A 121,896-nucleotide genomic window follows, 5' to 3' on the forward strand; every position below is an offset into this window, starting at 1 on the left:
GGGAAGTTCCTGAGTTTTCAGTCGGATTGCCCTGGCAATAGGTACGACCGGAAGGTTTCTGGGTTTGGCCACTGCTGCAGCTGAGAATATGGAGGTGGCCAGATGGACAGAAATGGCATGGTCTTCAGAGATCCAGAACCCTTAGCAGCCGCCAACAGCATCCTTGAGAGATTCACTGGAGCTGCCATAGGAATAGTGCACTGATTCTCAACCAGGGTACCAGAGCACCCTGAGGTGCCTTGAGAGTCTTTCAAGGATGCTGTGGGGTGCCACACAATACTAGCATTGTTAGGTGTGCAAACATGATTCACAAGATAAACCCAGAGATTTCAAATAGCATTCAGACCTGTTGCAGTCTTTTGCACCAGAAGAATTGCTCTATTATTTTTCTATTGTCACAAAATAAATAAAAATTAAGAGCAGGCATTTTCTGAGGTGAGCCTCAAGTCTATCAAGGAGTGCCTCAAATCTGAAAAGTTTGCAAACCGCTGGGAGAGAGCGCGTGAGCGAGAGTATGTATGTATTTGAGGCAGCTGATGTTGTGAACTGTGAAGAAGGAGAGAGCTCTGGCTTCTTCCTGTCCTTACTGAGCCGAGGCTAAGAGCAGTGAGGCCATGACCAGTGCTGTTTCTTTGGACCAAGAGATACTGGAGAAATCTCACAAACAGTTTGAAAGTCACTTGAGCTAAACCTATTTTAACAGGTGTAGGTTGTAGCCGTGTTGGTCTCAGGACATAGGCAGACAAGGTTCTTTGGGTGAATTTGATATCTTTTATTAGACCAACTTAAATCATTAGGAAAAACATTTTTAGTAAACCCAAAAGCTTGCTAAATTTTTTTCCCCAACTACTTAAGTTGGTCTAATAAAAGATATCATATTCACCCAAAGAACCTTGTAAACCTATTTTAAATCACATGAGATCAGCTGCTGAGAGGGTGGCCCAACCTGCTGTTGCTGAGCTGGTTTCAAGACCTCTTTGGCAAACATTAGGTCTGCACACTGCAGCTCCACCCACACTCTGCCTTTGGAAGCACTGGCTTAAAAGCAGATAGAGATGTGGACCCTTAGCCTGGCCATGGATAACTGCTGGAGCTATTAATTCTGTAGCTCCTATGCCTGTATGGTAGTTGAGGGTGTTCTTCCCATCCTTCTCTTCAGTGTCTGGGCCTGCTGATTGCATTTTGTTGGGTGAGAGTCACAGACTATAAGCTGTGGCTGTGTCTGTAAGGCTTACCAGTGCACCACCAATTTAATAGTTTATTACTGAAAGATGTGCTGCCAGACTAGTTTTAACCTGAGAGTTGTGAGGAGGCAGGGCTTTGCCAAGAAACCCATGTTCCTAACTTGGTCCTTAAGGAGCATATCCAGGAGCAGACCCAGAGGGGTGCAGTGATGAGGTCGCACACCCGTTTCAGACCACACTGTGGGGCAGAAGCAAAGGACTTAAGTTTCCAAATCAAGTAAGAGTCCTGTGTCCCCCCACAAGCCTTTCCATCACTTCTGTGCTTGATGGCAGGTCCCCTCCTCTCGCCTCCCATTTCCCCTTCCACTAGCCACTGCTGCCACTGCCCCAGGCTGACCACAGGTGTGTGGGAGTTCCACAGCTGTTCCTGCCCCACCCCACTGACTATGCAGGGAACCTGGGATAACAGCAGCAGTGGTAGAGATGGGTGGGTTCCTCCTTCCAACTCAATCCAATCAGGTGTTTCTAGCAATCTTGGGAGCAGGCTTAAGGTGCTAGAGTTGCTGCCAGTGCTGCTTCTGTCCCTGGCTGACCCTGGCTCCCTGCACAACCTGGCCAGAGTAGAGTGAGTATGCAAGGGGGAAGGGAGGGAGTACCAAGAGTCTGGGGGAGATTTTTACCTGATTTGGGGACTTAGCACCCCCTAGCTGCTGCTACCAGGGGCCTCCATCTACACATCCTAGTCCAGTAGGGGAGCTGGTAGCAGGGGTGAAGCCATCTCTGGAGAACCAGCTGCTGCCCCCCACCTCTTTATAAAATCCTGGATTCACCCATGAGCATACCTTAAACTTACCCTGCTAGACATTCATGTTCTCAAACACACTGCACAGTCTGGGACACCACTTTTCTGCACTGGTTCTGCCTCCTGAACAAGAAGCCTGTATCTGCCCTATGCTTCAGGCCCTCTTTTTCTCTTCTTGGAGTGCTGAGAAAGGTGAAGCAAGACAAAGCAGAGGTAAGACCTTGAACCCTGTACCCCTAGTTTTTCAAATTGAATTGCTCTCCTTCATTGTGGCTCTGAGAGCTTAGAAATAAACAAAAGCTGTTTGCTACAGGAGGGAAACTGCTCTAAACCTGAAGGCTTTCTTATTCAAAATGAAGCCACTATGATTCCGGATGGATTTGATCTGTTTACTAGGCCAATGTGAAGAATATCCATGTCTGCATGTGTACAGTACAAACCATTATCATGTCTTCTCAGCAGGGTTTCCAAAAACCCTGAGAGTTGACCCCAAAAAACTGCCTCTCTCTCCTCTCTGTAATTGGGCTTCTTCCATGAGGAAGGAGACTATTTGATCTGCTGCTTAATCTTTTTTTTCAGAAACCCCTACATTATCTGGAGTTTCCTCAGTAGCATCAGTCTCTTCTTGCTGGAACTCCTGGGCTTGAATTAGAACCGCAAGAAGTCTCCTCCCCCAGATCCTCTTCAAGGTACTATAAGGATTGTATATCTTGAAGTTAGGCTGTCACTCATCTCCCCTCTAGGATATCACTGTTACATATAGCAAAAAGTAAGTTGAATTTGAGAGAGAGCTGAAAAAGGAGTCTCATGACTGTATGGGTGCTGTTGGCATAAATTAAGAAACCTCTTTGTTAAAAGGCACTCCTGACTTTATGAACTGTACCCAAAATGCAACAGCTGTCCTCCCTTGAAGTGCTGCTTTTGGTTGCTGGAACTTGTGTGTTATCTTTTGCATGAGTACTCTCTCTGTCTCTCTATCTCATGTGCACATCCCCTTTAGATCTGTTTTGGGAGGCTGGTTGTCCATCTCCTGCCAGAAATACTCTGTAGGTGGACACAAAATTCTGCTTTGCTTAACTTGCTCTTCTACAGCTTTGTCCAAACCCAGCTTCATTCCCAGTGTCAAATGTGTGATGTTCTACTCCTCTCTGTCACCAGAATTCAGAAAGGGCTGAGCCTGCTACTCCTCAGGGAAGGGAAGTGACATGCCGTAGTGTCACTTGAGGTGGGCGAGTGGGGCAAGAGCCTCAGGTGCTGTCTTAGACAGGGTGTGAGAATGGTGGCTGCCCAGTTAGTCTGAACCTCTTCATCACCAGGTTGGGAGTCAGGACCAGAGCCAGCAGGGCTCAAAGCAGGATGTGTCAGGTGAGTCAGCCTCTAGGAGGTTGAGGGCATAGCTGTTCTCGTATTGCAGCTGCTAGTTTTATTTTTTTCTGTGACCCCTGGAAGTTCTGGCAGTAGAGGCAGCTATATAGGGGAGGCAGCCCCTATAGGGGCAGATTAACCCCTTGGCTGCTAGGTGCAATGACACATCTTCCAGCAGCCTTGGCATCTGCCCCAGGAGCAGCATGAGGCTCCCTTGGCCCAACCTCACCCCTGTTCTGCACTGGAGACATGTGGCTGGCTCTCTCAATACCTCCTCCTGCATCAGGTTTGCTCCAGGATGTAAATATGATGATGCCTCTGGCAACATGGCACAGGCAAGCCACTTGAGTTGGGTGCGCACCCAATGCTTTGGGCAGCTCTGTGCAGCTCTGTCATTACCAATGACACCAGAGCACAAAGTGGAGCTTCAGGAGACACAAGCTGCTGAAGAAATCATGGCAGCTGTCAGAAAGTACATGAAGGTTTTCTATCCTTTTTGGAGGTAGGATTATTGCTGGCAGAAGGGAAAGTTCTGCCTCTGCAGAGGAGCTCTGGGTGTGGACACACTCAGCAATCATTGCCTTGTTGCTTCCTGGTATTTAAAGCCATAACACTTTCTCCTTGAATGTTAGCTGTATGGGGAACAGAGGGCTATGACAAAAGGGATAGTGGCTCCCCACCACGCACACACTTTTTTTCTTTTTTAAAAATAATAACCTTTTGAATTGTTGTTGTTGTTTTCCACCTATAAAAGTGTGGCTCTTTGGGAGTGCTCCTGAAACTCCTGTTAACTGCCCTTTCATACATGTTGGCAAAACAGACTTTTCCCAAACTCAGCAATGAGCGAAAGAGCAAGCTGTCAATTTGGGAAACCACAGGCTAAACAGTCAAAAATCTTAGAAGTAGATTTGTACCCAGGGTTTCTGTTACAGCCTGCTCTTGGGCCTTCCTGTTGCTTTAGAATGATTAAATCACAACAAATTCTTGTACCATAGGTCTTACCCTATCAGCAGGCAGAACCTCTGCACAGACTAGTATAATACTTAATATATATTACTACCTAGTTTTGTCAGCATAGCAGTTCTGGGTAGGGATGTGAAAAGATCACAATCCCCCAGCCAATGACACCTATGCTATAAAAACCTTGGTGGAAATGCATCCATGTCAACAGAAGAGGGCGTTTTTGAAGCTAGCTGCAGCATTTTTGCAAGTAAGAACTATGCCAACAGGAAACCTCTGAATACTGGCAGACACTGCATCTCTGTAAGGGGCTCTGCAGACATAGTTTAACCAACAGCAGAGACTGTAGTGTAGAAGGCAAGGTAGATTTTCTATAGACTATCCAAAGTAGATTGTGTGAGTGCTCTTTCTTTCTCTCTCTCTCATATACACACACACACACACACACACACACACACACACACACACACACACACACACACACACACACACTAGCAAATTTCTCATCAAGAACGACAGGTGGGCAGGGACACAGGCCTGTATCTGGTCCCCCTGCCTTTGGTTCCAGGCCCATTCCCCCTCCAATCCAAGCCCGTTCCCCCCTTCCCCCACTGCTGGTTCGGGTCTGGGCCTATTCCCCCACGTCTCCCCCCACTTCAGCTCTGGGCCTGTTTCCTCCCTCCCCCAAGCCACACCTCTGAAGGAGCTGCCGGGCTCCAGTTGTCCCATGACCCAGCCCAGTTGGGACCCCAGTCATTGTGAATGGGGACCCAGCTGGGCCGGGTTGTGGAGCAATCAGAGTCTCACGGCTTGTCCAGGGGTACGGTCTGTGGCCCCTCGGTCTGTACATGGGGAAAGTGGGGGCTGCAGCTGTGGGCTGTGCTCAGCCTCTGCTCCCTGCCTCACTGCCACTGCATTGGCAGTAGCACAGCACCATATGCCTCGCTGCCCGACCCGGCCTACCCAGTGGCAGTACTCACATGGCACTGCACCATACTGCTGTCAAAGCAGCAGCAGCAAGGCAGGGAGCAGAGGCTGAGTGCAGCCTGCAGCCCCCATCCCACCCTCCCTCTCTGGGCAAAGCCGGTTGGGGGTCAGGGAGCAGGGCAGGTGGTTGGGGGCGCAGTTGGCCAGGGAACACTGTCACTGAGCTGTGCCACACAGCTGATCCAGTCCTCCCCCTCCCCACTGCCTCCCACTCCCTGCCAGCTGTGGTGTGGGGGTGCGCTGTACTGCGCCTCCTGACAACAGGCAGCAGGGAATAGAAGGCTGCAGAGTGGGGGGAGGGAAGCAGGCATAGCATGTTGCACCACATGGCCATGCCCCATGGCAGGCGGTGCCCTGCGGCAGGCAGTGCACCACGCTGCACTATGCTCTGCCCCCAACCACCCGGTCTGCTCCCTGACTCCTGAACACCTTTGCCCCCACCTCCTCCTGTTTGCCTGTCTGTCCGTAATGATCTGGGCCAGCCAATCACCACCCACGCTGTGGGCAAAGCATGTGTAGTTGGCCTGGAGCATTATGGACAGACAGACACACAAACAAGTCTCTTATTAGGGCTGTGCGAAGCTGGAGATTTGGCTCGATTCGGTGGCTGAATCTCCAAATCCAGATCTAATCAGGAGACTAATTAAAAGGTCCAAATCAATTTGAAGCTCTCTGAATCAATTTGGAAAAGATTCGGAGAGCTTCAGTGATTCAGGCAGTCCCCGCTTGCTGTGGCAGGGAGCTGGACCCAGACTCCGAGCTGGTAAATAAGGGGCAGGGGAGGAGAGGCTGAAGGAGCGGGGAGAGGACCATGGGGGGGACCCCTGCCAGGCCCCATCCCCTGCCCTCTCCCCCAGCCCCCCTGAGTGCCCCATGACCCCTGCCCATGCCCCTAGTTCCCCGCCCCATGGCTGCCCTGCCTGCCCCAGCTCCTGGTTGTTTAAAAAAAAGCTCCACTCACCAGGTGCTGCCAGGCAGAAGGGTGATCCCTGCTGCCCCCATTGCCCCATGCTGCATGGGGGGGCTCTGCTACAAGCCCCCTGACCCCTGCCCACTCCCCCAGCCCCCCATAGCTGCCCTGCCCCCCCCAGCTCTGGCCCTTTAAGGAAAGAAAAAAAACAAAAAACCCCACACTCACCGGCTCATGCAGCAGCCTCGGGGCTTCTGGGGGCTTGGGGTAGAGGCCACCATGCACCATGGGGCAGTGGGGGTCAGCGGGGATTCCCCCCCACTGGGCAGCAGCTGGTAAGTGGGAGCTTTTTTTTCTCCAAGTGCTGGGAGCTGGGGCAGGCGCAGCAGCTGTTGCAGGGCTGGGAGAGCAGGCAGGGGATAGGGCACATGTGATTTGGAGATTCGGCTGATTCAGCAGCAGCCAAATCTCCAAATCAGATTCGGCCAAATGAACTCGGGACAGTGATTCAAATCACTGAATCGAATCACTGTCCCCCAAATCAGCTGAATCCAAATCCGAAGCGAATACTAGATGCTTTGCACAGGCCTAGCTTTTATTATATTGAATATATATATATAGCACAAGCTTTTGTGAGTTGAAGTTAATTTTATCAGATGCTATACATATGTAGATCAGGGGTTGGCAGCCTACAGCCTAATCTACAGAGCCATTGGAGCTGGTCCTTGGAGCTGCAAGGAGGGGAAGGGAGGGGAGGGGTGAAGATGGGAGTGGGTGGCTTCATCTGCATCATGGACCAGTAGCGGGGAAGTTTGCCTGCATAGTGCCCAGGCAATGGAGAAAAGGGGCAGCAAGCAGATCCTAGTGCCAGCCCGTCTTGACTCAAACTGGGTCATCCTGGCCCATCACCAAGAAAACTTTTCTAACCACTGACATAGACAAGCTCTATAATTAAACAAGGAGAAAGAGAGGTCTGGGATTACAGCTTTTCCCTTTTAATCTCCTCTGTTTTAAATACATCTAATACTTCAGACAAGGAATATCAAATGCACCCTGGGCCCCCAACTAGATCCAGATCATGGGGGCTCCTCCCAAGCTGGATCCATGACTGGGGACAGTAGTAGGAGCCCACAGTCAAGGAGCAGCCTGGGTCAGGGATCAGACAGCAGTGCAGGTCCAGAAGTGGGTGGCTGAAGAAGTCTGGGGGTGGGTGGTGGTGTCATCCAGGATGAAGCAGCAGCCTGGGTCAGGCAGTAGGTGGCAGTGGGGCAAGTGAGAGCTGCATCTGAACAGCATACACTTGACTTGCCTCTATCGGGCACTGGTCAGACCTCAGTTGGAGTACTGCGTGCAATTCTGGGCGCTGCACTTCAAGAAGGATGCGGATAACCTGGAGAGGGTCCAGAGAAGGGCAACTCGTATGGTCAAGGGCCTGCAGACCAAGCCCTACGAGGAGAGACTAGAGAAACTGGACCTTTTCAGCCTCCGCAAGAGAAGGTTGAGAGGCGACCTTGTGGCTGCCTTTAAGTTCATCACGGGGGCACAGAAGGGAATTGGTGAGTATTTATTCACCAAGGCGCCCCCGCGGGTTACAAGAAACAATGGCCACAAGCTAGCAGAGAGCAGATTTAGATTGGACATTAGGAAGAACTTCTTCACAGTTCGAGTGGCCAAGGTCTGGAACGGGCTCCCAAGGGAGGTGGTGCTCTCCCCTACCCTGGGGGTCTTCAAGAGGAGGTTAGATGAGTATCTAGCTGGGGTCATCTAGACCCAGCACTCTTTCCTGCTTATGCAGGGGGTCGGACTCGATGATCTACTGAGGTCCCTTCCAACCCTAACATCTATGAATCTATGACTTCCTACCAATGGACATGTCCATCGGGGTGCAGGGACCCTGAGTTCTGTGGCAGGCCATGCCCCACTGGCCATGTCCTCCAACTTCCAGTAGCCTGTTGGACTACCTGCAGCCTTGCTGAAATGATTCTATGAGCCAAATCCAGCTCACAGGCCATATGTTTAAAACTCTTGCTTCAGACAATTGATAACATGCAACTAAAACGTTTTCACGTGTAGTGTCTTTCAGCCTTGCTTCGGCAAAGGAATCGAATATCAAGGTTTGCATTTCCATCTGTGTTACTTATTAATTGTCCATGTGTAGTCTGATACACCTTTTGTACAAACTGGAGTTCCCTAGCTTTTCTTTTTCTAATTAAGATAAACATTTACTCCTGAGTCATATAGGATATGTGGCCTGAGTTGGCTTAGCACTGAAACTGAGTAAATAGTGTGAGAGAGAATATTTATTTTATTATGTTCCCATCCTTTCTATATCCCTTCTGTGAAAGCTCAAGTCCTCAGGCTTTGTTAGCATGTATATTTAAGGATGCAAAACTTTTTTTTTTTTATCATGAATACCAAAATAGTCAATAAAAGCATATTTTAAACACTGTTATTTGTAAAACGCAGGTTAGACTGTCTTCAGACTGTACATCATTTGCTGATACAATTCTATCAAAATCATTGTATGTTTTCTGTCATCTGGTATATGAGCACCCAGTTTTATATGGCCAAAAAAATTGGCCCATCACAGGCACCTCATGTATGAGAGAAGAAATGCAAATTAACAACATATTGCTGCACAGTACATTGTTTGCTAGCAGTTCTACTTCTGTTTTCAGGAGAATTAGGAATGAAATGTGAATTCCTTTGTTTCTTATGATTTGTCATGCTTCTTAACAACTTTCCATACTCTAATCTTTCTTTTTTTTTCTTTCATTAAGTTGGCCCTTACTTGTTTCAGTTTTTTGTACAGCACGCATCAAATCTGTTTACTTTTTACAAATAAGGAACACATTAAGGTTTTTTTTCAATTTGAATTCATGGTCTTTGGTTAGTAATGGTGTACAATATCATGTCAATATTGTGTTTTAAGCACAAATCCAAGGAAATCCTTTAAAATAGTGGTTTTCAACCGTTTTTGTACCAGGACCCATTTGTAAACGTCAATTGCCAACCCCAACCCAGTGCCCCTCGCTCCCAACTAGCTATCCCTCCACCCCCGCCCCAACCCTCCAGTGTGTGGGGCAAGGAGTGGGTATGTGGGGTGGGGAGGGCATGGGGGGCCCCCAAGCAACTCCTTGCAGGCTGGAACTCTGCCAGCCTGCAAGAGAAATGCCAGTTTCCCATGTTGTTCCCCTTTAAAGGAGAATCTATTTTTAAAGTTTGCTGATCCATTTTTAAAGTTTGTTTGTGACCCTTTAATATATTCTTGCGACCCACATTTGGGTCATGACCCACAAGCTGAGAAACACTGCTTTAAAGTGAATAGTAAATCCATGGGGGGAAATTAAATATTTTAGCCTAAGTAGCCTATTTAAAAGTAATCTGTTATGCAATTGCTTATTTAATATTCTAAGAATATATCTGAAACCACTTATTCCTGGGTATGCAGCTCAAACACTGAGTGCTATTTACAAAGCACAGTTTCAATGGAGGCCACTACTAGTGACATCTGCTATGTTCAGATGTAAGCCCTCAGCACGTTTGCAAGTGGGAAATGGGACTGAACACACAGGCTTATGGACAGATTAATGAATCATTGCATAGTGAAGACAGGGGAGTCGCTGTAATGCTTTTCAAATCCTTTTGCATTTAATAAAGTGAGTAAAGAATATTGGCATACAACAGACATTGTGGTGGGCTGTGTGATATTCACCCCAACGCTTACAGAAAAGCATTTCCATTATTAGCAATTAATTCTCTATTATGTGTCTCATGCTTGTTTCTGATTTTTCCTGGAAGTTCTGAAAGTATATAACGTATGCTAGGAAGCAGTGGAGTAGTACTATTTGTATTTTTTCTATACATGCCAAAGCACAGAAACTCCATGAGGAAAAAGCTCAGTGGGTGAACTATGATGAGGATGAGCTGTGTGTGAAAATGTAGTTGACAGATGAGATCTTTGAGGCCTTAATTGGAGACACCACTGATGTTCTTAACCAGATGAATGGAGAACAGTGTAGACCACTGCTTGTGTGTCATATCCGAAGCAGTGGAGTAGTACTACTTGTATTTTTTCTATACATGCCAAGGCACAGAAACTCCATGAGGAAAAAGCTCGGTGGGTGAACTATGATGAGGATGAGCTGTGTGTGAAAATGTAGTTGACAGATGAGATCTTTGAGGCCTTAACTGGAGACACCATTGATGTTCTTAACCAGATGAATGGAAAACAGTGTAGACCACTGCTTGTGTGTCATATCCAAAAGTAAACCACACGCTGTAACAGCTTGAGCTGTGGGCGTTTCTGCCTCCTGACATGTACTACATGTCCACCATAAGAGTCTATACTGCTACTAAACTTTCATAGGTGTTTCTTAAAGGTAGCTTGGATATGATAAAGGAGCATAGTCTTACATAATCTGCTTTTAGATGCCTTATACTGAACTGATTTGAAAGAAGCATGAACCCTAACTTGAAGCTAGTGCATAGAGTGTTTTTGCCATTCTTGTGCCAAGACAGTACACAGCATAGCTTCCAGCAGCTCCCCAGGTTTCAGTCTGGGGCTGGGAACTTCATATTGCCCTCTCACTGTGAGATTGCTGAGCTAGGACTGGCTGGGGCCCCTTGGCCTGGAATTGTCAAGAATTGAAACTGAAGTGATCTTCAGACATATGTGAGATTCTCTCTCACAATAGGATGCTACCTGAGCTACTGATTTTTGGGTCACCGTACTGTACCTTTCCGATTAGTTTTTGTTTCACACAAGGTTGAGTAGTTTATTGAAAGATCCATCTTCTTCCCTTTTTTTTCCTGAAGAAGTGGCCTTTGCTTTTGCAGTACTTAAATAGTGTGTACCTGAAGAAGATATTCAGTAGCACAGTGACAGAACATTTACATAGCTACCCTGTGAAGAATGGAGTGCAGTTCTCACTTTCCTATCCCTTTGCTATCTTAAGACTCTTGGAGGAATCAGATATTTCATATTGTTCTATTTCTTGAAAACTGACAAGAAGATGACAGCCCTGATCCAGGACTTCCCCATTTATTCCACAAGAAGCCATAACGACAGTCTGCCCTGCTGTTTTATTATACTGATTTTTTTCCCCTCAGAATGCCTGCTTGTGTCATCTTAAAGACTTGGCAACTCTAATTTAATTACCCCAGCATCATGAAGGACAGAAGTGTTAAAAGCAAGTGTATTACCTATAATTCTATACACAGTTCCACTAATATGCCATCGTCTACTTCAATTAGCCCAAATTCCTCCATTCATGTCTAGCTGCAACAAAAATCACATGCAGTGGTCTGGAGGGAGGTAGTCGAGGGACAGAGCCCACACCTCACTGTTCTGATACTTTTCATAGTGAAGCATCTGCTTGCACACTTAAAAAATCCCCAGTTATTTCCAGTGTTCCTGTTATTCTAGGAACTAGATTCACTGGACTCATTACAACCATCTCTTCACTAGTCTAGAGGTGACTTCTTTATCCACAGATGGGGGGAGACCATGTCCTGATTCAATGGCATTCATTTTTAATTGTGGAATCTTGCTGGAATAGTGTCTTGACAAAAGGGTTGGTAAGACTGATGTGCTACAAGCTTCTTGTGCAGGCCGGGCGCAAACCCGGGCCCTTTGTCACGCTGCACGCGGGCTGTGGCTGGCAGCCCGGGCACGCCGGGTCGGAGAGGGTGGGCGCCGAGCTAGAATTAGGCACAAAACACTTAATGGTTGATTTTAAGATTGTTTACTTACACCGAGATGGTCGCAGTGCAGGCTGAAAACTTGCTTGAGTTGCGGTTACAAACAGAAAACACGAACAATCACGTGGAGTTTGCTAGGCTCCACGCAGACAGAACTCCGGATGTCCAGGACAAGCGCGCCTCAAAACTCGTCGATATGTCTTATAAAAGGTTACCGCTCGAAGACGGGAAGAGGTGGGCGGTGGATCAGGCCGCCAAACTCCTCTGAATAACACACAGGGTTTCTATGACCCTGCCGCATACCCAGAGTCCCCACGAGATGGATGTGGAGTCCTCTTCGGCTTGGGCGGAAACTGCTCAAGCCTCTTATACGGCTGGCAGGCCAATCGCTAGCCGCCACGTGGGAATAATTTAGCACTAGCCAATAGCGGGACACTAATTTGCATTCGAAGAGCAGGAACTCTTTGCACCGTGCATTTCTGTGCTGCAAAGGGAAATGCACCCTGCAAAGACAACTGCAAAGTGGCGGGAACTCTCTCCTTTGCACACGGGTTCTCTGTGCAGCAAAACTCCACCATGCAATGAAGCTGCAATCCCACGGGGATAATTCTGGTGCCGAAGCACACACAAAATCAGACCTTTGGGTCACGACACTTCTCACATTGGGGCTTTCAAAGGAGTCAAGGGAATTAGGTGTCCTGTTCCGACTGAAATTCAGTGGAAGTTAAGCATCTTAAACTGCTTTGAAAATCCCTTTCATAGATTCTCATTACAATGTTCTCATGGTCTTCACTTTCCTTATCAGCTGAGCTTGTGAAACTGGACTGGCTGATTTTATTTTTACTTCCCATGCTTTAGTTCTTGCTGCTCCACTTGGGTTTCTAACTCTATGCAGCATTGCTTCAGGTGTTGTTCTGTTCCAAAAATACTATGGTAGTGCTCTGCTTGCTAGTAAAAAAAATCTCCCACTCCAACTGACAGACCTGCACCTCTGCTTGGACCCTCAAGAGTCAAACTAGATTCTCTTCATCATTATGTTTTAACATAGGTGGTGCAAAACAAAGGTTGTGACAGGTGTAGACTGCAGATCTGGCAGCCTGGGGAAGTTGGAGATGGGCAATGGAAGAGGTTTCTTGTATCTGGATGTGAGTGGCAGTTGGTAGGCATTGTTGGGATGAACAGAAAGCTTTGCTTTTCTGGGGGTTTAGGCAGGGAATTGGTGGTAGGAGGGAGCTGAAGTTCATGGGTTTGGGGTGTTGTATGGGGAGCCCTATTTGTGGGTTGTCCATTTATTGTAAACCACTTTGAGCCTTTTGAATAGAGCAGTATATAAATCTAAAAATAAATTAAAAAAAAAAAAAGCAAGAAAAAAAGCTGACTAAAGTCCTAGCAATGCTTGCGGTCCCCACTTTCTTGAAACTGCACCGTGAATGACACCTACTTAATAAACCCATTGCTTTCCAAGGGTTTACAGAAGTGTCGGTGACTGGAACTTCTAAAGTAATTTTGGCATCTGTGGCAGATACTGAGTGTTCCTTAATGTCTAGGCCTTATAACATCTGTACTGCCAGAACTGCAGCTACAACCTGCAGTTTCAGCATAACTGCTGTTGTGACATAAACAGAGCCTATGCTGACTGTTTGTAATGGAGAAAATGCAACTGTAAATTCTATCTGATGAGGGGTGAGTTCAGGGCTGCAGAAATAGGGATTTTAGCATTTCTCAGTGTGCAGGCTTAGCTCTACTGCCCCCTTGCACATTGAATTCCACTGTAAGGCCTCCACTGTAAAGTCTCTTTACCTGTGTTAGTACTGCACTTTGTCCCATGGGTTCTGGCTCTCCACTGGGAACTTTTAGCATTACCATAAAACAAATGATTATTCAGAAATATTTTATCTCTCTGGAAGGAAATCTGTACATAGTCACCAGACCATAATATTTATAAATCCTCAAGGGACTTACCCATACTGCTAAAGGGAAGAAAATGCAAATCATGATGTGGGATCACTGTTTAATTCCCGAGCTTGGAACTAGTACTTGGGCTTAGTTTTACTCTAAAATGTGCAAATGTAAAGGGCCAGGGGAATTGTATCTTTGTGTCCACAGGCCCTCCCTTCCAAAATGGTGCAGTTTATAGGCATGCAACTGTTGCAAACATAAAATTGTACAAAGGACACTGAAGTCTCAGCACTCACCACAGTAGGGTGGCCCTTAGTTCCAGCACAGAGGGGTGTGTAAGAAGCAGGAAAAGCTCCAGACAAGAGTATTTTTGAGGTTTGTATAAGCAACCTGAAGAGGAGTGGTGGCAACCCCTGGCAGTGGTAAGGAGTGATGGACATGCATGGTGGAGCAGCAGCGAGGGGTGGTGGTTACCCCTGGTGGAGAAGATGGCAGAGCAATGACCCCCAGCAGCAGAGTGCTGGTAAACTTTGGTATGGGCCACTGTAACAGGTTGCCTTCCCCAGCACCATCTTCCCTGTTATCCATGCCCTATGTGGGGCACCCTTGGAGTTCCCGTTAAGGTTTCTTGTGTCCTGCTCTCTATTCGCCTGCCACGTCTTGATGGAAAAAATTGTTATACTGATGTTCTTGTAAGCGGGAGACTGCCTATTATATTTTATATGTTGGGGTCTTCCACCCCCACAGGCCTTGACCCCTTGCCTTTCTCTAGCTAGGCCTCCTCATCTAAACCCACCAAACAGGGTTTGACTCTGAGGCTCTAGCCCTTTTCTTCATCTTGAGGCTCATGACCCTCCTTTCTGCTCTAGTTTGGTGCCCAGCCTCCCTGGCCCAGAGGCCCAGACACCAGCCCCCACAGCCAGGAGGCTGCAAGTTCAAGGCCAGGGAATGGTCCTGAACCCATGCTGTCCTAGGCCACAAAACAACCCCCCCCCCAAAGTTGTACCTCAGGGGCACCAGATCACCCCAGCCTTTTAGGATTGTGCCTTCTGGTGCTGGGGTCTGTAACCCTCCCAAAATCCTGTACCCACACTGGCACCAGGGCCCATGTACCCTGAATACTGTGCCTTCTCTGGCACCAGGGTCAGTACACCCCAGATCCTGTGCCCACACGGGCACCAGGCCCCCATGGTGTAGTGGGGTCCCAGTGAGGCCTCTTCCTTCCCCATTAGCCTCACCCAAACTGTCAGTGTTATTCAAAAAAACACCATAAACAGTCTGTCCATGGGCTATAACCGCCACCAAAGAAATATGATCAAAGAAGGCAGCACACCAGCTTACGTTTACTCAGGGGTCATGCTTGTGCTCCCCACCATCGGCTACCATCCTTCCTCTGGGGTTGCAGCTGCTTCTCTGGGTTCCTCAGTAGTTCCTTCAGCCTTTGGACTGCTCACCCAGCCTCTCTGTAGAACTCTCACACACACTCCTTCTCCCTTGGCTGCCAGGCCTTCAACTGCTGCCCAGCCCAGGGCTTTTATAGTCCTGGCCTGCCTGCTTCTGGTCACCTGACCAACTGGCCTGGCTCAACTTTTAACCCCTACCTTACCAGCGTGCTGTGCCCAGAAAGTCCTGATCTTAAAGGGGCTGACCTGTCTTCTGGTAACAGGGCTAGGGTTTCCTGTTCCTGTCCCCCTCTCTTCTCTTTCATCTGGGGTCTTTCCTTCCCCTCTGAACCCTTGACCTACCTTCTGGTAACAGGGCCAAGGTTCCCTATTATAGCCACCCCACCCAGCACTTGCCATTTTGGCTGGTATAGGTAGTAAATTCCCTGGAGTAGAATGGCAACCCCCTGGTAGTGTGGGCATTTCTACAGGGTATCCTTCCGACACTGTACCTACCACTTTTGGCTGGCATAGGTGGATGAGCCCCTAGACAGTAGCCCTGGGTTAGGTCATAGTTCCCCTGGGTTGGTTTACCACTTACTGAGATTGTTAACGTTGTGGTTCCGGCTAACATTTAACAGATGAGGTTTTCTTTAGGCTTATGTGTATGTCTTTTTTCCCACTGTAATAAACCCTGTTACAGTTTAATGTTTTCTTGTGAGTGGTGAAAACCGAGTCCAAGCCAAATTTGCAAGTTTCCTTAGATGAAGCAGCTTTAATAGGATTTTAGGGCAGTACATTATCATCTTTTTATCCTATCAGAACCTTTGGCTTTATACAAAGTATCCAGGCTTTTCCTACTACCTTAAAAAAATCTAGAAACAACTTGACTGCCCCTTATCTCAGGGACTTTCCATTTCTATTGAGTGTGTATAATGCTGTCCTGCTTACCTCTGTGCTCCAGGATATACATATTAAAGGAGCTGTCACAATAGAACAACTCCCAGTTCATGCAACTGTAGGTTTAACTAAATTTCTTACAGTACCCAAGCATCATCAGAGTCCAGGTCAGTTTGACATAACTACTTTTTCTAAACCACTCCTAGCACTTAATGCAGTTTTCCCTGCATAGGAATAACAAAGAAGTGTTCATGCAATATGTTTAAGAACACAATTGGATCCATACAACCCTTGCTCTTTCATTATCTGAAACACAAACTCACTGGGGGGGCCAGCGAGAATTGGGGGAGGCTCTGTTCCCTCGGGCACCACCTGGGGTTACTAGAAATAATGGCCACAAATTATTAGAAAGAAGGTTCAGACTGGACATCAAGAGGCATTACTTTACAGTTAGGGCTGCCAGGCTCTGGAATGGGCTCCCAAGTGAAGTTGTACTCTCTCCTACCTTTGGGGTCTTCAAGAGGAGGCTGGACAGAGATTTGGCTGGGGTGATACGACTGTGGCACCCATTCCTGCCCAGGGCAGGGGGTCAGACCTGGTGACTTGTTTAGGTCCCTTCCGACCCTAAGCACTATGAAACTATGAAATTATCCGGTACTAGGAAAACTCTATGACTAATTACCAGCCATTTGACAGAAACTTTTTTAGTATCAACAAATTTAGCAATTTCCTTTCTGTAGATTGCTCAGATAACTATGCAATTGTGTCAAGTTGTTGTTGGCTGACCCTTACATACCCACATCTAGAGATGCAGCACTGGTGATAACATTTTCTCTCGGTTCTCTTCTTTCAGATCTATCAGCACTCTCAGAAGAAACAAACTGTTCTTTGGAAACAAATATTTTGGTTGGATGAGCATTTATAACTAGAAGAGTCTGATGGATCAGTTGGAAGTCAACCAGATGACTTAAAGCAGACATATGCAGTTCTCATGGTTAAGGATAACCATAGTCCTCCCTTTCCCCACTTTCCATTCTCCCCCTTTCCCTGCCACCTACTTGTCTCACATCAGTTGTCTCCCATCCCCTCTGATCCTCGCTGCCAGGCATTTGCATTTTCACAGACCTGCATTTTGCATATTGGCTTCTATTCCACCCAGGAAAGCACACAAAATATCAGTAGACTCTCCCTGTGCCTGAAGAAGGGTGTTTGTGCACAATAGCTTGCAAAGAACAATTTTTTTTCCAACTACAGGAAACCCTTGGTATTCATGGGTTCAGCATTTGCAGTTTCAAATATTCACAAACGCTGAACCTGCATTTTAAATACACTTTAAATACTCCTCGGGAGCTCTGCACTTGCTCCTGCCATCGCTGCCATCGCCATGCCACCCCCTGGGGGCACTGTGTTGATGAACGCAGACAGTGTTCATGAATGCAGTGCCCTATTCATGGATTTCACCATTTGCGGGGATCACGAGAATGTAACCCCCGTGAATGGCGAGGGTTACCTGTATTTAGTTGGTCCAATAAAAGATATCATATTTACCCAAAGAACCTTGTCTGTCCACATGACTTAAGAAAACTTGAAAGCACTAGCCTTTGTTGCACATTGTTCCTTTCAGCTTTTCTTTTGCACTATTCCAGCAAGCCATTTTCAGCATTCTGGAAGACTGTCTATTTATTTTGGTTTTGACCATGACCATTTATGTATGTAGACAAATACAAGCCAAACTAATGTAAAGGTGCTGTAGGGTTTCCTCAGAGCTTGCAAGCTCAATTGGGGTGTTTGCAGTCTTGGGACAAGGATCTGCAGCCGGCTGTGCACACAGAATGCACAGCTGTATCTCCAGAGCAGGAAACCTGGGAAAAAACCAGGGGAGACTAGCTTGGGAGAGGGTAGCTGAAGCTGTGGGGAGACGGGCTGTTTCTGAGGGGGCTGCTACCAGGACAGTTGCTTCTGAGAGGATGACTGGCAGAAGAATTGTGACTGAGTGAGCTGCTACTGAGGGCAGAAGAGCCACCAGCTAATGAGTACCCAGGATTGCCTGGTATCCTTTACTAAAGGAGCAGGGGTTGTGCAAACAGGTTCCCCTCCTCATTCTTAAGATCCCTGGGTGCAGGAAGTCACTGGAGGGAATCAGGGACAGGGGTTACTAGAGCAGGTTTTCTGGGAAAGCTAGAGAAATTATCAGGGAATCACAGCTGTGGGAGCTCCAGCAGAGAGCTCAATAAAGTACAGCCAAGAAGGGGCACTCCAGGTGCCAACCACAGGGAAGCTGCCTTGGGAAGTGTCTGGGGGATGGTGTGAGTGATTGCAGGCATCCAGGAAAGACTGAACAAGGGAAGAAACCCTGGTCTCTGGAGCAGCCACACCTGAAGTCCTGACAGGCACCCCCATCTTCTGTCCAGATGACGGCATTGCCACTCCTCTTCTGAGGCAGAGGGAGCACCGCTCCCTGGGGCTCTGCTGCAGCCTCTCCACAGCAGAACTACTTTGCTGCGGGTAGAGTGATTTTGTGGAGACTTGGCTGATTAAGTGTACATACCTGTTATAAGTTGCCTGAGTGTTAAAGCTGATAACATAATTACTTTTGTTATATGATGAGCATTTGCTTTATCTGATGGTATAGATTATTATTGAGCTCATTGAAAATATTTTATTTATCATTTATGGGATGTTGAATTTGTCAATCTCTCAGTTATTATAAATTATTGTAAATAGTTATTTAATGTGTGGTCTGGTGTGGGGAAGACCACGGGTGAGCACTCCAATGAGTGGTGGCTCCCAGCCTGTAGATGGAGTGGGAGCAGACAAGACCTATTGGCACCCCAGGATCCCAAAAATGTGGACGTGGCTGTGGGTAGCGTCGCCGCCAGGGTTGCACTAAGAACTTCTGAACAGAAGTAGAACATGTAGGAAATGAATCAGCCAAACAAAGTGTGGCCTATCATTTGCTGCTGTTTGACAGCAAGTTGTACAACAACCTGAATTATAACAAAATATAGTTAGTGCTCCTGAATAATAAATGGTGTGACTGAGCCAGAGCCTAGCTTTCTTAAGATGGTAGGAAAGGGTTGCCTCCTTAAAATCCCTCAAACTAAAGGCTTGCTTCATGGTCATACCCTCCCTGGAATGTAGTATTTTACATTCTGTTGGAAGTAGTGAACAACCTAGGAGGACTGGGAGTTGCCTGAAATAATTAAGTGGTTAAGGACTGAATAATGCTTTTCTTTCTTCTGTTTTTTTATGACCTTTTTCAGAACTAATCCAATCAGGGTGGAGCTCTTGACTTACTTGAAAGTTGACCAAGTAATCAAGGAATGTAGAAAATAAATCAAAAGGGTAATGTGCTAAAAATGCATAAGAAAGAAACCTAGCTGTTTGTGCATGTGTTAGCCTATGATTGGATGGCTCAAAGAATGATGTGTGTTTTCAGAGGAACTTTGGACTTGTGTACCCTGACATTTATCACCTGTCAAGTAGCTTGATTGGTCAACTGGCAGTGAATAAAGCCTATTTGGTTTATATTCATAGCTGAAACTGCAGGAGTGGGGCTGAAAGAAGTATTCCTAGAACTCAAAACAATATATCTGCTTCCTGTTTGTGAATTTGCTTTTTGGCTGCCCCAGCTTCTCAGTAGGGAAGAAGATGACAATAATAGACATGGTTTGGGAACAAAGACAGTAATGACAACACTAAGGTCATGCAGTGCTAAAACATGGATTTATGTACCCTGCTGATTCCCCTTAGCATGTTTGTATTTTGCTGTGTATGACAAAGATACAGGACAGCGAATCTGCAGTGCGGGTGGCTGAATTGCTTCCTGCCGGGGTTCCTCCATATCTCTGAGTTTCCCACCTTTGGGGGTGGCAAAGGCCAAGACTGATCACCATCTAATATCATCCTGCTAAGCTGGTGGGAGTTTAAGGTCTCCTGTCCAGGCAAGGGCTGTTACCTCATTTAACTACTGAACATGTAAGCGGTTACACATACCTCCTCTGCTAGCTGGTGGGCACGAGGGTCCTTAAGAAAAGAGGACTCACTTCTCAAGGAGTCAGAGCCCAGGCCCTTGAGGTGAAGCTTTCCAGTAAGCTTTGTTCTTCCCAGCCTACCAAGCTACTCCCTACCTACATCCCTCTAGTCCAGATGTTACTGTCTTCTCTGTGGGTCGAACCGTCGCCTTTTACAGTGGAGTGAGCACCAACTCCTCTCTGGCACTAACCTCCTCTTAGTCCCAGGGCAATTCTCTGCCTCAGTGCTGTCCTCAGGGTGCCCCTGTCCTGTCTTACAGGTTGGGCCTCCCCCATCCCCACCCCGAGGAGCTGGCAAGGAGACGCTCCTGCCACAGGCTCGAGTTTCCTCAGTGTTCACATTGCCCCTTCCCTGCTGTGCGGGCTGTACAGCCCCTCTCACACTTCCCAGTGCACAATACTGAGAGGGAGGAGGGGGGAATAGGAGACAAGAAGCAGAGGACAAATATTTGCCAGCCGGCAGAGGGAACTTGGGAGAGCGGGTCTGTCCGGGAACTAATCTCCCCTCGTCGTGAGGGAAGTGCAGGGACGCGCCCTCGCAGCCCTGGAGGTCATGAATGTACCCATGGCCCCTGGCAGGGAGTCGGGGAGCGGCCGGGCGGGGAGCGGTGCTGGACAGCTCCCAGGCAGCAGGACCGAGCAGGACCCCGCAGAGCTGAGCCCGGAGGCCAGCCGTGCCGCGGGACGGGGCTGGGAGCGGCGGCGAGAGCGCAGGCGGGCCCGGGGCCTCCCAGCGGGGAGGAAGCCGGGGAGTGGGGCGGCCTGGGGGCTCCCCAGACCTCGGGTCCAGGCCGGCGGAGCCCTCGCTTCCCCCTCGGCCCGCCCGGCACCAGGGGCACAGCCGAGGCAGGGGCCGGGGCCGGGCCCGGGCCGGCTCCGGGCGGGGCGGGGCGGGGCGGGGCGGGCGCTGCTCCCGCGACTCCTCCCCGCCGGCCGGGCCCGGAGCGAGCGGCACTCGGCGGCGGGCGAGCGGGCGGCACGGAGCATGGCGCGGGTCCTGCTGCTGGCGCTGGTGCTGGCGGTCGCCCTGCCCGGGGCGCGGCCCCAGCCCGAGGCCGGCCTGTACTCGGCGGCGGACCCGGTGGTGCTGCTGCGGGCCGAGACGCTGGGGCGCAGCGTGCTCAACTCCAGCAGCGCCTGGGCCGTGGAGTTCTACGCCTCCTGGTGCGGGCACTGCAAGCGCTTCGCCCCCACGTGGCTGGCGCTGGCCGCAGACATCCTGGGTGAGTGCCCGGCCCCGGCCCCGGCCCCGGCCCCGGCCCCCTCGGGCCCTTCCCGCTGCGGCTCTCCGGGCCCGGCAGGAGGGCTGGGCTGGCCCCGGCGGAGGAGTTTGAAGCTGGAGTTGTGCCGGCAGAGCCCGGTAGCGCAGGCTCGGGCGGGCGTTGGGGCATCTCGTAGAGCCCAGGCTCAGATGGGCCCCAGCAAGTCTCTCTGAGGAAGGCGTTGGCCTCCCACCAAGGGCCCCCCGTGCTGGATGGTCACGGCTGCAGCTTTGGCCTTTGTAGGTCAAGGTTGGGCCTGTCCCCTGGGCCGGGGCAGCTTCCAGAAAGGGCCTTTTGGGTGAACGCCTCCGCAAGGCTTCATGTGAGGTCAGAGTCCGCTTCAGCCCAAGGGATCCTTAAGTGTTTAACAGCCTAATTGATGCCCTAACTGTAGGTACCTAGAGCTAAATAAACTACCCCCCCCCCAAGTGGAAAGTGGTAGTTGTTTGGAAATGCGTGGTGCCACGCTGTGTAGCTTAGGACAGACGGTGAAGAATAATGATCCCAGCTGAAAAAACACAGGGGGGATTTTAGCTATTCTGCATCTCTGGGGATCCATTGTCATCACCCTGCTCTGGAGTGTGCTGTGCCTCAGCCCTTCCCTTACTCATCCTTCTGGAGAGTGGTGGCCAGTAATGGGGTGGCCCATTATCACACCCAGCCTGGTCATTGAATAACGTTTTGCTTTCTGTCCCAATCTGGGGATCCTAAGCTGCCTCAGAAGTAGTAATGGATTTTGTTTCCCACTCTCGGTCTGACAGAGGGAGCATTAGGGAGAACCTACCCGAAGGACATTGGCACAAGTGGGGATGGTCCTCTGGTGTGTGGATCCCTGTACCACACAGTGAGGTTACTAGCTTCTGGAAGAAGAGGAGGGCCAGGCAGAGAGTTAATGCTGTCCAGTCCAGGCTTGCTGCCAAGGAGGGAGCTCAGCCAGCCCATAAGTTGCAGGGCTCGGGCTCGGGCTCCAGCTCTGGGTGCAATGTTATAAATCAGGTGCGTGACTGCTACTTGTATATTTACAAGGGGCTGAGGCCTTACCAACAGTAGTGGTTGTGGTCAACATTCTTCTTCTCATGTATGACTTCAGAAAGTTGACTCCTCCAACCATTTAAGAGTAGATCCATCAATATTACTGCAATCTTTCAGACTTGTTCGCTCCCTCTGGTGGACCATATAGAGGGCAGTCAGTTAGTTAATATATGCTGGGCTGTCTGAACTCCTTTGCCACAGGGACATGATGGTGAGTTTGTAAGGCTCATTTTATGTTTCATTTTGTTGAAGGCTCCATAGCCTGATCACAGTCGATTCAGGTTTAGCCATGCCTTACATGGGAGTTTATAATGAGGAGGGTGTGAGGATGGTAGTTGTATGTAGTTGTGTAGTGGGGTGTGGACATATTGCAGTGGTCGACATATTGGGCACAGACATCCACCCCTGCAGGCCAGAGAGAACCAATCTGCATATGGTGTACCCGTGCACTGAGCTGGGCGGCAGTTGCTGACAGCAGCTCCCTGGTTGTTCCCCCTGGGAAAATGCTTAACAATATTCATGATTGACTGGAACTGGTGACCCATGTGGGTAGCAGGGGGTGGAACTGTATGCTGACAGATGCTGTACTACTTGTTTTAACTTGTGTTGGCTCTAATGCCTGGGCTTGACATTGTGGCTGTGAAGTGTTTGTGCTCCCATGTCATGGACAGATGGTAGCTTGATGCTTAACAAACAAGGACACGGAGAGCCTCTGCTGGAGAGTCTCCACTTAAGAATCCATGGTTTCCTGCCCCGTGAAGAAAATACACCCTGCTTTTGGTGTGAAGGGGGATCTGTCCCTTTAGTGACACCATTTCTTACATGAATGCTGCCCCTGTGATTTCCCTGCATAGAGGTGGGTGCTGTGAGGGCCTGGCACAGCTCTCCTGAACTCTAGCTCAGGGCTTGGTGCAGTTGCCTGCAAGGGCCTGTTAGGTCCTACTGCAACACAGTTCAAATAAGCAGGCAGCAGTGAGCTCTTGGTCTAGCTTTTGGCATACATGTGGGTGCACTGGTGTTGCCTGAACAGGAGGGTGCAAGCAAGTCCAGACCCCTTGCAATGTCTGTATGACAGCACAGACAGGACTTGTTTTTCCCCTCCTCTTTTGCATTCTGGCCCAAAAGTCTGTGTATAATGCAGGGCATTAGAGGAAATCTGGTCTCTGCTTCTCTGATGGCTCTAGAACAGGGGCAGATAAAGTCCAGCCTGCTGGCCGAAGCTGGCCTGCAGTGGACTCCATTTCCCAGCAGCCCTTGCCCACGAGGCTGTGGCTGGTTTCCATGGAGACCAGCCCCAGCAGCACTGGCAGAGTGCATGGCAGTGTGGGGAGCTGCTCCTGGGCTGAACTGGGATCTTGCAGCAGTGAAAGCATGGTCCAGAGCCGGGGCAAAGCCGTGATCCACACCCTGCATGCTGCTTGGAGCACATAGGCTGCAGATCGCAGGTCTGCTCTGGCTCTGGACCACGCTGTCACCGCTGCAAGATCCCAGCTCAGCCCCCAAGCAGCTCCCCGCCCTGCCAGCACTGCTGGGGCCAATCTCCATGGGAACCACAGCCCCACCTATCATAGCTGGCTGCTGCTGGGGTCTCCATGGAAACTGGCTCCAGCCTCATTGGCAGGGGCTTCTGGGAAATGGAGTCTGGCTGCCCTCTGGATCCATCATTTTGCCCACTTCTGCTCTCGAATCCCATAAATTAAAGTGTTGGAAAAGCTCCATGAATCTGACTGGGCAAAGGCTGATCTTTAAGGAGAAACCTTGTGGGGCAATGAGGAGTGAAGCCTGCCCAATCTGCCTTGAATTCTTGTGCCAAGAGATGATGTTTTGTTGAGAGTTTATGCCACCTGGCTTTTTCACAGTGGGTCAGTGGGATTAATCCTCACTTTCTTGCAGAAATTAGAGAGCCTCTAACTGAAATCTTGCTGGGGGTGGGGGGGTGTTGACCCTTTGAGTAAATTAAGCTGTGCAAATCCAGGTGCATGCCCCTTGGGCCTCATTAAGAAGAAGGGATGGAACCTGGGACTGATAAGTAGAGACCAGAAGGCAGCTAGGTCTGTGTATGTGGCTGGTCCAGGGCACGAACTACATGCAACAGCAGCTGGTCTGGGAAACACGATGCATGTGGCACCTGTGCTGGAAGCAGCCCTGCACACGGGATTCAGCACATGGAATTGGTCTGTGGATCTGATCTAGCCCAGCCTCGTGCCCCATGCATACTACACCAGACAGGTTGTGTGTGCTACATTGAGGCAGGTAACACCATGGTCCAAATGACACAGCTCTGTGGTTGAATCTGGTCTGCAGGCCATAACTTTGACACCCCTGCCTTAGAAATTCCCCTCTATACTCATGAAAGAGAGGAGTTACTGCCTCATAAGCCCTGTGTAGGCCATGATTACCAAACTTTCCTCAGGAGAGTAAAGAGCAGTGGCCCATTCAGCCCCACTTTTTTTCTCTGACTTGGACCATCACTGGCTGCCATGGAAAAAGAAGACAGAATCCGTATTGTAGAACAGCCTATCCCTAAAGGACCTTGATTTCCAGGCCCACTAGGTGGTGGTTGGCTTGTTTCCTGAAGTGTGTGGGTTTATAGCCATTGTAATTCCTTTCTGTCTAGCACAACTGGAAGTTCTTGTCCACATAAATGTCCTTCCTGTCCTGAATCCTGATAAACTCTTGGCTTCCATAGGTTAATGGTGTCATGTTTTATCCTTGGTTGTGATCCTTTGATTAGTGCTAAATTGCTGCCTTGTCACTTTCCTTGATTGCCCCATATTTGTGGATCTGCTCTAATAGGAGAGGGGGCTGTTCTCTCTGTTTGCCATTGCTTTACATACTTGTCCTGTATCCTATCTAATGCATCCCCTCTCAACACTGCCATTGTTTTTTATCTCTGCTTACTTAAAGGTCTTGACATATCTCTTACCATGAGCTCTGGTCAGAATGTGAGAGCTTTGGGAAGCCTGCGTCCCAGGTGGGGGACCAGGATAAAGTGCTGCAGGTCAGGACTGAGGCATTGGTGAAGCTGAAACAGGAACCCAGCCCTGGAAGAACTGGAATAGCAGGGCTGCTGGGGGTCAGAGTGAAGTGGCGTTGGCAGAGTTGTCTGAGAGCTCAGGACTGAAATAGCAGGATGTTGGGTATTGCAGGACAGGACTGGCAGCTTGCACAGCATTGGTTTGCACAGAGCTTGATCCTGGCTAGCACTGCTTTCTCTTTGCAATCCTACCAAAGGCTATGTCCAATGAGAGGCAGGAAAGCACCCTTCTGATTGGCTTATTTTGCAGGGAGTGTTTGACTCTGGGCCAGTGTCCAGTACCAATGTGGTTTATCATGCTGGCTTGTAGGGGGCTCTGGCATCTCCTTTTGAATGAAATGGTGCCAGTGGACTCCATGGCCTGATTTCGCATGTTATGGTGTCTTATGGATTCTGCAGAGAAAGGGTAGAGGGAAGGATGTGAATGCCCCAAGCAGCAGAGCCCTGCTCCTGAGGGTCCCTTGAACTCCTGTGTTGGTTCCTCTTCTCCATAGTAGTTTCATGCATGAGCCCTGGCCCCAACCACCCCACCCTTCATTTCATATAGGTTAACAGCTACTGCAGTAGTCTTAACCACCTCAAAGCCCCAGAAGTAAGTTGAGTTCCCTGCCAGCCAGATAAGCATGGGTCTTTAGAGCTCTGAAATTAAGTATATGAGGTAGTTTACTTCATTTATACTGGGCAGAAGGATATTTCACTCTTCTCGGCAAAGGAGAGAAAGGACTGCCCTTTCTGGCATAGTGTTTCTGTAGCTGCCTGGATCTGAAACCTCCCAAGCTCATGTTCATGCTCCACTCTCCCGGGCACATGTATGCCTGGAGCATGCCCCGTGGATCTCTCATGCAATAAAACTGCCATGGGCAATTATTTCGGCTGGAGGGCAACTTAACAAGTTTTGGCGAGCTGTTGAGGGCTGCAAGGGTAGACCCGCCCCTTGATAGGTGCCCTGCCCCCTGGTCACCATCTTGGGACTGGAAGTTTTGCCCCTGACCTTTGCCATCAGACATCCTTCCCCTTGCTCTGGAAGTACTCCTTTGGGAGTGTTGCCAGCTTGAAACCAGGGGAAAGAAAACCAATTCTATACTAAAAAAAAAATCAAACATCTACTATAACTTATTTTAATTTTATTTCAAAAAATATTTTTGTCCTGATTTATGTGTATTTGTGTAATGTATCTAGAGGTGATTGCATAATAGCTAAAATACAGTCACTCTTGTATACTATGTGTCTGGGATAAGAGGGTGTATGTGGGGTCTGTGTGGTTGGGGGTGGGTGGGTATGGTGGGTGGGGGAAGGTGGGGGTGTGGAGTGTTGTGGATTATGTGGTTGGGGTGGGATTGTGTGAGAGGATGTGGGTATGGTTGTGGGGTGCAAGTGTATGGAGGCTGTGAGAGGGTCTGGGTGTGTTTGGGGGCATGGTGGTAGGATTGAGAGTGTGTGGGGTGTGAGGGGGTTATGATGGGGTGGGAGTGTGTGTGGGGGCTGTGGTAGGGCGTGAGGTTATGGTGGGGTGTGGGAGTGTGTTGGGGGTATGGTGGGAGAATTGGGAGTGTGTGGGGTGTGTGGGGGGTTTTGATGGGGTGGGAGTGTGTGGGGGCTGTGGTAGGGTGTGGGGGTATGGGGTTATGGGGGGGGTCAGTGTGTGGGGGGGGGCTGTGGGAGGGTGTGGGTGTGTGTTGGAGGTATGGTGGGAGGTGGGGAGCTAGCCCATCCCATCCCATCCCAGCAGAACGTGATTCCAGCTGCATGGCTGGGACCCACACAGTGCGGCACAGAGCCAGCCTGGGTCAGTGGTGTGCTAGAGTTTCAGGAGCTGCACAAAGTCCCACGTCATCCGGCTTGGCCAGCTCCGTGCCTCCATGTGGTGCTCCTGGCACTCTAGCTGGGAGTGGCACATGTTAGAGTCCCACGAACCCCTCCCCCCGGCCCATTCTTACCTGAATTTCCACTCTAGGATGGAGGGAGGGCTGGGGAACAGCCACAGGGTTGCCAGGGCAGGAGGCTTTGCTAGGCACAAGCTTCTGGTCTTCAGAAGCTTCTGGGGGTTGGGGGGACAGGACAGGGCTAGGCATGTTGAGTTAGGTTTGAGGTTCGTCACATCTCAACCAGAGCCTGAGCTGCTTGGTGCTGTAGCCGGCACTTCCTGCTACCAGTGTCTCATCCGGTAATAATTGTCTAAATTTTAGAGGGGCCCTGTGGGCCAGATATAATAGCCTGGCAGGCCAAATCTGGCCTGTGGGCTGTATTGTTTCTGCCCCTGCAATAAAAGCACAGAGCAGTCTTTTGGATTCTGTGCCAGAAGCAGTGATTCGTAAGCGCTGGGATATATGAAGGGGCTGGTGTTTCCCTTGAATGCAGATCCCTTGTGTGCTGATGGCTAATGCTTCCCTCCCTCCCAGACCTGTTACTGCTGGCATTTATATGTAGCTATACAGTGAGAGCTGTGCTAACATCTGCCTAGTGCTTATGGTAGTGTGCTTGGCTGGCCAGTAACATTTTGGCCTCCCCAAGAGTTTCTCTATATTAACTGTTCTAAGTCACACAGCCATGGCAGGAGGCTGGAAGACAAGCTAATGGATTTCATTGTGCTCCACTTGCCTGCCCACTGCTGCTATTTCCAACAAACTTTTGGCTGCTTTCCACAGTTCTGTGTTCTGTTTCTGCTCTCTGGCCCTGGGAGTCGACTGGCTAGAATGAGCTAATTGATTCTCTCTGGCCTATGGTGGGTGGGTCTCCATGCCCAATATGTCTCATGATGACCACTACTGTTGATAAGGCCTCAGCCCCTTGCACGTTATGGAGTAGCAGTCACACACCTGATTTACAACATTGCACCCCGGAGCCAGAGCCCAAGCTCTGCAATTCATGGGCTGGCTGAGCTCCCTACCTCCAATCTTTTGCGTGGGGGGAAGGGAGCATGGGAATAAAATGTTCTGGATTTATCAGCTTTTGCACACAAGGACATTGAGAACCAGTGTTTATGAAGGAGGGATTAGCAGCTCTGAATTGGCTTCCTCCCCAATTCTGCCCTTGGCACTAGTTCAGATCCCTCCTGTTCCCCATGACTCTCAGCTCAGCCTGTCCCTGTGAGGGGCTGGGAAGACACTGTCCTCCTCATGTTGGCATGGAAGAGGCTGTTGCTTCAACAGAAGGGTTCTGCCCTCCCTCCCTTCCTCCTCCAGTACCTGCAGTTGAGATCTAGGAGTTCACAGCACTCATCCTGGCTGCACAGACTCACACTATGGCAGTTTGACAGGAAGGAAAGCAGGAGCCAGGCAGTGGTGCTGTGATCCCTGCATCCTCAGGCTGTGGAGGGGGGATGCTGGGACTGGACTGTGGGTATTTGGTTTGTGAACAGTAGGGGAGTTGCTGAGAGTACCATGAGCTACTCGGAGTTGTCCTCTACCTTCACTGAAAGGGGCCCATGTTCAGTGCTACATTGGAAGCGGGATCCGAGCACTAGCACACGCTGCTCGCTGATCCCTCAAGTAGTGGACATGTGGGCACTGCCAACCCATGCACAACTTGGAGAGGAGCCCTTCAAGGCAAATGCTGAGTGCTCCTGCTGTTTATGTATGTGGTGTTCTTCCTGCACCAGTTGTCAAACATGGCTTGGGTATGGAGTTTGGGCATGATGCTGGTGAAGGAGCAGGCTGAGGTCAGGTCAGTAAGACTGAGTTCCTGCCTTGACAGGAGCATGAAAGGGTCCCATGGCCACCTGCATGATCCAAAGGGTTTGAGCCCTGTTGTGCTGACCACATTCCAGCTTGGAGCACTGCATTCACCTTGTCACTAAAATCTGCTGGTGCTGTATTAATTGAGTGATTTGACTCATGTAGAATGCTCTTCTTTACTTGCTGTGCTCAGCTACTGCAGAGTATCTGCTCTGCGTGGTTAAACAGCTGCCATCCTTTACTCTAGATGCAGCTTTATGTTTAGTTGTGGCTAAAGTGACTTTTCTGTATGGTGTTAGAAACACAGGAGGCAGGTGCTGCTCCTAGAGTTCAGGTCTTGACCGTGGAAGTGCAGGATCCAAGTGTCAGCACTTAGTTGTTTGAAAACGACAGAGATTGAGGGGGGATGTACCTGTTATGCCATAGGGCTCTGTTGGACTAGCCAGTGGGGTCTGTGTCTGGGAAATGGACACTCGCACTACTTTCACTGCATATAGAACCAGTTTTAGAAGCGAGTAAGCAGGGCTCTACCTTGTGCTCCCTGACTATGGGGATCCCACTAGGCTACGTTAGTACAAGTCATACCATATGTAGGTGAGAGGAGGGATGGGCCCATGACTTAGCCTCTGCCTTGTGCCCCCACCAGTCTAACTCCCTCCGCTCACATAATCAATATATTTCTTAGCTAGAAGTAGAAGCTGCCCAGCATGCCAGTAGGCACCTTGTAGTTATGCAGATGCAAGGGTAAGTGCTGTACAGTAGACACCCTCAGGCTTAGCTCTACTCTTGCATTTCATACAGTGATTTGTGGCAAAGATCATAGGCTGGAGTAGCTGGGAACTCCTTCAGGGACTCCTTCGCTGGGTGAGGTTATGATGGGAGTAGCTGAGAGAATGTCTGTAATCTAATCAGCACACCTCTGATTGCCCTCTAGTAAAAGCTGCCCCTGGAATCCCTGACTCCCCTCATATGCTGTGTTTCTTCCCCATTTTGTACTTGCTGAGTCTGGAGTTAGCACCTGCTCTTTAACAGCAGGTGCTCCTAGAATTGCACTGAATGCAGAGGTAATTCAGCTCTTTTAACCATGTCTGTCATTTTGTCTGTCCTTCTAGAATGGAGACCAGCGGTGATACTTGGTGCTGTCAACTGTGCCGATGAATTCAATGAGAAAGTGTGTAGGGACTTTAGAATAACTGGGTACCCAACTTTAAAGGTAAAGTTTACAGGGGCTGGGAAGGGGTGGGAGGAAAGCAGAGCCTGTCTCATTTGCCTGGTATCAGGGCTGCAGCCTGTTTGATATGATATCCAAGAGTCTCTTGATCAGTTCCTCAATAGCTCTGGTCCCCAGTCTGCATATTGCATGGTGTTTTGACTTTGTTTGGAGAGGGGCTGAATAACAGTAATTGGCCACAGGCCAATTCAGACATCCACCAACCTGTTTATCTTGATGATTCAATAGCAAAAAATGTTTAGTATATAGGGTGGTTCTCTCGCTATGGGGAACAAGGCAGGGAGGAAGAATTTTCTATGTATGAATTGTCCCTTAAAAAGGTTGCCAGGGGAAACTGGATTAGCTTGTCTCTGGGAAGCTGTTGTGGGCCTTGTGGCTCAGGGAGCAGCTGTCACAGATGTCTTGATGTCATCTGTCACAGATGCTGGGATAGCCAGCACGGGTTTGTTGCGGGTACGTCTTGCTTGACCAATCTTATCTCCTTTTATGACCAGGTGACCTATCACCTGGACAAGGGAGAGGAGATTGACGTCATATATCTTGACTTCAAAAAAGCCTTTGATCTGGTATCCCATGATCACCTCTTGGCAAAACTGGCCAACTGTGGCCTCCGGTCCACCACAATCCGCTGACTGGGGAATTGGCTCCGTGGCCGGACTCAGAGGGTGGTGGTTGACGGAAGTCAGTCGTCATGGTGCCCTGTGACCAGTGCGGTCCCCCAAGGCTCTGTCCTTGGATCTAGATTGTTCAACTTCTTCATTAATGATGTGGACATTGGAGTCAGAAGCGGACTGGCCAAGTTCGCCGATGATGCCAAACTCTGGGGTAAAGCATCCACACCTGAGGACAGGAGGGTGATCCAGGCTGACCGTGACAGGCTCAAGAAATGGGTGGACAAGAACCTGATGGTGTTTAACACTGAAAAATGCAAGGTTCTCCACCTTGGGAGGAAAAACCTGCAGCATCTTTATTGGCTTGGCAGTGCTACGCTGGCTAGCACTACAGATGAAAGGGACTTGGGGGTCATGATTAACCACAAGATAAATATAAGCCTTCAATGTGATGCTGCAGTCAGTAAAGCAAGCAAAATGCTGGCTTGCATCCATAGATGCTTCTCAAGCAAATCCCAGGACGCCATTCTCCCCTTGTACTCGGCCTTGGTGAGGCCGCATCTGGAGTACTGAGTCCAGTTTTGGGCTCCTCAATTCAAAAAGGATGTGGAGAAGCTTGAGAGACCAGAGAAGAGCCACGCTCATGATCAGAGGTCAGGAAAACAGACCTTACGATGACAGGCTGAGATCTATGGGGCTCTTTAGCTTGGAAAAGCACAGGCTCAGGGGCGATCTGATGGCCACCTATAAGTTTATCAGAGGTGTTCACCAGGATCTGGGGGATGATTGTTCACCAGAGCGCCCCAACGGATGACAAGGTTGAACGGTTATAAACTCCAGCAAGACCATTTCAGGCTGAACATAAGGAAAAATTTCTTCACTGTCCGAGCCCCCAAGTTCTGGAATAGCCTGCCACCGGACGTGGTTCATGCACTTACATTGAACACCTTCAAGAGAAATTTGGATGCTTATCTTGCTGGGATCCTATGACCCCAGCTGACTTCCTGCCCCTTGGGCAGGGGGCTGGACTCGATGATCTTCCAAGGTCCCTTCCAGCCCTAATGTCTATGAAATCTATGACATCTATATGTGGCCTACTGCCATGGAGACCCTCCAGTAGCACTGATGTCCCCCTCATTTCCTAGGAGAGAGGCCTCTTGAGAGTGCCTGTTAGCTGAACACCCTGTGTGATAGAGTACCCCTTCTGGCTAAGAGATCCATTTTTGTGGCCTTCCTGTCTGCTCTGATGAGTGAGGATCTTGCATCTATGTGGGTAACAACACCCCTGTCCTCCCCAAGGGCTTTCCAAATGACATTTGGCACCTAGGAATTACCCCATATCCTCCTTTGTGAAGTGCAGCCCCCTAGGGAGTGACACACAGCAGCTGTTTAAAACCATGCAGCACCTCTTCCTTGCACTCCAGAGTAGGAAGTAAAGAATCCAATGTGCATATATGCAGCCTTGTCAGGGATTAGGGTAGGCAGGGCATAGAATTGTTCAAGAATGCTGGAAGAAATACTTCAGGTCTTGTCGCAAGCACTGTGGAGGTGACCTGGCTTCCCTTTTTTATTGTTTCCTGGGTAGCAGGGTTGCAACCAGGCTGCCGGGGGTGATGGTTGGGCCCTTAACATGGAGGCTGCTATTTTTGGTTCTCCCCAAAGTTGGCATCTGCGTCTGGTGCTCTTCTCCCCCCTCCGGTTATGCTACTGGGTCTTTGTGCCACAGAGACACCAAGAGAAATTTTTTCCCATCTGCAAGCTATTTTGAGGATGCCTGATGGCTCTGCTGTTGATGGCTGTTACTTCTAATTCTTCCCCTTTGTCCCATACCCAGAAGCGAATTGTGTAAATAAATATACTTTAAATATTTGCTTATGTTGGATTGAAGTTTGGCTTCAGCCAAACCTTCAGAGATGTCTTCTTAACAGGTGGTTAATCCCCAGAATTTGGAATTACTTTGAAGTTTGGACAGGAGAAGGAGGGGGACAGGAAAACATCACTATGCATTATTATTTACAAAGTGGCACAGGGACACACAGGATGCCAAGCACATTACAGGAGTCTTTGTTGGAGGTTTGCTGCTGTTCCTTTTGTGTGTTCCCTTTGGGAGTCTCCATAGGTAGCGCTCTCCAAGATTTAGAGTCCGGGGGACAAAGCCAACAAAGTCTCCATCACTCTCTTCTCAATGGCCCAGTGTGGCTCTTGCACTGCCTGTGCTCCTTCCCAGATGAAAGTGGATGTTTAAGGATTGAATCAGTTCTGGCTGGGGGAATGGTGTGGTGCGCTCTGATCTGGTGCAAAGGGAAATACAGTGTCTGTCTATTTTAAATGTGTCTGCCACAAACATGCTCTGACTCAAAGACAGGACTGTTTCCAAGAACTCCTTCAAAGAGAAAGGGTCAATGAAAATCCTTCTTGGTGAGAATCATCACATTTTTGTGACCCTTCAGATTATGTAAAGCAGGGAAAATTTTTAAAATTTCCTTTCACTATTCACTTTCTGTGCTATTCTCTGGCTTTTTGTTAAGTCAAATTAATTAATAGATAGTTAGCAGGATGTACAGTCAAATCTCTGGCTATGTCTTCATATCTAAAAAGAAATGCGTGTTTTGCTTTTAAGTGAGGTAATCTTAATTATCCTGCACTAGAAGCCTAGTGAAGACAAGGCATCTGTAATGTAGCCAAGCAAAGTCAGGACCCTACTGTTCACTAACAGCTAATGTTACCTTGCTACATAGCAGTAAGAACTGCTGCACGTTGTCTCCAGTAGGATTTTATGGTAAAGTAGCTCAGGAATCTCTCTGAAAACACACTTGTTTTTTGTCCCTGAAAGCAAAACTTATGTTTTCATCTACCTTGGGAATCTGAATGGTATGTTATCCTCTGATAGTTATTGGGTTTTTGAACATCACTCAGAACCTCTAGGTCACTATAAAAACATCTAAATATTAACATGACTGTTTTTTGCCTACAGTAAATGGTGAGTGCTGTTGGAAAAAAATGTCAGCAATTTGGTTAATGTTTTAATATTCTGCTCATTTCCCCACAAAGATAAATCCTGTGGGTTTTTCTTATCAGCCTTTATGTGCTAGCAGAGGTGATAGAGAGGCATGGACTTCTCTGATTCCTTTTTTCTTTACCTTGTATGCACCAACTTCTGACTGGTCAAAATCTGGTGGAAGTGGTGCCCACACTAGTGATTCCCCATGTGAGTGGTTGTATTTGTGCTGTGTCTGCAACAAGGGTAGAAGATCCACAAGAAACTCTCCCTTCCTAGTAACTGCAAGCACGAGTCCCAGCTGCTTAAGGATAGTGCCTTGCACACTGATGCACATCCATTCTGTCTCCGCCTTTCACTAGCTTTGGTAGGGAAATGCCCCTTATGGAGCTGGTGGCCAAGAAGGAGTGATTGTAAATCAGTAACTCCCCAGACTCCCATGGAAATCACTTTTCTGGACACAAGCAAAAAGGAGGTTAGTTATGTGGAAGGAAAGGTGGGGAATTAGTGAGTATGAGCTGGAGTGCTGGTGATGATCAAGAGTCCTCAGTCTGATAAGCATTTGCTCACATTGCTGCTGCTGGAGGAGAGAGGACTAGGTGGTGGAGCAGTAAGCTATCCTAACTCAGGTACCTCATAGATTCATAGATTGTCAGGGGCTGGAAGGGAACTCGCAAGATCATCAGGTCCAGCCCCCCTGCAGTAGGCAGGAAAGACAACTGGGATTAGGTGACCCCAGAGAGGTGACTGTCCAGTTTCCTCTTGAAGATTTCCAGGGTAGGTGATTGCACCACTTCTGGAGGGAGTGTAAGAATGTGCTGATTGCCTCTTGGCCTATAATATCATACTGGTCAGGTTTCAGACAGAGGATTTTGCAAAATGATCAGGTTAGCTTATGCCACTCAGTTCAATTGTTTCAGGGTCCCTGCAGGCTGAGGCAATTGTTAAATTGGTGCAAACTGAGACAGGGTCAGTCAAAAGGCTTTGTTTAAAAGTGCAAAGCTAGAAACGTATTCTCAAAACCTGCACGCTCAGATTCTGGAGTTAGGATGGCCCTGAGGTAATGAAGTACATGGAGCTTTCTCTGTAATGCTCTCTTGTTTTGTGAGGGGGCTGCCTCTGGCACCCTGTTCCTACAGTCCAGGTCCACTAACCTCGACTTGTTGGGTGTCACAAGACAGGACCTCTGAGGGCTAATTCTGGGAAGGTTGACAGGTGACTCTACTTCCTCTACTTCCCTCCCTCTCACTTAATCTGTCAAGCCTCAGCTGGTGTTTGCCCTCTAGGGTGCAAAGATCTGTTTGTTCACCAAAGCATTGGCTAAAAGGCCACTTGAAATGCTGAATGAGTTTGCTTGTGGGAGTGTTGTTGAATTTGCATTGTGTTGGTTGATTAGAACAAATGTGTGCATGTGAGCGCATGCACAATTGATCTGTATGTTCCTAGAAGCTGCACAGACCTTGTACAAATCTGCAACTTCTATTCACACTGTTCAATTTAGAAATTAATGGATTGTACCTTCTACACCGTGTTCTTCATCCCTTGATTTTAAAGCAATTCTCCTTCTCCCTGCAGATTGGTAACCTTGGCCCAAGTCTCTCAGCTGATCAGTGGCAGAGCCAGCTATAGAGCCCAGGTCTTTGGACTCCACTCCCAGGCTCTGTGGGCTGGACTGTTCTGTTTATCCCTGTGCTCTAGGTTTAAAGTGCTGTCAAGACACTCACACTAACTCATTGTCTCTTGTTTCTTTTCAGTTTTTTGAGGCCTTTTCCAGAAGTCCAGAGGATGGAAAGAGGATCTCTCGTGAGTATTCAGTTGCCTTTTAACCCTTTGATTGAAACCCCGGTCAGAATTCTCCTTGCAGAGTTGTTTCCTTTCAGTTTGCAGCCAGCCCCCATGCTTGCTGAGTTCTGGAGCTGGGGCAGGCTGGGAGCGCAGTGCCCCTGACTTGGGCAGGTGGGGCATTGCCAGTGGGAGGGAGCTCTAGGACAACCCCTTGCCTCTGAAAGGGAAAATCCTGCAGGGTGTCAGTGAAACTTGAACCTGACAAAAGAGGTGCATCTCTGCCCTGATCCCTTAACCGTTGGGCTGCAGAGACTGCCATATGGACTGGGGAGGTGCCCAGTAAGGCCCAGTAGCATTTTGATCCCTCTTCTACAAGGCGAAGTTGATGTGGCAGCAAGACAGGAGGGACCCAGTATGGATGGGAGCTGGAGCTGGGACAGGTTGTGTCGGCTACTAGCCAACAGATACCACCTTTGGCTGCTTGTGAAGATTGCTGTGGGGTTAAGCTCTGTGTATTTTGTTCCCTCCACAGATGTTGATTCCAGCCTTCAGGCCTTGAGACAGGGCATAATCACCCACCTGGAGAAGTACCAGGATGTTTATCCCCCATTGGAGCCAGGCAGGTAACTGGAGGGTAATGGAATAACACCAGTACCAATTGTATTTAGTGTGTGTGCATGTTTGTGAGAGAAAGAGATATAGTAGCATGCAATTGGGCTCAGAGATGAGATCTTTCCAGGGGCAGGGGGAGCATTGGTGTCTTGTGGGGTGAGAGATCAGGAAAGGAACAGAGTCATCCATAACAAGGCTTTTAGTAGCAGTTCTGTCATGGATACTCTGCTATGTTTCTTGGCTCCAGATCTAGGTTCTTACACATGTTGATAATGACAGTAATCAGGTGCTCACTTTAGAAGCACTCATGTTTATCATTTCTAACTGAATTCCTTTGGGAGTGGACTGGATGCCTTTCCCAGGCTTTCTTTTTGAGGTTTTCTGGACACTTAATAAACAAAACTAGGTCTATAACTAAGGTTCTTGATTTCAAAAGTTCTGATCAGAGAAAACAAGCAGTAGGATTAAATGGCTAGGCATTGGCATCATTAAAAAGAAATGAAAGGATAAACAAAAATTGTTCAGTACTAAGGTACTTGTTTATCAAAGTCTTCCCTTCAGAAATCAAAGGGAACCAAGTGAAGTTAGCTGACATATGGAGCCCAGAGATTTGAATGTGGATGAGACTTGGAATTCCTGCAAGTCAAAGATGCACATACTGTCTAGATCTTGTATCCCAAGTAATGGGGGAAACAGTTGTGGGGAAGGGCTCCTGACCAAAGTGGATAAAGGAACCACCTCAAAGATATGCTATTTTCTTTAAATACAAGACACACCCCCCCAAATACAAGACACCCCTTTTTCCCCCCACAAATTGGAAATTGGGGTGTGCACTATAAGCAAGGAAGTACAGCAACAGCAGTTTCTGTTGCTCAAGCTTCTGCTGCGGGGGACAAAAAGAAGAAATTGCACATCTTCCACAGGAAACAGAATAGTGAGCGAGGCTGGACTCCTGAGCTGCTGTTACTCAGTGACTTATTACAAGGACAGATCTTTATTTCTTCATTCTGACTTTGAAAAACAAGTTGTCTGTCTTATTCCAGGGTGTGTTGCATGCCAGAAAATACGGTATTAGGAGTACATGGGAATCCTGTAAGAAATTTAAAAAAGGAACTGATCAGCAAAGAAAGCTGTGTGTGAGTAGTCAGGAAGTGTTATGGATAAAGAGAGAATTGCCCCAAAGCAAACTAAGACCTCACAAAGGATGTTAAAACACCTAGCAAAACACTTCCAGCCATACAAATGAAAAACCTCCACAAACCCAAAGAAAAATGTTGCAAGGGTTAGGGCTACTGTGTGCTAAAGATGAGGGAGAAATTAAAGAAGATAGCTTAGGCATGGCCTAAAACCAAAATGAATACTGCACCTCAATTTTCAGTATGCCTGATGGTGGTGAATGTGGGTTGTAGGGGTGGGGGAGGCTGAAGAACTAATGGGAACAAGATTATGGAAATGGCCATCTCAGCTGGGAAAAATTGGATAAACTCTGTCCAGAATTCTGAGGAGAGTTGCACATGAGAATTAAAAAAAAAACAAAAAACTTTGCTACCAGATTTGTAATCAGTCAAATTGGGAATGGCACCTGGTACGTGGGCTTTCCTGCCTGTTGTTTCTTCTACAGGCACTTCAACTCATCTGCAGGGCTGCACCAGGTGACCCTTAAGGTTCCTTTCAACCCCATGATTCTGCAGATTTTGTATAATGTGGCCATTTCCCAGCTTGAAGAGTTATGCCCCAAGTGGTGCTGCCTGTTTGTTCTTTATGCACTTGTTGCCACTTTTCCAGTGCTTACGTGGGGGGAACGTTCCTGTCTTAGTGACAACCCGTCCTGTTGTCTTGTTTTTTTTCCCTTATAGCACAGAGGAGGTTCATGGATTCTTTCAGAAAAACAAAGTTGCGTACCTGTCCCTTATCTTTGAGAAGAACGACTCCTTTGTGGGCAGAGAGGTGATGTTTTTTTGTAGTGTTATGTTGCTCTAGCCCCTGCAGTTGTGATGATGTCCCCCCCACCACATGCCTGTGTTTGTTGTTGTTAGCACATAGAAAGAGAGGGCAGTTATTTTCGCAAAGAGGTTTCTGCGAAGTAGTATGACCAGAGGAGCAAGTTCTCCTTCCACACCCTGCACCTCTGAAGAGTTTAATTGGCATTGAGGCATAACATTAGTCTGGAGCCCTTCTTTATGCCCCTTCTAGTTTCCATAGATATTACATACCATTTGCTGCAGAGGGAAGAATATGAGACCCAAGTAGTTTTCCAAAGATGAATAAGCCCTGGGCTCAAGAGCCAGAATTTGATGGGTTTCAAACTCATCTCTTCACCCAGTTTGGACCAATCCCTTACCCCCTGTGTGTCTCCAATGACAGTTAATGTTTTTCTACCTCTTGGGACTATTGGGAGGGCCAGGTAATGTTTGGGCACTGCCTGGAGGATGTGAAGGGTTATACTGGAACTGAATTGTCCTGCTGGCCTGGAGGAGCTACGGGCTTCCCACTGAACTCCCTAAGGTCAGCTCTGCCCACAGAGGAAAACTGCTGTGATGGGCCTGGTTCCTGGGACATTCTGTGCCTTGGGTAGCCTGACCTGGGAGCATCTGGCATTTCAGGTGACCCTGGACATGCAGCAGTACATGAACATTGCTGTCAGGAGAGTCTTGAGCAATGAGGAGGAGCTGGTGAAGGAGTACAACGTGACCACCTTCCCTTCTGCCTACTTGCTTGTCAGCAACGGCTCCTTCTCTCGCATCTCTGTGTGAGTGCTTCCCTGCTAATTCCCAGGTTGCAAACAGACCACCCCTGTTGTTAGCTGGTTAAAGCTTTACCTGTGCTGTACCCAGAGACTGAGGGTTTGAATCCTGGCACTTGTGGTTAGGGCTGATGATGGACAGGCTGCCTGTGCTTGGGCAGGAAGTGTGAATCCCAGCCTTTGTGGGTAGCTTTTAGGATGCTTGGATACTGCCTGGATAATGACATTCATCAGGGTTCTGTGGAAGCTGCTTTACCAACCTGTAGACTTTGATAGAGAACGCCCTTTCTATCTGATCTTTTAAAGCTGTTTTACAGCCCCTTGTTCAGAAGGGTGGTGTTGAGTTGAAGAGGGTAAAGCTGACCCCTCCAGAGCTGAGCAGGAATTGTATGAAAGGTAGAGGAAAGTGCATCTTTTAGGGGAACTGGCTGCAGACAGTAACTCACCGTGAGATTTTTCTAGCTTCTTCCTGCTTCCCTGAAGCACCCTGGGGGGTGGCACTGCTGGTGTAGACTGAGGAGGGTAGAACATTTAAAGTGCTTCCTAGTCACCTCTCACATTCCTGACAAGGAACTCTAGGCAGCACTTGGCACTTCTCTTCTGCTGCTAGAGGCAGAAATAAATGCTCTTCTTGGAAACATAGGGTGAGAGAAGGCTGCAGAAAGTAGAGTAGAGAGGGGGTATCTGGGGCTGGTGAGATGCATGGGGAGAGGGTGAAGAGGCCCAGAAAGGGCCTTTCATACACTCCTGGTAAGGAGTCTCCTCTTGTTTCAGGGTGTGATATCTCATATGCCTGGGCTGGGGGGGGGGGGGTCTGGCAGCTGGGGGTCTATCAGGGTAGAGAGGAGACAGAGACATCTCTCATATTTTGTCTTTGCCTCTTTAACAGGCAAGAGGAGGCACGATCATCCTACACCTCCTTTCTCAGGGGCCTGTCTGGTATTAATGACAAGACTCTAATATTAAAAGCCCAGAATGTAACAACACCTCCTCCTTCAAGGGTGCCAGATGCAGAGCACCCAACAGAAACAACCCATTGGAATTATGCTGACAGGTAAGAAATGCTTTCTCTTGTTCTTCTGTCTGTCCAAATTTCTTCCCTTATGAAGCCTGAGTGCATTAAGATGCTGAATCATGACTAACATGAGGAGCTTGAAGGGAGTGACCCTCTCAATGTGGACAGACCCACCAGGCTGTCAGTGCTCCATTTTTTTCTCTTCAGCTCCAAGCTCTACATGGCTGACCTGGAATCTGCACTGCACCACTCCCTGAGGGTAGAGACAGCCAAGTTCTCCATCCTGGAGGGAGAGCAGCTGGAGGCCCTGAAGCGCTATGTGGCAGTGTTGACCAAGGTGAGCACTAAGGAGACTTCAACCAGGCAAGGCTTCAGTTGACTGAACAGTTTTCCAATCCCCACGTCCTGAGAGCAGGTGTTGGGTGTTGCCAGACAGAGAGGAAAATCACTGGATTGCCCCACTGTCAGGTTAGAGGCAAGGCCAGCTGTTGCATTAATTACCCAGCTAATGAGGCTGTTCCTTGCAAACTAATTCATCCCAAGTCCATTTCAACTGGTTCCTAACAATGTGGCAGGCCACTTTGGGAGAGGTCAAACTGTTTGAAAATGCCACATTCTGGTTGGCATATGTTCCTGACAGTGTCTTTCCCATGCATTTCCAGTGCAGCTGTGGCCCAACCAAGCTGTAGGAAGCTCACAGGTATGGCTGTGTGTAAACACCAGGCTCTCACTGGATCTGAGCCCTGGATGTGGATATGGTCTTTGTTTAACTATTACCAGAAACAGGATTGCATCAACCACTCAGCTGGGAACAAAATCCCTACTTCCCGTCTCTGACCTATGCAAGTGACCTGACCAGCCCCATCCACCTCTGACATGTGCTACTCCTTTTTGAAACCCTATGTACCTATGCACAATGATTCAGCCTGGGCCAAGCTGCCACTAGGGGAAGTAATGGTGGCACTGCTGTTTCTTCCATCCTCAACTTGAAGTTTTGTTTTCTCCCAACTTTCTGCTCTGTTCTCTGCCTTTAAGCCCTGAACTGGCCATATCATCAGAGTGCAGAGGGCACCACTCCTTGACTCAGCAGCTTTGAAATGTCTCCTTTCCTGTGGCATATGAATGACTGGCAGCTGCTTATCCATATGTTGGAATTTGACTGACTAGCTGCGTGAGGAGGGCAGGGCTAGGATAGCAGGGATTCATGTAGGTCAGGGCGAGGTGCCTTGGCATAGCTGTGCCGAATCTGCTAAACTCCTCTGCTTACTGCCAGACCTCAGTTAAGGCTGTCATTGAACACTGAGTTAAGGCTGTCTTGAACACAGAGGAATTATTGAATTATTTAAATGAATATCCTACTTCACCACCTTCCCTTAGGAGCATGGGGACTGCCTTCTCCTTCACATACTTAAGGAGATGTGGAGAGGTTCTATGGCTTTTGGTCTTATTTTGCAACCTTACAGGAAGAGTCTGTACTGGGAAATGCTTTGATGGCATCCAACAGCTGTAGCAATACTGGGTTTTGATTAGGGGACAGCTCTTCAGAGAGAGGCAACAGAGGATCCAGTGCTGAAATAGCACAAGGAACTCAGCTTGCCAAGCATGCTCGCCTCCTCCAGCAAAGTTCATAGGTCTTGGACTGCTCTTGAGGGCAGGAGTGTTGACTTTGCAGCCTCCATTTGTGCTGTTTTCTCACTGTAAAAATTGAGAGCTGGGTGTCAACCTGTTTCTAGTCTGGAAATAGCTGGTGCTGGGGATTGAACCATGATGTTTCAGACTTTGGCCACTAGATGGAGCAGTGCCACCAGGATTTCTCCAGCAGAAATGACAGGATCAGCAATTAATGGCCACTCCCCTAGTTTTGGGTGATTATGTCTGCTTTCCTGTGTGTTTACTAATTATATAGCATAACAGGGTTCCTATGTATGACAGATGAGTAACAGCCAAGTGCTTTTTGCCTCTTGTTTTGTTTATTCTTCTTTTTTCATTTGTTCACCTGCTGTTTTTGTCCTTCAGTCCTGCCTGTCTCTCTCTCTATGTATGCCTCTGTGATGTGGGTCTTTCTTTCTGCTTGTGTGATGTGTGTGTCACTCAGTTCCCCAGTCCCTAGAGTGCTTGTGGTTTTAAAGTGCAGATACTAATCGGATTTTAGTTGGCTTATTGTCAAAGTAGCTTTCTGTGTTCCTTGGAGATGATCTGGAGCTGCGATCAAGATTTGGATCTTGGCTCTTGGCCTGAGGGTTGATTTGTTCATATGGGAAGCACCCTGAATACAGATGAAGAGACTTCCTAACACTAGCCTCTGGGATCCTGGTGAAAAGGGTCCTTCATAACCAGCTGGAGCCATGGGTAGCCGGGTGCTCCCCCACAGCCAGTGTTCTCTTACCATTCCCATTCTGGTAGCGACTGGGCCTGTCATAGCTGAGTTCCTTACAAGCAGTGTCTCACTTACAGAGAGCATTTGTGGCAAAGCTAGGGCATGGACTGTGTTGCTACATGCACATTTGTTTTATGTTGCCCACAAAGCTGTAACTTCTCCAGACTCTTTCTGGACCCAAAGCCAAGAGTCTCCACAGCATCTGTGTTCCTCAGGCATGACCAGGGTTGAGACTTGTCACTCACTGTATTTCCTCCTCTCTGTTTTTGGTGTAGTACTTTCCTGGACGTCCCTTTGTCAAGAATTTCTTGCATTCTTTGGACAACTGGCTGGAGGAGGTGAAGGAACCGAACATTTCCCACAGAGCCTTGGAGAAAGCCTTGAAGAATAAAAAAGATGTAAGACACTTAGAGAGTGTTTCCCTTCTGCACTGTAAGGAGGGACAAAGGGTGTATTAGGTTGCCTGAATCCCTTCACTGGGGTTCAACTTCCTACTTTTGCTTCCCTTCCTCCCTCAGTTTTTCACTGGGGTTGTTTTCTGTAAATTCACCCCTGTCTGTTTCCCCATCAGCCTCCAAATCCAGCGGTGCTGACAAACAGTGTGACATGGGTGGGTTGCCAGGGCAGTGAACCTCGCTACCGGGGATATTCCTGCTCCATCTGGACACTCTTCCACCTGCTGACAGTGCAGGCATCACTGTACAGTGCGCGGAATGCAGGTACAAGATAACTGTGCATTTAGTTTACATCAGCCAATATGGCCATACAGAAAGTGGTGTGGAAACTATCCTGTTGTAAGCAGTTTACGGTTGCCTGATGCTGCATGGGCATCAGAAAACTTCTAACATTATTAGGAGACTAGAGAGAAGAGAGTTGGATACCAGGAGAAGCAGAGTTGTCCATAAAAAATAAAGTCTATCCAGGAGGTCTGGCTGAATCCAGAAACATGGTTCTCAACATTTTTAGGCTCAAGACACCCCTCCATAACTTTTCAGAATATAGCAGCACCGTACTTGCAATTAATATAGCAGCACCCTATTTCATTGTTTCTGCCAAATAACTTCTAGTTCTGTTACCAACTTCAGACATATTCCCAATGTTCCCAAATTAATTTCTGACATCAGAGAAAAAGCAGTTATCTCCCTCATGCCTGTTTTTGTCTTACAGTTAACCCAGTCCCCTTTTTTTATAACTTTATTTATAAAATAATCAAACTTATCAAACAACAAGTTTGACATTTAAAGTTACAGATTCGAAATTTCAAGTCATTGTCCACAGAAGTCAACCCAGTCACTTTTATATAGGGCTGGATGTTATTTATTCTGCACAGCATTGAACTGTCTTATTGTGTGTGCCCAAAATGGAGTGAGGAACGTGGCTCTGACCACCAGAAGAGTTGCAGAAGCCAACCTAGTATTGGAGCAGCCTTGAAACTGGGGACAAGGAGTTCTCCCACTACTGAAAGCATAGAAGTAACCCTTGCTTCTCTCCACCTAGTTCTACCTATCTCAGCAACTATATATTACTGCATTTATTATAGCAGTGGTTTTAGTGATGGTTCTTACTTTTGCTGTAGAATCCTGGAGTGTAAAGCTTAGGTCAGGTGGGTCAGTAGCAGCAGCATTATGGCAGTCACTTGTCAGGTTGGGCACCCTTTCCTTCTGCAGCCATGCAGAGGCACAATCTCTATGGGTGAAGAGATCTTCTATCCATCACCTATATCCAGGGTGTCTGTAATGCCCTAGACCAGATGCATCATGAAGTGTGATGCACTCTGAGACAATAGCACCATCCTGCTCACTTCTTTCCAAAGTCTTCACTTCATTTCTGGCTGGATTCCCCGCCCCTACATGAAACATATACAGCAGTGAGGTAAGAGGCTTTGTTGCTGCTGCTTCTAGGCATATGTTGGAGCCCTGAATTCCCATCTGCCTAGCTGGTGGAAACTGGTCTCCTTTGTGCAGCATGTCAGTACCTTGCCTTTATCACTGGGAAGCTTTGCATGGCACTCTCTTCTCATGAGCCAAAGGCAGTACTGACATCTCCATTTAGCTACCCCCACACATCACATGAGAACAAGACCACAGCTTGAAATGATATCTAGCTCTTATATGTTCAGTGGGAGAATTGGGTGAGATAAGCAGTCACAGAATTGTAGGAAAATATTCCTGGAAGTGGGACTCAGGAGGTCATCTAGTCCCAGCCCGTGCTCAAGGCAGGATCATCCCAGTCTAAAACATCTCATCCAAGTGTTTATGTAGCTTGCACTTAAAAACTTCCCGTGGTGGAGATTCTGGAACCTCTTTCAGGTAACCTGTCTGAACCATGCCCCTAGTTAGAAGGTTATTGCTAAGATCCAAGGTAAGTCTCCCTAGTTGCAATTTTAAGCTTATTGCTTCTTATCCTGTCCCCTGTAGCCACAGAAAACAGTTTGTCACCACCCTGTTTTGGAGCTGCCTTGAGGTATTAGACGACTGTTATCAAATTCCCCTCAGTTATCTTTTCTGCAGTCTAAACTCTAGGTCTTCTGACCTTTCCTTGAATTCAGAGTCACTAGAGCATTTCTTTAGCAGAATCTATGTTATTTTGACTGCACAGTCAGACTTTGGCATTGCTGTCAGCCTATCAGGGCCCCACTGCCCAACAAGGCCCAGGATCCTGTGCTGTCCCAGGATGCATGTGTCCTAAATGACAGGAGAAGCCTTGCTTCTTTGACTGGCCCTTGGCTGTACCCCATGCAGATCTTTACATGGGGCAGTGTACCCAATGCTGGCTGCTCTGGGGGATGTTTGCAATTTTCTGGTCCCACCCAGCCTCAGAGAGCTGGCAGGCAGCCAGGAAGAAATGAAGGGGATTTTGGAGTGCAGGGAAGTTTGGGGTGGTAGAGGGGTTGCTGTGCACAGTTGTGGCATCTCTCTGAGATGGAGAATATTCTCAGCTTTGCATGCTGCCTTGACAGGGCTGTCTTGTTTCCTCCAGGTCCATTAGAGGTCCTTGGTGCTATGCGAGGCTATGTCCGTTACTTTTTTGGCTGTGAGACCTGCTCAGAGCACTTTGAACAAATGGCAGCAGAATCCATGGACCAAGTGAAGAGCCTGGATGAAGCCATCCTCTGGCTTTGGTCAAGGCACAATCGGGTCAACGCAAGGCTGGCAGGTAACACAGATGGCATTGGCCACAACTGGGGAGAGGCAAGAAGTGTAGGAAGGTACAGCTTTGTTAGTTAATTCTTTCATCAAAAGACAGCTCTCTAAATGCTCTATTTAATAATTCCTGCTTCTCCCACCCAGGTATACGGTTACCGTTTTTCTCCCTTCCCCACATACCTGTAAAGTCCACTTAAGGGAGGAATCAGTATATAAGCTGCTAACAGCTGAAGGGGAAGAAAGGACAAGTGTCCCCATGGACAGATGAACAAATGTCTTCCTCCTTGCCACTGCAGCCTCCCCTCTCACCACTGTAGGAGGCCCTACTCCCAGCATTCACATAGATTCCTCCACCTAGTGATCAAAGCAGTGTGGCCACATAATTGGATGAAAGAGAGACTGTTTGGTAAAGATGGACAATGAGAAGAGCCTGTTCAGTCTTTGGGAAACCTTGCTGCTCTCTAAAGTAGAGGAGACAGTTCTTGTCCCAGCCAGTGGAGGCAGGGAAGGGTCTCTGGACAGAAAGCAGCTCCAGGGTTGAGACCTAGTTCTTGGCATTGTTGAAGGCTACAATGTCCCCCCCTCTTCACACTCCCCAGTGACAAAGGGCATGTGAGAAGCTGCTACTGCAGATGACTGGGGAGTGGGGAAAGGGAGTGACTTCCCAGTAGGGGTTGGATGGGCCCCTGTGGTACACTTCCTGCACTGCTTGGTGTAGATGGAGCCTGGCTATAGCAGCAGAAGGGACATCTCTCTAAGATTGCCCATCTCCTGCCAGGAGTGTAAATGCTCTGCCTACTGCACTGGGCCATGCTGCTGCTGCATAACCTGCTGGAAGTGTGTCTTGAATCTTGTTTGCTCTGATTTGTTCAGGTGACCTGACGGAGGACCCCAAATTCCCCAAGATGCAGTGGCCTCCCCCAGACATGTGCCCCTCCTGCCACAAAGAGATCAATGGACAACATGCATGGGATGAGGCAGCCGTCCTGCACTTCCTCAAGGGTCACTACTCACCAGTCAACATCTACTTTGCCTACACAAAACCTGAGAAATTTCTGTTGGCCAGGGACAGCCGGGATGCGGAGGAGACAACTGGAGTCAAGGGCAAGGGCAATGGGATAGCGGGGATGGAGGATAAAGGGAGAAGAGAGGAGGAGGAAGGAGGAGAACAAAGGAGGACAGAGCAGGTGGACCCAGTTGTGGGAAGAAAGATGGTTGCTCAGAAATGGCAAGCCCTAAAAGCTGCAGCCTTGGCAGCCAAGAAGAAGCAGCATCTAAGCAAGAGGGACACCACACCATTACTGATGACAGATGATAACAGTCGCCGGGCTGTTGACTATGCAGCTGCCCAGGAGCACCTGAGAAGGCGAGGGCTTAAGTCCAAGGAGATCATTGGTGTCCTGGAGGAGGAAGGAGATGATGGTGTGAGGAAAAGCCGGTGGTTCCATGTGCTGGGACTGGGTTACTCCCACCTGGACATCAGCCTGTACTTCCTCTCCTCCATGTGCCTGCTGGGCATGTACACCTTCTACATACGGCTGGGGTCCAGCAAGGGCCGCCCTAGGTTCCCCATGGCATGAGGCTTGCAGTGGGTGACCAGCTATTTCCAGTCAGGGTTGATTAAAAATTATCCTTTGTTTTTTTCCTTAAAATCCAAGTTTTTTAACATTTTAAATTAATTTTTATTTAACTTACAGATACATTATTTTTTAAAATCTTGTTTAAAATTAAATCTGAATTTAGTACAAAACATGTTAAGATCTAAATCTGAATGCCTTGAGAGCCAATGATAAATAAAAAGTAAATAGGCTGAATCCATGAGTTTCTATAAAAATCTTTGAGATACAGTGGGCTGTGTGCTTGTACTGCATTAAGAGTTTGACTTTTTGTGGAACTCAAGAACAATCTCTCTTTTGCCATTTTCTAATATACTAACAATATAAAATGTTAAGCTATATAATTGCTTTAATAAATCTACATTATTTATAGCATACCCACTTTGGTGGTAAGAATATATCCCAAGTCCTAGTGTAAAGGTTCTATTTAGTTGTAAATCTGCATGTTGTAATTATTATATCAACCAATGAGAAGGCATTTTTCTTTAGAAAGCAGCTGAAATACACATGGAAAAGTTGATTAAAATCAATGATTTTAAATTGAGGCCTTCCACTTGGTGATTTCAAATAATTAAATGGATTATGTAAATTACTGCGATTTAATTAATCCACATTGTGAGCAGTGGGAGAGTGGCAGGGATAGGCCTGCTACCGGCCAAGTGTCAATGGTTCCTTATACAGGTCCATGGCTGCAAGGCACCTGAATCTTCAGCTGGATTGCCATGGAAATGGGCATGGCCGGCTGGTTTCTTGGTATTGCTGTTGCTGCTGCTGCTGAGAATGTGGAGGTGCCTACTTACACAGATATGACATGTTCTTCAGGGATCTAAAAGTGTTGCCTGGTACTAAGGGCCTCTCAGAGATTTACTGCAGCTGCCAAGGAGATACTATATGTGTGCGCTGAGGGGAAGGGGGTTTGAAGTTGTGAAATGTGAGCAGCTTTTGCTCTAGCTGCTACTGTTCCTTTCTGAGCTTGAGGCTGTAAACAGTTAGGTCAGAGGTTCCCAAACTTTTTCCTATTGAGTACCCCCTTCCAGATTTACCAGCTGCCCATGTACCCCTACCAGTATATGGTTTATATTTTAACCCCTTAAATAACAATTATTATTATGAAAAACCCATCATTACACAATTTCTCCTGCATATCCCTCAGAGAGGTCTTGCATACCTCCAGGGGTTATGCATACCACAGTTTGGGAACCCCTGAATTAGGCCATGATCAGGGTTATCCTTTTGGGCCAAAAGACACTAGATATCTCATAAACAACTTGAAAAGCCACTTGAGCTTAACCCTGTTTTACATCACATTAAAGCCACTGCTGAGAGGTGATCCAAGTGGCTGTTGCTGAACTAGTTTCAAGATGTCTTTTGCAACCGCCAGGTCTGCACACTGCAGTGCCACCCAGATTCTGCATTTGGAGGAACTGGCTTAAAAACAGATAAAGAATATGGACCCTCAGTCTGGCCATGGATGACACAGTTGATGCTATTAATCTTGTAGCTCCTACACCTAGATTCATAGATGTTAGGGTTGGAAGGGACCTCAATAGATCATCGAGTCCGACCCCCTGCATAGGCAGGAAAGTGTGCTGGGTTTAGATGACCCCAGCTAGATACTCGTCTAACCTCCTCTTGAAGACCCCCAGGGTAGGGGAGAGCACTACCTCCCTTGGAAGCCCATTCCAGACCTTGGTCACTCTAACTGTGAAGTTCTTCCTAATGTCTAGTCTAAATCTGCTCTCTGCTAGCTTATGGCCATTATTTCTTGTAACCCCCAGGGGCGCCTTGTTGAGTAAAGCCTCACCAATTCCCTTCTGTGCCCCCACGATGAACTTATAGGGAGCCACAAGGTCACCTCTCAACCTTCTCTTGCGGAGGCTGAAGAGGTCCAGGTGCCCTAGTCTCTCCTCATAGGGCTTGGCCTGCAAGCCCTTAACCATACGAGTGGCCCTTCTCTGGACCCTCTCCAGGTTCTCTACATCCCTCTTGAAGTGCGGCGCCCAAAACTGCACGCAGTATTCCAACTGCGGTCTGACCAGCGCCCGATAGAGGGGAAGTATCACCTCCTTGGTTCTGTTCCTCATGCATCTGCTGATGCACAATAAAGTGCCATTAGCTTTTCTGATGACTTCGTCACACTGACGACTCATGTTCATCTTGGAGTCCACTAGGACTCCAAGATCCCTTTCCGCTTCCGTGCCACCAAGCAGGTCATTTCCTAGGCAGTAGGTATGCTGGACATTTTTCCTCCCTAGGTGCAGCACTTTGCATTTCTCCTTGTTGAATTGCATTCTGTTGTTTTGTGCCCATATGTCCAACCTGTCCAGGTCTGCTTGTAGTTGTTCCCTGCCCTCCGGCTTGTCCACTTCTCCCCACAGTTTTGTGTCATCCACAAACTTGGACAGAGTACACTTCACTCCCTCGTCCAAGTCACTGATGAAGACATTGAAGAGTATCGGTTCAAGGACCGAGCCCTGCGGGACCCCACTGCCCACACCCTTCCTGTATAAGGTATTCCATTTTTTGCTCCCTCCTTTCAATATCTAGGACTGCAGTAATGCTGATGGGATTTTGTAGGCAGAAATTCACAGGCTATAAGTTGTTGCTGTTTCTATTGTTTACCAATGCACTGCCTATTTAAAATATTATTGCAAGATGTGCTGTTGTTGTGCTGCCACTTCTAACATGAGACTTGGGAAGAGATAGGGCTTTGCCAAGAAACCACGCTCCCCATCTATCCTAAAGCACATATACTAGGCAGTGATGCTCTCAAATATGCTGTACGGCCCCATTCAGTCAGTCTCCTGAACCAGAAGGCATATAGGCTGCATCTGCAGACTGCTTCAGGCCCTCTTTTCCTAAAGCATTGAGGAACATGGAGTTGGACAAAGCAGAGGTAAGGTCATGACTGTGTGTGTGGTGTGAAACATTGTAATGTCCTTTTGGTAGGATTTCCAAAAAGGTTCAACATCAGTGTCCCAAGAATCTGTATTTCTGTCCTCTCTGTTACTGGGCTTTCAGGAGTAAGGAGCCTACTTTTCCTGATCTTTATTCATTTTTATTGGAGACTTTTGCAACACCTGGTGTTTTCTCAGTGACATCTCTTTCTAATTTCAGGGACTCCTGTGCTAAAATTGGAATCCCAGAAGGAAGTCTTCTCCCCCAGATCCTCTCCAAGCTATCCTCTTTATTTAAAGTGCTTTTTTTTTTTTGCTAAAAGATTTTTCTGCACAGCTCCATTCAGCAGCTCTGCCACCAGAGTTTGAGGTGCACTTTGAGAAGGCACCATGTAAGAGCCAGGCAGTCATCAAGAGCCCTACTGCTTTCAGCAAAAAGGAAGACTGTTGCAGAGCTGTGGGTGTGGCTGTAATCAAAGTTATTCCAGCATAACTTTATAGTACAAGTTAGGCCTCTGGAAGCTGCTGCTTCTATGGGAAATGAAAGAACTATGCCTATATTCAGGGTTTGATCAATGTTTGTTCCCTTTTTTCTATTAAAGCCATAAACTTTGTTCCTTCCTTTTGGAGTCATGTGAAACAGAAGACAGTGACAAAGGGAAAATGCAGATTTTTTCCTTTCTTTAAAAAAAATCATTTGGCAACGTGTTTTCCAACTACACTAGTGTAGATATGTGGAGAGCAAAGAATTCTAAGTAAAGTATACACTCCTATTAATTGCCTTCCATACCTGTTTGATACAAGTCCTTTTTTCCAAAACTCTCTAATTAGTAGAAATGGAGCTGTTAAATTGTGAAACCACAGGCCTGATGGGTGTGTACACATAGCTAGAAACCTTGGAAGTGGTTCTGTCCCCCAGGGTTTCCTAACGCAGCTTTGTTTTTTTGGGTCTTCGTATTACTTCAGGATTGTTAATTCACATAGTATTCTTGTATTGTAGCTTTGACCCTCTCAGCAGACACAGTCCCTGCACAGACTAGTCTAGGGTTTAGTCTTTTCTATGCAACTTTGCTGGCATAGTTGTATCAGGCAGGGCGGTGATCGCTGTAGATATGGCAGTAGAAAAACTCCTTCCATCAGTACATACTACATCTCCACTAGAGGGCTCTGCTGGCATAGTTATGCCAGCCAAGCTGTAGCACCAAGAGTAGATAAACCCTAAACCTAAACCTGCCTAATGAGGGAGGCAGAGTACTGGGATTAAAGCAATTGATTCTCTATTATACACAATTTAAACTTGTGGATATTTCTTTCCAGAAGTTCTGAAAGTGTACTATGTATGCCAAAAAGCAATGAAGCAGTAATTTTTTATTTTTTCTATAAACACCAAGTTGCAGGAACTCCATGGTGGGCAGTGATGAAGATGATCTCTGTGTGAGGATGCAACTGGTAGATGGGATCTTGGATACCTTAATCACAGCTGCCATTACATTCTGGACTAGGTAAATGAAAAACTGGAAAGGCTATTGGTTGTGTAACATCCTTTACTAAACCACTGCCATATCCACACTGCCGCTGGATTTTCACATGCAGATTTCAAAGGCCACATTGACATGGTAAATGAACCTGGTTTTGCATGCTCTGCCTTGAGAGACTTCACTCAATTTGTTGTTCAAAGCTAGGAGGGTCTCTTACCGAATGCTGGCTTATGGAGTATTCATGCAGTATATAGTATAGCTGCCAGCATTTCCCCAGGTCTCAGGCTGGGGCTAGGAACTTCATGTTCTCCTCTGAAGGTGGGATTGCTGGGCTGCAATACAAGGCCAGCTGTATGGGTGGGCAGTGTGGGTGACCTCCTAAGGTGCCGTGATCAGGGGGGTGCCACACACATGTGCACACACACGTGAGCAGTCCACACTTACAGCAGGGCTCTCCCCCCACCCCACCCCGGCTAATACCCACCCCAGGCAGGAGATGCAATGCCCAGCTTAGCCCTCCCCTTGATTCTAGCTGCTGCTCAGGAGGAGCCAGGCTGGGCACACATGGGTAGGGTGATGCCCACTCCAGTTAGCCTGTGTCTTGCTTCCACACAGCAGCTAATCCAAGGGACTTGGTAACTTTGCATTCAGTTACACTGTTCTTACTTCTTTCATATCTATTTTACTTCATTGAAGAGCAGGAGCAAGGTAAAGGCTGCTGAAACTGGAACTTAAAAAGTAAATGCAAGGATGCAAAGAGGCATGAGAGAGGAATAGTATAATTATCCTGTATTTGAGAGGGGTTTTTTTAATTGATGTTGCAGAGCCTTTTGATACACATTTTCAAAGCCTGCATCTGGGAGGCCTGGCCTCCCTGTGTACTGTATTGTGTAGATACTAACAATAGACCAGTTTACTGTGTTTGTGTAAATAACCTGTTTACTTGGTTTTGGGCCAGTTTTAGCAAATAATCCCACATGGAGCAGCTTTGCACAGTAGACTTACTGATGCAGGGATTTTTTTTCTGTAAAATATACCAGGGTGGTCCCTGTGTACCCCAGTGCAAATATCTTTGTTAACTGAAATATACTTTAAGAATTTAAAATCTTCAAATAAACGGATATGTATTGTAAACTTATTTTATTAATGAATCCAACTTATAAAATAACAAATTTAGCACTTAAAGATGCATCCAATCCCCTAACTATACAAAAAGACAGATATGTATTGTTCATCAGCAGTGCTCCCTTAACCCAAATCAATGTCTATAGGGTCTGTGTTCTTTTCATCTCTTCTTCCTTTCAATCTCTGACTGTTCCTTTTATGTTCCAGTCAGTGTTAGGCATTTGTGTTTCTTCACCTCTATATCTTGTCTCACTGGCACAATAATTCACCCCCTCTTTCTGATTCATAAATTCAGTGTTTTCTTCCTGCTTTTTTAATGGAATCTCCTGACACCAGTATCTGCTAATTCTGAAGGTACCCAGTATACTTGGTCTTGGTAGCCTATTGCACCTCATCCATGATGCTGTGCTTGGGATGCTGACTACTCTTTTCTAAATCTCATTATAATTGCCTTAGCTGTAACAATACTTACAGAGAGTTGTAATGTTGTTAAGGCTGGCTGGCTATCACAGCAAGAATGGAAGAATCATGATTTTGTTATTACAAATGATACAAGTCACAATTTTTAATTGGAAAAATTAACAATGACTATAAGCACATCTCAAATGCCCAGGGTGACAGTGAGGTAAGCAATTATTCTTTATTTTTTCAAATGAGAAAAAGGCAGCTAATCTGCCATGAGGACTGAATCCCTGCCAGGTTTAAAAAAAAAACCCAAATAACCTTCTTTTGCTGTAGCCATTATTGAATACGTGGTTTAAATTGTTTTAAATAGAAAGTGAGCTGAGATCCAAGCATTTCATACCCAAAGAAGAATGTTTAGAAAAGGTCTTAGGTATAGTCGAGGCTTATAGTTGTCTAATCTTCCCAGTCTTTAAATCAGAGCAGTAAAGTAAATCAGAGCCTGCTGGACCAGAGTGTAATGCAGCCAGTGTTTCCTGATTAGGAAACAGACTGTGCGTGCATGTATCACTGTCCATCCTCACCCTTGAGCTATTTCCTCTTTGTAACCTGCTACTTTAGGACAAGATGCTGCTTAAAGCTCTCATTATGTCAGTGATTATGGTAGGAAGTATATGCATTTGGAATAGATTTGTGGGTGTATTTCAGGTGAAAAATAAATCTTAGATTGGTCTTTTTAAACTCTCTCCAATTGAAACATTGCCACAGCTAATTGAAAAATGACACAGTAAACTGTTGCATCACTGTTCCTGGCCCTTCCCAGGCCAGCTTGTAAATTGGCTGATGCAGTTTTATACTATCCCTTGATTTGCAAATACTTAATATCTCACTTTGGCACTGACTATTTACAGCCTTTCTGCAGCTCTTCTTGGCAACTCACCTCTGCATCACTTAAAGCATGCAGTCCTGTTAGAAATGCTTTTAACAAGCTGCCCCACCCCTAAAATTTTTACCCAATGAAATGCTATGATTGAGCAACGACAGGCCTGGCACGTCCCAAAAACCACTTCAAATCCTTATTCTAAATGAAACTGGTTTGAAGTCTTAATTCTCATGTGCACTGCCTCACTTTCCCTGTACCCAGATGTGCAAGTGGGGCCTCCATATCCTAAAACACACTTTTGCTTTGAAGAATGCTGCAAGGCCTGGAATGTGATACTATTGAAACTTCAGAGCATCCTTCAAAGCAAGGTATTGTCCTTCATTGGCATCAGTCACAGGAGAAAAGGTGTTAGCAGCCACATGAGAGCACAGACACTGGGAGAGGACAGAGGTGGTAGGCTGGTCTGATGACGCCATTCTTTGGGAGCCCAGCCCATAACATGGGTAGCTGGAAGCCAAGCTGGCTAGAAAAATTATATATGGGGTTGTTCATCACAAAGATTAAAGTATGTGGCTCACCCTTGAGAGCAAATCCAAACAAAACAATGCCCATGGTGGTATACACTGGGGAAGCTATATCTATGTGAACAAACAGGTGCAGTAGTTACCCATCCCATGCCTTAGATACTTCCTGTCCTGTGCAAGGTATGATGCTGCTTGGCATATGCACAGAGAAATCAGGAAAAGCTGGAGAATAGTGGTTCTAAGGGAAAGCAAATGGAGTTACTTGAGAAGAGGCCTGGGGATTATGTGGGGATAGCTGAGGGTAGGGGACAGTGAGGGAAAGTAACATCCGATGAAAGAAGTCTTCTCTTGTCCAACAGCTCAGAAGTAATCTTGTTAGACTTGTAAAGGAGGGGCCAGTTTGTTTCCCATCCTAGACGTTAATCTCCGCGTAGAATTTCTTTGTGGGACTCTAAATTTTGGGCCTTCTGTTCTGCCAGTTGTATGTTCTCCCACTGAAATCAGTTGTGTGTATCTCACACCAGCAGGCTGGATCTTGAGTCTGAATTGTCTGGTGGTGAAAGGGGTGGACTTTCAGCTTGGGTTACTTGGTAACTAGAGTCAATCTAAATATTTTACATAAATCTGTTAACTCTGAAAGAAATTTGGTTTAAGGAGCAAAGAAAACATGACTGCCATGACAAACAACATCACCGTAGCTGTCATCTACTGTGATGTGCCTTGCACCTTATGTCCCACTAACCATTTTGTCAAAAAACCCTGGTCCCACCATGATAAAAACAAAACCCCACTTTTTCCAAGAAGTGTATTTTTACATTTACATACATTTTAGTATTATATTGATCATTAATAGAATTTTTTTAATGAGTTGAAGTCCCACCTACATGACTTTCTTGTCCCACTGGTTGAGAAACACTGCCTTAAACAATTCAAACATGCTTTGTGTCATTGCTTCAGAGTTGAAGTGAAAGGAACTAAGCTATGGTTTAGATAGGGTTGATCCTGCCATTTCCTGTTCTTGTTCCAAACAGTTCTGTTTGCAGTCATGATGGATGTGTTTAGTGAACAAATAAGGAGACCACCCTGGAATATAATGTTTGCAGATGACGTGGTCATTTGCGCTGAGAGTTTAGAGGAAGTGCAAGCTGGATTGGACAAATGGAGAGAAGTGCTAGAGGGAAGAGGAATGATTGATCCAAAATGGAATATATGCACTATGATTGCACTGAGGTACCTGATGTTGGTAATGTGATAATCGATGAGAAACATGTTAAAGTTGACAAGTTTAAGCATCTGGGGTCAACCCTTCATCAGGATGCAGAGTTAGATGTAGAGTTGAACCATCAAATAACAGCAGGGTGGACAAAGTGGGAATTAGCAACAGGAATATTATGTGACAGCGAAGCTGAAGGGAAAAGTCTACAAGACATGTGCATTCAGTTCTATTGTATGGAGTTGAGATATGCCCCCTGAAGAAAACTCAAGAAAGGAGAATGAACATGACAGAGATGAGAATGCTCCGATGGATGTGTGGAGAGACAAAGATGGATAAAGTGAGGAATACTTGCATCAGAGGATTGGTGAAGGTAGTAGGGGCATCTAAGAAAATACAAGAGAGAAGACTGGCATGGTATGGACATATTCAAAGGAGTCTAGAAGAATACACGGGAAAATAAGTTACCTAAGGTCACCATACCTCAGGGATTTCCTGGACATGTCCTCTCTTTTGGGTCCTCCCATCCCCATCTCCATCTGGGTGTTTTTTTAAATATCAACAAATGTCCAGAATTTGGGATTTTTCTCTGCTCAGCATCAAAGTTTTCCCCAGCACTGGACTGCAGTAGAGTGCAGGAAGTGCCTGCTCCTCCAGGGTGGGAAGGGAGCAGGGGAGGGGCAGCCAGGAGCTGCATGGTCAGGCCATGCCAGTGCCTGTGCTCACAGGGGCGGGACAGCTGGGAGATGCTTTCAGGGCTGGGGGGAGTAAGGGGCTGCAGGTTGGGAGTGAGGGGCACCGGCAGGAGGCTGTGGGTCAGGAGTGAGGGGCACCAGTAGGGTTAGTGGGGCTGTAGTTTGGGAGTGAGGGGCACCAGGGGAGACAGAGGACTGTGGGTCGGGAGCTCAGGGAGCAGGCAGTGCCGGGGACTGGGGGTTGGAAGTGAGGGACAGCAGCAGGGCTGGGGGAGCTGTGGCTTGGGAGGAGGGGCAGGGGCATGACACAGGCATAACATTGCTCCCCTGCAATCATATTAACACGCTCCCCCCTGACAGGTCTCCTCTTTTTTTAAACTGGAACTATGGTAACCCTAACCTACCAAAATGGCACTACCAGGGGAAGGAAAAGAGGAAGATCAAAGATGAGATGGAGAGATATAGTAGAGAGGGACTTAAGGCAGAAGGAGTTGGAAGAAAAAGATATGTATGATTTGAAGCCAGTGGAGAGCCAGGATCTGAAATAGCGACCCCATTTAGATGGGACAGGCAAGGGGAGGAGAATGAGAGTTGATCCAGCTATGAGCAGGGGTTAGACTTGTTAAGGCCCTGTCCGTTCATGTTCTGTGAAATGTTGGTACCCCGAAGAAATGGCTGGTATGGGGCAAATTACATAACTTCAGCATTTTAGTGAATGCATTTCCAGTCAGATTTTTTTGGAGGAGAGAGCAGGTGTATTCATTTCTTCTGTCTTTCTCAAATTAAGAAGCAAGGAAAAAAAGTGCGGTTTCCCTCAACTGCACCCTTCTCTGAGTATGTTAATTCAGGCTGTAAATAGAAGTTTCATTTGTCCTGGGTTAAAGAGTTTTGTCCCAAGATCCTAAGGATGTACAAGCCTACTGTCTGTTCCACTTCTAGCCCCTCTGAAGTATTCAGGATAAAATGTGCTAATGCTTTTTCCCTAGACATGGCTGTATGCACTTGTAAAATGATAGACAAGGTTCTTTGGGTAAATCTGATATCTTCTATTAGACCAACTCAAATAGTTGGAAAAATTCTTTCTTGCAAGCTTTTGGGTATAAATATCCGTTTTCAGGCTGAGGAAGCATCTGCAGTTGGTGTGTGCTCTTCCTGGATGGAATGAATAGTAAAGAAGCCAGGGGCTGGGCTGCATGCAAGAAAGCCAGTCAGTGAAGATATAAATTGAGGAGTCAGTGGGTGAGACACAGGTGGGGGGGAGGGGGAGGGTGGAGAGAGGGGAATGAATGTACCTGGTAAATAGTGGAGAGATACCTGGGAGGTTGGATGTCAGGCAGGTTATAATGCGTCATAAATCCAATGTCTATATTTAGTCCATGATTTTTTGTATCCAGTAGGTTGATGAAGTGAAGTTCATAGGCTTGTCTGTGAAAGGTGATTTGTAAATTCCCTTTGAGGATTAGAACTGAGAGATTGGAGAGAGAATTGTTTTCTTGTGAGAAATGTGCCCCCACAGGTAATTGGGTATTCTTTGATAGATTTCCGGTGTGCATTCATTCTTCTGGTATGCAGTTGCTGTTTGGTCTCTCTTACATATTTTCCATCAGGACATTTGTATAAATGATTGTGCTGTGCCTGGTTTGACTCAGATCAAACCCTGGGACAATCAGGCCCATGTCAAATTGAGATGTCTGTTTATAGCCTCACAGGGGTGGTAAAGACAATGTTAGTAGCCCAGCCCAATAGTCACATACAGCACGTCACCACCTACAAAGGTATCCGTAACTTTCAGGATTACTGTGCCAGTGAGACAAGACTTCCCCCTTGTCATTTGTCTCGAATTCTGTTTCCTGGTCAGCAATTAGACTGACTTTTCAGTTGACTGTTTGGCAACATTTGGGGCTGATCTGCTGCCGAAATTGAGGAAGGTCAGTTGGAACTGAAAACATCTGGTCTGTGAATTCTATGTGGTGATGTTGCTTTTGAATAAGGGACTTCAACCACTGCATTTTCAATCCCCAATTGCTAAATGTCCATCAAATTGAACAAAAAAAGTGACATTTTCCTCTCAAGTGAGAATGTCAGCAAAGATAAGCTACAAAAAGGGTCTCAGAGGATCTCTTAATACCCTTTCTGCAACTATAGTTTTATAAAACCCCAATTTGAATTTATAAACTACTCTGAAAGTGTTTGCAACTACAGAACTTTCTTATCCAACAGCTTTGCTAGGAGTGTTCAAAGATGCTGGTTGCTGCTAGTGAGAAATCGGATCTTTCCAGCTTTTTTATCTTTTCAGACTCAAGGAATCTAAGCTAATTAAAGTATGTCACCCAGGATGATTCTGGGGACTTTTATTTTATCCAGAGATATTCAAGACAAGCCAAATCAAGTTCCTTTGAACTTTATATCAGTTTATTTGGATATTACCAATGTGATAGTGGCTACCTATAATAGAGAATACATGAATATACTCACTACCAGGTGGTGAGGTCTCTGGTTCCTTAGAATCTGTCCTCATAAGTAAGGCAAATTTCAAATATTCATCCATATACTTTTGTGTTGAGGAGTTTTATACAGCTCAGATTCAAATTTCTGTATTCCTACTCATTCCTCTAAGAGAACTATCCCTTGGCAAATCCCACAGGGAGCTGGGAAACTTTGAGTCAAGATATGTGATCATCACTGCTCTTACCTGGGGTCACTGGCATTTGGTGAGACTCCTGCGTTTGTATCTCAGCTTACTTGAAACTGGCTCACAGATTTGCCATTTTTCACATGCTAATCACTGTGATTTAAACTGATCCCAGAAGCAATTCAGTCCATCTGTGAGGAGGAACATAGGGACAGACCCAGCACTGAGGCGCATGGGGTAATAGGACTCCCCAAACAAATAGATGATATAGGGGTATAGCAGAAAGTTATAGATACATTTTAATGCTTCCACCATCTATGGTTCTAAGGAACAGTAATTTAATTCAACTGAGTAACTCTGTTTAAAATGTCATAAGCAGACATGTTCAGGAAAAAAGTCAGTTTAACAATGAAACAAATCAGGCCATCATAGCTTTCCAGGCTTGAGCAGATCACTTCTTGGCCTTGATCAGGTGTCTCCACCTCGTGTGGGCTAAGATCAAGTGGGGACATCCAAATTCCAAGACCTCAGAGCTTGGGCCTGCATGTAGGATGCTTGAAAATGGATTTGGGAGTATCTGAAGTCCCAGGGTGAGAGCCTGGGACAGAGGATGCTTGCCAGTAGTAGTGCCATATGTGCTGTTTAGAATGACTGAGTTTTGCCTGTTAAATCAATATGTTTTTTGGAACGATTGAGTTCTGCTCAGTCAATATGGTTTGGAACTGATTTGGCTGATTTGACCTAGAACATGAAATATTAAAAAAAGGAGGGCACTGAAAGTATCTGCCAACGAGCTACAATGAAGCAGCAGCTCTTGTGCTGCTCTAGCACTACCCTGGGCCAGGTGAGATGTACACAACAATAGCTGTTGCGCAGCTATGAATTATAACTAATTCAAGTATTCTACACTGTAAGGGCAGGACCTGAGTGTCACTCCACTTCATTCAGCAGGACTGGAATGTCCTCTCATGAAGCAAATGAGTGGTTTAATGATCATGTCTATGACAAATGTTAAGTATTCCTTGGACTGTTTAAGCTTTATTACTTCTGCAATGTCAGAACTGCACCCACAACCACATTTCAACATAGCTGTTGTTGTAATGTAGACAGAGCTTGTGAGGACTCTGTCAATGAAAAAAAAAGCAACTACAAATTCTGTCTGATGTACAGTGGAGGTGAGTTCAGGGCTGCAGAAACCTGGATTTAAGAATGTCTCAGTCTATAGTCTAACTTCCCTGCCTCCCTGCACATCAAACACCAACACAAAGTCTCTGAGGCAGGGACTGTCTCTGTACCTGTGTTAATATTGCAATATGGGGTAGGTTCGGGCTCTTTGCTGGGGAGTTTTAGCACCACCAAAATACAAATGTTTATTGAGAAATACTATATCCATTTGGAAACCTGTCCAGAGTCATCAGAGCACAGTAATGCTTACTAATCCCTACAAGACTTAACAACAGCTACGGAAGTGTGGGAAGAGCTAAAAGCTAATCCTGCTGTAGGATCTTTCTTTAATCCCCCAATGCTTAGAGACTGTCTCATGAAAGCTCTGGCATCTTCAGAAAAATACCATCTCTAGGACTGGAGAATGGGATGGTCCCTGAAGTTCTGCATTATTTTATGTATAGGTGAGGTTTGTAACATATTACTAATGCTTTAGTAGCACCTTAAGGGCTCTGATCAGGACTGGAATCTAATAGCATCAGTTACTTGTAGAACAGCAGTTTTCAATCATTTTTCATTTGCAGACCCCTAAAAAAATTCAAATGAAGGTGCAGACCCCTTTGGAAATTTCAACTGGAGATGTGGACCCCTTTGAACTGTAGGCATGGGTATTCATATACTTTTGACTGATCATAGTCATCTTTTGCAGACCCCTTAGACATAGTCTGTGGATCCCCAGAAGTCTGCAGATAGCAGGTTGAAAACCCCTGCTATAGAACCATCTCTTGCATGAATGCAGTTCATACATGGAGGTAGAGTAGCCTTGACAGTCACATGTGCTTCATGTCTGGCAGTCTCTCTTGTTGCTGAAATGCTAATTGCTTCTAATTGTTGCTAAGTGAGTCCTGTTCTTCTAGCACAGCAAGTCATTCCAGATACCTAAATGGGTGGCCCTGAACTGGTCATAGGTTTCCTGGGACTTGAACCAATAAACAAAGTCATAAAGAAAGATGAGCATTATTAATAATGATGGTTCCTAGGAAACCAAGGTACCCAAAACACAGGCTGTTAAAGGCCGTGTTGTTAACTTGGTTTGTGCTGTTTGTAAGTAATAGAAGGTGTGATTTTTACAGTGCCCAAAAATGTGCAAGATACTTTACAGATGCTTCCTGCTCTAGTGAGTTTTCAGTCTCCATGTTATTCATGTCACAATGAGGGAGAGGGTTGTCAGTATTGGGAGGGTGGGGGGCTGGGGCAGGCAAAGGAGGACAAAATAACACAAATAAGGGCTTGTATTGATTATACATAGGCATATGTATCCTGATGATTGTGCTATGTTTTTTAATATTGTTGTATATAAAACAGATGCAGAATCTGGCTTTCCAGTGCACAAGACTGAAAAGATGGTATGTGTGGCAAATGTCACGTATGTGGTAGCAGATGCAAACCTTACAGGTATTGTTTCAGCAACATGGTTATGACACAAAGGAATAAGGCAAGGATTTCCAATACATTTCTCTGCTGATGGAAATTGGTGCAACTCCACTGCAGTTTACATGATACATGAAATGTTTACATGAGAGATTTACTGCAGAGCTACCTAAATAACTCCACAGCAGTGTCTCAGCGTCTACACGTGCAGCCCTCTTTAGCTGCAGTAAACTAATAAATACTGCCAATAGCACTGTAAACACAAGTACTATCCTACAGCAGCATCATTTAGCATGCAGCAATGCACGTGTAGATGCAGACAGGGCTGGCTGGAGCACGAATGTGCTTCAGTGTGGGGGCTGCCATTTGCCTGGCCCTACATAGAACACCCTTGTGCCCCAGCCAGCCCCTGTGCAGCATGCTGAGCAGGTTGGAGCAGCCCCACACTGGCAGGCTATCCCCTCAGGCCCTCTGCCAGCCAGGGCAGTTCAATGTACTGCATTCCCAGGCACACGTGTAAACACAGCGCCCAGGAGCAATAAACTCCAGTGCAAACAGCACTGGAGTTTATTGTTCCTCATTAAGAGTATATGTAGATGCGCCCAGTGAGTTTGGTCCTTAGTTCCTCTGTGGCAGTGATGAACTCTATCACAAGATAAATAAGCATAGGAGAGTGGTTGGTTTTGTAAGGGCTAGCTGGCTGGCTCTTGGACAGGATCTATGTTTGGATGAATCTCCTGATCAGAACCCAGATACAGCACTAACATGAGAAAATAGAAAGTGAGTACTGTTCTGAAAAAGCCTAGGGCTTCACCTGTATTTCTATAACCTAGTTTTTCTTCAGTGCTTATAAAGCCCTGAGGAAAATAACACTGTCCTAGTAATAACTATGTATGATTTTGAAGGATTTATTTTATCTTTTTTTAACCTAGTCAGTCATTCTTTCAATGCTCTGTCATATGTGTTGCTAGTTCCTGTTAAGGGGTCTATGAAATGTGATTTAGTATTTAAAATTAATTTACTTCTGGGTTTCTAATACAGAATTACATTCTGCTTTGTCATGTTTTTCAGATTCCTCTCATTTTATAGCTGTTATACCTACTTGTCCTCAAGTTCCTAATGCTCCTTACTAAATGGGTACACCCTTGCTCTAATCATTGATTATTATTTACATCAGAAATGAGGAAACCTGGTGCTAAGGTGGCAAAACTAGGGTGGTAAGAGAATTTAAAAGCAACGTAACCTGCTTGAATCAGCAGCACTGCCAAACTTTGTGACTTTCCCCTACATCTGAAAATACTTGGTGATTTACTTAAAGCCCCCAGGCTCCTACACTCATGTCATCAGGGCAGATACAAGGGAGATGCACTTGTACCCGCTTTGATTCTTGCTCCGCCTAAAATTTAACACCAACTGGCTGGCAGTGGCAGGAGCATTTCTAGTAGAGTCAATTGACTTCACATCTCATTATCTACCTGAACCCTTCTAAACTCCTTATTCCCCAGGTGTTAACAACCCTCTCTTCTTTTTAATGATTTTGATGGTACACCAAAATCATTTCCCTTTGTTCTGCAGTCTGTTAGGAGCTTCACTACCAGGCGCAGCTATTTCACAGCCCTGCAGATTGTTTTTCATAAAATCATATGCGACATCAGGCTGCAAGAACCCTCCAGAGGTCATCTCATTCAACCCCCTGCTTGAGGTAGGATCACCCCTACCCAAACCATAATCTAAACTCTAAGACTGTCAACCCTGACACAACACAGACCTAACACCCTAACCTGCCACAGTAACCAATGTCCTGCTTCTATGAAATGTTGTCGATATATACTTGAGATCCCAGGAAGAGGGCCATGCCACCTGCTACAGAGGAAGACAACCCGCCCCCGCAGTTTGCACCAATCTGACCATGAGATAAAATTCCTTCCAGACTCCAAATATGGCAATTGGTCTGACCCTGAGCAGAGGGACAAGACCCTCTTGCCAGGAACTGCCAGCTTTGATCCTAGCAGGAGCACTGGCACAACACAGCCAAAGATCCCAGACCCAATGCCTCTGAGGGAGGCTTAAAAACACCCTGACAAGCATAGCAGAAAGCAGGGAAGGAGGACAGCCAGCAAAGCACAAAGGCCTGGGAAATCCCCATTGTAAAACACGGGCACAGCTATGCTAGATCAGTGGTCCTCAGCATTTTTTGTACCAGGACCCATTTGTAAAGATCGCTGGCCAGTCCTGACCTAGTAAATAGTTTAAGTAGGAAACAGCCCCCTGGCTCTGCTGCTGCCCCACTCTGGGCCGCTGCCCCCAGCTCCCCGGTGTGTGTGTGGGGGGGGGGGGCAGGAACTCTGCCAGCCTAGGAGGGGACACCCACCGTTTCCCATGCACTCCGCCTTCTAAGGAGGATTCATTTTTAAAGTTTGTCCGTGACCCTTTCATATATTCTCGTGCCCTACGTTTGGGTCACAAGGTTGAGAAACGCTGCGCTAGATCATCCCCCGCCAGAGGCTGCCCAGGCCCTGCTTGCACAGCTCCGGCGAGGGCCGGCCCCCTCTGAACTCGCTGCAGTGAAGCTGTATTTGTGCTTAGCTTCCACCTTAACCAGCCCCATCCAGCCCTAGCCCCTGGCCCATGAGTAAAGCTCCCCGTTGAATCTGAACGGGACAAAACTGCTGTGCGATGCGGCCCCCCGAGGTCGTCTTTCCTCCGCTCCGAGGGAGCTGCCTGGCCCCGGCTGCGGGGGGCTCGCGGGGCGCCCCGTGCAAAGGCCTGTGGGGCTGCGCCCGTGCGAGCTCCCGGGGGCGCTGGAGCAGCGCCCGGCTCGGCTGGCCCCGCCTCAGCGGCAGCCCGGGAGGGCGGGCCGGGCCGGGCCGGCCGCTCCCCCCGCGGCTCCTCCCCGCCGGCCGGGCCCGGAGCGAGCGGCACTCGGCGGGCAGGCAGGCAGGCGGGCGGCGCGGAGCATGGCGCGGGTCCTGCTGCTGGCGCTGGTGCTGGCGGTCGCCCTGCCCGGGGCGCGGCCCCAGCCCGAGGCCGGCCTGTACTCGGCGGCGGACCCGGTGGTGCTGCTGCGGGCCGAGACGCTGGTGCGCAGCGTGCTCAACTCCAGCAGCGCCTGGGCCGTGGAGTTCTACGCCTCCTGGTGCGGGCACTGCGTCCACTTCGCCCCCACGTGGCGGGCGCTGGCCGCAGACATCCTGGGTGAGTGCTCGGCCCCGGCCCCGGCCCCGGCCCCAGCGCCCGGGTCTGGTCTCTCCTCCCTGCCTGCCCTGTCACTTGTCAGCCGCCCGTGCTGTCCAGCTGCGCTTCTCTCCTCTTGCCGACTTCTCAGCTGTTTGCCTCCTCCCTTCATCGCTCCCCAGTTCCTTTCTGGCTCTTCCTCCTCTTGCCCCTCTGGCATCGTCCTGCTTCTCCGACATCCCTCTTCCCTTCCCATGAGTGAGCCCCCTGAGTTCATGTGCATTGCTCTACAAGCCCTTGGCAAGCCACGCAGCGGGGTCTGCCTCTTGCCACACAGATCCCTTGCACGGCTCTGGCGTGTGCCAGCCACGCTCTCCAGTGTTGCTTCAAGGTCCATAGCTGAGGAGTTTGTCAACAACTTCCTGTTAAGTTCCTCTCACAAGCAGCAGGCTAATAAGGCCTCTTCCTGCTTACATCTCCAGGTTGTAGCTGTTTCACTTTCTATAAGAACAGGTTTCTCTTTGAAACTGGTTAACGCTAGCCTGCTCCCTCTCTTCTTACTGGGCCCAAAGTTTCCACAGTTGTGAGTCAGTTATTAGTGAGGGCAGGACGCTGAGCAGCTCTGACACCTGTACCCAGGCAAAAGGGACCAGGTGGGGGTGTGAACTGGCAGATCTCTGAGGAAAGTACCAGCCACTCACCCTGGACAGTGGGCTCAAGTGCTGGAAGGTCAGGGCTAGAGCTTCCTTTGTTAATCAGGGCTGGGCATGTCTCCTGTGGCAAAGGCAGGACAGCTCCCATCACCATGGATGGCTCCTTGAGTGCCTGGCTGGTGAATTGGGGCTTTATCCCTTGGTCTGTCTCTAGTGCTGATATTTGTGCTGCACTTGTAGGGCAGTACCCATGTCAGTGATGGGTGCAGGTTGAGCACTTCCTCCCAAGGGATTCCCCAAGTTGTTGGGTTTTTTTATAGCCTAGGTAATTGATTGCTGAATTGTAGGTACCTGATGCTAAACTGTAGCTGCCTCTGAGGTGGTATGTGGTAGCCGTTCAGAAATGCACAGCGATGCTTCAGCAGCTTAAGGCAGGAAGCGAAGAATAACGATTCCAGTTGAAAAATACAAATAGAATTGTAGGTATTCTGGCCTAGTTCCAACCTATGTTAACACCTCTGTTTGGTTTTCCAAAAATGTCATGAGCTCACACAACCAGTTTTGTGTCTCACCTGAGAAGCAGCAGGATTTTGCAGCCAAGCAGGGTGCTGGGGCATTGTTGGGTCAGCACTAACTTGGAAAGAAACTTGTCAGTGATTTAGCCAGGTACATGACACCCTCCTGCACATTTTGTATTGAGGTACCTCTAAGGAAATGTCTGGCTGGTGTGGCTTTGCAAAGAGCTTGATTTATAGTTGTATCTTCAATGGGCTTATCTGGTACTCCATCTTCACCTCCCCCCCACCTTGTACAGGCAAGTAAATATAAGTATCCCTGTTACACGGATCAAAAAACTGAAGTAGAGTAACTGCAGGAGTTGCTCAGGTTTGCCCCTGTGCGTGAACTAGTGCCAGAGCTGTCGTTAAACTCCCATGCTTTTCCTCAAGCCGCTGGGATGCACTACCTCCAGTGTGACAGTATTACAACGTAAAGGAGGTATGAGTGTAAATGATGGAGTTGCTGCTTCATGCTGGTAGGGGTGTTCTGATGTAGCCTGATTTTAGAAAGCTGATAGAGTAGTTGGTGTGACTATGTGATGGTCAGAGGTAAGAAGGGGTCTGCTGTGATCCTTCATCATCACCCTTATCTAGAGTGAAGGCCTCTTCAGCTCCTTTACTCATTGTCCTGAAGGGTCTGGGGAAAGCCAGCCATAACAGACTAGGAATAGGGTGGCCAAGATCAGCCTGACAATTTAATGACACTTCACCTTCTTTCCCAAACTGGAGCTCCCAAGCTGCTTCATAAGCAGGAATGGATTTTGCCTCCCAGCCCTCCCACAACAGAGGAAAGCATTATGGAGAACCTGCTGGAGGCACTATGCAACTTGCTCAGCTGTCGTCCCAAATTGCGGTGGTCCCCTGACCTGTGGATTCCTATCTCTGTGCCTACAACACAAACACAGTGAGGTTACTGTCGGCTGGAAGAAGAGGACAGTCAGGCAGAGAGCTAAAGCTGTCCTGTCCAGGCCTGTTGCTAGATAGTAAGCTCAGCTGGCTCATGAGCTGCAGGGCTTGTCTTTGCTTTGGGTCTTGGTGCAGCATTTTGCACCAGGTGATTTTGTCTCAGGGGCTGAATGTCCAGTGTGTGTAGCCCTTTGGAACATTTTTTCAGGAGTTCCTCATTATGCTGTAATTACCTTCAACTTCTGAACCCCCATAGGCTGCTGCAGCATGCTCAAGAAACAGAAGACACTCCTGTTGTGACATGCAACAGGCTAGGGCCCACAGGCCATGTAGGGAGTTTTGGGGAGCTGTCATAGGCTGGGTCAGCACCCCTGCTCCTCCTCCCTTCTGCAACAAGTGACCAATCCTCCCTATGTGGGATGGGACTGTGGGTGGGCAGGGAGCTGGCATGGGTGCAGGTGGACAGCAGCTTTAGCAGCGCCACCTCCAGGCTGCCTTTCTGCCCCAGGGAGGGGCTGGAGCTGCTGCCTGGCTTAGGCATGGCCGCTCGGGTGTGGAGACAGCCGGGGCCAAATTAACCTTTTAGTGGGTCTTAGGCAAACAAATCTCTGGCCATTGCTGCAGCTGCTACCATCAGGGCGGGCTAAGATGGGGCAACTGCCACCAGCAGGGCAGTGGCAGCAGCAGGGCAGTGGCAGCAGCAGCGGGGAGAAGCTGCAGGGGACCCTCAGCACCCACTCTGGGTAACTGTAACGAGAAGGCCCTGGCAGTGACAAGGGGGAGGCAGCCACACCGGCACCTGCTGCCAGATCCTACTTTTTCCTCACGTCCAACAGCAGCTTCTGCCTGGCTGCTGCCGCTGCCACTGCTCATTGTGGCTGGGGCAGGTGGGTCCGGAGCGGGTGCTGCAGGGACCCCAAACCCCTGTGCAGGGCAAGCTGAGGCTGTGTGCTCAGCCTGCCTGTGCAGATCCCAGCCTGTCTCCATGGGGGATGGGGCCAGCGGTGGCAGCAGCTAGAAGGGCTTCTGGGAAATGGAGTGTGGCTATAGAGCCACCACAGCCCTGCTGTGAGTCCAGAAGCAGTGGGATGTGTCATGGGCTGGATGGTGCCTGGGCCAGGAGGGTCTGAAGGGCCCGCTGTGGGCCAAAGTCCTTCCAACGGGCCAGATCTGGCTCGTGGGCCATATTTTGCCCACCCTCAGGCTAGGACTTAATCAATCCATGTAGCCATCTGGGGGACAGTGATCACCTAATAATAGAATTCACCATAAGATGTCGAGTGGGTAAGGTAACTAGTAGGGTGAAAGTGCTAGACTTTAGGAAAGCTGATCTCAATGAACTCAGGCGATTAGTCAAGGATGCACTGCAGAGTAGGAGTTTTGAAGTGATGGGAGCCCAAGAAGGGTGGCTGTGCCTTAAGGAAATGATCCTTCGGGCACAAAGTGAGACGATCCCCGTGCGAGGTAAAAGAGGAAAAGGGGCCAGGAGGCTTCCCTGGCTGACCAGAGAAATCCAGGGCAGCCTAAGGGCCAAAAGGGGAGCACATAAAAAGTGGAAACAGGGAGAGATCACCAAAGACGAATATACTTCCTCTGCTCGTGCTTGTAGGGAGGCAGTTAGGCGGGCCAAAGCTACCATGGAGCTGAGGATGGCATCCCAAGTAAAAGACAACAAGAAATTGTTTTTTAGATATATAGGGAGTAAAAGGAAGGCCCAGGGAGGAATAGGACCCCTGCTAAATGGGCAGAAGCAATTGGTGACAGACAGAGGGGACAAGGCTGAACTCCTCAATGAGTTCTTTGCCTCAGTGTTCCTAAGCGAGGGGCATGACAAGTCTCTCACTGGGGTTGTAGAGAGGCAGCAGCAAGGCGCCAGACTTCCATGCGTAGACCCTGAGATGGTGCAGAGTCACTTGGAAGAACTGGATGCCTTTAAGTCGGCAGGCCCGGGTGAGCTCCATCCGAGGGTGCTGAAGGCACTGGCCGACATCATTTCAGAGCCACTGGCGGGAATATTTGAAAGCTCGTGGTGCACGGGCCAAATCCCGGAAGACTGGAAAAGGGCCAATGTGGTCCCCATTTTCAAGAAGGGGAGGAAGGAGGACCCGGGCAACTATAGGCCGGTCAGTCTCACCTCCATCCTTGGCAAAGTCTTTGAAAAAATTATCAAGGCTCACATTTGTGAGAGCCCAGCAGGACAAATTATGCTGAGAGGAAATCAGCACGGGTTCGTGGCAGGCAGATCGTGCCTGACCAATCTAGTCTCTTTTTATAACCAGGTTACGAAACGCCTGGACACAGGAGGAGGGGTGGATGTCGTATACTTAGACTTCAGGAAGGCCTTCGATACGGTATCCCACCCCATACTGGTGAACAAGTTAAGAGGCTGTGACTTGGATGACTGCACAGTCCGGTGGGTGGCGAATTGGCTAGAGGGTTGCACCCAGAGAGTCGTGGTAGATGGGTCGGTTTCGACCTGGAAGGGTGTGGGCAGTGGGGTCCTGCAGGGCTCGGTCCTTGGACCAATACTCTTTAATGTCTTCATCAGTGACTTGGACGAGGGAGTGAAATGCACTCTGTCCAAGTTTGCAGACGACACAAAGCTATGGGGAGAAGTGGACACGCCAGAGGGCAGGGAACAGCTGCAAGCGGACCTGGACAGGTTGGACAAGTGGGCAGAAAACAACAGGATGCAGTTCAACAAGGAGAAATGCAAAGTGCTGCACCTAGGGAGGAAAAATGTCCGGCACACCTACAGCCTAGGAAATGACCTGCTGGGTGGCACGGAAGTGGAAAGGGATCTTGGAGTCCTAATGGACTCCAAGATGAACATGAGTCGGCAGTGTGACGAAGCCATCAGAAAAGCCAATGGCACTTCATTGTGCATCAGCAGATGCATGACGAATAGGTCCAAGGAGGTGATACTTCCCCTCTATCGGGCACTGGTCAGACCGCAGTTGGAGTACTGCGTGCAGTTCTGGGCGCCACACTTCAAGAAGGATGCGGATAACCTGGAGAGGGTCCAGAGAAGGGCCACACATATGGTTAAGGGCCTGCAGACCAAGCCCTGCGAGGAGAGACTAGAGAAACTGGACCTTTTCAGCCTCTGCAAGAGAAGGTTGAGAAGCGACCTTGTGGCTGCCTATAAGTTCATCACGGGGGCACAGAAGGGAATTGGTGAGTATTTATTCACCAAGGCGCCCCCGCGGGTTACAAGAAACAATGGCCACAAGCTAGCACAGAGCAGATTTAGACTGGACATTAGGAAGAACTTCTTCACAGTTCGAGTGGCCAAGGTCTGGAACGGGCTCCCAAGGGAGGTGGTGCTCTCCCCTACCCTGGGGGTCTTCAAGAGGAGGTTAGATGAGTATCTAGCTGGGGTCATCTAGACCCAGCACTCTTTCCTGCTTATGCAGGGGGTCGGACTCGATGATCTGTTGAGGTCCCTTCCGACCCCTATCATCTATGAATCTATGAAACACTCATGGTCATGAGCCCCATTGGGCACAAAGGCTGTGCAGGCAAACCCGGCTGCTCAAGTGCTGGAGCAGTAGCAGAAGGGGGCCTGTCAGTACGTGCTTCTTCCAAGTGCAGAGTGGGGTGGGTGGCGTTGCTGACTGCAGTTGCCTAGGCACTTGTCCTGGAAATATTCTTGGCTATGACGTGATTGATTGGCACTGGTGACCTGTGGGTGGCAGGGAGAGGCTGCAAGATGATGGGTGCTGCAGTATGCATTTTGCCTTGTGTTGGCCTTAAAGCCTGGGTTTGATAATGTGCCATTAACTTGGCAGGAGGAGGAAACACACCCTTCCACCCTGTCCTTGGGGTGAAGAGGGACCTGTCCCTTTTAACAACACCTTTGTGCATCTGATGAAATGAGCTTTTGCTCACAACAGATTACGCATCTCTGATCCAATTAATCTATAATGTACATCTCTATTCTGCCTTTTGTTATAGTGATTCTCCCTTTATAACTGCCTAGCACAGAGAGGTGAGTGCTGTGAGCACTGGGCACAACTCTCTGGCTATCTGAGAGCTCCGTCAGGGAGAGTTCAGAGCTTGGGTGCATTGATGCTACCTGAGAAAGACAGTGAAGGCAGGTCTTGACCCCTCTCAGCTTCTCTTGTATGACAGCACAGACAGGATTTGCTTGTTACTGCCATTTGTTCTCCCTCTTTCCATTCTGGCTTGAGAATCTATGTTTAACACAAGGCATTAGACAGAATTTGGTCTCCACTTTGCTGAAGGCTCTAGAAGCCCGTAAATTGAACTGTTGGAAAAGCTCCATGACAAGGCAAATGCTGATTTTTTTAATTATTTTTTTTAAAGGGAAACCTTCTGGTGCAGTGAGGAGTGTAGCCTGCCTGGTCTGTGGAGTTCTTGGTGCAAAAACGTGATGCTTAGTGGAGAGTTCATGCCCACCCAGCACCCTTCCACAATGGGCCAGGGGGATTAATCCTCACCTTGTTGCAGGACTCTTGAGTTGATATCCTGCTGAAGGGGCTGACAGGAGGGTGCAGACCCTTTGAGGAAATTATGACTTACTCCCCTCTGAGCCTGTTGAGTAGGGGGCGATGACGCCAGGAACTAATCAATAGAGAGAGGAAGGCAGCTAGAGCTCTGTGGGAAGCATAAAGTTGAGGCTTAGTGGGGATTGAGAGGGGTTTTCATGGAGGAATCAATTGGCTTTGTTTTGGTGAGACAGCTTTGGAGAAAGCGGAGAGCCTAGCAGAGATATTTGCTCGTTGACCTTCATAAGTCAGAGGGCTGGAGCATCTAAAGCTATGGAGAAGCAGGAGGAGAGATGACTTATTGACTTCCCCATGCTGAGGAGCCAGAGCCACAAGGCTGGAGAAGGGTGGGGCAGGAGAGCAGAGGAAGGGTCACCTACTGGCTTTTCCTAGGCCAGAGGGCTGAGAGTCAGGGGCAGTGGAAGGGCTTATTTACAGACTCCTCAAAGCTGAAGCCATATAGCCATGAAGGACAGTGAAGAGGCACCTCCCTGGAGAAAGGCCTGGGTGATCCTGCTAGGGGGAGCAAGGAGGGGCTCGGGCTAGTTGACACCAGTGACCCAAAGAAATGCTTTAGGAGTGGCAGGAGGTGCTAGCAGTGGGATGTGTCTACATGGATGTGTTTGGGAGCTCTCAGGGTTGCACAGAAGGCTGGGGGGAAAAGAGAGGCATGCAGCCTACCTTTCAATGATGCCTTAGAAAATTCCTGCTGTACTTATGTGGGAGAAGAGCTTTGCTGTCTCATAATCCCTGTGTTATGAAGACACTTGGCACCAGGTCACAATCAGTGAACGTTGCTCAGGGCTATTGCTAGCTGCTGGGAAGGAAGAAGCTGGAGTCCCCATTGTGGACAACTGTAGAACAGCCTGTCCCTAGGGGAAGTTGATTTCCAGCCCTGCTGGGCACTGGTTGGTATGTGCACTTAAGCGTAAGGGTTTATAGCCCTTGTAATTTCTTCCTGTCTAGTGCAAGTGGAAGTTCTTGTCCATATAAATGTCCCTTCCTCTCCTGAATCCTACTAAACTCTTGGCCTCTACAGGTTAATGGTGTTGTATTTTACTGTTCAATGCCATCCTTTGATCAGTTGTAAATTGCTGCCTGACAGTTGCACTAATTGCCCCATGTTCTTGGGTCAGCTGGAAAGGGGCCCCTGCTCTGTCTGTCTTCTACTGTTTTATATTACATCTCTCTTGTGTACTATCTAATATGTCTCCTCTCAACACTGCCAGTATTTTCAATCTCTGCTTGCTTAAAAGTCTTGCCATCTCTCTTGCCATGAGTGCTGGTCAGCATGCGAGTGTGCTGGCAAGTCTGTATCCCAGGAGGGGCCCAGGAGGACGTTCTGGAGGTTATAACTGAGATGCATTGGCAAAACTGGGACAGAAGCCCAGCACTGGAATAACCGGAATAGCAGGGCTGCTGGAGGTCAGGGTGGAGTGGCCTTGGCAGAGCTGTCTGAGAGCTCCAGACTGAAATAGCAGGAGGATGTCGCAAGTCAGGACTGTGCAGTGTCAAGGCAGCTTGCGCAGCACTGGTTTGCATGGAGCCTGACTCCAGCTGGCATTGCTTTTTCTTTTGTGTGCTTTAAAAAAAGCATGCACAAAACTCTTTAACATAATGTGAACTGAGCCTTTTGGCTCAGTTTGAGCCACTGGAAGTAGGGGCCTGGATTCAGCCCGCTGTGCAAGCCCTGTGCTTTTAACTAAATCCTCCCAAAGGTGATCCCAATGAGAAGTAGGAAAACACTTCTCCCTGCCCCCCCGGCCCCACCTGCCAGGGCTGAGTCAATCTGAAACCTAACCGTGGGCCAGCTTTCAGTACCAGTGCAGCACGTCATACTGGCATAGTTGTTAGGGTTGGAAGGGACCTCAATAGATCATCAAATCCAATCCCTGGCCCTGGGTGGAAAAGAACGCTGGGGTCATATGACCCCAGCCATGTGTTTGTCCAGTCTCCTCTTAAAGACCCCCAAGGTAGGGGAGAGCACCACCTCCCTTGGAAGCCCATTCCAGATTCTGGCAACCCTTACCTTAAAGAAGTTCTTCCTGATGTCCAACCTAAATTTTCTCTCTGTCAGTTTGTAGCTGTTGTTCCTTGTTATTCCAAGGGGTGCCCTGGTAAACAAAGCATCTCCAATTTCTTGCTGCTCCCCTCCCCTCCGATTCATTTGTAAATGGCCACTAGATTCCCTCTCACCCTTCTCTTGCAGAGGCTGAAGAGATCCAGGTCTCTCAGTCTCTCCTTGTAGGGTCTTACCTGCAGGCCCCTAACCATATGAGCAGCTCCTCTGGACCCTCTCAAGGTTATCCACATCCCTCTTGAAGTGCGGCACCCAGAACTGGATGCAGTACTCCAACTGCAGCCTGACCAGTGCTGCATAGAGGGGAAGTATCACCTCACTGGACCTGTTCATGATGCACCTGCTAATGCATGACATATGCTAGACAGACATGCTGACAACTTTTTATTTAAAGAATTATATGTGCACAAATAAAGCAATGAAAATACAGCTTTCATATAAGTAATAATCTGTTAGACTTCTTATTTTCACTCCTTTAAAACAGTTCTGGAGATCTGACACAAAATTAAAGTTTTAGGCTGCTTGTACATGTGATGGAGATTTAGTCCCATAAATTGAAATGATGGGTTTACAATTTTGACTATTAAAAACCCACTATTTCAATTTAGGGGCTTTGGTCATTGTTAGGGTAAGAGGCCTGATCTCTTTCTTTTTCTTTTTTTTTTGCGGAGCTTGCTTGAATCTACCTTGGTCAGGAGCTGAGCTGCCAGCAGGCCAAGCGACCCCTGAGCTATGGGGTCCCAGGTCCCTCCCCACACAGTGGCATCACTCCCCGGGGCCACCCAGGCGGGCAGGGAGACCTTGTAGGGAGACCTTGTACCTTTCAAACCCCAAATGAGGCAGTGCTTGTTGTGTCAGCGAGCAGCATGACCTGAACAGGCACATTGCAGGGGAACTGATGTGGAGACAATTCTTTGGGGGTGGGAAGGAAGCTCTCAGTGACTGCATCTCGCTGGGCATCACCTTTGGCAGCATCCCACAAGAGATGGGAAGCACCCTTCTGATTGGTTCAGTTCTACAGTGAGTGCTTGACTGGGCTGACTTCTAGTACCAATGTGGTACGTCATGCTGGCTTGTAGGAGGCCCTTGCATCCCCTCCTGAATGAGATGATGCCGGTGGAGTCTGTGGCCTGAGTTGGCATGTTATATCTTAGGGATTCTGCAGAGAGAGGATAGAGGATAGATGTGAATTCTCCAAGCACCAGAGCCCTGCTCTAGAGTGCACTGAAGGGCCGAATTCCCAGGGTACCTTGCTGGTTCCCCCTTTTCCAGAGTAGTTCCATGAATGAGCTCTGGCTCTTACCCTCTCCTGTCCATTCAGTACAAACTGATCATCATTGCACTGGTCCTGACATTCTGTTTATTTTTTATGGCTGACTTATTACAAGGCTCTGGCTTGTCTGCTTGGGCTCACAGAGTAGATGGTGACTCCATAAGCAGAATGCTGTCTTCATAATATTTGGCACTTAGTGCCTTTCATCAAAATGTATCTTGGAAAAGGGAAGTATTTCCATTTTGCACTAGGGAAATAGAGGCAAAGTGTCTGTAAATCATTCTGAGTTGATGGGAGAGTCAGTGGCTGATTGGTTTCTAGGGTGACAAGAGCCAGACCAGTACCAAAAAGAAGAACCTAGCTCTCTGGAATCTGTTTTGTAGCCACTGGACTTCTATAAATGGTCACTGCTTCCTCTGGGCTGACCAGCACAAAGCCCCAGAAGCACTATTTGAGTTCCCTGCAAATGGCTGGCCAGACCAGGCCAGGACACAGAGCTTTGGACCATGAAAACAAAAGTTGCCTGCATGCATGTGGGATACCTGCTCTGTTGTATTCTGATTAGAACATGTCGAGTCTGCTGGAGTGTTTTAATTAGAATACTCCAACATCTTCGCCATCATGTGTATTCAGTGTCCCCATGTTTCAAAATGGTGGTGGGTCACTTTACCTAAAGCTCATCGAACGATCTTTACTTAAACATCCCCATCACCATTTTGAAGCACGAGCTACTCAATACATAAGATGTTGTGAGTGTTTTCATTAGAACGGCTCACAAGAGCCGTTCTAATGAAAACGTGCCCTCCACCCTCACCCGCCCCAGAGCACATATATAGATGACCAAGGATTTTGGGCTCTTTCCTTAACTGGTGCTTTCTAAAAAACAGCTAGATTTTTTTTCTTCCCTTTTCCCTGAGGGAATGACTTCCTGCAGAGAGGGGCTGTGACGCTTCCCAAGCCCATGTACACATTCCTCTTTCCTGGCTGCATGCATATCTGGAGCATCACCTGTGGGGTCACAAGTTGGATAAAAGAATGAGATGGCTTCTGAAGATTCAGTGTCAGAGGCACCACTTCTGTAGCATCCTGAGTGTTTGGGTACATGAGAGCTGGTGTTCCTTTGAACTCAGATCCCCTGTGTGCTAATAATTAGTGCTCCCCTCTCTCCCAGACCTGTTACTGCTGGTATTTCAATCTTTATTTGTAGCCATACAATGAGAGCTGTGCTAACACCTGCCCAGTGGTTGTGGTGGTGTGCCTGGCTGGCCAGTAGCATCCCAGCCCCTGCAAATATTCCTTTAAGTTAAGTGCTCTGGGTCACACAGCTGTGGTAGGAAACTGGAAGACTAGCTAAAGGATTTCACTGTACTCTACTTGCCTTCCTCTTGCTGCCATCACCTTTGCCTGCTGCTGTCCACAGGTGGCCAAGCTCCCCATCCCTCTGAATGTTACAGAGATGCACTCTACAGCAAACAGAGGAAACTTTCATAGGAACCCCAGATGCTTTCCCCTTGTGACATGTTTGGAAGGAGCCTGCTAGGGTCTGGCTTTGGTTTGCAGTTCAGAAAAGCTGAGTTGCAAGTTTTCAGGGTTGGATATTTCCAAGCAAACATCATCTGAAAATAACCCCCCTAGAGCCTCAGAAGGCAAGAAAGGAGGCTGATTCAAGCTTCCTGGTCCAGATACTACATTCAGACTTCCAGGATTATTAGGAGGAGAGAGGGATGCCTGGAGCAGCTCTGGGAGCTGACCTGCCAGAGTGAGGAGAGGAATGCCAGGCCTTGGTATGTGGAGGAGGGAATGTGGGGAGAAAGTGTTGTGGGCTCAGCGACTCCTGCATACAAGGACGTTGAGAACCAGTGTTTAAGAAAGAGGGATTAGCAGCTCTGCATTGGCTCCCTGCCCAGCTCTGCCTCTGGCACCAGTACAGAGCTCCTCTCCTGTTCCCCATGACTGTCAACTCAGCCTGCCCATGTGAGGGGCTGGGAGGACACCACAGCACTCATCCTGGCTGCACAGACTCGCACTATGACAATTCGAGAGAAAGAGAAGCAGGAGCTGGGCAGTGAAGCTGTGATGCCTTCATCCTCAGGCTGTGGAGGGGGGATGCTGCAGCTGGGCTGTGGGTATTTGGTTTGTGAACAACTGGGGAGATATTGAGAGCACTATGAGCTACTCAGAGCTGCCCTATACCCTCACTGAAAGGGGCTCCTGTGCAATACTGCATTACAGGCAAGGGGAGAATCCTGTACTAGCATGGACTGGATCCCTCAAGTAGTGGTCTCATGAGCACTGCCAAGCCATGCACAACTTGGAGAGGAGCCCTGCAAGGCAAATGCCCAGTGTTGCTGCTCGAAGAGTATGCGATATTGTTCCTGTGTCAGTCCTCATGCATGGCCTGAGCGTGGAGCTTGGCTATTAGGGCTGTGCTAAGCTTTGGTTGGTGATTCCATTTGGTGACTGAATTCCCAAATCTGAATTGAATCGGGACCAATCTAAAGGTCTGAATTGATTCAAAGCTCTCCAAATCTTCGGAAAAGATTTGGAGAGCTTTGATGATTCGGGCAGTCCCCGGTGGCTGCAGCAGGGAGCTGCAGCTGACTCCCAACTGGTAAGTACTAGGGGTAGGAGAGGGGGTGCTGGGGGAGGGGACCATGGGGGTACCCCTGCCAGTACCTCTGACTGCCCCCCCTCCCGCTCCCCCAGCCCCCCATGGCTGCCCTGCCTGCTCCAGCTCCTGGTACTTAAAAAAAACAAAACAAACCCCAGTGCTCACTGGGTGCTGCTGGGTGGGGAGGCGATCCCCGCTGCCCCGTGCTGCATGGGGGGATCTGCAGCTGAATCTCCAAATCAGATTCGGCCGAATAGAATCGGGACAGTGATTTGAATCACCAAATCGAATCACTGTCCCCTGAATCGGCCAAATCTAAATCTGAAGTGAATACTAGCCACTTCGCACAGGCCTATTGGCCGTGCTGCTGAAGAGGCAGGCTGAGGGCCGGCCGGTGAGGCTGAATTCTCAACCTGACAGGAGCACGAAGGTCACGGCACGATCTGAAGGGTTTGAGCCCATTTGTGCTGGCGGTGTTCTGTCTTGGAGCACTGCACTCACTCTGTCACTAACAACACCCTTGGGTTGTCACCCCGTCAGCAGCCAGTGCATTTCTGTTGCTATATAAATCAGATGGGTTGATTCACGTAGGATGCTTCTTTTGGCTTTGTGTCTTATTTTGCTTAAAATTGCTTGGTGCTCTTAAATAGCTGCTGAAGTTGCTTCTTTGTGTGAGGCATTAGAAATATATGAGGTGGCTGCTACTGCTGTAAGTATTTGGCTCCTGACCTGGGGATCCAGGTACCAGTGTCTTCTTGTTTTGAGAAGAGCTGACACTTGTAAAGCTCTTGTTCTCTGTGGAAAGAGAACAGGAATACTTGAAAGAGAACAACTGGCTTTGCTTACCAGTAGGAGCCTGTTCTTTAAGCCTACACAGTGTCAAGCAGATGTCTTGTAGCTGTAAATGGGTGCTTCTGCAAAGCTGGTTTTGAGGATAAATCATCAGGGGAGTTGCCTAGGGCTCCCACCAGTCTTTCAATATGTGGGTGGGAGGAAAGGGGGGGCATGACTTAGCTTTTGCTTGGGGCTTCCATTGGTCTAATTCCAGCTCTGTTCATATAGCACTTTTATACTCTGTTAGTAAAAACTACAGTACTATAATTCATTGACAATCATCTATCTATTCATGCCTGTCTGTCCTTCCAGAATGGAGACCAGCAGTGGTACTTGGTGCCTTCAACTGTGCTGACGAGTCCCATCAGAAAGTGTGTGGGGATTTTGGAATAACTGGATTCCCAACTCTGAAGGTAAAATTTGCACTAGCTGGGTGGTGTGGGGCTGGTGGAAAGCAGAGCCTCGCCTGTTTGCCTGGTGTCAGTGCTTCAGCCTGTGTGACCTCCCACACATGATAACCAAAAGTCTCTCTTGATCAGTTCCTCAATGGCTCTGGTCCCCAGTCTGTGTATTGTATAGTGTTTTGGCTTTGTTTGAAGAGGAGCTGAATAGCAGTAATTGGCCATGGGCCATTTCAAATCTCCACTGTCCTCTGCTTATCTCAGCACTTCAGCAAACAGAAGGCACTTATTTAGGATGTTTCTCTAAGCACAAGGAACGGGGCAGGGAGGTGTCAGAAGAATCCTTTGCAGTTGAAGTGTCCCCTAAAGAGGAGCTGCCAGGGGAAACTCTCTTGCCTTGTGACCAAGCTGTCCCATGTATGTGGCTTGCTGTGACAGAGGAACAGGAAACTCCCATACTGACCCCCAGCTCCTGGGAGAGAGGCCTCCTGGAAGTGCCTACTAGCTGAGCACTCTGTATGACAGTCTCCCTTCTGACTAGGGGAGCCATTTTTGTGGTCTCTCTTAGCTGTTTCCTTTGAACTATCCTTTCTGCCTGTTCAGATAAATGGGGATCTTGCATCTATGTGAGTAACACCACGGGTCTTCTCCTGAGGGCTTTCCAAACAAGGTTCAGCACCTAGGAATTTCCCCATGCTCCCTCCTGAAGTGCAGCCACCTCTGGGGTTTAACACAGCAGGTGTTTAATCCTATGCAGCAGCACTTCTTCACTTCCTGGCCTAGAGTGCAGATAATCCAATGTGCATGTTCAGCCCCTGCGGGGATTAGGGTAGGCAGAGTCAGCCATGATGGAGGACGTGCCCTGAGCCATTTCACAAGTACTGTGGGGGTGACCACATATGACACAGCTTCCTAATTTTCTGCTCTTTGTACTACAGGGCCACAGCAAGACTTTGTTCCCAACTGCAGGCTATGTTGAGGGCATCTGGTGCCCCTGTTGCTTTTGGCCATTACTTTACTATTCCACCCCTTGGTTCCATGCCCAGGAGCTAATTGTGTAAATAGATATAATTTTAATATTTCCTTACATAAACAAAAGCACAATCCAACATAAGCAAAGCAACCAAAGCTTCTGAGATTCCTTATTAACTTGGAATTGCCTTGAATTTTGGATGGAAAGGGGAGGAGAACTTTCATAATTAACTTTAATTATTAGCTGTTATTTACAAAGTGGCACAAGAACACACAAGTCAAGAATACTGTCCTGGGCATGTTGCAGATGTCCTATTTTTTTTCCTTCCTGGTACTCCTTTAAGGGAGTCCCTGTAAATAGTCTTCTAAGATCAGAGTCCAGGAGGCAAAGCCCAAACCTGACAGAATTCAACAGTAAGTCCTCCCTTGCCCTTTCTTCCCAGGCCCATTGTACCTCTCACCCTGCCTGTGCTTATTTCCAGAGGAAAGTGGATCATCTGGCCTGTAGCTGTTCCAGCTGGGGGGATGATGTGATGCCTCTGGTCTGGCACAAAGGGAAATACAATGTCTATCAATCTTAAAATGCCTCTGCCACAAACATTTCCTGATCCAAAGCCAGGGCTGCTTCGAAGATCTCATTTAAAGAGACAGTGTCAGTGAGAGTCCTCAGTAAAAATTGTTGTGTTTCCAGGGGTTACTCAGATTATCTAAACAAGAAGGACTCTGTGAACTTTCCTTGCACTGTTCTTTCTACACTACTTTCTGGCTTTGTCCATGATAGTTTTTGGCTGAGCTGTACCTGAAGGCAGATGATTCCTATGGCTATCTAGCCAGAACTTCAGTAGTTCAGCACAGAATGTATGTTTTGTTTTTATGGTGAGATGATACATCTTAGTTATCCTGCTGTAAAAGCCTAATGGAGACAAGATGCCTGTAGTTATCACTGGGCTATGGATAGGTGTGGCTAGCACCATGCTGAGCACCAACCACTGACTTCACCTAGCTACTCATCAGGAGGATTTTATGGTGAAGTAGCTAAAGTATCTGCCTATGAAAACCTGCCTTTTTGTCCTTGAAAACATGGCCTCTGTAATTTTCCCATCATACTCTCTTTCCCAGTGTAGATGAAAACATTCTGTTGTATAATAGATTTGTGCTCAACCCTTGGTGCTTAGTGTAGACCAGTCAACCTCAACAGACTCAAGACACCCCTCGGAAAATGCCAGATTTTAGCTTTTATTGGGTTCTGTATTACAGAAATGTACTAGAGCAGTTCTTCTGTTGTAAAGAACTTGGGAAGCCCACAACAGGACAGAATAGTTTTGACACTATGGATTTCTATTTAAAATCTGTGGGTTTATCTTGTGAATTGTGTAGGTGTTTGCATATGTCATGGTGCTAATGTTACACAGCATGCCACAACACCTTTTAAAAGCACCCTGGGTGAGAATCCCTGGTGTAGACAGTGTCAGACACGTTCAAGAACATCACTCTATTGAGTTAACTTTTGTACTTTAAACTAACGTGAATGTTTGCATGACTGGCTTTGCCTGGGGTAGGTGTTATTGAAAAAACATGTCAACTTGCACGTACTGGCTAATGTGTTTAAAAGTTCACTCATTTTCCCAGTATAGATAAATTGGGTGTGGAGCTGGACACTGTTTTGCTTTTCAGTCTGTGTGCTGCAGCAGCAGAGCTCCTTGTGTTACCTCCTTCCTCCCCTCCCTCCCTCCCCGCCCCACCAGTACATAGCCACACCTAGCTGAACGAAATTGGGCATTAGTGTTGCCCACGCTAGTCATTCCCCACCCGTGGGGTTGGTTGTGTGTCATTGTTTGCAATAAAAGCCCAAGTCCCTTTGGGTTTGTTCTCACTCCTCCTGGGGTGAGTCATGTTGTGTGGGAAGAACCAGCGGAGACTCTCTCTGCCTTGTGATTGCCAGTCCCAGTCCCAGCTACTTAGAATCGCTGCCTCGCGCATCTATACACACCTATTCTGCCTCCACCTTACAGTAACTTTGGTTGGGAAATCCCCATCATTGGGCTGGTTGCCAAGAAAGGGATGATGGAGAAAAATGCACCTTAAGCCCCCTTTTTGTGTTTGGCTGGAGTAAAACACCATCCAGACTCCCAGAGAAATCACTGTGCTGGATGCAGGCGAAGAGGAAGTTAGTTATGCTGGGAGGAAATTAGAGACTGTAAGGTGGAGTGCTGGAAACCAGAAAGAGCCCGCATTTAGATGAGCAGTAGCGGACCACTTCTGTTGGAGGAGAGCAGACTGGGTGCTGGAGCAGTGATCCTCAAGCCGATACCCCAGGAATGGGGGATGACTGCCTCTGTACCCATAATATGATGCTTGTAGGTATCTTGAAAAGCTTCCCAAAGTTCCAGGAACACCTGCAGAAATGGCAGTGCTGTGAGGGCACTCAATTCAGGTTGGTCTGTATCTCTCCTCCTCCTGTTTCCACGTAGCCACCTTCTGCAAACAGATGTTGTTCCCAGTCCAGCCTGTTTAGCAAACACTTGCCAGATGCAATGAGATTGCTGCCAGTTTGGTGCAGGTAGCCTGGGTGAAGCAGCATTCGCAGCAGGGAGCATGGGTTGACTGGCAGCAGGTAGTGAGGGTAGGCTGCCCACAACAGGAGAATGGTGTGCAGGAGATAAACCTCTCTCATTTGTTGCCTTAAGGACTCCACACCAGAAGCAGGGTAAACATTTGCTAAGACCAGTGTCTTACTAAGATTGTATTAGATTGTATGCATTCCTGATTCCTTGCCAAATGGGAGCTCGATTGTTCATCTCTGGTAGCCCCAGCATGCCTTCCCTGCTGGCATTTCTGGGCTGCAGTTGCTGCTGTGTGCTGAAGACTCAAATCTCCTAAACCTAGGACACCATGGGTGCCTTTGGTATCTTCCCCTCTCCCTGCACTATCCCCCTCTCCCCCAGTTTATCTTTGGAGGAGTTAAAACCTCCTTCCAACAGCACAGACCTCTCTTTGGCTTGAGGGCATGTCACTGCTTTCCTAGCCAATGGGCTGGGTGTTTTTTGTCCAGGGACAGGCCTTCCCACTGCCCGAATTCCAAGAGCTGACAGGGAGCTGGCTGACACCTTCCTCCTCCCTTCTGCATTGCCTTCCACCTCCCTCCTCCCACAGCAAGAGCAAGCTCATCCAGATGAAACTTTCTACCAGCCTGAGGCCTTGTTAGCCCCTGCGTTTCAATGCAATGCAGCCCTTCTGCAGCAAAACCTAATGTCTCTCTTCTGGGCCAAATGTGAGAACCAGGAAGAAAGTCTCAGTGGCATCTTGGCAAATGCAGGACAGTGGTCTTATCCCACTTGTGAGATGCCAGAAAGTGGTGTCTGTTAGCCAAATTCTCTTGCCTGCTGCAAATGCTATAAATGAGGTGGGAGTCTTGTCTGTTTCCTGTTCTTTTCCTCAGTCGCTGCAGCCCAAAATCTTCATATAGTGCATCCTTACAGAGCTTCCTGGAAATGACAGGAACTCTTGCTTGTGAAGAGGCAATCCCCTGCCATCCTCCCCAAGCATACTCCATATGCATTCCTACCTTCTCCATTCCTGCTTGGTGAACACAAGGAAGGTAGAGTTGGGCTGCAACAAGTTGCCAGTGACACTCAACTATGTCCTTTTTATTTTCTGATCCAGACAGTCCATGCCATCTTTTTGCCCGTCTAGGTGAGACTGGGACAAAATGTGGATGGCAGAGGTGCAGTGGAGGCAAGCTGGAAGTATGAAGGAAGAGCTAGAGTGGAAACTGCTTCCCTTTCCCCCCTATAAATGGGGGGAGCTTGCAGGCCTGGCTTTTCTTTACTTCCTTGCGCTAGGGTCATGGCAGTAGTAGCTGGAAGGGCTCTTTAGCTTCATATTTGTCTGATTGTACTTGTCAGAGCAGCCCACCCCTATGTTCTCCTCACATTGGACGCTGTAGCATACTGTCATGACCTTGTACAGAGTGCAACGTCTTGTGAAGTAGAACTGGCCATTGAGCCACAGTCCACACTAGTACTCCAAATGCTTCATGGACATCCAATCTGTTCCATGTTGGTGCAAAGCACAGTGCTGACTGGGGCTTGTAATCAATGCCCCATGTTACCAGCAGCCAGTTTGATTCAAGGTCAGTGGCACACATCTGCATCCTATTTCATGGTGTCCCCACTGGTCAGGAGTTCTGTGTCAGCTTCAGATACATCAACAAATGAGGACGTTCATTGAGTTAAATGTGGAATGAAAGATGCACAGGCTTTTATTCTTTAATTTGATAGTAGATATTATTCATTTGATATACTGTTAACTGTCCTGATGCTACAGAATTGCTCAGGTGTAGAAGCTAAGATTTGACAGCTAGTGGGATAATAACAATCACTGTTTGGTTCCCCAGGAAGGAGGCAGGAGTCATCAGCAGTGAAGTAGTTACCAGTTGTGGTGACTGCAGTTATTTCAAACCAAGGATCTTGCAAGGTATATTGGCCAGGCCACACCACTTAGTGTAGTTGTTTCAGGCCCTCTCCAAACTCAGGCAGGTGTCATTGCCTTAATTTTTCCACAGCTTACAATTAGAAGGCTTTCTTCACATCTGCAAAGGCAAGCCACTTCTTTTAACAAAGCTTCAAGTTTATATTCTGGATATAGGTAATAGAGCCCCAGGGCTTTCTCTGTGACACACTTTCGTAGGTTCCTTGATTCTTGAGGGGGCTGCTGCTCTTACGCTGCATTTCTACTGGCCAGATTCACCGACATCATCTTGTTGAGAGTCACCAGGTAGGGACCACTGAGGGCTGATGGTGGGAAGGTTGGCACATGGTGGAAAAGAAACCTTGATCCTGTAATTTCCTTTTCTTTCCACCTTCTCACTTAGTCTGTCAGAGCCAGAGCAGATGTTTGCCCTACAGGGTACAAAGATTTGGGTTTGTTCCCAAGTATTTTTGCTGTAAGGCAAGATGGACTCCTGAATGGGTTTGTGCCTGGAAGTTGTGTGTAGTTTATTTGGGTTTTTTGTCTGTTTGTTTGGTTGGTTTTTTAGTTTACATTGTGTAAGTTAATTTGTTCTAATCTGGATCTCTTCCTGATTGATCTTTGTCTGCCTCAGGGTTTCAAAGTCTTTGCTTGTATAAACACTAGCTTCTATTTATAGTACTTTCACTTTAGAAATTAATGGACCATACCTTTTACATCATGTTGCTCACCTCTTGATTGCAAAGCATTTGAAGGATTGTAAGGATCCCCCTTCTCTCTGTGGGATTGGGGTGGGGGGCTGAGACCCAGGGAGGTACAGTGCCTTGCTCCAGGTCACTCCGCTGGTCAGTGGCAGAGCCACCTGTAGAACCTAGATCTCTGCATTCCACCCCAGCACCCTGTGTGCTGGACCACGCTGCCCCTCTCTGTACTGTAGGTTTTAATAAGCTCCTTGAAGTGCTCTCTAAACACTCTGACTAGCCCATTGTCTCTTGTTTCTTTCCAGTTTTTCAAGGCCTTTTCCAAGAGCCCAGAGGATGGAAAGAGGCTCTGTGAGTATTCAGTTTATTTTTAAAATACTAGAATTCTTTGCAGAGTTGCTTTCTTTTAGCTTGCAGCCCTTGTACCTGCTGAGTTTTGTAGCCAGGGCAGGCTGGGAGAGCAGTGCCCCCCAACTGGGGCAGCTAGGAGCATTACCAGAGTGCAGACCTCTGGAATGACACCTTGCCTCAGGAGGGGGAATCCTTACAGGGTATCAGTGAAGCCGGAACTGAAGCTTTATACAAGAGACAGATCTGTGCCCTGAGCTCTTACCCACTGGGTTGCAGAGGCTGCCAGATGGACTGGGGAAGTGCCTAGTAGGGCCTGTAGCTCTTTAACCCCCTCCCATACAAGGTGAAGCAGTGGTGGCTGTAGGATTGGAAGAAACCACTATAGTTGGGGCTGGTGTGCTAACAGATACCATCATTAACTTCTTGTGCAGGCTGCTTTGAGGCTGACATCAATGTATTTTATTCTATGTGCAGATCCTGGTGACAGCCTTCCAGCTTTGAGACAAAGCCTAATTACCAACCTAGAGAGGCACCAGGATGCCTGGCCTCCTGCTTGTCCACCACTGGAACCAGCCAGGTAACTGGAGGGTAATAGACTAGTTCAGGTACCAATGTGGGCATTCTGCATGTGTTGGAGAGATGCCTGCACACACAGAACTGGGTTCTGGGGTAGAGATTTCTTTTGGGTGGAGGGGGTATGCTGAGGGTGTGGAGGAAGACACATGAGAAGTGAAGTTGTCCAGAGCAAAATTTTATATAGTAGTTCATCCTTGGTGTGTCTCTTGACTGCAGCCCTAGATTTTTCCACATGCTGATACCTTTTTTGTTTCAATACATGTTGTAGAGGAACGTGTACTCACCATATATAACAAACTAACCTTGGGAGTGGACCAGAGGCCTTTCCTAAGCTTTCCTTGGGACTGATAAACAAAAGTTGCTTTGGCAGAAGGTTCTCTATCTCAAATAGGCAAACTTTGATAAACCAAGGGAATTGGTGAATGTGGAAGAGGCTTGGAGTTTCTGCAAGTTGCAGGTGCACAAGCTATCTGAATCTTGTATCTCAAGCATTTCTCTTGTATTTTCTCAAGGGGAGAAAATATTGTAGGGAAGGGCTTCTGACCAAAGTGGATGAAGAACAACATTAGAAAGGAGTAAACATAGAGCCTTTAAATTAGAGATTATAAATAATCTAGGAATAGCCCAAAAACAAGATGAACAATATTGTGCCTCAGTTTTCAGTGTGCCTGGTGATGTGGACAGTGCGGGGCAAAAGCAGGATACATAATTATCCTGGACCCCTCTCCCTGCCCACCTGTGGCCCCATCCCACCTGCCTGCCCACTCCATCCAGTGCCTCTGGTGGTAGGTGTGAGGTGGACAGGCTAGGGTGCTCAGGCAGTGGGGCTAGGGTCAGCACCAGCAGCACTGAAACTGGCAATGGCAGCTAGGAGGAGTTGCTGCCACAGGGGCTGCTGGGAAACTGTATCCAGTTGCTGTGCTGTGCTGCCCCAGCCCCACTGCACACCCCAGGGCAGCAGAACCGGCCTCACATGCCATGGCCGGGGATAAAATCCCTTGGTGGGCTGGAACTGGCTCGCGGGCTGTATTTTGCCCACTCCTGTTCTAAGCATTACCTACTTTGTTAATGCCGCAGGCTCTGGTGAGAAGCTATAATAGTCAAGCCAGGCAGCCCGCTCTCCTCTGTTGGAGTCAGCAGTCAGAAATGGGAAAGACCAGCTTCTGCAATCATCCTGCCACAGGGTTGCCCCTGTGTGAATGGAAGATCCCCTCTTCCCTTCCCAGAGAAGCTGCTTCTTTGTACTTTCTGCTGTGTCTCCATGAAGCTGAGATTGGCTGGGAAGCTAGATCTGAAAAAAACAAAAGGTTTGAGTCACACTGCACACTACCCACTTGAATGCCCAACCCCCATATTTAAACATCAGTGGGGGAGACCCCGTGCCTCTCCTGATGTTGGACAGTATGTTGCAAATCTCACTCCTCTCTGCTGCCTTAGTTTTACAGCCTGTACTCCCAGAAATGCTTTTTCCTGCCAAACCATTTGGGTTGGTCTAATAAAAGATATCAAATTCACCCAAGGAACCTTGTCTGCCTATGTCCTTAGACCAACACGGCTACAACCCAAACCCCTTCTCCTGCCAAAGGTACTCCACTGAGCCTGTGTAACCCAGTGTCTCCCAGCTCCAAGCCCTGTGCTGCAGCTTGGTAGATTCATTTCACTTTTCCAGATGCTCTGGGCCAATGCCTGCTCCCTGCACTGTGCCTGGCTGTGATTCCTTGGCATGGGTTTCTTGAAGGGCTGATGTTTTGATGTTCCCAAAATTAGCCCTGGGGCTAGTGCCCCACCCTTGCTCTGCTCTTGTTGCACTACTGAGTTGTTCCATTGAAACCAATTAGTGTGTCCACTGCTCTCCCACTATAAGTGGAAGCAAAACCATGGCAAATCAGCAGCTGTTTGCTTACAGTGAAAGCTGACCCTTTTAGCTTCACTTACGTGGGACAGGAGCACACAGACACAATGGTTACAACAAATCAACTGGCACACGCTTTAAGAGTAGTAAGACCCGATTCCCATTTGAAGGCAATATAATTGCTTTGTGCATCAGCAAGCAGAGTTATCTAAATAGCAAAAATCTCCTTTGAGTGGAAGTTGAAGATGACCCTCTACTAAGTCCCTGTGTCCCAAAAAAGTCACCTCTGCCCTTTCAGACCATACCCTACCTACAGAGGGGCAGATTGGGCTTTGCCTAGCATGATGGGTCACCCTGACCTGAGTGGACTGCAAGTCCTGACAGAACTGCTCTGACTCCCATCCCAACGCTGGCTTTTTCTGTAGGACAAAGCCTAGCTTCAAGGCCTTGACTAAATAGTCTCACTCCCAGCTGCTTTCTTGGCTGATCCTGACAAGTTCTTGTGGAACCACTGAATTGAAGCAGAAAATTAGGGCAGAAAAATCAATGTGAAGTACATGTTAGATAAGCAAAGCTGATCCTGGCCACCTACCTCTGTGACAAATCTAGCTGGATTAAGGGCTCAGCTCCCTTCATGTGAGAAGGAAAAACACACAACTCTTTGAACAGCTGCTGTGTGCCGGCAGGGAGCATCCTGTCACAGAAGGAGCTCTTTCTGAGCTGCCCAGTTCTTGCAAAAAGGGAATGTTCCTGTGTTAGTTATGACCTGTCACACTGCTTTGCTTTCCCTTGCAGCACAGGGGAGCTTCGTGGATTCTTTCAGCGAAACAACGTCACATACCTGGCCTTGATCTTTGAGAAGAATGACTCCTTTGTGGGTAGAGAGGTGATGGCTCTCGTACTTTTATTTTTCCTGCAACGTCTGTGTTTCTGTATCCCCTAGGGGTCCCCCTAGTGCTTGGTACCCTCTGCATAAGGAAAAAGAAGACAGTTCCTTTCCTAAAGAGCTTTCATCCACATAGGATGAGCAGAGAAGCAAGTTCTCTTTCCACACCTGCCACCTCTGGAGAGTTGGATAGATATTGATGCATAACATTAGTGTGGGGCCCTTCTTTATGACCATTACAGTTTCCATAGGTGTCACTTGCCATTTGCTGCAGCTGAAAGAGTCAAAGACCCAGGTAGCTGCAAGTGTTCCAATGATGACTGAGCCCTGGGTTAGGAACCAGAAATTTCCGGGCTTTGAACCCATTTCTGCACCCAATTTGGGCTAGTCATTTACTCCCTGTGTGGCTCCAATGAGGGTTAATGCTTTTCTACTTCTCAGAGCTGTTGGGGGTCAGATAACATTTAGACACTGCCTGGAGGATGTGAAGGGTTGTACAAGGTCTGCTGGCCTGAAGGAGCTGTGGGCTTCCTACTGCACTCCCTAGGATCAGCTCTTTCCACAGAGGAAAACTGCTGTAATGGGTCTGGTCCCTGGGATGTTCTGTCTGTGGGATAAACCTGGGAACATTTTGCATTGCAGGTGATCCTGGACATGCAGCAATACGAGAACATTGCTGTCCGGAGAGTCCTGAGCAGCGAGGAGGAGCTGGTGAAAAAGTACAGCGTAACCACCTTCCCTTCTGCCTACCTGTTTGTCAGCAGTGGCTCCTTCTCGCGTATCTCTGTGTGAGTCCTTGCCTGCTGGTTCCCAGGCTGCAAATAGGCTCCGTTGTTAGCATGTGTAAAGCAGGCTGAATCCTGACAATAGCAGGCAGTTCACTCTGTACCCAGACCTGGGAATTTGAATCATGGCACTGCTGGGTTGATGGACAGATTGCCTGTGTTGGGCGTAGGGAGTGTGAATCCTGGCCCTTGTGGGTGATGTCCAGGGTCCTTGGATACAGTCTGGATGGTAATATTCACAAAGGGTCTGTAAAAGCTGCCGTACCTGTCTATGAGATCTTTTAAAGCTGCTTTACAGAATTTAATAGATAATCCTGTCCCCTTTCCCAAGAGCTATGTCAGCTGGTTTGAAATCCTCTGCGTAGGAAAAGGACATCCTTCTCTCAAACTCTGTAGGATGTTTTCTTATGGGAATTGTAAAGATAGGATGTTGCTGGGCTTATCTAACCCTACTGGGACTGAAGTGAGTACAGACTCCTGTTACCCAAGTGATTACCCAGAACCTGCTGTCTTCTGTTCTTGGCTGCTCTTGTGACTGAATTTTCCCTTCTCTGTTTCTCCCATCATCCCAGTTCAGCCACAAATTGCTTGAAGGATCCTCTAAACTTACTACAGCTGCAGGTGTTTTGTAGGCTGATGAATAACAGGGCACATGTAAATCTGTCAGGGAATCAAGTTGTGCCTGAACCTCTCTCCATCTAGCCCAGCCTTTCCACTCCTCCCCCTTGATTTTCTAATTGCAAAAAAGTTCATTAGGAAGCAGACAATGGCTGGTTCTGAAACAGTGGCAGAGAACAATGGGACTGGCACTTGGCCCCTCAAGTGAATTCCTGCTCCTGAATGGCACATGAAATAGCAGCCAGATGGTGCCTTCATACCCTCAATGGATGATTGATATCAGTTCTGCAGTGCAGGAAAGAGTGTGGTGGGGCAAGACAGCTCCAAGGCACCTGTGACTTCCTAAGGAAAGGCACAAGGGAGGGTATGGTGCCATCTTGCCCTGCCACCAGACAGCAGGCCAGGTTTCCCTGGTGGGAAATGTGGAATTTGTATGCTTCAGCCATGCTGCGTGTCCTGCAGGGGAGGGGGGAGGGAGGGATGGAGTGACAAAGTAGAAGTGGGGGAGGGGTGCTCTTGACGATGCCAGCTTTGCCAAAGAGCTCAGTCATTGTTTCCTTGCCGTGGAGCTGGTGGAGGGGAAAATTGCTTGTGACGAAGCCGTCTCTCCACCATCTGCTTGAAAACAAACATCACGCGGTGAAAGCAGAGTGGAAAAGTGCTGGCTTCTCACTGTCAGCTCCCCTGAGCATTCAGGCTGCTGCAACTTGTGCTGCCTGACAGTTTTGCTCATCTTGGGTGGGTTTTATGAGGAGTCCTACCTCCTGATCCCCTGACCTTGACAAGCCATCCAAGAGATTCCCTCCAACCCTCCACAGGACCTTGAGTGCCCAGGCAGGGAGTTGGTGGTGGTTAGTGGGCAGGGATGAGTTTCCTCTATACCAGTCTCTGTGCATGCTGGACCTCAACCCCTTGGATAAAAGGGTGGTGCTAATTTGAGGGGGGTAAAGCTGACTCCTTCAAAACCAAGTGGGAGTTGTCTCAAATAACAGAAGAAGGGATGCCCTTGAGAGGAGCTGGGTCCACACAGAAGCTTGTCATAAGCTTCTTCCTGCTTCCCTGAAGTACACTGGGAGGAGGGCGGCACTGCTGGCCCAGTCTGAGAAGGGAAGAACATTTAAAATGTTTCCTAGTCACCTCTGCCATTTCTACCAGGGAGCTCTAGGAAGCACTTGGCACTTTCCCTATAGTGAGAGGAGACTGTGGGGAGTAGAGGGTGGAGCAGGGGAAGCAGCTGTGTAAGCTGGAGCCACCCAAGCAGAGAAGAGTTGTGCCCTTACTCAAGTCTAACTCACTTGGGATGCCTCCTGCACACACCCAGCCATGCCCCATCTTTTGGGCAGCTGGATGGGATTATTCCTCATGGAAAAAGATGGATGTGCAGATGGGTGAGAGAAGCAAAGTGGGAGAGAATTATGGGCAGGACATGGAAGCTGGGAGGAAGTGTAGGAGGCAGTAGGGTGGTGATGGATGGCTATTGCCAGAGGCAATAATACCAAACCAGATAGACTAGAAATCTGCTGGGAGAAGGCAGATTTGTTACCCCATTTTCCTGGCATACCTCTATTTCCCTTCCTCTTTCAAAGCCCCATCAACTGGAGAGGTGAGTTAACAAACCCCAGATTCAAGTGAGGCCAGTTCCAGCACAGGATGTGGAGGGAGTATGTGACTCACCTTCTCTCTCTGACAAGGAGAATGTAGCGTGTTGGGTCCTATGGATGCACATGGCAAGGATGGGCGCTGAGGGCCACAGCATGTGTTAGCCTGTGTGAAGGCTTCCTATGCTGGAAGGAGCCTATCCTTGTCCCTCAGTGTGTAGCACCTCACATAGTTAAAAGAGGACTTGCTGCCTGTTGGAACAGAAAAGGGTTTTCTCACACTTTTACTTCTGCATCTTTAACAGGCAGCTGGAGGCTCGATCTTTCTACACCTACTTCCTGAGGAGGGTGCCTGGGGTCACACGAGACTCTTATAAGCTGACTCTGATGCCAGGCACAGAAAACACAACAACTCCTGCCCCTGTAAGACATGCAGACAGGTAAGAGACTCCCCTTCCCACTTTTGTCTGTCCAGACACTTCCCTCCACACACATATGGGATGTGTTGCACTTCTAGCTTTGTGGCAGAAAGCAGAAGCTTGCTGTTTAGTGTGGCGCTGTGAAATATTTGTGTCCCCCAGAGAGCAGGAACCCAGAGAGCCAAGGACAGCTGAGGGATGGGCAGCTGAAGAGGGGTGACTTGGTCATGGTGAAATGATGATATGCCCTGAGAGTAAGGCTGGGGTAAGCAGTGGTGTAAGGCTGATTGGTCTCATTGTCTGAAGGAACACGTACCTTTTGCAGTTGTGGTGGATTGTGGTGAGGCTCAGCAGTAGGGCTGTGCAAAGCTTTGGGTGGTGATTCAATTTGGAGGAGATTCGGCCTGATTCAGTGGCCAAATCTCCAAATCCGAATCGAATCAGGGGACCAATAAAAAGGTCTGAATTGATTGGAAGCTCTCTGAAAAATTTGGAGAGCTTTGAAGATTCAGGTGGTCCCTGCCTGTTGCAGCAGGGAGCTGGAGCTGGACTCGGAGCTGGTAAGTAAGGGGGGAGAAGCTAGAGGAGGGGGAGGGGACCATGGCAGCTCCTGCCAGGCCCCATCCTCTGCCTGCTCCCCCAGCCCACCCCCTCCATGGCTGCCCTGCCTGCCCCAGCTCCCGGGTGCTTTTTAAAAAAAAAAAAAAAGCCCCACTCACCAGGTGCTGCCAGGCAGGGGGTGATCCCTGCTGTCCCCCACTGCCCCACGCTGCATGGGGGGCTCTGCATGAACTCCCCCGCCCATGGCTGTCCCACCCACCCCACCTTTGGCCCTTTAAGAAAAAAAAACACACAAAAAAGCCCTGGGACTCACCAGCTCCTGTGGCAGCCTCGGGGCTTTGTGGGGCTCGTGCAGAGCCCCCTATGTGGCATGGGGCAGCGGGGATCAATCCCTGCTGGGCAGGAACTGGTGAGTTCAGGGTTTTGGGGTTTTTTTCTTAAAGGGCTGGAGCTGCAGCAGGCAGGGAAGCCATGTGGGGGGCTGGGGCAGGTGGTCAGGGGGCTCATGCAGAGCCCCCCACACAATGGGGGGCAGTGGGGATCGCCCCCCCACCCCCACAGCACCCAGTGCATGGGGGCTTTTTTTTTCCAAGTGCTGGGACCTGGGGCAGGCGGGGCAGCCATTAGGGAGAGTGGGTGGGGGATGGGCCTGGGTGATTTGGCAGAATCAATTTGGGACATCAGGTATAGATGGAAAGGGGCATGCACTGCTGAAGCAATTGTTGACCAAGCCTCCAAGAGCTACTGAATAGGCCTGTGCGAAGTGGCTAGTATTTGCTCCTGCTGGTTCCATTCCTTGCCTGTGCTCTGCAGGGGGCTGCACCTTAAGACTATTCACGTGTTGAAATCTGTGTTCAAGTCAAGCATGTAGGGAGCAATTGTACTCCAAGAGTCTGCACTGACTACTTTGTACAAAAATGTTGACTGGCTGTGTCAGCCTCAAGCCCTGGCTGGTATTGGACCTGGTTCTCTTCCCTGTTCTACCTGCAGTTGTGAAGGGGTGGTGTTAACATTTCCCAAGTTTGAGAGGGAGGGTGCTTGAATTAGGGCGTTCTTTATTAAAGTTATTTCCAGCTCTGGACCTTGCTTTCAGAATGTGCGCCTGTGTTCAACAGGGCTGAGATCAGTTGACCTTCAGGGCAGGCCACAGTTAGCATCTAGTTTACACTGCTGAGTGGAACCAGAGGAAAAAAAATGCAAAAAATGCTGGGAGATGCAAGATACTGGTTTAGGCTATTAGGAAAGGACCACAGGGGTCACTTTTTATGACATGTAAGGTAAATGGATAGCAGTGAAGAATATGGTTTTAAGAGTGCTGTCATTAAACAGGTGTCAGTATGAGTTGGGGATTCAAATTTTTAACTACTTTTGGTAATTCAGAGGGGCTGGGAGCTGCTGGATGGGATGTCCCACACACATGGGAGACCAGAGACAGAGCATGTGATCAGAACATGGTTGGGCAGAGGCGATGTGCCTTTGTGTAAATAATAGAATAGAGAATGTGCTAGTTTCATTGCTGAAGTGCATGTGCAAGTGCCTTTTTTTAAAGGCTTAGAGCATATGATTTAGAGTAGTGTGAGTCACCTCTGGCTGGAAGAGGTGTGGTCATTCCCAGTGCTGCTTCTCCCCACAGGCCTTCTTACCACCCTGGGCTCCCAGCAGCTAAAGATGAAGTTGCCTCCCACCCCTTCTGCTCAGAGGGGAGCATCTCTCCTCCTCAGCTGATGTCAGTATCATTGTAGAAAGGTCACTGAGGGGATCCTGTATCTGATTCTGCCCCCTTCATTACCTGCATGTTTTTTTTCATGGATCTGAAAGGTACCCCTGCTGATGGCTTTGCTGTGAGGAGCAGCCCCATTGGCAGGGCTGGGGAGCTGCTGTCTGAAGCTTAGTTTACACAACAAAGTTTTCCTGGCAGAGCTGTGTCAACCAGTGGTGTGAAATATAGCACCCTGTAGCCAGTATGGCAGCAGCAGCAGCCCCCTTCCTCTGCCCCTGTCTGGATACAGCTGTACCAACAGAAGAAGGGCTTTTGTCAGCTTAGCTTGCTGAGTTGAAGAGGTGGTGTAGCTAAACAGGCAGGAAAAAAACTCTTTTCTAGTGCCATGTGCCTTATGTCCACTAGAGGGCTCTCCCAGCATAATTATGCCAATCTGAGAAACCCTTAGGAACAAAACTATTATGACTCTTCTCCCTGTGCAAAACAGGGATCAGACCATTTGGGTCTTGGCACCAGAGGCTAATCATCATACCCGTAAATCAGTGGTTCTCAACCTTGTTAGGCACAAGGCACCATCAGAAAATGTCAGTTCTTAATTTTCACTTTTTTTAATTCAGAAAAATAATAGAGCAATTCTGCTGTTGCAAAGAACTCAGAAAGACCATGACAGGTCAGAATGCTTTTAAAATGATGAATTCCCATTTGAAATCTCTGGGTTTATCTTCTGAATCATATTTGTACACACAACAGGTGCTAACACTGCATGGCATCCTATAGCACTCCCTTGAAAGGATGCTATGGTACCGTGGGTGAGAATCACTGTCAGAGAGAGATGAGTGATGATGTCCTCTGGAAGCTGAAAGGAGTTTGTAGGATTTGGCATCCAGCTAGGTAATTTGAATGCAATTCAAAGGGTGTGCTTTTATTTTTTAAAAATTAGAAATGTAATGTGGTTTATGTAGGGGGTAGAATTTGTGTTATGTACAAGTGTGAACCAAAACTTCCAAAAAGCAATGGGCTGTTTACTGAAAGACAGAAAAAGGAGTTAAGGTGCTAATGATTTTATGAACTTTGTTAGAGCAAAAAGTACCAGAACAGTTAGATAAGAAAGGAAGGTGAAAACATATGGGGCCCTTGGGCATCAGAAAGTTTTAAGAACAGCAAAGGTGTATAATTAAGGGCCTGGAAGGCTCCTCTTTTAGGTTGGAAAAACAAGGCATCCTTGGAAGAGAGAGTGAGAGGAATATAGAGATTAGGTTGATGGCCAGTTCTGTCTTGGTAAGGTTAGTATGGTACCCCTGAATGAAGAATGGACATCTGCAGCCTAGGTTCTGAACCATTTCTGGGAGACTAGCACCCCAGAAGTAGATGATATAATTGGAAATTTAACAGGTAAAAGAAACTGAAAGAGAAGGGTTCTTTGCTATTAATAGCAACTAATGGAACAACACTGTCATGCTTCTCGGGACTCCCAGGTGGCTTAGCCATGGCTTTGAGTGCTGTTCAATGTTTATTCCTAATATTTCTGTGCAAATGTTGCTTTAGTAAAATAGTGTCATGATGTGGGATGTTACTTCTAGTGCACACTTGGAGTAATCTGTATAGTAGTGCTTAGCTTTTCATTGTAATAGAAGAATTTTCAGCTGAATTATTGGCAAGTCTGTAGCATTCACAGATGTTTAGGGCTGGAAGGGACCTTGTGAGATTATTGGGTTCAGTACCCCTGCTCTGGGCAGGAAAGACTGCTGGGGTCAAATAACCCCAGCAATGTGCATGTCCACCCAGGGTAGTACAGGCTCCAGCCCTGAGGGTGAAGATAGACTGCAAATTGTAACTGAACTCTTCCTTCTTCTCATGAAATAAAGGATTAGGACTCAAGTTTGTAAAGTGGCTTTTTCTTGCAGGCAGAAGTCTTGGGGAAATGGCCGTGGCTTTTTGCCAGAGCAGAGCGAAACAGTTCTCTTCCTATAGGCAGGCTTGCTAAATTAACATGTTGCTTTTTCTTTCCAGCTCCAAGCTCTACATGGCTGACCTGGAATCTGCATTACACTATTCCCTGCGGGGAGAGACAGAGAGGTTCTCTGTCCTAGAGGGAGAGCGGCTGGCAGCCCTGAAACACTATGTGACAGTGCTGGCCAAGGTGAGCACTAAGCACTCTTCAGCCAGTCATGGCTTCAAATGACTGGATGGTCCAGTTGCCTCCTCATCCCAGTAGTAAAAGCCTTGTGTTCCTGATGTAAGAAATGAGACATTTGACAGTTGTCTCACTGTTATCACGGCAATTGGTAGGCTGCCCCATCATGTCAGATTAGAGGAGAGGTAGTCTAGCAAGTGAACCTACACTTGTCCCCTCACAGGCTGGTTGATCAGGGTTCCAGATAAATCAGTGTTTCCTGGTTTGGTTGGCCAAGGAGGAGGGCTCAACCTGTTCCTAAATATCACATTCTGACCTGATTTAGCAACCTTTTCTTCCTCTGTGCTTTAAACATACCTATACCCTAGCCAGACTATAACAAACCCATTTGAATTATGGTCATGTGTGAACCTGCTTTAGGAACTGTGGTTGGGTCCTTAGTCTAAATATTTCAGGAACTAGGAATGGATCATCCACTGAGCTGGGAATGAAACCTCCCCCCCTCCCAAATCTGGACTAATCAGTCATACCAACCCTTCTTATAAACCACAGCTGTGAAAACCCACATTGCCATATTCACAATTCACAACCACCTCCTTTGAACTACCACAAAGTGAAGTCCCTGTGGCAATGATGTGTCTCCCACCTCTACCACAATGCAATATATTTCCTCCAGTTTCCTGCTTCTGTCTCTGCTTCTGCATGTGAACTGGCTATATCATCAGAGAGTTACCAACCAGTGCTTTCTGTGCTCAGCAGCCTTTGAAGTGTTGGGAACACCTCTTCTTAACTATGGTATATGGATGACCTGGGAGCTGTCTACAGTCTCCTACATAATCCCCACCCGTAGCCACTCACTTTGAAACATTTTGACTCTCTCCACCGCCCCGACTTCCAGGATTTTTTGTTTCACAAGACACTAGGTCCTTTGAAATCCTCTTTCACTGGATCAAGGTTCCCTCCCTTTACCTTTTCCCCCACTCCACCCCCTTTACTGCTCATAAGGAGCTATTTTACTGTGATATAAAATAACTGCTGATCAATCTTTTAGAAACATTCTGGTATCCATAGAAGTGCCTTTGGGGTGGCCTATTATCCTGTTTTCTTTAGAGGCTTGGGTCTGGGCCTGAAAAGCTTGGAAGAAGCTCTGAGAAGAGCTTCAAGAATGCTTTAAGGTTCTAGAAAACATGCCTTTGTAGTGAGAGATTTAAGAAACCTGGTGTATATAATGTAGTCAAGAGCAGGTTAAGAGATGACCTGGCAGTGGTCTAAAAGCTCGGTAAGAAATTCCTGATAGTAAAGGGTTCTTAAATCTTGCACAAACTATATGCTTGTGAATCCCAGTGTCAGAAGCAGATGCTGGGCATGCTCAGCCTAGAAATAAGGTGCAGGTGTTTAACATTTGGATAGGGGATGGTCCATGGAACTGGAGGGGTTTGTATCCACGCCAGGGCTAAGCATCTGGAAACTGCACCCATGCCACAGTCAGGAGGTGATGGTGTGGACAGGCAGAAGTGGTGATAGTGTAGATGCAGCTTTCAGCTGCCTATCTCCAGCTCAGCTACTCACTGGCTGGAAGTTATATCCCCATTGTAGCCAGGGATGGGGGGTGTGGGGAAGTGGCAGTGCCGTGACTACAGCTTCCCAGCTGCCTGGCCTGCAAACAAAGACCTTTGCCACTAATGTGCTGCTGAAGCCCCCTGGCCTGCATTGGACTGGAGCCAGGATTTTCCAGCCTACAGCTTCTAAAGTTTGCCAACCGCTGCATTACAGTGTGTAACCATTGGAATAACTTAGCTAGAGTAAGGTAGAATCTCTGAGGTTTGCAGACATTTCATCAAGACAAGATAGCTGGTTAGAACGGATGCTGTAGCTCAGATTGAAGTTCTGGACCTGTTGCAGAAATTACCGGGTGAGACTTTCTGCCTTGTTTCACAGGAGGTCTGAGTAAGTTATTATAACTGTCACTTGCAGCCTTAAAATCTTTGAACCTAAATATAAGTCATGAGTGCAGTGAGTCTTAGGTTCTCAGCTTAGACCTTAGTTCCTTTTACGCATTACCAGACTGGACCATTACTAACAAGTGAAGCTGGCAGGCTCTGCATGTAAAAGCACTAGGGCTGACTAGCTAGGGGTGCTGCAGGTCAGGAAAAGATGCATTTGAAGAGCTGTGTGAGGAGGGCATGACTATGAAAGGAGCAGTTTATATTGAGAAATGCCTGTGATGATATCTAACAGCAGTAGCAATGTCAGCTTTCAGTCTTCAGAGATACGCAACAGAGGATTTGAGACTGAAATGCACAACGAGTCCAGCTCACCATCTTCTGTCTCCCAGCAAAGTTCATAGATCGTGAGCTGCTGCTGAGGGAGGAATGGTGGCTTTGCAGCCTCGCTCCTGTGCTGCTCTCTCCGTATCAACATTTATGCCAATCTGTTCTTAGTTTGGAAATAGCTGGTGCTGAGCATTGAACAGTGGTATTTCAGACATTGGCCACTAGACGGAGCAGTACCACCAGGATTGCAATGTTCTAGCCACCTTTGAACCCGAAAGCTTGCTTAAAAATTGTTTTCCAACTATTTAAGTTGGTCTAATAAAATATATCAGATTCACACAAAGAACCTTGTCTGCCTAGCCACCTAGAGCAACTTAATCTGCTCCAGTCCACAGAATTTGCCTTCTATTCTGTGTTCGTCAGCTCTGGCTATAACTATTGCTGTTTCAGGAGACATTTAAACTAAGGATGTCTTGGTGTGGAGGGAAGTATTAATTTTGATTTTTTTTAAAGTAGAAAATCATGTTGTGGCACCCAGCCTGCATCTCCAGCATCTTGGGGTATAAACAGATGTTGCCAAATGAAGCAGATCAACTGTGCCAGGATGTGTCCTGACTCTTCATTGCGTGAAACGGACATTGCCTATTGTCCCACAGGGTCATGCCTCTGCCACTTCTGGGAGTGGCTGGGGCCCAATCCTGTAGGAGTACACTAGGGCATGGCACATCTCTACAAATGAGGGAACCTCAGGTTTCCTGGCTGGCAGAGGTGTGCCTGGGGAACCTGCTGCTGTGCCTCTGCAGTTAGGGAAACTCCAGAGGATACTGCAGAGATGCGACACCAGAGAATCCAATGGGAATTTCCAGAGCATGCAGGATCGGGCTCCTGAAACCCTGGAATGCCTGCCTGGGGTGGCTGGAAAGCAGCTCCAGGCTTCCTGTACTCTCCTGCCTTAAAGCAGACACACATCTGCTGCAAAATAGCGGTACAAATGACTGCTACCTACGTTGTGGCCACAAATTTTAGGCACTTGTGTTGCGACAAGGGTCATGGACATCTGTATGCTTGGCCTTTGTACTGCCGTGAAAAATGTTTATGGTGGCACAAAGGTGATGTCTGTTTCCACCCTTACAGTACCTTTAGAGAGGATGGGAGGATGGTTGCAGTTTTCCAACAGAAATGTCAGGGTTAGAAATTAATGGCCGCCCCCCTGGGTGGATTAAGTCCATTTGCCTGTGTTTCCCTTGTATAGCATAACAGGTTGTCCATGTAGAACAGATGAGTGATATCCCAACACTCTTTGCCTCTCTTCTTTCATTCATTCTTCTCCTATTTGCTCGCCTGCTGTTTTTGTCCTTCAGCCCTGCCTGTCTCCATGTGTCTGCCTCTGTGTGATATGGGTCTCTCTTCCTGCTTGTGTGTGTGTCACTCGCTTCTCCTGTCCCTGGAGTGCTTGTGGTTTTAAAGTGCTGATACTAATTGGATTTGAGTTGACTTATTGTCAAAGTAGCTTTCTGTGTTCCTCAGAGACTATTTGGAGCTACGATTGAGATTTGGATCTTGGCCCGCAGGACTGACTTGTTTGCGTGGGCAGCACTTTGAATACAAATGAAAAGCCCTCCCAACATTAGCTGCTTGAATCATGACCGAAGGGTCCCTTCATAACCAGCTGGGCAGACCTGGGCCTCGGGTACCTGTGAGCTCTCTCACAGCCAACGTTCTGTTATCATTCCCATCCTGGGATTGCCTGAGACTGTCATAGCTGAGAGTTTCTCCCAAGCAGTGTCTCACTCTGCTCTCCACTTCTGTCTGAAGGAGGTTTGCAGAGAGCACTAGGGCACAGCAGGACATTGCTAGGAAACTGAGTTAGTTGTTGCATGAAGATTTCTGTTATGTTACTCCCCGAAGGTCTAACTCCTTCCGACTTTCCTGGAACCAAAGTCAAGGATCTCCATTATATCTGTGCTCACCTCAGTCACAACCAGGGTTGAGGCTGTTCTCCTTCATCATACATCCTTCTCTGTTTTTTTTTGTTTTTGTTTTTGCCTGCAGTACTTTCCTGGACGTCCCTATGTCAAGAACTTCCTGGGCTCTCTGGACACCTGGCTGAAGAACCAGAAACAATCAAATATTTCCTGCAGTGCCTTAGAGGAAGCCTTGAAGAATAAAAAAAATGTAAGGCACTTGGAGAATGTTTCCAGTCAGCCCTGTTGGGGGGGGTGGGGAGATGGCATGTGTGTCTGTTGTCTCACTGGAGTTCAGCCTTCTGCTGTTGCCTCCCTTTATCTCCTGGTTTCTCACTGGGGTTGTTCCAGCAAAATCATCCCTGTCTGTTTTTCCCCATCAGGCTCCAAAACCAGCAGTACTGACACACAGCATGACATGGGTAGGATGCCAGGGCAGTAAGCCTCACTTCCGAGGGTATCCCTGTTCTCTCTGGACCTTATTCCACCTACTGACAGTTCAGGCATCAAAGTACAAAGCACGGACTGCAGGTAAAGACACACCCTGTCTGTGTACCCAGTTCAAATATAACAGCTGTTGTGCCCATACAGAAAGGGGTGGGGAAACTATCCTGTCAAGCAGGCCCAAATTCTCCTCAAGTCAAAAGGCCTTAGAATGGCCTTAGCTTTTGGGGGTAAATAAGGCATGTTCCAGCAGAGGCAGAGTTGTCAGAACTGAAAATTTTCTTTGGAATAAAATGGCAATCAGGAATGGCTACATTGAGGTGGCTGTGTTTGTCAAGGGGAGGGAATTTTGAAGCTGCAGGAATTACTAAAAAGCTTGTTCCATCTTTGGCTTCTGGCCCTGACAGGGGTCCCAAGTGCCAAGAAAAGCTTGCTTGTTTGGCTGGCCCTTGGCTTTGCCCCACATAGAGCTTTCAGATGGGTCAGTGTACCCAAGGCTGCCTGCTCTGGAGGTGTTTAGTCTCCTGAATGCACTTAACTTTAGAGAGCTGGGAGGCTGCCAGGAGGAAATTAAAGGGATTGTAGATCCTGCTCTGCAGGATCCAAGGTAGCTTGGTGGCTGTTTGGATAGTAAGGTACATGCAGTGGCACCACATCCCTCTGAGACATAAGGTATCCCCAGCCCTGCATGCTGCACTGACGGGGCTGTCTTATCTCCTCCACCAGAGCCGTTAGAGGTCCTTGGCGCTATGAGAGGCTACGTCTGTTACTTCTTTGGTTGCCAAACCTGCTCGAAGCACTTTGAAGCCATGGCAGCAGAGTCCATGAACCAAGTGAAGAGCCTGGATGAAGCCATCCTGTGGCTTTGGTCAAGACACAACCGGGCCAACGCGCGGCTGGCAGGTAATGGTCCTGCCACTGGTATTGGCAACAGCTTGGGAGAGGCATGGGGAGCATGGGATTTTTCCCTATCCCTGATAAGAAGGGTCCAGACTGCCCAGTCCTGTCTGAAGGAGGGATGGGGATAAGGGTCACATGAACAGCCAAGCTGCAAGGCTTGGGTTTAAAGTGAACCTTTCACAGATGCCCATTAATACTTTAAGAAGTGGCTGAGTCAGTACAGGTGTTTGGTGACACAGAGCCTCCCTTCCACCATAGTGCAGGGAGATCTTTCCTCTTCTAGCGACCACTTTGCAGGCTGCCAATCACTTGGGAAGCAATGCTGGGGATAAGGGGAAAGCCTGAATCCAGGCAGTGTGCTTTCATGCCCCTCCCCAGCAAATTGAAATTTTGTTAATCAAGGCCTGCAGTGAGTGAGTAGCCCATAGTGAGTATCTAAAGGTTAACTCTGCAATCTAGAAAGAGGTTGGCAAGGAGAGGGTGGAGCTCACAGGCCCCTGAGGTTAAGGGAACAAGCAGCTGGCTGCTCCGAGACCAGGACCGCCCTAGAGATGGAGTTAAATCTTATCTGGCTTCCCACAGGACACTTTAAAAGATGACACGTTCCCTGGGCGGACCCTGGTCCCGAGACATCTCTCCAAATGCTCCATTTAATTTCTCCTTCCCCTCCTGCCCAGACACACAGACGCTACCCCTCTCCCTCCTCCCACGTGCCTCTTGAGTCCACTGTAGGGAGGAGTAGGGGACAAAAGCTATTGACAGCTGAAGGGGGAGAAGACTAGTGTCCTGGCCCCAGGGATAAATGAACAAATGACTTCCTTCTTGTCAATGTGGCCTTCCCTCCCCCCCAAGGCCCTGTCACTGTGGGTGGCCAAAGTCCCAGAATTCATTTAGTTCACCCAGTGACCCAAGCAGTGTGACCACATGACTAAATGAAAGCGAGACTGTCTGGTATAGTGGTGGGCAAAAGGAAGAGCTTGCTGAATTTTTATGAAGCCACTGTGACATCTTCCCCTGGTTGCTCTTTAAAATAGTGGACAGTGCCTGTACTAGTCGATGAGGGCAAGGAGGGGTCTCTGGACAGAAAGTCTCCGGTGAAATCAGCTCCAGAACTAAAGCTCAGTTCTTGGCATTGTTGGAGGCTACAGTCTCCCCCCAGCCACACCCCTGAAAGGCATATTAAGAGGAGCTGCTGCTGCAGATGACTGGAGAGGGGAAAAAGGGGATGACTTTCCAGTAGGGTTGGTTGGTTGGTCCCCAGTGGAACACTTCCTGCACCGCTTGATGTGAATGGGGCCTGGCTGGAGCAAAGCAGAGAGATGAGCTAGGGTTGCAGGGCTCCGATGCAGTGGGAGTTGAGTAGGACAGCAGAGGGGCCACCTCTCTGAGATTGCCTATCTCCTGCCAGGAGTGTAAATGCTCTGCCTACTGTGCTAAGCCACGCTGCTGCAGCAGAACCATCTGGGAGTGTGCCTGACACCTTTGTTTGCTCCGATTTGTTCAGGTGATCTAACGGAGGACCCCAAATTCCCCAAGATGCAGTGGCCTCCCCCAGACATGTGCCCCTCCTGCCACAATGAGGTCAGTGGACAGCACGTGTGGAATGAGCCAACTGTGCTGCACTTCCTCAAGATCCATTACTCACCAGCCAATATCTACTTCGATTACACAGAGCCTGAGAGAGTCCTGCTGGCAAGGCAGAGCCGGGAGGTGGAGGTGGGAGGTGGAGAGAAGGTTATGGGTGATGGAAGAGCAGACATGCGGAGGAAAGAGAGAGGAGAGAACAAGAGGGAAGAAGATATGGAAGAAGAGGAGGAAGCAGAAGAAAGGAGAGCAGAGGAGCCAGATGGAGTGATGATGGAGAGGGAAGTGGGTGTTCTGGAGAGACAGGAGCTGCATAGGCCGAGCATCATCAGGATGAACCCCAGGGTGAAGGAGCTGGAGGAGGACATTGTGGACCTGGACTCCTTCAGTGAGCAGCACTTCAAGAGCAAAGCCCTGAAGGAAGCAGCCTTGGCAGCCAGCAGAAAACGGCGGCTGAGCAAGAGGGACACCATACCGCTGCTGATGGCAGATGATGATGGCCATCAAGCCTTTGACTACGTGGCTGCTTGGGAGCGCCTGAGGCGACGAGGGCTGGACTCCAAGCAGCTCGTTGGTGCCCTGGAGGAGGAGGGAAGTGACAGTCTAAGGAAGAGACAGTGGTTCCGTGTGCTGGGACTGGGGTTTTCCCGCCTGGATGTCAGCCTGTGCATCATCCTGTACTGCCTCTCCTCCGTGTGCCTGCTGGGCATGTACACCTTCTTCCGCATGCGGTTGAGGTCCCGCAAGGGCCGCCCTGGTTTTCCTGCGGGATGAGGCCTGAATTTGGGGAGCAGCTGAGGCCACTGGGGAAGGGGCTTGGGGTAGGCACTTCAGGTCACGTACTGACAGTTCCTTCTGGGTATCTTTATCTGAAGAAACAGGGAGGCACCTGACTCTTCAGCAGGGTTGCTATAGCAGTGGGTGCAGCTGGCAGATTTCTGGAATGTTTCTGGCAGCTCAATGGTCTCTGGCCTTGGCACTGCAAAAACATGGTGGTGCCCAGTTGGGCAGTCATGGCTTATTTTTCTTCAGGGATCCAGAAGCCTTAACCATCACCATCAGCTCCTCTGAGTTATTCATTGAAACCACTATAGGGATGGTGTTTGGGGCAAGGGGTGCAATGCTGTAGAGAATTGTGAGAAACAGGAGCGTTCTAGCTGTCTCCTTGTTCAGAGAAGCTCAGGCTTCCCTCATTTCTGAGCTCAGGCTATGAGTGGTGCTGTCCCTTTGGACCAAATGACACTAGGAAAATCTCAATTTGAAAGTTACTTCAGGTAAGCCCATCACAAATTGCATAAGAGCCATTGCTGAGAGGGTGGTCCAACCTGCTCTTGCTGATCTAGTTTGAAGACCCTCTTTAGCAAACACCAGGTCTGCAGACTACAGTTCTACCCTGCCTTTGGATGAACTGGCTTTAGAAAGGTAAAACAGGCCGTTTTAGGGTAAATCACCATAATTTGAAGACAGCGGGTAGAAAATAAGGCACCATTTGAGTTAACAATTAACATAACTGCCTCTTCCCACTGTCCCTGAAGGGCTGTGGGAGGGCTGGATAGTGAGGCATCTCTTGAGCTTTTCTGTTTTTTGTATCCCGTGCTGAACCAAGAGTTTGATCAGACTCCTTTTCATATTCCAGACATCCAGACAGACAGCACCTTACAGAAACAGGAGAACTGGTGCTTGAGAGATGCATAATGCTGGGAGGTGCCGCTATGACCATATTACTAGGGCTAAGGCAGGTCTCCTGAATCCTGACTTGGAAACTTTTCTCCACCCCCAACCCAAGATTTTTGTTGTGAGCCACAAGGGTCCTCAACCTGACTCACCTCAACCCTGTCTTGAAATCCCAACTACACTGCAGTCTTGGGTTTCTTCTATGTCAAGTCTGCATTCTTTTGCAGGGATGGGGGTGTGCACTGGGCTTATATTTGATTTCTGCTTCTGCAGTTCAGAGCTTCTATCCTCAGATCGTATGTCAAAAGTCACTGCACTTTCAGCTTGGTCATGCACAATTCTGCTAGAGCTTTTAATTCTATACCTCGTAAGCCTGTGTGGTAGTTAAGAGTGTTTAGTTTTTCTTGTCCCTCCCTTCTGTGTCTTGGGCTACACTAATATTGAGGGAATTCTGTTATCTGGGTCATGCTGCAGTTCCTCTGCTGTGGGCATGTTGCCCCACCTTTTAGTGTTCCTGTCACACTGGGAAGAAAATGGACCAGCTTTTCCTATAAGTGTCCCAGGTGGGGGCAGTCTTGGAGAAAACTCTCCCCATACAGTCAAAAGCTACAGGCCATCTTTAACTGGAAGTCCTGGGCTGCTCCAAACCTGTGAGTTGCCTAAGATCAGAGCACTACCCCCTACCCCAGGGATGGGCAAAATGTGGCCCACGGGCTGGATGTGGCCTGCCAAGCTATTCTATCTGGCCCATGGGGCCCCTAAAAATTTAGAAAATTAATATTTATCTGCCCCTGGCTGCCTGTCCTGTGGCCCTCAATGGCTTGCCAAAACTCAGTAAGCAGCCCTCGGCCTGAAATAATTGCCTGTCTGTGCCCTACCTACTTTATAAGGAGACCAGGACCATGTCACATTAGCACATCCTTTCACCCATTGGGGTCCTCTCTTATTGGTTTCAAAATCCGGGCAACCAAAATTGGGCACCCACAGTTTTCCAGATTTGCACCCAGGGTCTTGTTCAAACCCAGACCCACCTGTATGAAGAGCACTTTAACCTCCTGGCATTAAATTTCTGACTTAACATCCCCACACCTGTTTTGCTTGCTGGTGTTTGTAGTTTAATTCAATCCTTCTATTTAATACAAACATCGTGTTGCAGCTGATGTGGAACTGAAGAAGGGGAGTTGGACTGAAGGAATCCTAATGAAAATCATAGAAATGATGAGTCATATCTAAATCATCCCCACTCATTCATCCAGTTCTTCCAGGCTACACATTCCCCTTCTTGCATTCACATGTCTGTGTAGATTGTGAGCTCTGCAGGACCTTGCCTTATATCCTAGAAATAATGACCAGCATGTCTCCCTCTGGATAGCTGCATGTTGTGAAAAGTAGAGCTGCTGTCAACTTCCTGGGGACCCCATCCACCTGGTTCTTCCTTTGCAGGTTATCTTCAAAGGTGCTAGGTAACTAGTCTAAAATTAAGACCAAGATTTCCAAAAGGAATGGGAGATTTTGTTTGCTCAATTTGAGACCCCTTAAAAGGGACTTGATTCTTTTCATAGGTCTTGTGCCTTTAAAGAGGGATCAAGTTTGGCATCTGAAATAATCAATACTTTTGAAATTGGTAAGAAGGACCTCCTGTACTCACTCCAAGGGTTTGCTGGGGTTGGGAAGAGGGGAAGGAACTGTGCTACCCTATCACTGATGAGGGAGAGCTTAAAATAGCCCAGCTGCCTCTGCTGCTGTGAGGTCTGACCCATTTCAGGCAGCAGTAAAAGTACCAGTGGCTAACCCATGCATGTTTTGCCCCAAGTGATAGGTGACTACAGCTCCCTCTCCTGCAGACAGTATGGAGCTGTTGTCATCTCTTGCCATTTTTATTTTTTTTAACATCCAAAACTCTTCTATTCTTATTGCAAGCGAATGAGGTTCGAATGTCCTGAAATTGGGAATAGGGTGATAACCTGTTGGAGCCCAAGGATACTTGTGCTCTCAGCCACTCCATCTCATCAGTGCCCTTGGGAGCCACCTGGCCTCTGCTTCTCTCCTTTCCCTTGCATGGGCTCTGCCTGTCCTTAAGTAGACCCTTCTGAGGTTTGCCCTGAGCCAACAGAGATGCTTCTGGCACTGAGATGTGATGCAAGGGAGTTGGAACAGGGACTCTTCTGAGCGGTGTTTATAAACATCAGGGCTGGGATAGCTGATCTCTTTGCTCCTTTGAAAAATGCACTCAACCTTGGTGTCAGTCTTGAAAAGCTGACAGAGTGCTGCCTGCCTCTCCCTGAACCCTACCTTTGGCTTGGTTGGTAGCCCTTGGGATAGGAGATCTGCTCAAAAAGTTCTGCTCTGTAGTGGGTGAAGGAGAATCTTTTTATTTTTTTGTTGTACCAACAGGTTGGTTTGGTTTAACTTTCTTCTCTTTAAAGGGGTGAGTTGGTTTGTAATCCATCATCTTCCCTGTTCTCTGGAAGAGAGAAAGTCTCCAAGTGCCTGGCTTCTCATGCTGTCATTGTGTCTATGCTTGTGTTAGTAGAATAAATTATTTTTGTTAATAAACGTTCTGTTGCGTTGAATCACAGGGTGTGTATAAAGTCTGCTGCATTCATGTGTCTCAATGTGGGTGACACAGGGCAAGATCCTCTCAGTCATTGTACATCAGTCCTGTTCATTCAGTTCAACTGGGACCTGGACCCAGACCCATTTCTGCCAGCTGTCCAGCCCTCATGTCCTGTCTTCTTTACTGTTGTCACTTCCCCTTGTACCTTTAATGCCTCTTGCTTCTGGTTTATTTCAAGCAACTGTCCCCCCCTGCCACTTTTTTGGCAAACCCTGGCTCCAGTTCCTCCCCTTTTGGACATAACTAGGCTGTGCTGCATGGTGCTCCACTCAGAGTGGCCTGTGGGAATCTGCTTAAAGGATCCTAACACCCTCCATTGTGTACACATCTCTGCATCTTTGTCTCCACCGTTAAACCCTCACTTCTATTCTGCTATAACCCTCAAAGCTAAACAACCCCTTGCTCTAACCCAGACACTGGATTGTATCAGTTTTCATCCAAATTAACAAATATTTTTACAAGTTCTTTATGCTCCACTTCCCACCCCAACTCCAAGATTTGGTTCTTTCCTTCCTGTGCTCCCCTCGCATCTAGCCCATGCACTATACTGAAGTGATCTATAGTCTGGTTTTCCCTTCATACCTATTAACTTCACAAGTCCTACTGTGAAGAACTCCTCCACCTTCCCTCACTTTTGCCTGCTTGTAATCCACCAAAAATCTCGCATCACTTCAGTTGTCCTGGCAGTGTGAAGACTGGTCATGGCTGTTTCCAGAGGCCCATCCCTGGTAGCTAGATGGAGTGGCTGGAAAACAGCATGATGCATTTGTGCTGCTATGCTTCAATAGCCCTTAGCATACCAGTAGCCCTACCTGGAAGTTTCTACTTGATTTCTCTTCTCTTCGCTGTGAGGCCTGCTGCTGGAGTAGCAATTCAGCTAGTGAGGCTGGTTGACCTGAAAATGAATGAAGAGGCTTTAATTTGGTGAAATGGTTCAGAGGAATTGCTATCTGCCAGTCATTTGAAGGCCTACATTGATTGAGCTGGTGGGTCTCAGTCCAGCTCCTTATAGGAAACATTAATTATCATAACTTCCTCATACTTCAAACACAGGCCCGAGCTTCAAGTAGCCACGAAGAAGAGCCCCAACCCACCTTTAAAGAAGGTTTTCACTCTGAACTCAGGGATGGAGCTTGGGGCTAGATGACTGGACCTTGTGAGGTCTCCTCCAGCCCAACCTTTCTATGATCCTATGATGTTCAGCTCCCTTCTTCCTATCAGCCTTGCTGCTGCACTTGGTGTGGAACTAAACAGATGTGTTCTCTCCCCCAGGCTGTCTGTGTCTGTCTCTTTTCTCTAGTGCTAATTTCACTTTAAATTTAACACAGCAGTTGTGAGTGGCCTCCACAGTGTCATGTGGGGCAACTGGAACCTGCTGCAGCACTTTCTGGCACTTGGATGCCCTTTCCCCAAACAGACCAGAAGGGCAGAGGTAAGGAATCACCAAGGCTTGGTGCAGCTGATGCCCCTTGTCCAGGAATAGGGGTATACTACTGCTGCCCAAGAAATTAATCTTGGGGGTTAGGGCAGCTGGCCTCTTCCCCCTACACCTGTCAACTGCTTTGCATCTTGTCTGGAGACTTGTCTGGCTATTTTTCTAACAGCTTGAATTAAACCCAAGTCACCACCTTTTTGTTCGTGCTCTCGTCCTCTTCTCCCTGTGCCCCACCTCACCCCAGCACTGCTGTCCCCATTTCTCCTGCCCTTTTACCCTTGTTACAAATCATTAAGGAAAATGGTTTTCCTGAGCTGGGCCTGGGCCATCTGGTCCCCTGGCGCTGGCTAAATCCTCCTGTAACAAATTCATTGGGATTACACTGACCTCCCCTAATCTCAGCCCTTCCCCCGCTGTGGGGGATTTAAAAGGATTAGAGACTGGCTGATAATAAACTTTATTAAGGGGGGAGTGGTGGGTGTCAATCCGATTTGGAGCCTTTTTTCTTGACATCTTCACTTCGCTCAAGTGGTGGGGAAGCTAGGGTCCCAGATGTACCAGGGAAATGAGGGCATACTGGTGGTGTTTGAGGGGACAGGGCACCCAAGATCCTTTGCTTAGTCTGCCACCCTGTGAGCTCCTGTTTGGGAGTTTAAAACAGCTCCTGGCTCTGGGCTGGACAAGAAGGAGTATAAAAGGTTGGGAATTCTCCCTCCTCTGCTCTCCTTACTTTATATTGTTCTTCCTGTCCCTTTTTCCCCCCTCACTCACGTTCTCATGTCCCTTTTTTTCTCTTCCCATCATCTTCCCTTTCCCCTTTCCCCTCTGCTTCATGCTTTTTTAACACCTGCACAAATCCTCCCACTTGCACCCCCCTCAAAATGGCACATGAGGGCTCCTCGATGAGGGTAAGGAGGAGAGTCTTGTGACTACAATACTAGATTGGGTCTCAAAAAACTTATTTAATCCCCTATGTGGACCCAGGCTTCGTTGTCTAACTTTGAGCCAGTCATCTCACTTCTCTTACTCCACCTGTTAAATGGGAATAATAGCACTGCCCTATTTAATGGATATATCCATTCATGGTCTGTGAGGCAGTTAGAGATCATGGTGACAGAGGCAGGCAAGTACCACCGTTGATAGATTTGGATAATTTCTCCACCCACCCTGAGGTTGGAAGCAGGAGGTCAGGCCCAGAGCCTGCAGAAGCCAATGCCTCTGCCCCTTCTAGCGTGGCAGCTCCCCTGCCTGGCTGTGGGCAGTGGGATGGGTTTCCAAGGAATCGAGCTGCCCCTTAGTGGTGCAACGCTTCTCCAAACAATGGGCCTGCAGGAGAAGAGATATCACTGAGGTAAGTCTGCTTGGTAAATTTTATAACCATCTTAATTTGCTATGAGCTTTGCTTTACTTTGATAGAGGCATTGCCTCCTTTGTGCTGGGGCACTGGCTGCTTGGCCCTAGGTCAGCAACTCCCTCCCTTGCTTCAGCTCCTAGCTTGAGGCAGTGCAAAGAGCTGGGAGTAGGTGGAGAGGGTGGGAGCTGTCCTCAGCCTGGCTGCCAGACTCGGATGCAGGCTGGGAGGGGTTTATGATGGGAGGATTTAGGACAGTTTCCTGCCCCTGACAGAGTTACCCCTTCTCTGAATTCAGCTACGTTATCCCTGGAGAAGCCTGGGCTTACCCCATGTCACCAGCAGCTCCCCAAATTCTTTGTGGATGGCATTATGCTTTGGGAGTACACCAGAATGCACCAAGAGGGGCAGGTGTTTCTCACCTTTGCCCTGGAGGGTAAGGGGCATTTCCCCCACCACGTTCTTCGTCTGCTGCCATCCCCAGCTGAACACTGTCGTGTACGGTCAGTGCCCTCTCACAGAGTACCAGGTTTTCCAGCAAGAGGTCCCCGGCCTCCTTCCTTGGTTCTGACTGTGGAAAGTAAAAAACAAATGCTTAAATAATTTCTGCTTTTACCCCTTACTTTCGCAACACATTTCTTCCCAGGACTTAGGGTCTGCAAGAAGCTGAGGGATCCTCCTCGTTTAAATGCCTGCCACATCCATGGATAATCTATGTATGGCAACATGGCTATGCCAGCTCCCTTTGACTGGAGAGAGTGGTTGGGTAAGACTGTGTGCACCAGACACCACTAATCCATGCTGTGCCTCTCTTGCTGTCTCTCTGCCCCTCCTTGGACTTGCTTGCTGTCCCTCCCCAGCCCTGTGATTGATAAATGGGGTGGGTCTTCATCATTCACAGAGCTGTTGCTGTTGCCGGTCTTTCACCTTGATTTCCCCAGGGCACATATCACCATTTTCAATAAACTTAAGGCTTCACCCTCACTCCCTCCCCTCCAGCTGGTCCCCTCTTCCATCAAGAGGGCAGGGCAACAGGGAAAGGGAAGCTGCTTTGAGTGTGAAGTGTGCCAACTTCTGCTCCAAGCACTAAAACAGCTTGAATCCTGCTTGGTGGAGGGAGAGAGAGAGGAAGAGTCCCTGGGCTGTGGCTGTCTTTTTCAGAGTCTGTTTTGGCAGCAATGTGATCAGGAGTAAGGGCTGCAAATGTTTCTGCTTTGGACTCAGTGACTGGCAGGGTAATGCAGCTGGGTCTCTGAAAAGTTGTTCTCTCATAGTACCTAATAAACTCCCAGGTGTTATACAGGGAGCCCACCTTTGTGAGATCAGCACATCATTGCAGTTGCTGTGTGCCCTGGCTAATTCATAAACCAGACTTTGTGCTTAGTTATGTTGTGAATTTAAAGGAAAACAAAGAATCACCTCAGTTTCCTTGGCCTCCAAACTTGGGGCTGGCAAAGGCTCCTAGTCTGACAGGCCTAGATGTAGGACTCTCGGGTTGGGTAGTAGCTTTACCAGAGCATCATGCCTCTGTTTTATCCTGGCTAGGCTTCAGCCAGGGAACAAAAAGGATAATTCTTTCTCTGTGTCCTGGCAATGCTCACAGCCACCTCTGCTAGTGGTGTTAAGGACTTCCCTGTGGGTTCTATCTGCCTGTGTCACAAAGGCCACCAAAGAGCCATGAATGATTGGGTTGGATCTGAAAGGACAATGTAGCAATGAGAGACACTTATCTTCTTATGAGTCTCCTCTGCCAAACTGGGTTGGCACAGGCACTAAGGTCTACAGTTGACAACCCAGAGGTTATAAGTTCAAGGTCATAGCAGAAGCACTCAGTGTGGCCTGTCAGATTCCAACAAAAATCTACGAGTTCTACCAAATATCTTGTCACAGGCACATGAAAAAGGAAAGCTAGTCTAGGAAACCTGGACAGACAACTTGGGTTGCTGTGGAAGAGGGGGTTTCCATGCCCCCAGCAGCTATTGTATTTCAGGCTCTCTCCTTTGTGTCTAGACGCGTCAGTAGTGCAGTACCTAGAAAGTGAAATAATGTGGAAGAACCAAGTCTCTCATCCTCTCACAACTAACATGCGCTCAGTAACTTCCAAGTAACCCAACCACTGAGCTTCATGTGCTCCTCATGGTCAAAGGCTGTCTTAGCTTAAAGAGGAGCTAGCTCAGATACAAACAGCTGAAAAGGTAATGTATAGTAGTCCAGTCCCAGAAGCATCAGGAAGAGTCCACGAGGTTCCTCTAGTGCTGCCAGCTCCAGTGGTTTAATCATAAGTGTCATGGTGCAGGGTCCCCAGGGATGGTTGTGATCCCCTTAGGGCTCTATAACTGTGCCAGCTTCACCTTGTGGGCACCTTTTAGTCTTGCCAGATGCATCTTGTGGGCAGCCTCCTTATCTATTATCTAAAGCAACAAGCTGCTCCACAGTCCTGATGGACCCCACTAAACCCCATGGGTCCTTGGGCCCCTTGCTGGGTCCTGCTCTAAGCAGGTGCCTCACAGGACACCCCAAGCCTTATGGGCTAGATGCATGGCTCCAAAGCCGCACTTTTACTGTGCCCCATGCCTCACAGATAGTATATCAATGTCATCCCTGTAATAAGGTCTTAGCCTAGTTCAGCCTTCTGTTATCACTGGGCCCCTTCCGCTGCACCCCCTGGTGCTGGGGATCTCTGCAGTAGTGCACCCCAATGAGGCCTCCTCCTCCCCAGTAGCCTCAGCTCAGTCCACCAGAATTAAACCACAACATAAATACGAGCCCCTACAACCTAACAATGACCTTGACAGTGTTAGGCTACCACTTAACAATGACATTGGAAGCCACAGTCTGCATCTTTAAGAGGGCCAGTTTCTCCCTCAGCAATGCATGCCTCCTACCCCCAGGTACTTTAGGAGCTCCTAGAGCCCCATTAGTCTTACCAGCAGCAGAACAGGCAACCAAGCAGCTCCACAGAGCATTCCTATATGAACTCCTCCCCTCACTGGCTGCTGCCAGAGCACTAACTGCCTCCAGTCCCAGCCCTGGGGCTTATATATGCCCAGAGGCCCTGCCTTCTTCCGGTCAACTGCCCAGGTGCAGGTGCCAGCTAATTCCCTCATTAGCCTGCTGCTGTGGCAACCTGCACCTGTGGGGTTCTGTCTGGCTGGTAGGGCCCTCTCTCTGGGCAGTTTCTGCCCTTGAAGGAGCAGGCACACCTTAGTGCCCTGCGACAATGAGTCTCACTATATTTGATATCTTACTCAAAGCCCTGGAGTACAACCTGGCAGCTCTTGGAGGTGACTGATACATGAGAGTCCCAGCTTTCATTTCTTTAGAAGTAACAAGTTTCTAAACCTTGTAGCTTCACAAAAAAAACACAAAAAAAACAAACAGCTCACACTATTATCTGAGTATGTCATAAGGCTCAGAAAGCAAAAAGGAAAGAAAGAGAACAATTAAAAAAGCCAAAACCTACTTGATTTTTATTTCAGTCTCACTTATTGAGGTTTAGTTCATCCTACCTTAGCACAGGGAGAGGGGCTATATGACCTTCCGGGTCTCTTCTGGCACTATTTGCTATGATCCTATGAGTTTGTCTGTCATTTGGAACTAGCAATATTCCTTTTACCTTGAATAGAAAGGGAACACCGAATGTTGAACTGATCATGAGTGTCCTAGATGTCAGATTTCATAGACATCAGGGCTAGAAGGGACCTTGCAAGATCATTGGGTCCAGCCCCCTGCCCAAAGGGCAGGAAGTCAGCTGGGGTCAGATCACCCCAGCAAGATAATCATCCAAATGCAACTTGAACGTGTCCAAAGTAGGTGCTTGCACCACTTCGGGGGGTGGGGGGAAGAGTGTATTCCAGACCTCTGCAGACTCAGATGGTAAAGAAGTTTTTCCTTATGTCCAGTCTAAAACAGTCTTCCAGTAGTTTGTGACCGTTGGACCTGGTCTTCCATAGGGGAGCCCTGGTGAGCACACCTTCTCCTAGATCCTGATGTACACCCCTGATATACTTATAGGCTGTCACCAAGTCCCCTCTGAGCCTACACTTCTCCAAGCTGAAGAGTCCTGTGCCTCTCAGCCTCTCTTCATAAGGCCTGCTCTTTTGACCTCTGATCATATGTGTGGCTCTCCTCTGGACTCTCTTGAGCTTCTCCACATCCTTTTCAAAGTGTGGAGCCCAGAACTGGATGCAGTACTCCAGCTGCAGCTTCACCAAGGCTGAGTAAAGTAGGAGAATGACATCTTGGGTCTTGTTTGAGATGCATTGGTAGATGCAAGCCAGGGTTTTATTTGTTTTGCCGGCTGCGGCATCGTATTGGTGGCTCATATTCATCTTGTGGTCAATTATGACCCCCAAGTCTCTTTTTGGACATGGTGCTAGTAAGTGAAACACTGCTGAGCCTATAGGAATGGTGTGGGTTCTTTCTGCTGAGGTGGAGCACCTTGCATTTCTTTATATTGAAAGTCATCAGGTTTATATCCACCCAGCTTGCGAGCCTGTCCAAGTTGGCCTGAATCCTCAGCCTATACTCCAGTGTAACCACGCTTCCCCATAATTTGGTATCATCTGCAAACTTAGCCAGTCCACTTCTGAAGCCTGAATCCGGACCGTTAATGAATATGTTAAAGAGTACTGGACTGAGTACTGAACCCTGAGGGATGCCCCTGGTCACCATGTGCCATGTTGACTTGGTTCCATTGACCATCAGTCTCTGGGTCCAACCACAGAGCCAGTTCCCCAGCCATTGGACCATGAGGTTGTCAAGGCCACAGTTCCCCAATTTTGCCTTGAGGACATTGTGGGAGACCAAGTCAAAGGCTTTTTTGAAATCCAAGTAAATGACATCAGGCTTTCCCCCCTGTCCAGGTGATGCGTCACCAGGTCATAAAAGGAGATGAGGTTGGTCAGGCATGACCTACCTGTAATGAAGCCATGTTGGCTGTCTTTCAGAATGGCGCCTTCTATCAGCCTGTTATTGATGGATTCTTTGATAATTTTCCCCAAGATCTTCCCAGGGACTGAGGTCAAACTCATTGGCCTGTAGTTCCCTGGATCTTCTTTCCTTCCTTTCTTGAAGCTAGGCACCACATTGGCCCTCTTCCAGTCTTCAGGAACCTCTCCCAAGTGCCACGAGTTCTCAGATATCCTCACCAATGGCCAAGCTAAGATGTCATCCAGCTCTTAGTACTCTTGGGTGAATTTCATCAGGGCCCACTGACTTATGGATGTCCAGCCTCTCAAAGTGTTCCCTCTTTGCCACGGATGCCAGTGTCAGCTAGTAGGGAAGTATACTGCTCCTTGGCATAGAGAGCTACACCCCCGCCCTTCAGAGTTTCATAGTTGGTAGGGTCAGAAGGGACCTGAGCAGATCATCAAGTCTGACCCCCTGCCATGGCAGGAAATAGTACTGGGGTCAAATGACCCCAGCAAAGTGTTCACCTAGCCTCCTTTTAAAGACCCCCAGGGTAGGAACCAGCACCACTTCTCTTGGAAGTTGGTTCCAGATCCTAGCCGCCCTGACAGTTTCATAGTTTCATAGTAGTTAGGGGTCAGAAGGGACCTAAATAGATCATCTAATGTGACACCCCACCACTGGCTGGAGCACATGCTGGGATCACACGACCCCAGACAGGTGTTTATCCAACCTCTTTGAATTTACCCAAGGTAGGAGTGAGGACCACTTTCCTAGGAAGTTGGTTCCAGATCCTAGCCACCCTAACAGTGAAATAGTACCTCCTAATCTCTAACCTGAACCTATTCTCCAGCAGCTTCTGGCCATTGTTCCTCATCACCCCAGGTGCTGCTGGGGGCACTAGGGCCCTTCCTATTTGCTGCTGATCTCCCCTGACAAGTTTGTAGGCAGCCACCAAATCCTCCCTCAGCCTCCATTTGCTGAAGCTGAACAGGTTCAGGTCCCTCAGCCTCTCCTCATAGGGCCTGCCCTGTTGCCCTCCAACCAAGTGGGTGGCCCTCCTCTGAACCCTCTCAAGTGCGGTACCAAGAACTGGATGCAGTACTCCAATTGAGGCCGGACCAATGTCGCGTACAGGGGGAGTATCACCTCTCTGGACCGGCTTGAGATGTATCTTTGGATGTACAACAAGGTGTGGTTGGCTTTGCTGGCTGTGGTCTGGCATTGGCGGCTCATGTTCATCTTGGAGTCAATAATGACTCCAAGATCCCTTTCTGCCTCTGTGCTCTCAAGGGAGAACTCCCCAGCCTGTATGTATGCTATGGATTCCTTCTCCCAAGGTGCAGCACCCTGCATTTATCTACATTGAACCCATTCCTATTCTCATCTGCCCACTTTTGTAGTCTGTCTAAATCTAGTTGTCTAAATCAGCTTGTATGTGTGCAGCACCCTGCACTTATCCACGTTGAAGCCCATCCTATTACCATCCGCCCACTTCTGTAGTCTGTCTAAATCTAATTGCAGCCTCTCTCTCCCTTCGAGCGTGCCTACCTCTCCCCACATCTTGGTGTCATCGGCAAACTTGGACAACGTGTTTTCCACCCCCTCGTCCAAGTCGCTGATGAAGATGTTGAACAGTGTAGGCCCCAGGACTGAGCCCTGGGGGGGCCCACTATTCACATCCCTCCAGGTCGAGTACGACCTGTCCACCACCACTCTCTGGGTACACCCCATCAGCCAATTTCTGACCCATCCAACTGTGTAGGCATCAATGCCACAGTTGCTCAATTTATTAATGAGAATGGGGTAAGAGACAGTGTCAAAGGCCTTCTTAAAGTCCAGAAAGACTACGTCCATGGCGACACCATCATCCAGGGATTTAGTTACCTGGTCATAAAAGGCCATCAGGTTGGTCTGGCAGGACCTGCCTTTAATGAACCCATGTTGATTTTCCCTGGGCATAATCTCCCCTGCTGGCCCCTCACAGATGTGATCCTTGATAATTTTTTCAAGGATTTTCCCCAAGACTGATGTGAGGCTTATGGGCCTATAGTTTCCTGGGTCCTCCTTTCTCCCTTTCTTATAAATGGAGACCACATTAGCTAGTTTCCAATCTCCAGGCACCTGGCCCGTGGACCACGATCGCTCGTACAGCTGGGCCAAGGGCACAGCAATGACCCCCACGACCCCGCAGTGAAGTAGCGCCTCCTGATATCTAGCCTGAATCTACCCTCTGCCAGCTTATGATCGTTATTTCTTGTCACTCCTGGTAAGGCTCGAGGGAACAGGGACTCTCCCAATGCCTGCTGGTCCCCCCTGACTAGTTTGTAAACGGCCACTAGATCTCACCTCTGCCTTCTCTTGTGGAGGCTGAACAGGTTCAGGTCCCTTAGCCTCTCCTCGTAGGGCCTGCCCTGCTGCCCCCTGATCATGCAAGTGGCCCTCCTCTGGACCCTCTCCATGCTGTCCACATCCCTCCTGAAATGCAGCGCCCAGAACTGGATGCAATACTCCAACTGCGGCCTGACCAGTGTCACATAGAGGGGGAGGATCACCTCCTTGGACATGCCTGAGATGCATCTGCGGATGCATGACAAGGTGTGGTTGGCCTTCCTGACTGCGTCCCCACACTGTCGGCCCATGTTCATTTCGGCATCAATAATGACTCCAAGATCCTTTTCTGCCTCTGCGCTGACAAGAAGGGAGTTCCCCAGCCTGTAGGTATGCTGCTGGTTCTTCCTCCCCAGGTGCAGCACCTTGCACTTGTCACTGTTGAAACCCATCCTGTTCTCATCCACCCACCCCTGTAACCTGTCCAGGTCTGATTGCAGCCTATTCCTCCCTTCTAGCATGCCCACTTCTCCCCACATCTTAGTGTCGTCTGCGAATTTGAACAGGGTGCATTTTACCCCCTCGTCCAAGTCGCTGATGAAGAAGTTGAACAGTGCGCGCCTGAGGACCGAGCCTTGAGGGACCCCACTGCCCACATCCCTCCAGGTTGAATAAGATCTGTCCACCACATCTCTCTGGGTGTGGCCCTCCAGCCAGTTAGTGACCCATTTGACTGTGTAGGTATCGACACCACAGTCTCCTAGTTTTTTAATGAGAATGGGGTGAGAGACAGTGTCGAAGGCCTTCCTAAAGTCCAGAAAGACTACGTCTACTGCGACACCTGCGTCTAAGGATTTTGTGACCTGGTCATAGAAGGCCACCAGGTTGGTTTGACAGGACCTGCCTCGAATGAACCCATGTTGGTTGCCCCTAAGCATGATCTCCCCTGCTGGCCCCTCGTGGACATGTGCCAGCCAGGATAATTCTCTCAAAAAGCTTACCTAGGACCAAGGTAAGACTAACTGGCCTATAGTTTCCTGGGTCCTCCTTCCTCCCTTTTTTGAAAATGGGAACCACATTGGCCCTTTTCCAGTCCTCTGGCACCATGCCAGAGCACCATGAGTGCTCGTAAAGCCGTGCCAGGGATCCCACAATAACCTCTGCTAATTCCTTTAGCACTCTGAGGTAGAGATCATCTGGACTTGCTGATTTAAATACATCCAGTCCCTCCAGAAGTTCCCTGACTAGGTCCTCACTGACCCTAGGCCTGGGTGCACCTCCCCTGAGGCCTACGGGGGTCCCAGTGGTGGGGGGGCAGGGGGGTGACCTGGTCCCTGCTCAGAAAAATGGAGGCGAAGATACTGTTAAATAGGTTAGCTTTGTCATCTGGTGTGACCGCCAGACTTCCAAGCGTGTCCTGCAGAGGCCCCACATTACCTGGTACCTTCTTTTTACCCCCTATGTATTTAAAAAAAGGACTTCTTGTTGTCTTTGATTCGGGTAGCTAGTCCCAGTTCCATCTCCACCCTGGCCTTCCTGACCGTCCCCCTACAGCCCTGAGCAACGGAGGTATAGTCCTCCCTGGTGATGGCTCCTCCCTTCCATCGGGTGTGTGCTTCCTTTTTACCTAGGAGATGTTCCCAGATGCTTTTGGTGAGCCATGGGGTTTTTTGTGCCCACTTGCCCCCTTTGATCTGAGTTGGGATTACCCTTTGGGCTTGGAGGATCATCTCCTTAAGGAACGACCACTCTTCTTGGACACCCAACTCCCCACCCCTCTAGGACCTCAGTGCCTCCCCAACTATTCTCCTTACCTCATTGAAATCCGCCCTCCTGAAGTCCAGGGCTGCTGCCTTGCAGCAGGCCTTTGCCACCTTGCACTGGATGGTGAATTCCAGCAGGCGATGATCACTGTCGCCCAGGTGGTCGAGCACCCGCAGACTCCTCACCAGGTTGTTGCCCGTGGCCAGGACCAGATCCAACAAGGAGTCTCCCCTGGTGGGGCTGTGCACCTCCTGGGTTAAATGGAGGTCCTGTGTCTCGGCTAGGAACCTACGTGAGCAGTCAGACCTGGCTGACTGCTCTTCACAGCAGATGTCTGGAAAGTTCAGGTCACCCATGATGACCACATCCTTTGACCTAACTGCCTCCGTGAGCTGACTTAAGAATTCCTGGTCTAGGTCTTCCCCTTGGTTGGGTGGTCTGTAGTAGACCCCCACTGTTAAGTCCCTTTCCCCTCGACTTCCTTATATTCTAACCCAGAGCACTTCAGTCTGCCCCTCCTCTGACCTAGTGCTACTCGCTGAGGATGTGTATTTCTCCTTGACATAGAGCGCCACACCCCCACCTTTCCTCCCTGTCCTATCCCTCCTGTACAGCCCGATAGCCCTTGATATTCACCGCCCAGTCATGCATTGGGTCCCACCACATTTCGGTGAGCCACTATGTCTGGGTTGGTGTTAGCCTGTCCTATTCCTCCTGTACAAGGTATAGCTATCTATACCTGTGGTCCAGCCATAGGTGGAGTCCCACCAGGTCTCCATTATCCCTATGAGATCATATTTGTTACTGCTTAGCAGGAGGGCCAGTTTCTCCTTCTAAACAAGTCCTCACACTCCCTGCAGGGAGTCCTCCTTATACTCCCTGCACCATTGTGGGTTAAAGTAGGTAAGGGCTTCTAACTCATCTCCTACCCACAGTACCTGGGCTTGGCTATTATATAGCACTGTGGTTGAGAGTCCTTTAGGTCATGATCATGGTACAGTAGCAGAGGTGGAAGGCATAGGGGTAAAATCATAAGATGGAACAATGGGCTTATAGGGAAATACAGAGACCCAATATATCAGGATTAGGGTGGTTGCTCAGCTGTTTATTTCCAGTTTACAGACTCTTATTTTGCTGTATAAGTCCTCACAGCCACCCTGAGAAATGGCTCCTGGAGTCCACAACCAGAATGGAAGCTGCTTAGCTGGCTGAGAACACCCTTGTCCAAATTTATCAATAAAAAACACACCCCAAGAATGACATCTCAACAGAAAACTGAACACAACAGTTCTAGAAAAGGATGAGATAGGTTCCTCAAACCTTTAGACTGGTGTCAGAGATCTATTCAGTCCTTTCAAAACCATTTATTTCCCTATTAGTCCTTTTACCATCTTGGATTCTCAAGGTCTTACACAATCCTCCAGGAATGCAGGAGCTGTCTTTCTCCAACTAAGCGTACCCCGTCATGGACAGGCTGTCAGGGGGAGGCTCTGGCAGACATACTGGCAGTTCCCTGTGGGGAATAGGGTGCTGTTCATGGGCTGAGCCTTGGTGTTATGATCAGGATGTAGAGGAGGTCTGTTGGGTGACACCAGATTGACTAGATACTTGCACTGTGTTTTAACAGTGTAGGATCTGGGGATTCTGACACATCCCTGCATTTACTCCTTTTCTGAGAATCTTTTGTTTGGATGTGAGGTCCTGGATTAATTGCTCCCAAGGATCTGCTTCTGTGGTTCCTGCCAAAGACTCACTTTTCATGGGTTTTATATTGATCGTCATCATTCTGCTATCTTGAGAAATCAGACCAGTAAAGCTCTTGTTGGGAAGGGCTATGTGGGATGGTAGACTTCAAATTCCATCCTGACAGTAGTCCTGCAAGTCTGAATCCACTTCTCAGAGGTGCTGACCAGAATGCCAACAGGATGAGAAAAGACCTGAGATTCTAACTTGTTTTATTGTCTTTATTGCATATTCTGCTTTACCATTACTTTGGAAAAGGAGTGGGCTGCAGAATAGAGAAATTGTAGGTATCTGCAAACCTCTACAAAGGCCCTGAAACAATGGCTCCCAACATTTTGCTCCTGTAGGCTGGATGAGTGGTACAGAGTTGGTGCATGAGCTTGGTCTGTGAGTATGATCCCTCCCCACCCAAATCTGGCCACATGCTGTTGCAAGCTGGTGTTGCCTTATCTGGCCTGTGGGGTTCCCCATGAGTCCATAAATCTGTTAGCAGGGAAGTGGCAATTAATACTGCCATCACTCACACACCTCCAAATTTCTGGACCCTTGGGCA

General features: G+C 48.2%; 2 protein-coding genes across 2 annotated transcripts; both read left to right on the forward strand.

The window, feature by feature from the left end:
• The first annotated feature begins 21,060 nt into the window (after nt 1-21,060).
• Nucleotides 21,061-47,805, forward strand: LOC102562818 (sulfhydryl oxidase 1). The gene is made up of 12 exons (XM_019500186.2): nt 21,061-21,349; nt 30,244-30,344; nt 35,726-35,774; nt 36,289-36,379; nt 38,225-38,315; nt 38,972-39,117; nt 40,001-40,165; nt 40,334-40,463; nt 42,779-42,901; nt 43,075-43,222; nt 45,483-45,659; nt 46,523-47,805. Exons 1-12 carry the CDS (start codon nt 21,112-21,114, stop codon nt 47,227-47,229), a joined length of 2,166 nt encoding a protein of 721 aa, XP_019355731.2. The 5' UTR covers nt 21,061-21,111; the 3' UTR covers nt 47,230-47,805.
• A 16,788-nt stretch (nt 47,806-64,593) lies between these two features.
• On the forward strand, nt 64,594-107,764 carry LOC109286323 (sulfhydryl oxidase 1). The gene is made up of 12 exons (XM_019500185.2): nt 64,594-64,904; nt 78,621-78,721; nt 85,158-85,203; nt 85,678-85,780; nt 88,427-88,517; nt 89,160-89,305; nt 91,824-91,958; nt 96,229-96,358; nt 100,678-100,800; nt 100,973-101,120; nt 101,760-101,936; nt 103,438-107,764. Exons 1-12 carry the CDS (start codon nt 64,667-64,669, stop codon nt 104,289-104,291), a joined length of 2,292 nt encoding a protein of 763 aa, XP_019355730.2. The 5' UTR covers nt 64,594-64,666; the 3' UTR covers nt 104,292-107,764.
• Nucleotides 107,765-121,896: the final 14,132 nt, after the last annotated feature.

Source organism: Alligator mississippiensis, chromosome 5 (assembly GCF_030867095.1).
Source record: "Alligator mississippiensis isolate rAllMis1 chromosome 5, rAllMis1, whole genome shotgun sequence".
Taxonomy (NCBI): domain Eukaryota; kingdom Metazoa; phylum Chordata; order Crocodylia; family Alligatoridae; genus Alligator; species Alligator mississippiensis.

Coding starts and splice junctions, on each gene's coding strand:
- LOC102562818 (XM_019500186.2), top strand. CDS start 21,112: ATGGCGCGGGTCCTGCTGCTGGCGCTGGTGCTGGCGGTCGCCCTGCCC. Junction 40,464..42,778: donor ATGTGGCAGTGTTGACCAAG/GTGAGCACTAAG, acceptor TTTTTGGTGTAG/TACTTTCCTGGACGTCCCTT. Junction 43,223..45,482: donor GTACAGTGCGCGGAATGCAG/GTACAAGATAAC, acceptor TGTTTCCTCCAG/GTCCATTAGAGGTCCTTGGT.
- LOC109286323 (XM_019500185.2), top strand. CDS start 64,667: ATGGCGCGGGTCCTGCTGCTGGCGCTGGTGCTGGCGGTCGCCCTGCCC. Junction 85,781..88,426: donor CCACCACTGGAACCAGCCAG/GTAACTGGAGGG, acceptor TTTCCCTTGCAG/CACAGGGGAGCTTCGTGGAT. Junction 88,518..89,159: donor ACTCCTTTGTGGGTAGAGAG/GTGATGGCTCTC, acceptor TTTGCATTGCAG/GTGATCCTGGACATGCAGCA.